This window comes from Leuciscus leuciscus (genome assembly GCF_965113295.1).
Source record: "Leuciscus leuciscus genome assembly, chromosome: 19".
In the NCBI taxonomy this organism is placed as follows: Eukaryota; Metazoa; Chordata; class Actinopteri; order Cypriniformes; family Leuciscidae; genus Leuciscus; species Leuciscus leuciscus.
In genome coordinates, this window is record NC_138743.1 from 28,859,005 (window position 1) to 29,003,183 (window position 144,179).

Here is a 144,179-nt window from a genome sequence, read left to right on the forward strand (position 1 = left end):
CAGCAAAATTTTTGTTGGAAAATCTCAATTAATCCTACAATTTTGTTCCTGAGTTTGTTACAGCATACAGAGCTGTCATCTCTCCTAAGATTTGTGGATCCCATTTATTTATTTTTAAAAAAAACTATAAATCAAGATTTAAAAGAGCAGAGACATGCACATCTCTAAACAACTTGCATTTGAGTTACTGTGTTTAGGCATGTATCATTCTTAACAGTATTATTTTAATGTTTTATATTTAATATATTAAATTAATTCTGTCAGTTCAAAGCTAGACTAAAAACACATCTCTTTGACCTAGCATACACATTATAGACTTCTATAATTCAATATTAGGCTGCATAGTTTAGGTCAGCCGGAACCGGGAACACTTCCCATAAATCCTGATGTACTCGTTACATCATAAGCCTAACATCTACGCTAATATTAGTCTCTCTGTTTATCCGAGGTTTACCGCAGTCCGCCGGATCCTGAAGGACCTGTGGCTGGACATGATGACAACGCAGTTCTGAAGTCTCAACCAGTCTCTCCATGTTTACTGAAGTCAGCTGGACCCCGGCCGTATCCAGATCAGATGGTGGACCTGGACCTGGACCCATCCATGACGCATCCCTGAAGTGCCAGCCTCATCAGCCCTGTGAAGGCCTCATTGACACGACCAATCTGACTTCTGACCTGTAATGCTGCCTGAATCATAATCATACACTGTTCGCTCGTAGGCCAGAGGAGAACTGGCCCCCGACTGAGCCTGGGTTCTCCCAAGTTTTTTTTTTCTCTATTCTGTCATCTGATGGAGTTTTGGTTCCTTGCCACTGTTGCCTTGGCTTTTGGCTTGCTTTGTTGGGGACATTTAATATTCAACAATATTATTGATCTGCCTTACTTAGGGTGGACGATGACGCAATTTTCTTCTAGAAACAAACTTTGTTGTATTATTTTACTGTTATCAATGTGAAGCTGCTTTGATACAATCTGTATTGTAAAAAAACGCTATATAAATAAAGGTGACTTGACTTGACTTGACTTAATATCAGTTTTAGGCTTTGCTAATATATTTACTAAAAATAAAAGGACCGTTTTTACGGCAGAGAACAGAAATGCATAGCATAAAACCATCAGCCATGTTTATTTTTTTTTAATAATTGGCGCTAGAATTTATTTGTACTATGAGTGTCATGGTGGGCTGACAGGCTGACGACTTTGGTCAAAGAAAAATAAACCATGCAGAGTTTAGTGTTTGGCATCTCTTGGATGTGGCGTGCAGCATTCCTCCAGAGGAACTGCACCCTTACACTTCAGTCTGTTCTTAAACTAACTAACAGCCCCACTTTGGGCTTTACAGCACACCACATCCTTCCAACTGCCAACCAGACAGAGGAATTTTGAGAAGCAGGGCTTGTGGTTAATTCATTATTCTTTTGAAATATCTCTTAAATGGGAAAGAAAAAGCGAGTCTTTTTTTCTTGCCAGGTGCCACATTAAAAAATGACTGTAATCTTGTGAACCTATCAGATGTTTCTTTCTAAACAGCTGTTGCTGCTCTCTCCCACCAGGGACCAGGCGACTTATCACCTTATGTTTTTTTACATATAATTTCGCACTTTTCTGTAGTAACAGCTTTTAATAAGAAAGACACATGCAGGTGTTCTCTGGGGAGCGAAGTAAACTGATTTATATGCAGCTCGCTGGGTCATTAACACACACTAACCACCGCAGAACTCGACAGGAAGGGAGTTTCAGTGCATTTAGACATAACATGCTAAATGTATCGATCTCTATGCAGCCTGGCGACCATTTGTAGAACTACTACTGCTGCTGCTGCTGTTGCTGCTGCAGCAGTTTTTCTGCATCCTTTTTCAAAATGCAGCAGTGTGGCAGTGGCGGCAGCTGGCTGACCCAGTTTCCCGACTCCGGCAGAGATTTGAAGTTTTCGCTCTGCACTTCTCAGGTGGCTGAGGGGCAGGGGAAGAATTCAAAGTCCTACGAGACTCATTCTTCTCTCCCTGATTCTGTGTCTTCCCTGCAATGTTATAGGAATTAAAGCAACAACATGGAACTTTTCCTCTGCGGTCGCCCTACAGGTTGGAAGCGGAATTGTCCATTACCGCTGTCGTAAATAATTTAGCCTACCGCATTCTACTGTCGCACGCGCACGCTCGCTGTTTATCCAGCACCGGCTTGTGGGCCACAGACAAGGTAGAGTATGATGCATGGTTTTATGAAAGTATGATGTATTGCGACATCACAAACGAAGAATAAATAAATAATGACATTGCTTGCTTTTTTATATATAGTATTTATTTTGTATCATAGTTTTTAGTTTTTAATTTGTGTAAAAGTAAACTTAAAACGGTATAACAGCAAGATAGGTTTACACAAGGATAAAAAGTAAAAACTTATTTCAGAACAGTTTAGCATGTAGTAGTCATTTGCATTGTCTGTGAAAATCTTTAGCATTTTATTTGAAAAATATTGCAGAGAAAGCTGACACCGTTTTAGTGGCTGCTTTGCTACCTTATTTATATAGTTAAACCAAAAATCGGTCGGGCAGCCCTCCTCCTCCTTAAGCTCACGCCAGCGAGCAAACGCTCGACCAATATTGATCCTCGTCCTGCCTTTAAGTCTATCACTCTCCCTTTTCCTCTTCCGACTCTCCTCCGACAAAACCTTGGACTTCTTACGTTTCGCTGCTGCTGCTTCGGCCATGACGAAAACAGACGCTGGTTGGCAGCTCTCACGGCCGAATTTGAGGAAGTGGTGGGGGAAGTGACGTATGCCGTAAAGTAGTCGAATTTTGTAGTTCTTTTTGTGCTCTGGTTCCTACCCGCACCCCGAAGTTACATAGTGCCAGTAAAAGCGATACAGACCCCGTCAGGCTATGGCAGACGTGTCATTCAACCTATTGTAAGTCGATGTACCATCACAAGGGTCTTGGAAATATATTATGAAGGTTGAAAAGTTCCATGTTGTTGCTTTAAGGTATGGTCCTCATGACCAGGGCAGGAAATTATTGTTGCATGGTGGTGGTCCTGCAGGGGCACTATTGGCCTTGAGCACCATTGTTGCACTGTGGTGTTGTCACTTCCCTTTATAGTATGCAGTGTCCATTCCTCTGCTGTTCTGTGCTTTGAGTAATGAGAGTGAAATGAGTGTGAGGTGGATCTTTTTGAATTTTATTTATTTGATGTATTAATTTTTTAAAAGGGGCTTTCTTTAATTACTTATTTACACAAGTGCTTAATTGTGATTAATATAATTAATAGGCCTATCAGGCAATTACTTCAGCTGAGACCTAGTTGTCATTTATTTATTTATTTATTTATTTATTTATTTATTTAAAAGCTATAGGGGATATTAATAATCTCCCTTAATAGACAAGTCAAGTTGAATCGTTTATCTTAAGTTGTTTGCTTAGTTCCTTTAGTTCTTAGATGCAAAGAACTTATTTGGCTTTCTTGGCTCTTGAAAAATGCCCAGGTGCTCCATTTTGAGCTTCTGAGCCGAGCTAAATTGTGATTGAATAATGTCCAAGAAATAATCAAATGAAGTCATCTCAAGGATTACACAGGGGGCATGTCTTTAAAACGAACCCTCCCTCTCAAATCTATTGTAAAGTGGGGGGCCTCCACAGGGAAAAACAAGGCTGTGTAATTATGTCTCCTGCAGGCAGGGCGAGTGTGCCTTTGACAAAGGGCCGATTCTCTAGGAGAGATGTGAGGAACTTTGGGGATCAGAGAAATCCTGGGCTAATTATCTCAGTTCTGCCTGGGCGTGGGGGTTGCGGAACGCCCTCTCTCATTGGTCAGCTCTGTAGGCGTAGCTGAGGATTAGAGCGAGGTGAGAGTGGGGCGGAGTCACCCCTGCGGTGGGGAAGATCATAATTGAGGACATTCCAAAATTTCCAAGGAATCAGCGCCGCACTGCCAGACAAAAGTTTAGGTGTGGACAATAAAGCTCTCGGTTTGGCTCAACGGACGGGTCCGGAATCTTCTGCGGCATTGTTACCCTTGCCTGCATTTAATTTCCCTGCAGTCCCTTTTAGGTCACAGTGTCTAAGTCTCTAGATGTGAGTCTGAAAAGGCTTTTGTGAGAGGTGCATGCTGGGAGCAGGGTCTCTGGGTCTTGTCTATGGTCAGCTATTATTCTCTCTTTTGTTGACAGCTTTAGCAAAGGAGGCAGTTTCGGAGTGGGCAGCGGTGGATTTTGTATTTTAATATTCTTGGATATGGTTAATTTGAAATGGGCTTGGAATCTGCCAGTGTGCTTGACATCTTTATTCAAGTTCCTCAGCCAGACTTCCATCTCCAGCGGCCGACAGCAGCAGTCCTGTTGCTAACTCGCCGGTCTCGCTGACCCTGACCCGCTAAGCTCCGCAGCTGTAATGAGCAGGGAGCTCATGCTAGCAGGTTAATGTGCTTTTATTGTCATGGTGCACCTATTAGAGCTGTGATGTCTTTCAACCTACCTCCCTCCATTTCTCTACTAAATGGAGGACAGGATGGAGGGAGAAAAGTCACAGTGAAATCTCCCAGAGGGGATGGAGGCTGTCTTTGGACTAGAGTGCACCTGATGGATAAAACATTTTGACAAAGATGTATAGCTCTGGGACACCTATACATATGATGAGAAGTTTAAAGTGAAATCTCTCTCTTTTTCTTGTCCATCAATCCAGTGTTGCTGATTTTGGGTTATTGGTGAATTTGACATCGCTCAAGGAGAGAAGGGAAAAAATGACACCTCTATACATCCCCAGTCCCATTCCAAAACTCATATATTTATTGATTTTAGCCCAGTCTCGAGCTTGGAGACCAAACCGCCACTTATACAAGCACACTGAACTTTTGCATCTAATGCACTATTGATTTATCATAATGATTTGCATTAGCTGAATCACAATTATGCTTCTCTCATGCCAGTTAATGGGATGTACAGGACAAACTGCGATGACTGATCAAATAAACAACTATTAAAATATTCCAGAAGCACATTTATTGGTTCAAATCCAGTGACACTGATTTATGTTAGTCAGGATTTTGCTAAATAGCAGTTATAGAGTTACATCATATTGTGGTTATTCTGGAAATGCTGGATATTCAACCTATATAGTCAAAATACATGATTATGATTAAGATTAAAGGGCGGATATAAAAAGTCTAAACTATTTTTGTGAAAAGAATGAATTAAAAAATAATTAAATTCAATAAGTAAAATATGATGAATTGCTGATGTCATAATCAATAAAAAATGACATAAACATCTCTTTTAATGGACAATTTTCATAAAGTTAATTGTTAATCACCTAGTAAATAATTATGATTTTTGTAAATAAGAGGCAAAATTTAACTAAAATTTTCTTTTAAATAGAAAATAGCTGAGAATAGCTAATAGCATTGTACATTACTGCAGGTAGTGGCTAGTTCAGCATGACTAAGATGCAGGTATTTGTGCTGCAATAGTTGCACAAAACTAGCTGTTGTGACTAGTGTAACTAGTGACTCATTATGTTCCACTTATCTTTACTTCTGGAACCCTTTAAGATGTCATTCTGAAGAAACACTTTGATCTGCTATAGCTTAAGGTGTTTTCTGAAAATGAACCTCTAATAAAACCATCTATTTTTAATCTGAGAAAAATGTGTGCATACATTTTGAAGTAATCAAGTCAAGTCACCTTCATTTATATAGCGCTTTTTACAAGATTGTTTCAAAGCAGCTTTGCAGCAATAATAGAAAATGAATGCAACAAATATCGTTTTGAAAAAAGTCTCTAGAAGAAAGTCATTGTCCAGTTTTTGATTGATTCATTTCCGTTGTAAAAATCATTAGTTATTATTAACTTATGGGCCGCTTACACGACACCATTTTCAACTGAAAACAGAAAACTTTTAATGCGTTCTGGTCGTTCATTTACACATCAACAGCGTTTTGGTGGCATGAGAACGCAAACTTTGAAATAGGTTTCTGAAAATCAGTTTTGAGAACGATACCGTTATCATTTCCGTGTAAATTTCAAAAACGTGAATCTGTGAAAACGGTGACGGCATGCACATGCATATTACGTATTTAGTCTATAGGCATACTGTACGTGTTTGAATACTTATGTGTACGGGCGTGTAGTCTTTCCTTACAAAGTGACATTGCCAATTACTTGTCTGGCATGCATAATACGGCGGTTTTAGTCGTTTCCGTGCAAACGGGAATCATTTTAATAACGTTTTCATCTGTACAGAGGAAAAACCTTTTTTCACGAGTCTAGTTAATAAAATGTTTCCTTAGCCAGTATTTTTGTTGTTATTGTTAATCAGATTGGAATGTATTTCATTTTGAGACTCACAGGGTGTTATAATTAAAGCAGCTCCTGCCAAGCAGGGCAGTGTTGTGCATTCCTCATCCAGCTGTCTTGCAATGTGTGTCCATAAAACCATGATTCTTTTGCACACTCATCTGCCCTAGAAATGCATGGAATATTTAATAGACATCGGTATTCCAAGCCATTCACCCACAGCAGAGTCTGAGCCCAGGAACATCCTATCCAAATCCAGCTATCAAAATCCAAAATCATATGAGTTGTGTCCACACCAAGAGTAGTAAGATTTTTTTTTCTGCAGACTACTCTGATGATGTCGGCTAAGTCGGGGTGTTTTGCCATTCAGACTGTGTACATATAGAAGTGTTTACCCTGTCTGATGTAAGCCGTGTGAATGTTTAAGTCGAACAGACATTCTTGACTGTTCGTACTGTAACAATATTCTCCTAAAAGTAGGTCTGCCCCGATACTGAAGAAACCATGCGGGTAACACTTTATAATAACGTTCAGTTGTAAGTCATTTATAAGTGGTTAGTTAATGATGAACTAGTCATTTACAAAACATTCATAAATGATTAGCAAGTGAAATATTAACACTTTATGTATGTTTTGTAAATTCTGTTACAAGTCATTTACAAGTGATTAGTAAATGATTAATTATTTACGAAACATCACTATGCGTTCATAAATGATTAATAAGTGATGTTAATTATTTTTTGTATGTTTTGTAGATTCAGTTATACGTCATTAATGACTGGTTAATGATTAACTAATCATTTACAAAACATGACTATGCGTTTCATAAATGTTTAATAAATTATGTTACTTTTTTTGTATGTTCTGCTCACATCAGGTGCACAGTGGTTAAAGACTCCATGTGTTTCAGAGAAGACAGCTGTCTATACCCTCACCAGTCAGCACTTACACTGCAGTACACACTTACAGTGTTTAACACCTGTTATAGATGATGTGTAAACGCATGAATAAATAATTTACAACACTTTCTGCGTCCCCTAATCTAAAGTGTAAACTATTCATCACTTGTAAATGTGTTACATACTGTATACATTCGTAGATAACATTCGTAGATCGTATGCCTTTTTGATTCTTGAAGTGGTAATCTACGAATGATGTATAACACATTTACAAGTGATGAATAGTTTACACTTTAGATTAGGGGGACGCAGAAAGTGTTGTAATTTATTCATGCTTTTACACATCGTGTTGAACACTGTTACTTACCTGTTACAAATGATCTGTACATGTATACAATGCATTTACAACACTTTCTGCACCCTCTAATTGCTACATACATCCCCAAAAAAATTACATAATTTATTAAACATTTATGAAACGCAAATTCATGTTTAGTAATTGATTAGCTAATCATTAACTAGTCAATTGTAAATGACTTAACTGAATCTACACAACATACATAAAATAAATAACATATTACTTATTAATCATTTATGAACACATAGTCATGTTTCATAAATAATTAGTTAATCATTTACTAATCACTTGTAAATGACTTGTAACTGAATTTACAAAACATACATAAAATGTTAATATATCACTTGCTAATCATTTATGAATGTTTTATAAATGATTAGTTCATCATTAACTAACCACTTACAACTGAACATTATTATAAAGTGTTACCCAAATGCGATAACTTGTTAAATAATGTGATGCGATTCATTCTTAAAGTGTGTAAAATCAATTTATATTATATTTAAATATATTTAAAAACTGAAGACGATAACCAACATACATGTTTCACATTCTTTCTAGGAAAAGAAAGCATGACTCTCTGTGGTCATTAAAAATCCCCAGGATGTCCTTCGAAAAAGAGTTGGGGTGCTTTTGTATCAAATTATTAAAATCATTCAGTTATAGCAAGGTGTTGCTATATGCATGTCACCATTTTTACATTTGCAATATTTCAGTTATTTCAAAATATCATGCGGCCTTACCCAAAAAGGACAAAACAATGTTTTTCAAAATGTCTTTTTTTAAGAAGAATGTAAGGTTTGAAACGACATGAGGGTGAGTAAATTATGTCTGAATTTTCATCTTGGCATGAACTATCCGTTTAAATTAATTTCTTATTGCTGTTATTTTATGTCTCAAACCGGGTTTTATATCCACTTTGCGTTCTGACACCTCGGCCTCTCTCTGCAGTGCCGGGGCTTCAGCCTACTGAGGAATTCCTCTGAACTAAAGTGCCACTGAGAGTGGTAATTGTGGGAAAAGTGGAAAAAAAGGATAAGAAAAACAATGTCTGCTTCCCTCATGTTTGCCAAGAGTCTCCTGCTCCCCTCCACGCACTCCTGTCCAGAAAAGTAGGATTACGTCTCCACCGAGGCCAGTAAATCTCTAAACCCCAATTACTGTGCTATTTGGTGATTTATGGGTTTATTTTAATGACACATTAAAATGCAATTAGTATTAGTATCCAGAACAAACTGTGTGCATCCAATGAAATTCCAGCACTGTAAATGACAGCATCTCTTTCTTTACACATCACTGAGTGGCTGCTTGGCAGGGTGGATGGTGCTGTGTTTTGCCCGTTGGCTGCAATCAAACAACACTTAATGGCTGATCTTTTAAACCTACTGGGTAGTACTTCCATGGTGTTCCATGTAGGAAAATGTTGGTCTCTCTCTCGCTTTTTTTTTTAGTAACTATTATTATTATCATCATCATCATCATCATCATTATAATTACCATCATTATCATTATCATTATTATTATTATTATTATTATTATTATTAATCTTAGATAAAGGAAGTATTAATTCCCCCCAAAATTATAATTCTGTCTTGATTTACTACTCTCATGTTGTTCCAAACCTGTATAACATGTTTTCTTCTATGGAACACAGAAGGAAATATATATATATTCTGTCTTCTGTGGTTCTTTTTTAAATATTTTTTTTAGCTTTTTTATTTAAGAAACAGACTGAAATGTTAGTCGGTGTGCCCTAACTGTCCCTTGGCACATACATTTTTTATTTATTGATTTTTTTATAATAATAAATTGTATCATTCAGTTTACAAGACCAATTCTGAATTAGTTATTTAGTTCAATTCACTGACTCGTTCTGGTCGCTGTGGTTAACAGCTCACTGGATAGGAACATTTTCAGTGAATAACAACATCTGGGCCATTTTTGTAATACTTTTACGATGCTTTTATGTCCTTTTCGAAGCTTAACAGCTTGTGTGTTCCATGAAAGGAAAAACTCATACAGGTTTGTAACAACATGAAGGTGAGTAAATCATGACAGGATTTTCATTTTTGGGGTGTACTATTCCTTTAAATGGGAAAACTGGATAATTCAAATGAAAACCCATTTCAAACTCCAAATGACACATTACTATTTGGTAGCAATACGCAGAGACGTCCTCCGGCATTGACCTCTGAAATGAAGGAATTAGCTCTGGTTATGTGTGAGGAAACATTTTCTGAAAATATCTCCTGTGACCTACAGATGCCAAACCAAAGGCTGTCTCCCCGCAGAATGATAGTCATCTTTACATGCGGCAACATACAGAAATAGCTCAGAGATCAGCCGATTGCATTGTGAGATGCCCCTCAGCATACTGATTGCTATTCCCAAGCTCCTCTCTGAGAAATGAGTTCCCTCAGTGTAAACACAAGGCTGCAAAATTAAAGCACTGTATGTCATGCAGAATGGCTGCTATAATATCTTTTCATCTCAGTCATCTCACGATGCGAGACACGCGCACACAAAAAGCATGTAAAAAGAGGCTGGAGGGACTCGTGAACATCACAATAAAATACTTCACTGTGATGCAACAATTGGTAAATACAAATTTAATCTAAAACACAGTGCACTTTCCTGTCATATTTGTAGTGTACTTCTTTTGTCCATTACAGGCAGTTCATGATTTATACTCATCAGCCAGTCTGTGTAGAAATGTTCTTTTTTTATATAAAATTTTATATTATTTATAACAATATTATAATAATAATATATATATATATATATATATATATATATATATATATATATATATTATTATTATTAACATTTATTATTATTTATTTATTTATTTTCATTTTATTTATGTATTTGAAGAGTTCAGATGCAAAAGCCTCTAAGTGCCATCTGAAAATTTCTTCTAGAATGATCATTTTTATCAAGCTCATATATTTAAGTTCAGTGATTTCACTTAAATGACAATTAATAGGTAATTTTCATTGCCATTTAAGTGAAATTACTGAACTTAAATATACGAGCTTGATAAAAATGATCATTCTAGAAGAAAATTGCAGATGGCACTTAGAGGCTTTTGCATCTGAACTCTTCATTTATTTATTTTGTTTTTGAGTGCACATGATCAATGTAGGAACAGTGCAGAATGTGAAATATTCATTACTCTTTTCATATTGGAAGGTTTTTTTTTACTGACACCAAACATTCAAATGATATATATATGTGTGTGTGTGTGTGTGTGTGTGTGTGTGTGTGTGTGTGTGTGTGTGTGTGTGTGTGTGTGTGTGTGTGTGTGTGTGTGTGTGTGTGTGTGTGTGTGTGTGTGTGTGTGTGTGTGTGTGTGTGTGTGTGTGTGTGTGTGTGTGTGTGTGTGTGGCTTTTCACATTTTTGATCTTGCTTCAAAATGTTTGTACTTTCTTCAGTCCTTTCAGGGCTGCATTTCCCAAAAGCATCGTAAGCCTAAGTTGATCGTAGAACAATTGCCACCAATGGTCTCTACGATCAAATTAGGCTTACGATGCTTTTGGGAATCGCAGCCCTGGTCAGTAATTCATGCAGTATGCCATTTGGCACAGCAATCAGTGTGCCAGCCTGATTTTAAAAGTTGCTTAACCGAGGGTTAAACCTGTGGTTAAAAAATACATTAACACAGACTTAAGCATGTAGTGTGGAATGAATGCTAGTTCACACTGTCCTAACAGACACCAACACACATCAGCAGTAGTTTGGTCAAAATGTGTCGACAATGTTTACATTTGTCGGGGCAGCGTGAAAATCACAGGTGCGTTAAAAAATTCACTGAGTATGCCAAATATCACTGGCTAGAAGCAAACCCTTCTACGGAACTGGTTATAGATATGGCATACTAAATGCAGTCACGTCAAGGGTTTCTTTAGGAGGAAAGGTGAAATCAGAACAGATAAATGAAAGAGGACAACAGAGAGTCAACTACTCAGGGTGAAGGAAGCATCAGACACTGAGCACAAAGGTTCAGCTGAACTACAATGACAGTCTGGATGTGAGAAATAACCAGCAGCCAACAGCCCTGTCAGCACAACTGACCAGTCCAGGGATAGGGTCTGAAAAAGGGTCTCAATTCCATTTATAAAACCTCACACCTGCATGTTTATGTCAGGATGGCTTCCTGGACAGCAAATGGCTCCCTTGTAGCGATTCTCTCCCGCTGTCTCTCTCTCTCATAAACTAATTAACGCACCTAGAACATATGGCTGCAAGCACAGGGAAGTAATCATATGCAAATCTCAGAGATGTATTTTAGGGTTTTCATTTTGCCTGGGACACATGCCATGAAGCCTGTCAGGACAATGCGACGAGGAAATATCCGACTCTGCGGTATTTGTGTCCATGGAGACTGCAAAAAATATCAAATTATGCTTCTCTCTTACACGGACGGTAAGCCTAGGCCGTATTCTTTATTTATTGAGAATAGGACACTATTCCAACAGCCACTGCATTTCAGCATCATTATATATAGTCTTGTGGAACAAAAAAGTGCTTGGTTTATTTCAGAGGGTAATGAATGTGACAGTAAGCGCGATGTTCGCGACTGTTCAATGATCTCACTGGTTTCTTTGATAGATGTGTGAGTTCTTGATAAATCTCTGCTATAAGTGCTGTGGATATGTCAAACTGACATTCCTCCCTTAAGAGCCGTCACTAAACCATTTGCATCATTTTCCAGAACATTCTTCCTTGCCATAACTCCGATGCACTTACCCAGCCTCGACAGATGTACAACACAGCTGACAGCTGCATTACTCACCAGAACAGAATTAACAGTCATAACCCAAATCAGGATTTCTCCTGAACAATTACTTCTGAATAGAGGCCAAGAGGTTAATTTACTAATCATGAAATCTGCATAAATGGGAGCTGTAATGAATTATGTTAACTGTTGCAGTTGCTCGCCACTCTGAGGGAAAAAACACTGAATGTGTTTCAAGAGGGAATATTTATAGTTGTTTGCCCATAGGCATATACAGGCATAAATATGTCACCAAAAAACATTACACGAGTTAGAGTTGAGTTCCTTTAAACAGCGCCTATTATGCTTAGTTTGATTTTACTTTTTCTTTGGTGTGTAATATAGCTTTTTGTGCATGTAAATGTCTGTAAAATTACTATGCACAAAGTCCACACCAAAGGGAGTTCATTTCTTCAACAGAAAATGCTTGCCTGAAACGCCTCGTTTGTAGTTCTGCCATTATTTCTGGGACATGATCATTATTTCTGGCACAATCTAACTACACCAAGAACGATAACTATAATGTCCACACCAACAGACGATAACATTGTGCTTATTGTAAGTGTGCTTTGCAGTTATGTCGTTTAGCACTTTAACTTTTTCCCCGCCTGTGTAAAAAAAAAAAAAAGTTGCCAGCCACCGTCAGTGTTTTTGATAATTTTCACAAACATTTTATTCTAGCTCCATGCATTATTTTTTAATCAACACTTGAATATGGATGTTTCATAAAAAAAACAAAAACATTTTGAACAAAAAAACTGGAAAAACATGTTTTTTCAAAAACTGTAATGTGCATAAACAATGTTTTTATCACTTGTTTCTGCTCCTTTCTTGTCTTTGTTTTGATCTTGATTCTGTACTCTTTCAGAAGATGCGTAATGGCCCTCTACCATATAACAGTGAAAACAAAGAAAGACGAAACATTCTGTCAATAGTGGCGAAGTGTTGTCTCACAAATCACAGAGAATTCTGTCAATGGTAGGGAAAGAGTTAAATGCTTGAGCTCTTTAAAGTCAAGTGGATTCTGATTAGCTGACAATGTTTTTGTGTGTGTGTTCAACAGCTGGATAAAAACATTCTGAAAGTGATTCCAACGACTTTATTGTTATCACTATACTGTAGTTATTGTCCTTGGTGTGAACGGGCCTTGCGAGTTTGGGAGTGTGAACTGCATTGCTTGAGAATTCATTATCTCGCATAGGTACGAGTAGTTGGTGTATTCTCTGATCTGTTGTAACTGTATTGCTTAGGTTTTAATACCAGACCCAGAACATCATGAGCTCTGGTCAAGGGGGACATGGTTTCCCATGATCCTTATCACGATGCACAATGCTCCACAGGTAAAGGTGGCAGTAAGCTAACCCAGTTTACAATAAACACACTACATGAGGTGAGGAGGAGACATGTACCCCATTTATCATCAAGGCAGTTTTTCAAACGAGGACAATACACCTGAGGTCGACTGAGCACAATAGAGGAATACAAGCTTTTTATGTTGTTGTGGAAGTGTATAAACATTTCAAGGCAGAAGGATGATGTTTTAATTCAATTCAATTCAATTCACATTTATTTGTATAGTGCTTTTCACAATACACATTGTTTCAAAGCTGCTTTACAGAAAATGCATGCCTACATTACAATTTCGAGTGATCTGTTAGTGATCTGTTTGAGATCTGCTATTTTAGTTTTCTCAGGCTATGACATTTCTTGGGTTTGTTTTCAAAAGGATGCTGCAAATGATCAGACTAACTACAATGCTTGCAGTAACAGAAACAATGCATACTCACATTGTCATTAGTTTGGATTTCAATCATTGAGCATAAAATGATTTATATTGCACCTACTGCTGCTGCTTATCAATTAGCCGAAGCGCTTACATACTGTATCTATTAATCATGAAAACATTCATCATTGATAACAATGAGAGCTGAATTTGTAGAATGGCACGCCAGCAGTGAGAGTCATAATAGTCCTCCTTGATCTTGAAGATAGCTCAATTTAGAAGAATTTTCTGGCAAATTCCCTCGTGCTGTGGTGGGATTACACTGCCTCATACCCCTGGGAGTAATCAATACTGAATGTCTGTTGTTGCCTCTCAGAGCTCCGCTTCCCTTCTTAAAGTTCAGCTGTGTTCCCATTTAAACACATCAGTAACACACTGGGACCCAATCAATGGCGTCAGTATCACCACCCCCTACAGAGGCATCAGGGCATCGACCCACTCCGCTCACCATGGTGCACAGCTCCAGTCGCATGTTCTTTTTTCTTTTCTTTTCTTTTTACTTTACTTTCCTTTTGTTTTCTTTTATTGGATGGATGGATGGATGGATGGATGGATGGATGGATGGATGGATGGATGGATGGATGGATGGATGGATGGATGGATGGATGGATGGATGGATGGATGGATGGATGGATGGATGGATGGATGGATGGATGGATGGATGGATGGATGGATGGATGGATGGATGGATGGATGGATGTATGTATGTATGTATGTATGTATGTATGTATGTATGTATGTATGTATGTATGTATGTATGTATGTATGTATGTAGGTATGTAGGTAGGTAGGTAGGTAGGTTGGTTGGTTGGTTGGTTGGTTGGTTGGTTGGTTGGATGGAACGCCCCTTACCATAATCATGAGCTTCAGCGTCCAAGGCTTCTAAAGGAATTGTAAACACACAGTTAATAATGTCATCGTTATTATCATATCAATTCCAGCCAAAGTCACATTCTGAAAATACAGATGATCAAGCCAGTCAATCGAAACCAATTTCGTAACTCTACAATTCACTGAAGCCTTGTCTTCTTTCTTTGCGTATACCTTTAGGTGGCCATTTTGCTAATGTCACACTGTGACGTAGATGTTTGATGAAGTAATATCTGGACTTCGATCAAGGTGTTTTAGGCAGGTCTAGATCAGTGTTCTCTGTTAGACAGAATAAATTGCTTTGTGGGAGACCATGAGCTTTGCAACTTTGCAGATATTATACATGTACAAACAGATACATTACACACAAAAAAAAAATTAAAACATTAAAAAGCATAATATGACTCCTTTAAATGTGTTTTTGAATAAATCAGTAGATTTATTAATTGATAAGACAAACATTATTCTTCCTTTCTTCCTTTCTGTCTAAGCACTTTCCAATCATGCTGTTTTAATGCGTAGCTCTTCTTCATATGAGTGGGTGACTGTAATGTTCAGCTGTGATTATTTGCTGCAGTTGAGTTGTTATCAGCTGGGTTTTATCCGAACCTGCCATCCTACCAGAGCATCAGCCAAACATCTGTTACCACCTCTGCTATGCTACCGCCGTGCAGATAAATCATTACACATTCACGACTTCCAACTTATGTCTGTCTTATTTCCTCCATGTTACTCACACAGGCTGATTGTGGTGTGGTTTTTCAAGCAATGTGTAATTACTGAGATGAATTAAACAAGGCAAATTGCATAGGGATAGGAATAGCAATATGAAATTGTCAAACAGTTCAGCGGCGGTGTACCAGATGTCTTTCTCATCGCTATTCAGAGAATTGAAGCTCATCAATTTGGGCTTTTGTCCATAGCTGAACTTGGTGAAATTCAAGATGAAAGTTTGCCAAGCCAACTATTAGATCAAAGAATTTATTCTAAGAAAATGTGCTTTGTGCATAATTGGCATCGTGACTCGTAATTTGGTCAAGTTGTTGGGGTCAAGTACTGAATATGTTAACCATTACAGCCTAAATGCATCAGAATGCAGAATTACTTGACAGTTTTGTTCTTTGTTTATAGTATTTTTTTATTTATTGTTTGTTTTTCTGTCTTAATTTCTCGGTCTGTCTGTCTACCTTCATCAAGGTATCAACTGCATCCTGCAGTCATTTATTTCAATGGTGTTCTTCTGTGATCAGATCGGCGGATATTCTTTATTCATCTAGTATCCCAGACCATCAAAGCCTCTGGGATTCTCTGTTCTACCCATTATTATGAGTAATATCCCACATCTTTTGCGAGATGAACTGATAATGGTGTCACAATGCTGTCACACATCTCTCCCCGAGCTTCATCCACAATGGGCTATTCTCCCATCTGTTGAGTATTTCGTGCTTTGCATGTCTGGTGTCGTCTGAGGCTGAGCAGACACTGTCGTGGCCTCCATCGCTGACCCTAATTATACATTTATTACAGTGTAATAAAACATTTTTCACAGTGTAATAATATGTTTGTTACAGAGTAATTCTTTTTTTTTTGTGATTATAAAATTGTATTGTAATACATTTGTTACAGTGTAATTATACATTTATGGTGTAATTATAAATTTTAATATAATTATACATTTGTTACCATGTAAAAAAAAGTTTATTACAGTGTAATAATACATTTGTTACATTGTAATAATATTTTTGTTGCAGTGTAATTATACATGTATTACAGTGTAATAATATATTTGTTACAGTGTTATTATACATTTAATTGTAATTATACATTTGTTAGTGTCATTGTGTTTATTAAAATAAAAAATACAGTTGTTACAGTGTAATTATATGCTTATTACACTATAATAAAACATTTGTCACAGTGCAATTATACATTTTATTGTAATTATACATTTTTATTGTAATAATACATTTGTTATAGTGTAATTATACATTTATAACAGTGTAATAGTAATTTGTCACAGTGTTTATTCATACATTTATTCGTACGTTCATACGTATTCATACGTTTATTACAGTGTAATAATATGTTAATTAGAGTGTAATACATTTGTTACAGCGTACTTATAAGTTTATTACAATGTAATAATACATTTGTTACAGTGTAATATATTATTAAAGTGTATTATAACAGTTATTATAGTGTAATTATACATTTATTACAGTGTAATAATACAATTGTCACAATGTAAATATACATTTGTTACAGTGTAATTATATGTTTATATATATATCAGAGCCCCTAAAGGGATGTGGTGGTGGAAAAAATGTAGGATAAAATTTTTTTTTTTTTTTAATCTTTTGCGTTCCCTCGCAAAGATATTCCGATATTCTGGCTATTCGAGCTTCCCTATTCTTGAGCTAAACGTTGTTAAAACACAAACGACACCTTTACAATCACAGTAACCTAGACAACGTGCTACAACCCAATTCTCCTCAAAACGAGCTTTATAATATAAATAGATCCGTAAGAAATTAGTCCTACATACAAGAGTGTTTTAATGACAAAAACTTGACAAATGTCTTGAAATACATCATATGAACAATATTTTGAGATGTGGTAATTGTAGTATAAGCGGAATATTTGACTCCGGCCATTGAATTATTAGGAAAATAATGCATTTTTTTTCTAATAATTCAACGGCCTGTCATCAATTGTTCCTTACATATATCTGTGTTCCAAATTATTATGCAAATCGGAATTCAGTGTTATAAACATTAAATATTTAGTTTTTCAATCAAACTCATGGATGGTATTGTGTCTCTGGGCTCTTTGGATCACTGAAATCAATCACAGACACCTGTGATAATTAGTTTAGCAGGTGAGCCCAATTAAAGGAAAACTACTTAAGAAGGATGTTCCATTTTATTAAGCAGGCCACAGGTTTCAAGCAATATGGGAAAGAAAAAAGATCTCTCTGCTGTGGAAAAGCGTCAAATGGTGCAATGCCTTGGAAAAGGTATGAAAACTTAACTATAAACTAGTGTTGTTTTTGGCGGCCTGTTTTACTTTTAGTTTTAGTCTAGTCTTTGTGTCAAGCTGTCGTTTTAGTTTTTATTAGTTTTAGTCACGTTCATACTCTTTTTAGTCTAGTCTAGTTTTAGTCGACGAAAACTGATGACATTTTAGTCTAGTTTTAGTCGACGAAAACTGATGACATTTTAGTCTAGTTTTAGTCAATGAAAATTGTATTTTATTTAGTAATGCAATTCTATTTAACCCAGTCAATATAGTATTTCAAACAAGGTTATCTTATTATATTTAGGGCTGTGTCGGTGGCAGTTTGTTGGTAATGGACCAACTACCAGCGGTGGTTGGGGGGGTTGTTTAAAAAAATAAAAAATAAAAACTCGTTTTATATTTCCATACAAAGACGCGTGATATAGCCTACCACAATGCGCTTTGAGAGGGATGTGGGACACGAGCAGGAAAGAGTCCATCGATCTCTTTTCTGATATCTTCATGTTTTCAACTTGATGTAAAATGGTCTGAAGAGCGAATTTTATCCTCCACAAGGGCGAGATATTTAAGCTATGTTTGAGATTGCGCTGCCAGAGAAAGTGAAACAAAAAATCACCCGCGCGTGTGAAACGCGCTTTACAACTAAACTTGACGCGCCTTACCATGTCTATAACAAGCACAAACTGTAGAATTTGACATGCAAGTACAAATGTAGGCTATCTGTCCTACAGCATTTTCTACTTTACCACAGTAAAGAATACGAATATAATAGGCCTTATTAAAAGCGAACCAATGAAGAAACGTTTATAATCCCCTTAGAAAATGGGTGAGACGTGAGTGAAGATTTGGGAAAAGAAAGAGATTCCATGCAGGGATGAGTCACGTTTTTAGAATATTCGATTAGTTTATTTAATTATAGAATATCGAATAGGTTGTGCGATTATTCTTTAAAATAAACTCCATGTTTTCTGTGCTGATGCGGTGGTGACGCGTTCATGTAACCAGAGGGTGACGATTATGAATGTGTCAAATATATCAATGAGACATTTTAATGGAATAACTAATGGAATAATATTGTTAAATTTGCTGATAATCGGGTGACCAGATCGCAAACCAGAATTTAAAGCCGACAAAGCTATGGGTTCACGCCATAGACAGTAGCTATATAAATGGGTTCACGCACAACTCTCTCATTCGTCGTGACGTTATAACATTTCGTCTAGTCTCGTTTTGGTCAACGAAAATGAAGAGACATTTTAGTATAGTTTTTATTTTGTTAAACCACATTTAGTCTCGTTTTTATTCGTCAACGATATTGCATTATACATTTATTTTAGTCATCGTCACATGACCAGCATTTACGTTGCGTCTCGTCTCGTTTTCGTCAGGTGATAAAGGTTCGTTGACGACAATATTTCGTCATAATTTTCGTTGACGAAAGCAACACTACTATAAACGTATATATTTCACGAAAACTTAAGCTTGATCATCGTACTGTGAAGAGATTTGTGGCTGATTCAGAGCACAGAGGGGTTCGTGCAGATAAAGGCATAATGAGGAAGGTTACTGTCAGACAAATTCATCAGATTAAGAGAGCAACTGCTAAAATGCCATTACAAAGCAGCAAACAGGTATTTGAAGCTGCTGGTGCATCTGGAGTCCCGCAAACCTCAAGGTGTAGGATCCTCCAGAGGCTTGCAGTTGTGCATACTATTCGGCCACCCCTAACCAATGCTCACAAGCAGAAATGGTTGCAGTGGGCCCAGAAATACATGAAGACTAATTTTCAAACAGTCTTGTTTACTGATGAGCGCCGTGCGACCCTGGATGGTCCAGATGAATGGTGTAGTGGATAGTTGGTGGATGGCTACTATGTCCCAATAAGGCTGCGATGTCAGCAAGGAGATCATGGCAGAGTCATGTTTTGGGCCGGAATCATGGGGAAAGAGCTGGTAGGCCCCTTTGCGGTCCCTGCAGGTGTGAAAATGACCTCGGCAAAGTATATCGAATTTCTGACTGACCAATATCGTCCATGGTACAGAAAGAAGAAGCCTTTCGTAGCAAAATCATTTTCATGCATGACAATGCACCACCTCATTCTGCAAAGAATACCTCTGTGTCATTGGTTGCTATGGGCATAAAAAGAGAGAAACTCATGGTGTGGCCCCCATCCTCCCCTGACCTCAACCCTATTGAGAACCTCTGGAGCATCCTCAAGCAAAATCTATGAGGGTGGGAGGCAGTTCACATCAAAACAGCAGCTCTGGGAGGCTATTCTGAGAGCCTGCAAAGAAATTCAAGCAGAAACTCTCCATAAACTCACAAGTTCAATGGATGCAAGAATCTTGAAGGTGATATCAAAGAAGGGGTCCTATGTTAACATGTAACTTACCCTGTTAAGATGTGTTTGATTGAAATAGCTTTTGATTTCAGTGTGCATGACCTCCTAATTCTGCAAATTTAACAAATGAACCTTTTCAGTTCTTTACAACCTATAAAATGGTTTCAAACTCTGTTGTGCATTATAATTTTGAACAGTGCATTTTGATTTTTTGATTTTTGAAAAAAAATATATACTGTTTTCATTGGGTGGTTTGTTCAATGAAATTCGGTTGGTGGGTATAACAAATTTTACATTTGTTAAAGTGTAATTATAAATTTGTACGTAATTACACATTCTTTGTAATAATACATATATTACAGTGTAATAATACATTTGATCATAATTTTTTACTTGTTACAGTGTAAATATGTTTTCTACAGTGTAAAATGACATTTTAATTGTATTTAATATTTTTTTCCCCAAAATCTCGCAATACATGGCCCCGGTCATCCTCTCCTTAATACAGTGCAGTCGCCCTGTCCCATGTGCAGAAAATCACCCCCAAAGCATGATGCTACCACCCCCATGCTTCACAGTAGGAAAGGTGTTCTTGGGATGGTACTCATCATTCAACACGTTTAGTGGAATTATGACCAAAAAGTTCTATTTTGGTCTCATCTGACCACATGACTTTCTCCCATGACTCCTCTGGATTATCCAAATGGTCATTGGCAAACTTAAGACGGGCCTTGACATGTGCTGGTTTAAGCAGGGGAACCTTCCGTGCCATGCATGATTTCAAATCATGAAGTCTTAGTGTATTACCAACAGTAACCTTGGAAACGGTGGTCCCAGCTCTTTTCAGGTCATTGACCAGCTCCTCCCGTGTAGTTCTGGGCTGATTTCTCACCTTTCTTAGGATCATTGAGACCCCACGAGGTGAGATCTTGCATGGAGCCCCAGTCCGAGGGAGATTGACAGTCATGTTTAGCTTCTTCCATTTTCTAATGATTGCTCCAACAGTGGACCTTTTTTCACCAAGCTGCTTGGCAATTTACCCGTAGCCCTTTCCAGCCTTGTGGAGGTGTACAATTTTGTCTCTAATGTCTTTGGACAGCTCTTTGGTCTTGGCCATGTTAGTAGTTGGATTCTTACTGATTGGATGGGGTGGACAGGTGTCTTTATGCAGCTAACGACCTCAAACAGGTGCATCTAATTTAGGATAATAAATGGAGTGGAGGTGGACATTTTAAAGGCAGACTAACAGGTCTTTGAGGGTCCGAATTCTAGCTGATAGACAGGTGTTCAAATACTTATTTGCAGCTGTATCATATATTGTGATTTCTGGATTTTTTTTTTTTTAGATTATGTCTCTCATAGTGGACATGCAACTACGATGACAATTTCAGACCCCTCCATGATTTCCAAGTGGGAGAACTTGCAAAATAGCAGGGTGTTCAAATACTTATTTTCCTCACTGTATATATTAATTTCGTATTTATCCAAATTTCATCTTTTAAATGTCTACAAGTGTTGTTGTGCTATGTGTCTCAAACTTGATATAAAATTCACATATTTAGGGGCCGTTTACACAACACTGTTTTCAGAGCAGATCAGCCCTATACGCACACTATGCAAGATGCATAGGGCCCCGCAAATTACTCATGGCCCCACCTCCCCCTCGTGTCAATCAAAGTTTACAACATTGTTGAGAAAATTAAGCGGAACTATACTTCTGGTGAGAGAAAAGTGAGAGAGAAATACAACTATTTATTACGTTTGATAAACGACAAAGGGGAACGGTGTTTGTTTATAACCTGCAGCTCAGAAAAGATAACCGCGCCACGCGTTAACATGAGTTCATATGCGCGTGCACGAAATGAAACGCGCACTTTCCAGCAAAACATCTGTGGGGACCAGAACAATATTGGCATGATGGCACTCCTCATTATAGGGGCACATACTTTTAAAACAAGACAATGATTATCTAGACTCCAAGTCAGTTAAGTTACAACTCTGCAATAAAGCAAGATGGAAAGCAATGCATTGACATTGACTATTGATTTATGGGCTATATTGTATTTAAAATGTTGATTGGCTGGACATACTGGTCAATATGGATGCACATCCCTCAGTAAATAATAACCATCAAGTATCAAGTATGGCTTTATTGCAATTAAAACACAGTGACATGCTATAGCAAGCCATTTAAGCTTTTTATTAATTCAGAGGATGCATTTTTTGATATCAGTAATAACATTTGTACTATTTAAAATGTGAATTCTTGATATTAATATAAAATATGTATATTTCTGATATCAGACATTACATTTTCATTAGTACTGGTTAAAGGAGGGAGGATTGTAGTGGGAGCACTGGGGTGTCAGGTGTGACTGTGTGGCAATGGCAAATGGTTTACATGGGTCATGGGTCAGGTAGTAGGGCCCCTTAACATAATTTTGCTTAGGGCCCCAGGGAGGTCAGGATCGGCTCTGACTGTTTTCAACCTAAAACGGAAAACTTTTTATGCGAGTGTGGTGCGTTGCCTACTGTATATGATTTCCACCTCTGCAGCTCATTTCCAATTGCTTAAACTGATGGAGTGACTGCCTCCCTTACTCTAGTTTTCTATCACAATGTGGTACAATTTGAAGGAGAGGGTGAAAATAATGCAATATTTTCAAATTAAAAGCAGTCTAAAATTCATACGGGTCTGTTTTGTTCCTCGGTTCTGGAAATACAATGCTAATCCATTTATCTTGCTGACCTTTGAAATCTCTTCAGGCCTCAGATGCTGTAAGCGCCGTGGCAGCTCCATCCACACCTGCAGTCATTTCACCATCATAAATGAAATCTCTGTCCTTCCAAAAATGAGCTGTCCGTGCCACAGGCCGGCTAATGGCGGCACCCCTATTACTCATCCCAGTCCCGTGTGCCTTTGAGGAAACCATCATATCTGCCAGATCCATCAGAGGAGGCATCAGCCAGCCTGTGAAATTGATCATCTGCTCAGGAGATGGGAGAGGATGGAAGAGAGGGGACACATATTTTACTGGCTCCTTTAAATACTTAATGCCATAAGGTGCCATGAGCCCGGCCGTAAAAAAAAAAAAAAAAAAAGAGGAAATGTGCAGATCCATGGCTGTGAAAGCGCTCGGACTGAAATTGCCTTTAGGTGTAGCAGCGATATGATAAGAGCATCTAAAAGGCTTTTAATAAACAATACAATATCCCTGAGTCCAGTCACGCTATCGCTCTCAATTCACCACTAAACGTGATATATAAAAGCCATAATATTGACTTTGAATTCCACAACACATTTGCATCGGAAATGGAGATGCCGGTGATCTTGAGCCATGTGGCAATGGTCAGCGAGTGACTGAGGGGAAAAGATGTTTCCTTTTCACCATGTTGATATGAATGGCTGATTATTAATGTTATTATAACAGGCACGCTGGATCCCCTGGCAAAGAAAGCACTCGGCTATCATTATTGCATCACAGTGCATGGGGATCGTAATTACTACCCAGAAACTTTTCTGCACCTTTCCAATTATACGGTACATCACGTTCTCATGGGTATTGTATAACCAGCAAGGAATGAGTATATTAAAAAGGAAAAAAATAATAAAGGAAGAACAGACAAAACACACACACACGTGCACAATACATACTGTATGAGCTGTATGAGCGTAGCTGGATGTGGTTACACCAGCATTGTGTTAAAATAATATCCTAAGCTCAATTGAAAGCATTATAATATTGATTATAATATTAATTGATTTTGTGGCTCAAATCAATTCATTTGACATAAAAGTTTGTGTATGCATATATACAAACTTTTGTAAAATGAATGGATTTGACAGCACTATTTAAAATACTGTCCATGTCGATGACTGGATCACTGCTGGGATTATTATGTTTCTAGCATGTTATAGTCAAACCACAATTTATTCAGACACCGTCAACATTTCTCACATTATCACAGTTTATTCACTATAGTTTAGAAAATGGTAATAAAATATGATAAGAACTCTGAATTATCAAATCAGTTGATATTTCGCTGGTTTTGGCTATCCTTCTGTTAGACTGTCTCACAAATGAATTAGGTTGAATAGCTGTCAGCTGTCAGTTGTTAAATGTAAGTACACAATTAGATAATACCAATTTAGGTCAACCAATTACCAAGCAATGCTTAATTTTGTTCAGTCTGTGGTGTAAAAAGTTCACATTAGCAATTAAAGAAAAAACACTTAAGCAAAACATGGTCAAAGTGTCTGAATAATTTTTGGTCCCATATTTTTTAAAATTAATTTTACTGGTAGTCCACTGTATGAAGAATTTGTGGGTATAAAATGTCACGGTATACTTTATTTTGCCATCCTCGCTTATATACTGTAAATGAACTATAGAATCCTGCACCCAGTAGTAAAAAAATATAAAAAATGATATCTGGTGTCTGAATAATTTTTGGTTTGACAGTATATGTTTAGCAACTGTTCTTCTAACCCTATTTGATGGAGTGTGTAGCTTTTCATTTCTTAAACAACCATGTAGGAAGACGTATCATGGCCATATTCCAGAATGACAATGTCAAGATTCATCCGGCTCAAATTGTGAAAGAATGGTTGGGAGGGAGTCCAGACCTTAAATTCATTGAAAATCTTTGGGATGTCCTGGAGGACACTTTACAGAGTGTTTGACTCTTGAATTGTCAATACAAGATCTTGACCAAAAAGTTATGCACCTCTTGATGGAAATAACATCACAACATTTCTATCAAGAGGTGCATTACTGTTAATCAGCTGCCTTTAGTGCAGTATATTCTAACTTTCAATGTCTTAGTGTAGTGTTGTAGAGAGAGTTGAATCTCTTGGGAACCTTTGAGCAGGTTTCACGCTGAGGTGTTTTCATTAGTGAAAGCTGACACCTGAATGCGTTCAAGTCATGTTGCGCTTGTACACCTGACAGAATGAACTCTTTACGACAGCTCCTTCGTTCATTAATGTCAAACACACAAATGTCTGCGCTCCAACACAATAAGCAGTGTCTAATGTTTCTCCTCTCTTTCTCACCTTTAGATGCCTGGCCACTAAAATATTGCATATAGACAGAAACCCACAGAACAATCTGTGGAAGACACAGACTGTGGTGTTTGATGTTTGTGAGGGAATATAGCATGGATGAGTCTTCAGTCTCTGGTAAATTGCATCAGTTTGGCACCTGGCAAATCCTAATAGAAAAATAATAGTATGAGCAAAAGAATACAGGAACTTAACTCATAGGGCCAGATTTACTAACAGCTTGGTCCTCTTTTGGCGTTAAAAAACTATTGTCAGGATTTACTAAAGACGCAGTGAAATATTAGCGCTTAAAAGGAGTGGACAGGGTTATTTTTGCGGGCTGACCTTATTGCATATGCAGAGTTTCCCTTTCAGACGCAAAATTTATGGGAAGAGAGTATATAAATGAATCATGCAAGGTGTTTTACTAGGGTTTGCGCTAGTTAATTTACTAGCACCAGAGCCATTATTTACTGAACCCAAAAAAGCATGTCTTAAACCACTCTAATTTGCACTCCTCTTGGTAGATTGCATTGGTCATTATGGAAATGATCCGAAATGATCTCTTATGTTATTTTGCCCTGTTTAGTCAATCTGCCCCTAAAAGGTATTAAAGGGATAGTTCACTTTGAAATTAAATTTTGGTATGTTTTAGCTTACCTCAAGGGCATCCAAGATGTAGGTGTCTTTTTTTCCGCAGTAGTTTCAATTTTGATATTTTTAGGTCAAACCGTTCTTGTCTGTCAGTCATATAATGCAGGTCGATGGTCACTGTCTCAAAACACAAGCACAGAGTCCAAATTAAAACAATTCCCCGTCGTCCAAATGAAACAATTCCCCATCGTAAGTACACATTGATGGCCCAAGACACGAAACGAGCGGTTTGTGTGAGAAAACGAACAGTATTTATATCGTTTTTACCTCTTGAACACAGCCGCGTCCAAATGATCTGAGAGTGCGGGCGGGTATAGATATATACACTAGATGTCGCATTGGCTACTGCGAAACCGTAGCCAATGCGACATCTAGACACCTGTTCAAGCATAGTCTATTAGTGTAGAGGACAAAGAAACTTGAGACAAACTAGAGCACTTTGGAGAATGTGAAATTAGACAGAACACACAAACAACATCCGGCTTAAAACAACAGCTGCGCAACATCTTGATTTGGCTCTCACTCAACTTGCTATCAAAAATATTCTATCAAGTCTCTTTCTTGCGCCAAATGTGTTTTTTCATTATGTGCAGATTTAGTTTCTGGAATAACCTAATAAACAGAGTGATGTCTACATTAGTTATCTAAACGAGCCGGTCAGAAAGAGAAAAGAATGGATAAATTATTTACCAGGCTATTTTATCTTGTGGAATTATACTGTATGATTATCAAGGGTTTTTAATGTAAATTGCAGGATAAGGAATTGATTATTGAAGCTTGAGCTTATCGTGCAAATGTTTTCCCAATTTTCCAATGATGTTCTACTGTGTTACTTGCGAAAAAGCTTGTCGTTTACTGAATCTTGATCCCTTTCATTTTGTTCTTTGCAAGTAGAATCTCAAATGAACTCTAAACTGGAAATGTCATGGAATCAGCTGCACTGTTGTGTTTACATCAAAAGAGCAAAACAGCCTGGTAATTCTTGATGGAAGCAAGATTAGCAGGGATTAGGAATGTGTTGTCATCAGAGAAACAGCTCTGCTCGTCCTCCCTCTGCTGAGAGCCTATGAACTTCTGCCAGAGTCTTTTAGTAACCATATATACAGCTTTGGAGACACGATGAGGTTAAGATCCCCCTTGAGTTTATAAAATAAATATCAGAGTATATGCAGAGATATAATCTTTATAAATCCATTAGGGCTTCTTTGTTTAACTCCCAAAGGGGCTGTGGCTTAATTTTCCCATGTCGGAGGCTTTGGGTAATGTCTTTTTAATGACACTATCCAGGATCCTGTCATGAGCAGGGTCATCAAACAAATCTCCCACCCTCTCTTCCTCTCGCTCTCTGTCTTGTCAATACATAATGTTAATATTCAAGTCAAAGAGCTTTAGCAGGGAAACGTATAACTCCCAAGGGTCATATTAGCTCACGTACTTCCAGTGTGTACGCTGAATCGCACAAGTAACCGGTTGGAGAACAAAAGTTACAGAATCACCAGGGCTGAGCAAAAATCTCCCTTTCAAGTGTGAATTTGAATTGGCCACACTTCCCACAGGAAGCTCAATTGGAATAACAGGAAGATAATTTTATCTTCATCAGAGTTAACATTTGAGGTATTTATTTTTCAAATAAAAAATGTAAGTCTACAACTTCACATTCAATTTAAAATTGCAATTAGGTATCTGGTTTGCTACCTTAATCAAAGATTGTATGTACAGTATACCAAGATGGTTTAATCATGAATGGGAGAAAGTGCAACGTGCATTACGGAGGAATAAGTCCCGCCTTCCAAATATAAGAGCCAATCGGCAATTGGTAAAGTCTTCACATCATTGTAGCTGCTGTTAAAAGCTCCGGTTCTCATATAAACATTAAGTGTCCTGAGATGCTTGGAACTACACATGTAAGAAATGTATGTGTCATTTCATGCTGATTTGAAATATGTTTATATGTTACTCAAATGTGTTAATAATAATGTGGAAATATGTTAAATAAATGTGAGTTTGGCATTTCCCCATTCAAGTAGATAGGAGCAGGTCTTGCATGCCTGAAATAGTTGCCAAATATGGTCGCTGAGTGAACGGATTTTCCTTGAAAGGTACTTTGCTTCAATTCAAGTTGAATTCCTGTATTTGAAAGGCAAAGGCATTCTCAATTCAATTCAGAATGGCGCATAAACCCATAAACAATAGAGTCAAGCCTCATAATTGAGAAAAACAGAAATCGAAGGAACAGACACCACTATAGAGATTGCATTATATTTCCAAAAATATATGTACAGTCTATTACAAAGGTTACAAAGCAAAAAAAAAAAAAAAAAAAAAAAGGACAAAAATGGTCTATGTAACAAGAAATCGTCTAGGTAAATGACAATAGTTTTTCAGCTAGGGAAAATACTTCTTTTTTTGACCAATGAATACTCCATACTCTTGTCACAAAAAAATAAATAATAAATCAACAATTCGTTTGTACTGTACATTTTTTCCAACCTAGAAGAGAAAAAAAAAAAAAAAATCATCTTTTAAAATGGAAACCTATTAGCTCTCTTTGGTCCTAAATGAGAAATTATGTACAACTAAAAGAGTGAGGGTGAAGATAATCAGCTGCATGTGAGATAGAAAAATATAGTGCATTTTCAATGAGCTAACTACAGAGTACTTAAGTGAAAAAGAAAGAAAGAAAAAAAAGAAACAAACAATCATAAATAAAATATACAAGTTTTACAGCTGGAACATATACAAATTGCCATCTGGCTTGTGATTACTCTGACACAATCAACAGTGCTGAACTCTTTGGAATATTCCACTTCACTTTTGTCTAGGTGGGCTCTTGACCGTCTTTCAAGAAGTCTTTAATACCCTGCTGCACCGTGAACTCAATCAATCCACAGCACAAACTGTCTTGACCGAAAAACTCCGCTACTATCAAACCAGAAAAGTTAGAAATGGCACAAAGCAGAAAAATTGACAGATTTGTCATTGACCCGTACGGTGGCCTCAATGTGGGATTGATTGAATCCAGGCGTTAATCTCAAATTGGCTCAAATTGCTGTCTCTACAGGGGCCCCGGATCCGAACGGAGAGGGTAAGGGACTGCGAGGGGCCCCCGGGAGGCCGGAGTGTGAGATCAGAGTGCTCGGGGAGGCTGATCTGAGTGACTGCAGCTACTGCTGAAGCTCAGGAGGTTTGTGCTGACCGAGAGCCTTTCCGCTTGCATTCAATTCAAAGGCCTGGCGTGGGCTCAATGCTGAGGTTAGCGAGATGGAAGGATAGCGGATCGGAGTTGGGCCTCAAACCAGGGCACAATATGATCCATGATAGACGCACACACAAACCATCTGGGTTCACAATGGAGACGGCACAGTCGATGGCTTTTTTGAAGCGCCAAACGTTAGGCTAAATCCTCCAGTGAACAGCTCCGTCTTCGCTTTCTTTCTAATCAAGAAAAATGCCACATGTTGGCACGGCTTTTGTGGTTAAAATGGCATTGGCTTCCGAAAATGATGAAAAAAAATGTTTTGTATGTTTGAAATGTGTCACATTAAGGTTTTACAGAAAAAAAGAAAAAAACATACTTTAACCCAAAAATGGTAGAATTTTATGGCAGCCCAACAAATCAAGCCTAAAAATGTACACAGTACTCCTTAAAGTATTTAACACTATTACACATAACATTTAATTGTCAACGAAACATTCAGTTGAGAGTGGAAGGCTGTTATGGCACTAAAACTTTAGCGTAAGCATCAACTTTGAGCTCAGCATAACAAAAGAGCGGAAGAAACAAACCGAAACGTTGCAGTCTAGGTGATGAGATCCTAGTATATAAATTCAACAACTCTCTTTGATCAAATTTTACAGAACTGCTGCTGATTTCCAAGCAGTATGTGAGTAAAAGTCTATACAGCACCTCAAATTATTGCTCATATTTGTCAGTCTCTCCCCAAAACAGCTGTGATCTCACCAATAATCTGAAAACCTAAAATTAAGAGCAATAGTTGACTTGGTTTAAGGCAGTATTACTCCTTTACACCACAACATTGTATGATTTTAAAGTCAGTCACCTGCTAGGAAACTGATACTAAACACAAATGAAACTGTTGCTGAAACAGAATTTGTTTCTAAATTAAAAAAGCCTAACTTTTTTTTTTTTTTTTTTTGTGTGTTTCTTTATGGAAACATGTATTTATGGTAAATAATATCAATATTAAAAAGGACACATTCAACAACAGCACTGATAAATCCATTCATGTGGTAAATATAAACTTATAAAGAATATTGCCACCGAAGTAGTTGTTCTTACATTAAAAAAACTCCATCACCAATTCTCTTTGTACTAATTCACATCTGAATTGTCACGTAGGATCATAAAATATACCTAACTGTCTGTTCGGGCTGGTATAAAACACAACCAGCCATCCTCAGGAGCTTCATGTATCCAAGCGGTGGGATATTTCTGCTTGATATAAAAGGGCAGGTCGGCCCGACTCTGCCAATGCTTCAGTCTGCTGAGAGCTTCATGTAATAGTGCTGGCTGGAGAAGACAAACCTCCTCTTGTCTACTTTCAGCCTCTGAATCTGTCTCTTTCCCTCCAGATGAGACGTTTTACCCTGTTGTCAGTTCCGTAACACAATCCGAGAAAACAAACAAGCTAACACAAATCAATCGAGTAGAAGAGTAACGTACCACATTGTCTTAATGTGGATATTACAAACCAAAGAAAAATAAATCTCTCCAAATTCACTCCTTATGAGATGGATTTGCTTATTTTTATATTCACCCATGATTTTAAAAAAAAGAAACCAGTGAAATCTCTAGCAACTATGAGCAAATCAACCTTTTGTGACGATAAAGTCCGTACAAAGCATAAAAAGCCTCTCAAACGCTCCAACTCAATGACGTGAGTTCTTTAGAGCATCCAGAGGAGCGTCCATGTAGGATTCTCTCTCTCTCTCTCTCTCTCGCATGTTTGCTTTCTCATTGTCTCTCCGTCTCTTGGTTTCCAGCACCTGTGCCAAAATCCTTCGCCAATAACAAAGGAATGATTCTGTTCTGCCAGTTCTGGAAGGTTAATCTCACCGGAAGGGTGTGGAACGTTTTTTTTTTCTTTGTTGTTGATTTATTTTTTCATATTTTTTTGCCGTGTCACACACTTTACGGTGTTTCCTGGAGAGTTCTGGTTCATCCGACCGGGAAGGGCTTTGGACCTCCATCACACTTGAATACCCGTCCCGTGAAGATGCAGCATCTGGGCTCTCATAGTCTGTATACTGCTCATGATCTTCTTCTGATGGCCCACCAAGGAGATTCCCAAACTCATTACATCCCTAAAGCAGAAACACAACGTTCATAAATCACAGCAATGGAGCATGAAGTGCCTGAGAGGTATTTCATTACCAAAGCAAAAGGAAACTGAGAAAAGGCCATATTAACTACAACACGATGAGTCAGAGTATGAGTCAAAGAGGTCTGATTAAAATTCAGTGCAATGTCAGGATCGTATTGTGAATGAGAGCTGAGGGCTGAAATTACTCCTAGAAAGATCATGCATTTCTATAGAGCGTGACAGTGTATAGGAAAGATCACAGCAAAGCGCTCTTACTCGATAGTCATTCTAGCGACAGATTCGAGCGAGCTGTAGCCGGCAGCTGTGAAGTTGTCCACGTATCTCTCCATCTTGATAGCTTCCAACCACTCACTGACCAATCGGAAAGAGGTGAAATCTGGAGTGTTCTGGTCAAGCAGTGGGCTTATGGGTCTGAGGAAAAGGAAGAGATATATATATGAGTGTTATAATGGCACAGTAACATTATTTCTTAGTACTGGTATATTCTACTGAGGAAAGATGGATATTTGGGGGGGTTGGATATTTGACTGTACATGAAGTTTCCAACTATTTGTACATTTTGTAATCTAACATCCGCAGCACAAAAATGATTGTAAGTAGTAATTATAATTTTTTTGTATTGGTATTGAGAATAATGAAATCTCAATGATATTTAGCCATCAGCTCTTATTCACAGTACAATATTGTGCCAATCCTAACGAACATGGATTTTTGTATTCACATTGTACTAATTTAGAGAACTGTTGTTTTGCATTACTTTGTAACAGGCATGATAAAGGACGGTTACGCGGGTATCTTCCCAAAGTTTTAAAGGTCATATCTTCAATGTGAGATGCAGATCCTGTTGTGATTGTAAACACACTTCCTCTGACTAATACCACACTGGAGGCTGGAGTTCCCACAAGGCTTTAAAGTTTCAAACACTCATTATGACAATTGATTTAAAGTCCTTGTTATCGAACATAAAAGCATGGAGGCTGTTTTGCTTTATTGATTCCCCGGGATTTATCTTTCATCAGTAAGCCCTAGCGGATAAATCAAATGCTGGACAGATGGAATTGTTCGCAAATTTACTTGCGAACCTATAAAAGGGCTGAAAGACATTGCAGTGAGGTGCAGGAATATAAAACATAACAACCAACTTCCACGCATCGTAAAAACAAAGCTGGTCTGTGAATGGCATCACTTTCTTTGAGCAGAAATAGATAAAGCTGGGCAGTAAAAAAAAAAAAAAAAAATTGAATGGGTGTCCTCACCGCGTACACGTTCCCATCGGCGTTTTTAAGGTGTTAGGGTTGCGGATCATTTTGTCCAAGATGCCGACGATCTGGTCAAATTTGGGTCGGTCTGCTCGGTCTTTCTGCCAGCAGTCCAACATGAGCTGATGGAGGCCAGGAGGGCAGTCCATGGGGGCGGGAAGACGATAACCCTCCTCTATAGCCTTTATGACCTGCAAGATCAAAATGAGAGATGGAAAATTAGAAAAGGTGCAAAAGAAAACCAAGTGGTTGAGAGACAGAGGTCAAAACGAGTAGCTTAGCCATTAGCATCCAGAACAGAAAGTACACAAAGCCCTGCCTGCACCTCCAGCTCTCTATTTGTATCCCTCTTTCCACTTGCTCATCCTTTAATCAGGACTCTGTAAACAGCCGCTTTACTGGATAAATCTGTTGTGGTTTACCTCCAGCATTACAAACTACAACAGAGGAAAAGCAGGCTAACCAGATGTGATTATTCTTGCACTGGTTATTGGAGGGTGCCTGAGCGCAAGGAAAGAGTACCACATGAACTGGATGTGAATGAAGCAAGCGCACTGAAAGCTGTTTGTTCAACAGCTGCTTGTCATACTATCACAAGGTTACAGTTTAAACCAAGGATGAACACATTGTTGCCTGGGTGTCTGTGCACGTCATGGTTTATGAATTGAACGGGTCCATAGAGCAATAAAACCACCTGTTGTCCTACTCACTCGGCATGCTAAGAAATGATAATAATAAGATATGTTTCTTGAGCACCAAATCAGCATCTTAGAATGATTTCAGTCAGATCAAGTGATACTGAAGACTGGATTAATGGCTGCTGAAAGTTTAACTTAGCCATCACGGGAATAAATGGCATTTTAAAACATATTATTACAATTTAAAATAACTCTACTTATATTTGAATATATCACAATATTACTGTTTTTACTTTTCGCTGTAAATGAGGCTTCTTTCAAAAACATTTAAATAATTGTACCAACCCCACACTTTTGAACATTAGTGTGTCTGTGTCTGTATGTATTCGTCAGTAAAAAATGTGGAAATACGATTATCGTACAAAACATGGGCTCACAACTAGCACCTAAATTGATAGAATTATTTAAATCTGAGTCGACTAAACTAAACATAGATTTGGCTTGTCCCCCTCGTCTACTCCCAAGGAATAGTAAAAGCAGACTGTATATTTTCCCCAAATCCTCATCTGCTATTCTCGTCGTGTCTCTCCAAACCAGGCTTGAGCTACGGAAAGAAAAGTGTCAAAACAGAAAGAGTTGAAGAAATGTAAATATTTCCTTCTTTTTTTAGCAGCCCTCAAGGAGTTGTTCGCCTCCTTCTCAAAAGGGTATAAAAACATCTGACGTTGAGGCCTGACAAGTATCAAGACTCCACTGAGGCGAATGTTCGAACGCAAAAAATAATAACATTAAAGACTGATACTAGCTATTCACTTCCATGGAGAGCTAATGTTTGCTAGGGAGCAGAGAATTATAAGTCATCATTAGTTTCACTGATAAGGGTTGTTTACCTTCTCTCAAGCTTGTGTAATTTTGACAAAGAATCTGCCTAACAGAGCATTGTACACAAGACAAGTGCCTACATACAGTGGCGGATTAACAACACTTTCCCTCATACATATCATTAGCCGTGACCATATCTGAATTTCCATCCGGTTCAACTTGAAAACCCTGCACGCATGTGATCAGAATGATGAACGGCACTTTGCTGTCCCAATTTCTTTGAGACAAAAGCTCAGCGCGCAGATCGTTCCGAAGGTTTTGCATGGCTAAGCAGATATCTTTGAATTGATTGAACTCTGCTAATGATGAATTTGGCACGCATTATCATTTCTCATTATAAAGGTTGAAAGTGTAGCAGAATACAAAAAGGAATTCTACAAGCAAAACACTCCATTCCTTTCCGCAGATCCATTAAACCTTTTTATCCTCAAAATGTATCATTAAAACAAGGTCACTCCTGACACCTGTGTTGATATCCAGCTAGAAAATTCTAAGTGTCAGGTGTGCTTAACTGTCCTGATGCTTGAATACCTACAGATTATGTTCACGTCGTAACTAAGGACTTTTAATGCAAGCCGTGGTTTTACAAGACTATAAAGTAAGCTGAACTAACAAGAGACTTCTATTTTCTGCTAAAAGTGCCTTGATGAAGTACAAAGGACATTGAAAAACTTTTAGTTTTCCAACAGCATGAAAGATGCTTGAAGGTTATCAAATATGTATGATTTTGGCATTTATCATCATTTTCTCACCAGTGTGACAACACCTGTAATACCGGTATCAACGGTGAGTTTTCCCTCTTTTCCACCTCACTTTTAAATCGCTTATGAATGCCCGTGCGGCAGTGTGCCATTTTACTTTCGCCTTCGAATTAGCGCCAATTCGGAGGCAGCATTTGCTTGAATGGTGGGTTCATTATTTTTCTTAATGAAAAACACAACAACTACAAAAGGACAACTAACCCTATTAGCACTGGGTTTAAATCCAAAATATAGCCAAATAGGACCTTTTACATTTTGCTTTGAAACCAGATCTTCCACCATCGCCTTGTCAGTCAGCTCGCCTCACTCTCGTCACGTGATAAATGAAATCTGACTCCTGCTGCTGATCTGTGCTGTGACTCTCATTTGGCTCATTTTAACTGTGGTGTCTATTCTCTAACTGAACTAAAAGATTTTTATTAATATAAAAAATCAAAACGACGGTGGGGTACGGTGCCGCGGTGGGCAAGTGAGGTAACCGGAGTGTGGTTGAACACTGTGTAACACTGGTAAAACTGACTGTTGCAGCAAGCCTGCACGCATTAATAAATGCGAATTATTGTAGAAGGAATTTAAATCATGATGATCACAGAACCTACATATGCCTTCAGTGCAGTGATGAACTGGTGAATTGATATTGGGATGATGACTGGCTAATTGACTGATGATCTGTTCAACTTATATAGGCATGATTTGAATTAATAAAACTAAAACGTTTACTGATTGCTAAACTGCATACATAAGTAAAGTTTTGTACAGTATATAATAGTTTATTACTGTAGTATATTGTTGTAGTGTAAGTAATTGTATATAATACTATAATATAATTTGTACTTTTATAATTTTATTATAATTTTATGTGTAATAATTGTATATATATATATATATATATATATATTTTTTTTTTTTATCATATTATATTATAGTATATTGTATTATGTTACATTATATTCCAAAAACAAAAACAGTAACTTACATCTTGATTGGACATGTCCCAGTAAGGTCGTTCCCCGTAGGACATGACCTCCCACATGACAATCCCGTAGCTCCAGACATCACTAGCTGATGTGAATTTACGGTACTGGATGGCTTCCATTGCTGTCCACCGAACTGGGATCTTGCCACCCTGTTTAGTAATATGTAGATTTTTAAAAATAAAAATCACATTCAGTACACTTTGCATCAACCAGAGAAGAAAATATTGTATTGATGTTCTGTAAGATTCTACCATCACAATGCACCACAAACAGTATCTATATTTGTACAGCACGGATTGATTTGTTTATTCTGAGAGCGCCGTGGGCTTCCAAGGCAGGTACAATGAGACAGCAGCTTAATTGACTCACCGTTGTTGTGTAGACAGCTTCGGGATCGTCGTCAATCACTCTGGACAGGCCAAAGTCGGACACTTTACATACTAGATTACTGTTGACAAGAATGTTTCGCGCTGCCAGATCGCGATGGACGTAGCCCATGTCTGAGAGGTATCTCATCCCGGCTGCGATGCCACGCAGCATTCCCACCAACTGAATCACAGTGAACTGCCCATCATGTTTCTGTGCAAACACAAACAGAGAAACATTGTCTATCCATCACCACCGCACAACAGACACATGCTCCATCCACCACGTGGGGGGGATGCTGACAGTAACACGGCCCAAGAATGAGCAATGGAATGGTAAATCGCAGTGGGTGTAATGAACAGAACAGAAAAGATATTGTATTCACTGACCAGATTGTCTAGGGTGGTTTATACGTACCCTGAGGAATGCATCTAATGAGCCATTTTCCATGTATTCAATTACTATCATGACTGGTTTTCCTGAAAGAGCAAAGAACAGACTCCATTAAAGTGAAGTGCGGCCAACGCACACTGTACGAAAGCAGTAATGAGAAACAATTTGCAGACAATTCTACAACACTGGATTCACTTTAGACTGACGACAGGGCTTTTCATAAACACTTTTGGAATGTACACCCGCCAAAAATAATAATAAACGACCCTGAGCCACAGATAATTTTATCCAAAATTACAAGATCAAATCATAACAATATGACTTCACAACTGAGCTTACGGTAAGTCATAACTCTTCAGAATTTAGAAGATTAATAGTGCACCATTAAAGTTCAATTTCTGCCAGACTAAGCAATACTTTGTCTTGTTTAAATGTCATGTAACTGCTTTAGTCTAACTGATTTTGCAAAGTCGGACTAACAGACCTACATAATAGGATTGTAGCTTTGCTTCATCGGACTACAATTGGCCTTGTCATTTTGTTTGATGTGTATTTAAGATTTAAAAATATATAAAATGTTAAACATGTCAAATAACATGCACTACAGTTCAAATTATGAGCAAATACTTTGCATGCACTTTAGTATGTTAGTCAGCACATCAAAATAAGAGCTTCAAAAAAAACAAAAAACATTTCGAATCATTTCGATTTAATAATCTTGTCATGCTTTAAAGTAAAACTTTTAATTTGACATTACTACAAAGTGCACTTTTTTAAAGTGTATTTAAGGATATTTAGGAACAGTCATGAAAGAGTACTTTCTTTAAGTACAATTCTTTTTTACAAGGTAAGGACGTCTTGCTAGTTAAGAAGCCACATCCAGTATTCAAAGCATATGCACGTGATGAACTTCCCACCTCTTGTGACGACACCCTCCAGATGGACCACATTCGGGTGATCAAACTGGCCCATTATGCTGGCCTCGCACAGGAAGTCCCGCCTTTGTTTTTCAGTGTAGCCTACTTTCAGCGTTTTTATGGCCACCGACACGTCCCTCTTTCCCGGCAGCTTCAGTCGTCCACTGCACACCTCTCCAAACTCTCCTGTGAAACACGCAACCACCCGCAAGCTGAGTTCGAGAGATCCGGGTCAAGTTTAACACCGTTACCCGTTCCGATGATGCTTAATACGTATCAGTCATGCAGGCAGCAGGATTCAGCATTATATGATGCTATGCATCGGTACACAGGGGAGTGCAACCAAGAGAGCAGATAATTGGATATGCTATATAGAGGACACGCTAACACACTTATTTGGTTTATAACTAAAAGGGATGTGGCAGCAATTCATCAATGGCGATGCATTTATGTGCATCCTGGCCTTAAGAGAAGACATATTAATTATAAACCAATCCTACAGCAGCGCTATCAATAACAGGAGGCCAGAGAGATGCTCTGGCCGCTATCGAGAGTGTAAATATTTGGTTGTCATTGTGATAAATGAGAGAGGTGTGTGACTAAAGCGAGGCAGCGGAGAAGACAAGAGAAGAGCTCACCTGCGCCGATAACCCTCTCAATCTTAATGCAAGAGGCATCCAGCTCCTTCGCGAACTGATGGACAGCCCTGTTCGGGTCCTCGTAGGTTTCAGGGTCAATGTATGTTTTGGTGCCTGGAAATTTAACTGTAGAAGGGTAAGAGGATTACTGTTACGATTAAATATGCATGCCGCACACACACAGAGCCCTTGATGGACGGATGCGATTACTGGAGGGTAGAGACACGGGGCTGTGGGCTAAACAGCACACTGTGATGGAAGATAGCATGTCAAAAGGTCTCTTTCATCAAATAATAAAACCTATGCTTTTATTTTTCCACACATATTTCACAAAAAACGCTATTACATTTTCTTGTTAACCTTCTCACAATGGAGCCGAAAGGGTATTAGCCATACAGCATGGCAGCAGCATACATAGCTGTCACTCATTGGATAATGGGTTTCATAAAACTGAGCTATTGTTTGAATGCCGAGAAGAACGTTCCACTGCATTGTGAAACAAACATGAGAGATTTATTATTATTATTATTAATAAATATTTAAATATATAAAAGACAATATCTAAAAAAACAACATACAGTATATTAATTATTTGTAATAATATTAATAATAAAACAATATTAGTATTAATTATTTTATTAATACCATGGATGGAATGGAATTAAAACATTATTATGTTAATAATAATTTGTATTAATCATATTAATAAAGCACTAATTATATTAATAAATTATAATGCCCAATTGGCAATATTTGACTTTATTTTATCTATACACAACACTTTTTATTTAAAGGCCAATTAATGTGTTCGCCCAGTCTTACTATCTAATCAAATCCTATAATTACATTGCTACCTGTCAACTTCAACATTAAGCTCCACTTAATGAGATGCAAAAAGTAATAGGCTACATCATGCTGAGATGAAAACGACTAAAATGGACTGTTGCTAACGAGTAATTAAATTACTAATTTGCAACAAAAGCAATGCCGAGGAACAGGGAGAGAGCTTTTTCCTGATATCCCCCAGTTCCTTCAAGGCAGTGTCGGCCTACACGATGACATAAGCAAACGGGCATTGTGCTCCAGTCATATGCAACGGCAGCAGATATTTCCCTTCTTGTTGCCTGCAATAATTGCTTCGTCCATCTAAGTTGTCAGTAAATCTGATAGAACGTGTTTATCACTGCTGCCCGCACAACACGAGCAACAAATTGGGCGTACGAGTACGATGCGTGCCTTATCTGCCTTTTGTCAAACCAGCTAGCATCTTGTGGTTTTGCGTAGCTGAGCAGGTTCTTTTTAAAAGCAGATGTTGTCTGTAGTGTCTGGTGCTGTTTTTGGCAGGGTTGCATGACGGCGAGAATATGGCAAGCTGTAAGCCTCAGCGTGTGGGCAAGAACGCTAGTGAGATTGAGCTGCCCCTGAACAAGCAAGCTGTGCCACCTTGAACCTTTGTTTCCAAATCAGCAGTTTGCCTACAGCACTGATCATTAGCAGAGCAAGTCTAGGGAGGCCGTTGCCAGTGCTATCTCCAGGGGCTTCATTAGGGACTGCTGAGAGAAAACATCTTACTGGCCGAGAGGCCTGGGCGCAGGGGTTCAGAATGCAGAAGTCAAACACCTAGAGGAACATCTTAACGCTAAGAGGTCTGTAAGCTCTCTTTAGATGAAGATCTGGTGATGAGGGCATGTTTCTGTAGGGTTATGGCCTAGCTTTACACCATAGGCAATGCTAGACATGTAATCTGTGATCATAGAGCATTGACTGTAGCTCTATACAGTTGGCAGAATTTGCACACATTTGAATTCTGTGGAATAGATTTTAATATGGCAATGTGCACAATATATCTGATTATATCTGGATGTTAAACTGTTTAAACATCTCCAAAGCCCATGATATTTTCTCCCCTTCTGATTAATGAAACTTGTTCATGCATTTTTTTTTTACATCTGGACTTGACTACTGCAATAGTGTTCTTTGCTGGGCTACCAAAGAGCTCTTTTAAACATTTACAAAGAGTTCAGAATGCAGCTTCAACACTCAGATCCCTTCCTTGCCTGTATCATTCAGAATTGAATTCAAGATCCTCTCATTAGTTTGTTAAATGTCTTCCTGGTACTGCCTCAATATACCTTTCTAATTGGTTGAATAAAAATACTCCTGTAAGATTGCTCCGAACATCCAATGGTAAGTTGCTGGTTGCACTAAAACACAGCTAAACATTGGTGAGTCAGGCTTTATTCATTTTGGTCCCAAGCTATGAATCTAACTTCCTGACAACCTACGAGCAATTGACTCACTATGCCCTTTTTAAAAGTATCTCAAAACACATTTGTTCACTAGGGCCTTTCCTTGATTTTTCTGCAATACTTTTTTGTTGCAGTTTTATTATCTTATTTCTATTACGTGAGTACATGTGTTTTTCTCTTCCGTGAATGCACACATGCATTTATCTTCTGTAAAGCACTTTGTAAACACTGTTTTTAAAAAGTGCTATAAATAAAGCTTTACTTACATTTAGTTGTTTAGATCATCATCTAGCATTAATTTAAAGAGATGGCCACAGATTAGTATTACAAAGTAGTACTACAAAGTAGCATAGATCAGGGTTATTATCACTAAAGGAGTAATTCATCACTGGATAATTGGGCTTACAATAAAACCTCTTCAATAAAAAGTCATTAATCAGTAAATGACAAGAGAAAACAGAGAAAAGGGGCTGTGACGTTCCCGATTGCCAAAAACTTAACACAAAATGCACTTTTGATTTTGGCACTGATCTCGCTGTCCGTGGGGGCAGATACAAAAATGTCAAAGTTTGATCTGTAGTTTAAAAGAAAGCCCTAGAGTTGTCAAAATGTAGCCGTATGACACAAAACGTGTTATTTTGTGCCATCCAGCAAACTTTTGACAACTCTACGTTTTTTTCTGACTGGGTGCAGGTAACATGGAGAAAGAGTACAGATTGATTATTTACACATAATCATTGAAAACTGGTGAACTTATCCTTTAACCAAAACTAATCAAATAAAATATAAATATTAGATTAAAAAACTTGATAAAAAAAATGCTGCCTTGGCAACTAACCGAAATAAGTTTAAGTTGAAGCACTAAAATTACTAACTGGAAATTAAATACAAACTAAAACAGGAAATTACTCTAAAAACTAAAACTGAAAAAAAAGTTCTAAAAAAATTAAAAAAAAAAAACATTACAAAAGCACATAATAACATTACAAAAAAAAACTAATTTTTTTTTTTGTAAAACTATAAAAATGGTTTACCATAATTTTAATTTCTCTAAAGTAATTTCTCTCATTAGACTAAAATGATCTCTGTATTTGAGTATTTAAAGGAAAGGTTCTAGATATTTCATAAAAACTGGAGCATATGAGAGGGTACAGCTGTTATGGTTGACCAGAACGTGATCAATGATGTACAGCATGGTTCAGTCTTGCTCCTCTCCTCCTGCAAAGTTTAGTTCCCATCCTGCTCTAACACACCTGCCTGTAATTTTCAAGCATGAGCCCAAAGACCTTGATTAGCTGGTTCAGGTGTTTGATGAGAGTTGGAACGAAACTCGGCAGGATGGTTCTCCAGGAGCGCGGCTGAGCACCACTGATGAGCATGTGTATAATGAGCTGGTGAAAGCTGCCACTCACATTGAAAGTAGAGCTCCTCGTCCCCTTCCTGATCGGCCTTACTGTAGCCACAGTGTCTATACAGGGGAATAAAGAAACTAATTAACGGCCTGCAGTCACCAGACATATCATTTCAAACATAACAGGGCTATGGAATGTTAATCGAAATGTTTTTCTGGACACGGAATAGAAATGCTATGTATTCCTGTTCCGTGCTATGAGCTTCGACATAAATTAATTGATTTAGATTTTTTTGTCTTTTAGAATGATTGGAATTTAAAATATATATATATATACAAATAAATTATCTGCAATTTCTGGAAATTATATTTGATTGAGAATAACTCCATAATGAATTGAATACCAAAGCATTCAGAGCATTCAGTGTCGATGGGCATGCAGGAGAGCAATACGTGTTTGTGAAGGGTTGGGAGGACATGGGAATCAGTGACAAACATCATGAGTGAAGTTTTCAGATGGAAAAACACTGGCATTCTTGGTTCAACAATGACAAACAGGTACAAAAGTAAGAAGGAAGGATTTGCAGTTGTGAATCCCATCCTGGGTGTATGCTAACAGCAAGAGCTAGTTAGGGAAAAATGTATGGGCTGAAATATGTGCCACCAGATACTGAATTTGAATCAATTATATTTGAATTTGAATTGCTAAACTTGAATAATTGCATTGGAAAACTGAATTTGAATCACATAATTTGAAATTGTATTGTTTAATTTGAATAATTGCATTGAAAAACTGAATCTGAATTGTATAATTTGAAATTGAATTTATTTGTTTGGAACTGAAGTCCAATACAATTTGATCCTCACTGAAAATTCAACTATATATATCCTCACATTCAGTTCTCACAATTCAGATTCAGATCACTAAATTCAATTTCAAGTTACCGTGACAGACATCCGGGTAGTTGGAGGATGAAGGAAGAGCAATCGAGCGCAGATCGATATCGATAGATAGAGTTCAGTGTCGCAGAATCATCACTCAGCACTAAATATGCCAGACTGTTGTGCTGCTTATGGATGTTCGAACGAAAGAAATAAAAAAATAAAAAAAATAAAAAATTAACAGCAAGGGATAACATTTCACAGGTGAGAATGTGTTGAGGTCGGGTGGCGGGAGGCGGAGAGTTCCGTGGCCCGCGGCAGCGTCTCTTCTCCCGGGCAGGAACACAGCTTCACCTCGCTGCTGCACCGGTCCCCGCTGATCCAGATGGGACCGGCCAGAGACATAGTGGTGATCGGGAGGATCAGAGCAACGCTCTGTTTTTCATGGCAACGGTGTGATATACTTATTACATGGCTTGGTTGAATCCCAATGTAGAATGCGGTCTGTTATTTCATGATAAAGTTTTGTGCTGCAAAGTATATCACACCGTTGCCATGAAAAACAGAGCGTTGCTATGGACGCGGAACGGACTATTTTCTTTAACGGAAGCAATGCAATCGTTTTTAAATCAATAAACTCCTTTTTAAATCAATAATTTGTGTCAAATTATTTATCTATTTTGTAGGTAACCATGTAATAAGCGGGACAATGTATTGCGAGGCGGTTGTTATAGCGAATAACAACCCCTTCAGGCTGATTCAAGACCTGTCGGGGTTGTTATTCGCTATAACAACCACCTCGCTATATACATTATCCCTTATATATATCTGCCTGAATCAGCCTGACGCCTATAACTATATAGCTATAGGCTTCAGGCAGATTCCAGTTCCAAACAAATAAATTCAATTTCAAATTATACAATTCAAATTCAGTTTTTCAATGCAATTATTCAAATTAAACAATACAATTTCAAATTATGTGATTCAAATTCAGTTTTCCAATGCAATTATTCAAGTTTAGCAATTCAAATTCAAATATAATTGATTCAAATTCAGTTTCTGGTGGCACATATTTCAGCCCATAAAAATGCATCAGAGGTCACATTCCCACAGTGTACAACATGATGGTGGGTGGGTGAGTGTGATCACACGCAAGTGGGCGAGGGTGTGAACTCCACAGCTATGGTGGCCTTTGAGGGACAGAAAGGCAAACTGAGAGAGCGTATGAGACTCACAGTAGCGGAGAGTCAATGGGGGCCGCGAGAGCGTACCTTCTCCCTATGATGAAACCAAACACCATGAAGACCAGGATGATGGTACCGGCTACCGCCACCACCGCAATGATGATGACTGGATTCTGCTCACTCGATATGACTGTAGCTGCAATTAAAACACAAATAAATAATAAAAGTAATGCTATAAGCTTAGTTTATCAAATATAGGGATTAAACATAAATCTGTACCATATTGGATTATTTTTTTAAAATGTATTTTATTTCATTGTTTATGGTCATTTCCCCTTTTTTTACACTCAGGTTACATTTTCTGTCATCTAACTCTAATAACACTGTTAAATGTAATCTTTATCAAATCTCAAAATTAGTATCCATTTTCATACTGTACATTATTATGTTATAATGCCTACATTTACTTGCAGCATTTAAAATGACTGGTTTTAGTGTTTTATTTTAAATTTATTTAAAGAAAATAGTTTAGAATTTTAATATCAGTGATTTACAGCTTATTGGAATTGGCTAGAATTTTACTATTGGTGTATCGCTAATAAAATATTTGGCAAAAGGAGAAAGCAGGATAGCTTAAAGCAAAGCTCCATTGAAAAATCATGGGACGGTTGTAACCCCCTTTTCATCCTCTCTCTGCTGCAGGGAGGGGCTGGCTCTATTTTAGGGTCTCGCTGAGTGCACGGTTCTACTGTTTCTGAAAGTGGGCTTAATAGTCCCAGATGGTAATACAGTGGCCTGCATTTGAAACAATGACACATTCAGGTTGGATTGTTCACGTTAGGTTTGTTTCTCCGAATCAAAAACACTGCGCTCATTGACAAACTGCAGAGGGAACCGAAACATCTTATCTAAAATACACAATGTCTTAGGAACAGTCTGGGTCAGAGATTTTATCTGGAAGAAGCTGGACCTTGCCTTCGGGTATAATCGGATAGATCATAATGCAAAGCCTTGCTAAACTAGAGCTAAACTAGCAGGCCAATTAGCAAGAGTAGATAACAATAGCTTAAGATAACTGTTTCACATCCTGTTTTGCTCACCAGATCCAGTGGATTCTTCCTTGGTGGTGACCTCTAGTCTTGGTCCGAAGGTGCCGTATCCCGCAGCGGTGAATGCTCGAATCTGAAAGACGTATGCTGTGCTTGGCTTGAGATTATTGACTGTGGCTGAAGTGGACTTTGACTTCACGGTGGAGTAAATGCGATCCTTCTGGTCCTTCAGGTTCAAAAGAAGAAAACAAAATAACAATCTTGTCACAGGGTATCAAAAGCACAAAATTGTACAAATTCTTTATAGAGAGGGGGGTTACACTGAAGTGTTTGGCAGCGAATACTGGAGCATTTGGCCCTTTTCACACGTAAAGAGTTCAAGCAGAGGCAATATCACAGTTTTTCATCCGTAACCTAGGAAACCAGAAGCAAGCTGTTTGCGAGGAGCTGGTGCTTCATTTACAATTGGAATGTCAAAGAGAGCTTTAGGAAACACAAACACATGCACACCCACACAGAGTGTACTATATCCCAATTTGCATGCTATCTGTCCTATGTAGTAGGCGAGATTAGTGTGTCACAGTGTGTTGACAATGGAATGCAAAAGATGTCTGAAGATGTTCTATTTTTAAGCAAAATAAATTTCCACGTTTTTTTTTCTTCTTCTTTTTTTGGTTAATATTGCCCACTTGTACAACAAAAAGGAGGCAGTTTGTACTTGTTCTACTACCACAGTAATATTCAAATGTTTGAAATTAATTTAAACGAAACGAATTCAGCAATATTCTAACATAATATCCATCTACCATCATATGTCCATTTCAACTTCATAATAAATCAGATAACATTGCCAGATAACATTAAAAAATAGTAATACATTTAGAGGTAAATAAAGTTGCAATTGTGGCAATTATGGAAAAAGTAATTGTAAAATGAATTGTGAGATAAATACACAATTACAAGATAAAGTCACATTAAGATAAAGTAACAATAGTGATATGTACATTATGAGAAGTAATTACAATACAAAAGTTGCAATTTTGAGTCGATATAAAGATTTAAAGATATAAACTCAAAATTACGAGGAAAAAAGTTCCTAGTCTTCAAAAGTTTGGGGTCAGCAATTTTTTTTTTTTTTTTTTTTTTTTTTTTTAAGAAAGAAAGAAACAGGTATTTTAAATTGAAATATAATATTACACAATATTATGTTTTTACTGTATTTTTGATCAAATAAATGTAGCATTGGTGAGCATAATATACATGTAGACATGTATAGAGACATATATATGTTTTTATAATATATATATAAACTATATTTTTATGTTAAGGTGGAAATGTTCTTCAATACATGAAACTGATTCAAACCTGCATCACCTGTGTGTGAATGCCATAGCTGCAACATATGAAAAGCATGCTAGTGCTATTCATAGTATTTTTCCACTGATCTTTAAACTCTCTCCTGGACTTCAGCAGACAAAAATAAAATAAAATAAAAACCTTAAATGGAATGCCACAGGCTGTTAGGAGTGAAGTCAAGCTTGCTTCTAATTTTCAAACAGGACGGACAACAGCCAGGGAGCGCTGCTCAGGAGGCTAGCTCTGCTTTCACATTGCCTAAGAGACCGGAACCCTACAGGCTGAGCACAGAGCGAACGCGCTGGAACTTTCTGCTCATGCTTGACTAGCTTACATATGAGTTTGATGGTAGACACTATGAAGCTGTGCTTTATAATGGATGGGAGGAGGGATTGAGCAGGAGAGTGAGCTGAGGTGAAAGAAATTAAGTGTGGTATGTGTTTGTGTTCATGTTTTTTGGGACTACAGTACTGATTAATGTTTTAGTGGCAGCGTGAGCAAACCTGCAAGGAGTTGTGGGTTGTTTTTCATCGAACAGATGCTCAGGTACAATTCCAGACATCACGAGGTATGTGTGCTGCTCTTGTGTGTGCATTTCTGAAGTGGTCTTAGACGTGCACGAGTGTGGCTGTGGTAAACTGAGACGGTCTTGTGTATGTTTGTGTGGGATTGGTGAAGGACCTCAGTCTAATTAAAATCTTATGAGTGTCTCATTCATTATAGCAATTAGATGGGAAGGATCCACTCAGACCGGAGCATTTGACTACGAGCTATGTGCACAGAGAATGCAAATCATGAAAAAGATGAAAACATGCAGGATAGGACAGGTTGCAAGGGAATAGGGATGCTGACGGACAGGTAGACACTGTCTCTCTCTGTCTGTTATTTTCTGAAACAAATACATATATTCATTAATAGCTTGTGCTCTGGAGCAGGTGGTGTGGACTCACTTTCTCATAGTACTTGATCTCATATTCGGTGATGACGCCATTGGGCTGCTCTGGTTCCTGCCAGGAGAGCTGAACGCTGTGCTGCTGAACTCGCTCCTTTATCACCTCACTCACCTGAGATGGGGCTGAAAGAAAGAAAAAAGAAGGAAAGATTTTTGAGTTTTAGTAATTCAGTACATGTTAAAATGGTACAATAAAAAATAGACATGCCTTATTACAAAATGAACAAAACACAGTAGTTTAATCGTATCTGTAAAACTGAAAGTTGCTTGATTGACATTTCACACAATTGATGTTTGTGTATCTCTGTAAAGCTTTACAATTAATTGCACATTTTTTTATTTTAATGTAACGTACAGAAACAATTCCAAGATATAAAGTACAGACAGACAAAACAAAAAGGGAAAAATATGACTTATCATTTGAGATCTGTTTGCATGAAAGAACATACTGAGCCAACAGCACCTTAATATATTCACATACGCATGAAAAAACGATTCCCTTGCTTTAATGCAAATTCAGTACTTGGTTGGCACAAATACACACAGACAGAATCTTGTGTCACTACTGCTGCTCTGATGAATATTCACTTGGTGGCTGCTAAATGTTTACACCTCATAATGGAAATTTCAATTACTGAGCAAACAGCAGAAGACAGCCTTATCCCTGTCAGAGTAAAACTGCAACGTTTGGCTTATGAATGTCAATTAAGTCAAATTAATTCTGCCGACACATGCGGAAGTGCTTTTAAGAGAAATGCACCCAACCCCGTTAGGCGTCTCATCTATTCCCTCCCTTTAGCGCCACTTCCAGATCCGCGTGTGCCTCATATACTCTTTCTTCGCCAGTGTGCTATAATTGTCTTTAAATTACAAAGTTATTGCACACTTTGTACGTTGACTTGGTATACTATTTCCAAATGCTGTGTGAATTTAAAACGAGAAGCTTGTGGGTAACCCAAATGAAATTCCTTGTTTTTAATAACCTCAGAAATAAGATCCGTTCGAATCTCAAAAGGTAACCTTCGGATGAGGACATTCTGGAAGAAGTGCATGGAAAAGTAGCGCTCATGCACACAGCATTAATGAGTGTCCACTCTCAACGGACGTCTGTTAAAGTAAGAAAAGACAGAATTACCTCAAGTAGAGGGAAGGAAAAAGAGAATTAGGCTTCGAGAGGAATTTAACTGATCTGTGTGTGCAGTGAGACAGAGTGAGAGAAGTAGTGACATCTCCGTATCGGTGCTCGGTGATCCGTTGAGGGCAAGAATCCAGGGTCATGACCTCATTTGACCCGGGATTTTTTTTTTATCTCGTGGTAATGAACGATTCAGGATTAAAACCTCATTACGGGCTATCTGGTACCACGGATGGCAGCACAGATCTAAAACCGCAGCAGTCAGATTGTGTTTTGACATATGTAGTATAATCCAACTAAAACAATCTAATTTCCCATCCAGATCAGAAGGTTGGCCAGACCAACTCACACAGACAGACACTCACACTACACTGTGCCAGCCTGCATGGTAGTTCGTAAACCAGCCAAATTCCTTGTTCTCCTTAAGAGGCTATTCACTCTAAGCCACACTAGCTTTAATTTAACACCACAGCAATCGTACTGATGCATTTAGGGATGTTGTTACATACTCAAGGTGTTTTTAACTCCCTCAGCTGGAAACTGTGCTGATGAAGAGGACTTAAACAAGACTGATTTCCTACTTTTTTTTAGCTTAGTCAAAGCAGTCCGAGCGTCTCAGAATCTGTGTTTGTTTTTCGCCTATGTCCACATTCATTGTATGCAGAGAGTGTCAATTACCCATGAGGAGTAGGGCGATGGCAGGCAGGACACGCCAATTTAAAGAGCACACTTGTACAGCACAGAACCAGTTGTACTGGAGTAATTGGATCTTTTGACTGCTCCTTCTGTAGTGTTTCGTACGAGGTGCTTGACTGTCTTTCGGAGTAATAGCCTCGGTCCTTTTAACCTGATCTGGGAAATAAAAGTTGTTACTGTTTCTCTGGAGCTACTTCTCCCACATGAAGTGTTTTCTTTTTATTCTTGTATATGAATTTCCATAACCAGCACACCCTCTCACTTCTGAATCTAGTTACACTATACAAACATGTGTACGCTGCTTTTTCCATTGACAGGTCAATCTGTTAGAGACTTGTATTTACTTGTAAAAGCACTAAACTTTGGCCCTAAGGCAACAGATGTTTGCTAGTTTTGACAAGCCACTTATCAAGACAGTAGTAAAACCAAATAATATTAAGTAAATGTAACCTAAAATGTGTTAAAGTGTAAACGGATGTCTTTAGAGAGAAACTTGAACAGAAATAAGTTCTTTAAAAAATTGAAAAAGAGTTTTGAGGCTTTTAGTTCAAGTCTGTTAGATTCGAGACCATATATGTGCTTTATAGGGATGCACTGATATAAAAATTCTGGCCAATAATGATAATTATATTAATGTTATGTCTGATAACCGCCCTCGTCAAGCCATTTCACTGGGTCTGGGTCTCACTACCTTCAAAAACTTAAATGTGGAAAAACCTAGATATACCCACAGATATACTTATTTGCTCCACAACTTTCACTTCATCATGAAAGCTAAAACCAGCTATCTAACTCCTGTTCAAACTTTTTTTATATATATATATTTGACATAATTTAAGGCAGGGCCCAAACTTTCATCATAAACAGCAGACTCCTGTTCCAGCAATGCAGGACAGGCCGCCATCCCCTCTCCGCTGAGAACCAGCCGAGTAATTGAGAATCGAGCGTGATGACAGCCCTCATATCGACTCGAATCTGCGAGCTGGAAGAGAGACCCTGAGTTCAGTGTTAATATGGAGGAAATGTGTCCCTCACTCCCTCTCCGTGGCACTTTCCCCATGGTATGTTTAACCACTGCCCTATAACAACCATTAATGACATGCTTACCTCAGAGCGAGTCAACCCACTCCCACTTTTATCGCACGTAAGGGGCCTAGCGCAGCAGAAAATCGGATAATTGTTCCGTCTGTCCTAAAGAGGCAGTGCGAGGGGGGGACGTTTTGTGTGCAGTGGCTGGGTGACATAAAAGCAGATATTAGTGACCTTCTCAAGCCTCCTAATGCATAAGTTAATTCAAGCAGAAGCAAGCGTCTATCATGCTCTGCATTAGAATACATTAGGGATACATTATGCATGGATGTTTTTATACACTCTCAGCTTCTTTCTCTCTCTCCCTCTGTTGGCTGGCTGTGGCGTTCAGTATCTGAAAGTGCAGAAGCACTAGAATGCCATTATTTTACAGAAATCATTTTCTCTTTCTGCTTTGCTTGTGCAGTATTAACTTTGAAGTATTTTAATTATCCAGCCACTTAAGTCAAGACTGACACTCTCACGTCCATGAATTCTTTTCATCCACCTAAAAACTATTGAATAACTCTGAGCGCTTACCAAGAGATGCCAAATGAAACGGCTACACAAACACATTCTTAAGTGCTGCATTGCAGCTCCTATTCTTTGACAAAGGCCAGGAGACGGAATAATAGAGGTTTTGCTTTAACCAAGGGCGTAGGAATGATCTGAGAAGCATGTTAAAAAACCTTATCAGCCTGGCTCATGAATATTAATGAGGCGATGTTAATGTCCGCCCAGTAGTTCTAACTGGTTTGCTGAAAAGCAGGTGGGTTTGTTTGATCGACCGCTGATACTATCATCCGGTAGAGGCTTCTTCTTGGTTGTAAGCTGTCGTTTTATGTGGCCAACTAAATGTTTTTCTGTAAAAACACTAAATAAAATTAGTACTGCAAAAAAAAGAAAAAAAAAAGAAAAGTGTTGCAATAGTCAATACAGCTTTAAGTGTGGGGCAGTTTGACGCATCACTAAAGAAATCCTGCATACACGGCAGGTGGGGGGGTTAGGCGGGTACGTGGGACGTCCTCTCTACAGATTTCTGTCATTTGCTGGATATTTTTTATATTTATGGTCGTCCCTCGGCTGGAGCACAGGACTTTAATAGAGCTGGGCCTCCCACAGACTGCTTTTCCAGAGCCCTATGAAAACATCGAGATCGGCGACAGAGCTCTCGTCGGACAGACACTAACGAGGGCTGGCGCAATCAACATTACTTAGCTTGACATTTTGACTCTAAGCAGGAAAAGAAAAAAGGCCTGTGAAAGAGACAGAGCAGCATAAAAAAAATTAAAAACTCAAGGAGAGGCTGCACCGGTGTGTGAGAGTGTGTAAATGAATATGAGAACGGAGAAAGCGTGGGTGTTAGATCTGCCTCATTATTGCCCCTGGCTACCGCAAAATGTGTGTAAGTGTGTGAAGGAGCATGTCCTCTTGTTTCTCCAGTCTGCCACTGCTTCACAAGCCCAGGGAGATGGTGTGTGTATGTGTGAATACTTATTTAGACTAACCTGCATAAAGAGTTGAGACATGAGATTTTGTATGTGTGAATAATGGTGCTTCATGACCCAAAAATGATGGACAGCAAAGGGAAAAAACAATGCTCAATGTAAATAATAAAATGCTACAAATAAATGTATAAATTAAATAGGATCAACAACTTTTTAAAATGGTTCCCATTCAGAATATTGTTGGGCCTATGCATTTTATAGTCATAATCAAATCAAGTTTATTTATTTAGCATATTTTAAAGTCACAGAAGTTGACCCAAAGTGCAGCACAATTTTAAATAAATAAATTTAGCAAAAATATTATATGTTTACTCTTATAAAAACATAAAATTATATTAAATTATAATAAAGAATAAATAATAACAAAGAAAAAATTATAATACTTTTGTAAAGTCCAATGTAAATGTACATCATCATTCGCTCGTGGATGTGTTGGACCGGCCTCACGCCGAAGGTTATTCACTCAGGCAGTTGATAGTGCACATAGTTGAGTGCAAACATTAGAAAGACCGAGTGGGAAAAAAGAAAGAGAGGACAAAACCCAGAGAAATAAAGAGACAGAAGCCAGAAAGGGAGAGAAAGTAAGGAGAGGAGAATTCACTCCGTCAGTAGAGGCTCAGTGATTCAGAAAATAAAGTAGGTAGAAGATGATGGCCCCCCGTTTTGATGAATGTTGAGGGAACCGGCAGAATTGCAGTGACAAGGTTTTCTCTTTTGCTGTCTTGTGCTGTCTCTCCCTTTCTCGCTTGCTGTCTGTCCCTCGACCCCCAGCCCCGGCGTCCTCCCGCTGCACACTACCAAACAGAAATGTGCTTTCCCAACCACCGTTACCAAGAGCTTTGTCACTTTCAGTTAGAGCAGGGCCAGGGGGACGCTCCGATTTGGTGCTGCACACAGGAACCGCTCAAGCTGCTAAGTAACGCTTTCATTTCTCTCAGGGATCAAAGCCCGAGATTTTCGGCAAACTGTGAGATGCTTTAGAAGTGAAAAGGCCATCGAAACTCACACTTGCTGCTGAATCTGAAAGTAAAAAGTACAGTTCTGGGTCTAGTCACGTCTAGTTTGTGTTTTCTTTAAATGATGTAAATGTAAGTAAGCGAAACGAAACATATCACAACCTGTAATATTTTGCCTTAATATTTGAGAAGCTAAAAGCTTTTTTCCACGTCTCCATCCTCACTATCAGTCTTTCTTGAATAGTAATGGTAAGAATTCCATATGAGAGTTCTTGATGACACACCCTGTGCTTTAGAGGGGTGCTATTACGATAGCTGTCTCTCACAATTCGGAACCATCCTATTAGGCTGTAGAGAGAAGTGGAATCTAATTCAAAAGCAGATCCAGGCAGCAAAGGCTGTTCATTCCAGAGTATGTCATTGGCAGAGCTGATTGATAAAGATTACTATTTGAAAACACAGATTTGGAAAAGCTCTAAAACATACAAATTACAGCTTCACACTGTGAAAAATAATGTTTATCCAGAACAAAAAACTAAATTATTGGAAGTTGTTTCTGCCTCAGAGCAAAAAGGAAGGAAGGAAGGAAGGAAGGAAGGAAGGAAGGAAGGAAGGAAGTCTTAAGGTGCTTCTAATTTTTGTGGATCCTCGCATCTTAGCTCCACCCCCTTAGGATGCGAGGGAAGGAGACACCTGTGTATCCTCGCTCATGACTACAGGAAGCTTCCTTGCTCCTCGTTCCTCACCTTCTAGCGGTGCAATTAGAGAATTGAGATGTCCTTCAAGATGGCTGAATTCAATCGGTTTCTGGGCCACAGGCTGCAGGAAGTAGGAGTGAGGAAATGAGGAAGCATCAATTTGAGTATTGAGAAGCACCCATAATCACACAGTCTTTTTGTTTTTGTTACATAACATTTCTTGGAAGGAAGGAAGGCAGGAAGGAAGGAAGGCTGGAAGGCAGGAAGGCAGGAAGGAAGGAAGGAAGGAAGGAAGGAAGGAAGGAAGGAAGGAAGGAAGGAAGGAAGGAAGGAAGGAAGGAAGGAAGGAAGGAAGGAAGGAAGGAAGGAAGGAAGGAATGAAGGAAGGAAGGCAGGAAGGCAGGAAGGAAGGAAGGAAGGAAGGCAGGAAGGAAGGAAGGAAGGAAGGCAGGAAGGAAGGAAGGAAGGAAGGAAGGAAGGAAGGAAGGAAGGAAGGAAGTCAAAACAAAACGGCAACAAAACAAAACGGCAACAAATCAGAGCCACTAATATCTCTGAAGGTTGTTTGATCTGAAAATCTAGCTTCCTTCAATATTGTGAGCCCCTTGATCACACGTCACCAGCCATGGATTCTTACTCTAACAGCCCAGCTGTCCTATGCGACGAGCATGCCATGAGTTTGGAATGGCATTTAATCGTGTAGCAGAGGCCGGAATGCCTGATACCTAAAGCGGAGCTGGTGAAGTTCGTCCCCACACTTCCTCTCACAAATTAGAGTCCAGCGGTGGCAGCCTATTATCAGCCATCACTATTCCCACTGCACCATCTGACCCCCAGACACCCGGACCTGCATTAGAAACATTCATTTACAGACGTATAATCATAAAGTAATCATGTAGTCTCACTGACCCAAGGTTGCCACTGTCCTCATACTGTGAGGTTCAAATGTCAAAGGACACTAATGAAAATGCTTCTATCACGCATTATATTATGAGCATAGCAATTTGACTGAAGAGTTTAATTAAAAAATTTAAATACATTTCAAAATACCCTAGTATTAAGTTAGTCCTTCTTTTGTTTTAATTACAGCAGCACACAATTTGTGTCGAATCTGATCACCATATTCTCCGTGGAAACAAGAACATACCGAGTATTCTAAGATTTTTGGGCCTAAATGTATCATTCAATTGGCTTCGTACAGCACAGCAAAAAAAAAAAAAAAAAAAAAATCTCATCTAGATTAACATTTTTGGTCTTTGTGATGCATTGCTGTTATTTCTTATTTCCATAACACCCAAATATCGGGCCAATAAGACATAATAAGAAAGCAAAAAATATTTGAAAGGTAACATGCATAAACACAATGAGAAATCTTTATCAACACAGCACAGAGACATTACAAAACAAGCAATAGCGGAATTATGTTGTCATTTCCAAAGATGAGTAATAGTTAAGGGAGAGAGAATGAGAGACATCCGTGTATATCTCTGAGTCTCTGCTGTGGGTGAAGAGAGAAGAAATAGAAATCATGTGATTATGACATTACTCCCATGTGCTAGAAAAGACAGCACTCTGGATTTTATCAGGCTACCCAGCATCCCCTCCACTCAAGCGTGATGGCCTCAGCCATAAGCACCTCATCATCTCCACAATACACACATCAGCGCTCCACGTTCAATTCCCAACTCCACCACAGCTTCCGTAGGAGAAACCCTCAGACCGCTCCTGACATTACACACCCCATCTGCTGCCACGAGCCGCCCATGTGAATTAGCACCAAATCAAAATCAAACGGCTGAGACTGCATAAATAGCTCTAGATTTGATCTTGAATTCTCTGGAAATGACAACTTTGAAAATATGCAATTGAGTTTGGGAGATTTTTTTTTCTTTTTCATATGTACTTCTTTTTGCCTTACTTCACTGGAAGTTCACTCTTGCTGAGACTGGCCTCTGGTTTAAGCACACACACACACACACACACACACACACACACACACACACACACACACACACACACACACACACACACACACACACACAACCAAACAAATAAACAATCATGCTTCACTCTAATTACAGACTTTTCAGGAACACAGACTGCAGTGTTGGGGTGAAAGGTTGCTATGTAATCATAAAAATATGCCACAGCCCCTTCTCTCACTGGGCGTTTCAAACAGTGATCCTGACCGCACAGACCATCGGAGCAAATACCCGACCCTGAAAGCGACGCAATTCAAATGAGGGATGAACGTCCTGGGACAGAGGCCAATTTTGGCCCACTCTTCCAGTTTATCTGCTGCCAGGCTGACCTTTGGCTATACAAGCAGCTACATGACTACAAGACACGCGTCATGCTTTTTATAGTTTGTCTTAATAAAACAGAGGTTGCATGACGATTCGCATTTGAAGGGCTCACTAAACAGGCAGAAGGACCTCAACCCTCTCATCTCAGCGAAATGTCAAAGTAATGCCTCAGGCTTGCGCAACACATTCACACACGCACGCCGCGCTGATTGCATATCTGAGCTCCGGCGGAACCGAAAAGCTAAGATTATTCACCCAAACAAGCTGTGCTTTAAACTGATGGGCTTTTCAGGGTCAGAGGCACATAGCAAAAACTATTATTTTAGATTTTACATGCATTCAAGGCCACTTATCTTAGTTTTACCATCAGTTCAGTTCCTCTGACAATCTTTTAAAGGAACAGTTCACCCATAAATGAAAATCCTTTCATTTACTCACTCTTGTGTCATTTCAAACCTGTATGAATTTCTTTCTTCACATATGGAGGCTTTGGATGAGAAACAGACAGACCACTTCTATGAGACATTTTAGAGTGGCCTTTTATTGTGGCCAGCCTAAGGCACACCTGTGCAATAATCATGCTGTCTAATCATCATCTTGATATGCCACACCTGTGAGGTGGATGGATTATCTCGGCAAAGGAGAAGTGCTCACTAACACAGATTTAGACAGATTTGTGAACAATATTTGAGAGAAATAGGCCTTTTGTGTACATAGAAAAAGTCTTAGATCTTTGAGTTCAAAGTGCTGCGTTTATAATTTTGTTCAGTGTATTTATTGGTAAACTCGATTGCAAAAATAAAAATTATTTCCAGCTCAAGACACAAGAAAATGATTTTTAGTTGAACTCTTTTCTTTACTGAATAAATCTTTCATTTAGCACCTGATTGATGAATTTTAAAATCTCAAATTAAATAAAAAAATTGCACGAGCGCTTTGAAAAATTATGCCATCATAAATAGCCATTTATTATCCCAAAGCCTCTGTCATCAGCAATATGATTGTATTAATCAGACCTCATATGCTCTTTAATCACAGGTTTGGATGCTGTCCACATGGGTGGAACCAAATCCAGTACCGCTCCGTTTTTTCCTATTTTCACTGGTTAAATGCATGGCTCTGATTAAAGCTTGTGTGAGCGCCAAAAGGGTTAGTCATTCACCAAGAGCTGGCTAAACTGAAAATCAGAGTCATTGATCTTTCTTAAAAAGAACATAAAGAAAGACTTGAGTCACATGAGAAAAGCTCAAAATCACACTCACCCATATGATCATGTTAGACCCACATAGAGATGCTCAAACCCTGAATATATATATATATATATATATATATATATATACACACACACACACACACACACACACACACACACACACACATATATATATATATATATATATATTCAGTGTTGCATTTAAGAGTTTTGCACTTTTTCTGATCTTCCGATTCTGATGGATGCGCATTCTTTTTTGCATGCCTGCTTTCTAAGATGGTGAGTGATGAGGAGAAAGAGAAGAAAGGCAGAGAGAGAGAGAGAGAGAGAGAGAGAGAGAGAGAGAGAGAGAGAGAGAGAGAGAGAGAGAGAGAGGCATGTATGTGATGTTTTATTTGGCCTGAACGCTGCAATCAGAGGCAGGGAGAGGGACACATCTGCAAAAGCCTGGACATGCTCCGCTCCAGCCAAATTGGCATCAAAGCGAGAGAGAGAGGTAGAGAAAATGAGAGAGAGACAGATGAGAGATTGAAGGGTAAGAGAGAACTGCTCTTGTTCAACAAACACTCCAATTCCGCTTGTAGCCAGAGAAAATATGAAATGAAAAACAGAGGAGGCTGCCTGGGCCTAAAAACCAAACAAAGAAAATATTTTTTCCTTTTACAAAGAAGCCAAATTTATTTTCCAGCCTACAGTGTCGACCCACACTTGCCCCTCTCTCTCTTTTTAATGACCTCTTGTTATCCTGCTAGTGATGGAGAGAACATTTGCTCAGGTTGTTGTCACCGTTACCCCACACAGATATGCGGTGACATATCTGCACACTGACATGCCATTTAGGCACTCGTTCAGCCAAACACACCTGGCAACAAACAGATACATACCATACAATGTGTACGCACATGTGTGTGTTTCCGCTTAGTGTGTGTGTGTAGGTGTGTGCTCAGCTGGATTCGAACAAATCTGCCATAGCAATAAATAAACCTTGTTAATATTATATCCTTTTAACCCTTTAAACAGAGGGTTACATCTTCAACGAAGTCCACCTGGTGTTTTATTTTTTTATTTGTCACAGAAACATATTAATATTCAAATTACAGAAACATATTAAAAGAATCTGATAGTAAAATAGGATCTTTATATACCATTTTAAATGGATGGCATGAAGAAAGACATTAGATAACAAATCCATCAAATTCCACAGGGAAAGCCATAAAAAGCATCCCGTCTGGTGTGTGTTCTTCAGTTGTGTGAGACAGATCAAACAGAGAGAAGAGAACTATTCTGATCGGCTATGTTTTGTGATTGACGGTGTAGTGGCACGCCCCACTTTCATGTTCGGTGTGAACAGACAAATTGCTTGCGACTGCAATCCTTGTTATTACACTCGGACAAAACGAATGACTCAACGTTACAATTGGCTTGTTTTGAGATGCGTCTGGTTTTATTCATCTGCCCTGCAGTGAACAGACTTTAATGGAGGTCATCTTAACTAACACTAAACTAATTCCAGACACGCTCGCACACCAACACCAGCTGTTCGTCTGCCACTGCGGCGAACGTTGCGCAAGACTTCTGAGTCATGCCATTGCGGATCGTGTTTGTTTGCATGTATCTGTCATCTCAGGTGAGCAGCCCTATCATTTGTATGTCTCATCTAAACTTGACGTCTTCTTTACAGACGCACAGAACCAAGCGTGAAGGAATCCCTTCTACGGCACGCAGCTGCGTATGAATAGCCGCCACATCTTTCTTTTTTAGCGTGTTTAGACAAAGTCCTTGTCGGTACTTACAGATGTATTGCCTCACGAAATTTATTCCAAGTGGTCTTGCTTCTGTTGGCCTGCGATATTACTGTGCGGTGACGTCCATCGGATTACAAATAATGAGGCCCAGAAAGAACCACTGCTCTGTTCTGTTAGCGAACAGAAACTTGTGTTGATTGTGATTAATGTCGAGTTGAAATGGAACCAGAAACAAACAGATTTGTTAATGAGAATTTTGTATATAAAAAAAAAAAGACTGAATTTTCAGTGGTTGGGCAGTAGATCTGTTTTGATCACACCTGTAATGATGATTTGTTATCAATTACCAGGATGTTTACATTAGTCTCAATGAGATGATTCATGCCCCAATTAACTCTGGTTCTGGGAAACAGACGTTTGAGGGAACCGGACTATGCAACGGGGGCTGAAAGTTCAAGCTGATTTCAGTGCTTTTATTCTTCTCTTTGGTTTTTGTTCTCTCGGGCCTGAGAATAGGGTGATCAGAGTGAGAAAGAGCTGATTATTCTCCCTGTCTGAAGAGAAGAGGATTCTAGTATCCATCTGGCTCGCTTTAGTGTGAGAACCTGAGCGCTGCTGACGGATCCTCTACAAGCTACAACAAAGCTCTCTCTTACTCAGCCGTGGTTTACCAAAGCTCTCCTCTTACACCCTTTCCCACTAAATGAGTCAAATGAGTCGAAAACACGAGAGGCAAGCGTTTTTGTTTTTAACTCATAGGCAACCTTGAAAATACAACAGAGTAAAAAAAGTCTAAGATCACTAGTGCATAATATTTTTTTAAATAAATAAACAAATATTTTCATGTTATATGTTTAACATTGAAATTCTTTATATGCATATGTTAAATACAATATTATAATAATAGACAATGTTAGTACAGTAAAGCTTATTTATATATAAAAAAAAATATATAAATGAATAGTTAAATTGAATATATTTATAGCAGTATATATATATATATATATACTGCTATAAATATATTCAATTTAACTATTCATTTAAAAAAACATGCAACCTTGAAGGTAAAAACGTAAATAAACAAGATTGATGAATGCAGTCCAAAAGTCTAAGACTATTAGTGAAAATGATTTTACTTATTTATTTGATTCTACTCTTATTTAATAAAGAATCTTAAATATTACAAAATATTTTACAGTACAAATTAAGATCAATAAATAGCACACATGTATAATTATAATATATATTAATTAATATATAATTAAATAATGAATACTTGTCAAATATAATATTCTAATTATAATTTTGATCTAATTTAATTAATGACAAAAAAATTGTGTACAAAAGCTTATGTATTTCTTATTTAATCTCCAAATGTTGTTTTAAAATAGCCTACATTTTGATTGCCATCTTGTCAATGTATTCTCAGACTTTTTCGACCCCGTTATATAAACCTAGGTCTTTTATCCCTCTGTCTTTTTATGTCTCTTTATTCTTGGCTTTCTAGGCCAAAACGTTATGCTAGGAAACTCAAACATGGCTTTTAGATGACAGACGGCAAAGCATATTCCCCAGTCTCTTCCCTGCGTCCCTTCATATCTCCATATCTCGCTCTGTACATTGCAGATTCAGCCGACTTAATCGCTCCAATTGAAAGTGCCTGTGAGCAGTCCAAGCTCCCAACGCACAGTGCAGAGATAAAAGAGAGGGCCAGTTGACTCTCATCCCCCAGGATAGCTGGCCCCTAATCCTATTTTCTGTACTTTTATGAAATGAGAATAACAATATTCTGATGGAAAAAGCGGTGGCGACATTCATCTTGTTGCTGGAAGGTTCTCTTTTAAGCCGGGCTCGTCCGGGTGGCTTGAACTCTGACCTGTGTGTGGAAGAAAGCTATTCCTGAGGAAAACATGTCTGCTATCACTGCTATAAATTAGTATACATTGTGTGCATGTTATCGCTATCGTTTCACCCATCTTCAACTTGCAAAACTGTATTTTCCCTATGCTGCTGTTTTCAGCACAGTCGTCGTACCAGTTTTTCGTAAAGCAGTGGCGTTTTTAATAGGTCTAGGACGTGAAAGCCTTTAGTGTCAAATTTCACTAGCGTCATTATTCCATAATACCTCAGCATCATATTAACATAGTAGTCAGAGTCAGTGAAGACAATAAAAGTGAGCTTTTAAAGCCTGTCACCCCTAATGGACTAGATACTGACTCCACGGTTTAAGTACATTAATGTTATTCATTATTTTTAGTAGTAGTATTTTTTTTGTGAGAAACACAGCAATAAGCTTCTATTAAACAGATTTCACAAGACACATACAATAACGTATGATTAACTGCCATATATATTTAAAAAAAAATGTAGGCCTACATTTTAAGATTTTTGTATTTGAACTACATATGCAATTTTCTTCCATTTAGATTACACAGTTTTAACAAACTAGTAAACTTATTCTGATGCATATTTGTTAATCATACATACATGAAATAGTTAAGAAACAGGTTAATATTCTATAATAGTGCTAATAAACTGAATGTGTCTCAAACACACACTAACAAGGTTAATATATTTATCACCAATAAATCCAATTTCTGTCAGTCTCATACTTAAACTAAATGAATATTAGCCTACTTGTTCCACAGCTAGCCATATATGTACGTACATGTATGGCTTGTAAATGTATCTGTTTTATAAATAAATAGATTTATGCAGATTCTAAGCAATTTCATAAAAAAAATGAATTTAAATGCAATCAAATACATGGAAATATTATCATTATTTATTTCTTTTTTTTGTGTGTGTGTGCTGTGAAACTGTAGAAAACCGTTAAAAAGTTAACAGTATCACATCAGGAAACTACTGTCTAGGAAATCTGAAGCACAAAGTGCAGCTCAGGTCGGCTTAGAGCTACTTCACTTGAAGAACTCCACAAATAGTCCTATAAATATGGTGGTCTCTAGATAACATACCTTTTGTCATTGAGTAATTATTGAGGGTACTTGCTGAAATTGCTCCATTAAATGGATAATGTTTTCTAATTTAGGATCAAAGCCAGACTCTTTTGCCAGCCGACGGAGGACGTTATTGCGGGTTCCTTAAAATGACAAAACCATAGAAGATTCAAATAAAATGCTGCTCTGCGTGCAAGATAAAACATTACCCCTCTCGCTCTCTGTTTCCCTCTGTAGATCTATAAGTTGGAAAGAACAGCAAGTGGAAAGTATTGAGAATGTGAGGGGGGAATAGAGAGGTCTTGTGGATCCTTTGAAGTCTGATTAAAGTTTGGAGAAGAGCCAGATTCAAAAACTCCAGCTTAGATTAAAAATTCACGCTTTTCCCCTGGAAAAGATGGACAATACATAAAAACGCAGAAGCGCAGAACAACACACACATAACAAAGATGTCTCCACATTTCCGGTCAACTGAACTTTCCATCCATATGGAACTAATCAGTATCCAATGCAGTGAATCACTCTTAATGGCACTGTCTCTAAAAGTGGTCCGCCTAACACAAGCATCATTAATCAAAGTACACATCTTTAAAAAAGAAGCTGCTCTTGTCTAGTCTTTGTTTATTGGCTTGAATTACTGTAATCCCTCACTATTAAACTAGACCAATAGCCTTTCAAATCTATAATCCCTCCCCCTGTGTCAGACTGGGCCAATCAGGACACGAAGACCACCATCACTGTAGCTCCTGTGGCTTTTGAACATACAGGATCCTCGTAACAATGAACACAGCCTAGATAAAGGACCAAGAGAAAAATAGACCTGACAAGCCATAGATCAGGCCAGTCTACTGGGTAACAACTTAACAGGTGCTACTATTTTCTCAGCGACTATGTGGGGACTGAATAGCTTTACTGTAATTGGTGATTTTGCATGAGCCTGGTTATAAGTGGGAGACCAGGACCAGAGTTTGCTGAATAAATTGTGACCAAGCCTGTCCCCAACTTTTCAGAGCACAATGATGGTTAGAACGAGGCTTTGGCCTTTCTTTGTGCTCTCGACTTGTTTTCTTAAGGGAATTAAACGCACTTTGTCAGCAGTTAATTGGAGGATGCTGCTTTTCTATTATGCAAATGGAAAGTTTTCACTTCATTTAAACAAGAGCCACCTCTTCTGTTATTTAGGGGAAAAAAGAGTAAGAAAAGCCCTTCAATACCCCTTCTCTGTTCCCACACCTGCACAAAGAGGCAATGTGGTAGACATTACTAACAATGTTATTCAGACTGGGTGGTCATAATGTACTGTCAGGTTCATGAAAACATGGAATCAGAGTAATGAGAGGTTGATAAGTTGTATGAAAACTGTATCTCCCCATACTATTGATTTTCAATGGAACTGAGGATGTTTTGGGAGCCTGAGAGACACTTCCCAGATTGTAGTCCTGCTTTTGGAGTGCCATTTAAAATAAATATTTTGAAGTAATTATAGTATGCAAAACTTTAATTAAATGTATAATTGATAATGTACCATATATTTAAATAAACATTAATGAAAATATTGTGTTCATTAACTAGTTAATATATCTTATATTCATGTCTGTCACCGATGATTGGGGTAAGGGGCTTAACCTGTTTACAGTCTGTGATCTTTCTGAAAGAGGAAACACACCTGTCTAGACCACACTGAATCCCCCGTTCTTTCTTTATGGAGAGGAAAGGTCAGCAAAAACAGACAAAGCAACACAAAGGCGGTGGTTTGTGTTTTGTTTTGTTTTAACAGCACGTGAAAGTGGGCACCCATTCTTCTCTAAAGCAGGGAGGGGGATGCTCTACATTTTCGCAATTTCTGGTTTTTCCTCTGTTCTGTCAGAGAAGAAAAATCACATTCCTCTCCGCAAAGGAAAGTATAAAAGGAGAGAGTTCTATAAATAAATCAGAAGAAAACGTAGGAAAGCAACAAAAGAGCAAACAACTGAGCATTCCCTTGAGTCTGAAATCTGCACAGGTACAGTACATTCCACATGGTTGTTAGCATGTCAAATGCCCTTGTTTGGTACCATTTACAAATTCAAGCATGAGGCTAAATATTTAACTACATGAAAACCCGAGTTCAACAATAAGGGATTTTATATCTGTCGTAGTTCAGATTGTACTTGCCCTGGCAATATTTTCATAGGTCTCACTGCATTAATAAATAAATAAATATTTGTTTAATTTATTTACATTTTGCTTGTTTTTGGTATTTTTAAAATAAAGGTTTCAATTCTTTCTATATCAAAAACAAGTAATGAATGAATGAATGAATGAATAAATAACATTTTGCTTGTTTTTCGTAAAGAATGTTTAATAAAGACTTAAAATTCTATATCAAAACATTAAATAAATAAATAAATTCATATTAATTTGGTTTCTTTTTTTTAATTTGCTTGTTTATGTAGAAGATTTTAATATATAAGCAATAAATAAATAAACAAAATGCATACATTTTTTGGAGGGGTGCGTGACAATTTCATCAACTGGCCCGAAACACTCTGACACTGGCTCCGGGCTATCAGGCCTTCCTTTCTGCTGACCCATGATAACTAATCCAAAAGGACGCAAATGGACACAAAAAGATAAAGAAAAGCCTTCTGGCCCATATCATATGTGACAGAGATGGTTTTAATTGTGGCAACACAAAGCCCGTCCTAAACAAAAAGCAGCAAGCCGTTCCTGTCCTCTGCAATGACAGTACACCTGCTGTTGGATAAGACAGAAATACATTTTTCAAAGCTGATGGTCACTATCTGCCATCCCAGCATCCTCTCTGCCTCCTGTTACCCTTTTTTTATGGTGTCCAGTCCAGCTGTGTTCCCCATCTGTCTGCTGAATAGATTCCTCTCACTCAGTCTGTGGATGCTGTAATCTTTTTATTGTTGTTTTATACTATAAACATTAAATGCCCGGAGAGCAGATGGCCCTCATATCGTCCTGCAGCTTTGATGAAAAGGCACCAGAGCAATATGGCCGAGAAGCAGAGTGTGTGTGTCTGTGTGTGTTAGTGTCACATATAGCTTATAGAAACCAGCAGGTGTGAGAGATGAATAAAATCAAGTTACACTTAGGAAACAGCTAAAAGTTGTCAAAGAGTTGACAATTCTGTGCAGGTGCCATTGTGGAACAAATGTATTTTTATTTTTTTATTCTATTGAACGTTTACTCTCATGCACTTATTCCGATGCCAAAAGTAGCAAGACTAAAACTCATTAGAATTTCTTTGGCTAATGGAGAGAATAGGAGGAGGTGTGAACAGGAAGGGATGAAGACATAATTAGTTTCCTTCTCCACAGGAGACGGTGCGTTGATGAGACAATGAACAACAGAATAATGAGGAAAAGGAGAACTTTTCCATCATCTTCTGGCCTTTAATCATGTAAAAAAAGACCAGTCCCTAAAAAAGATGTTACGATGTTTCATAACATTATGAGTTTGCGTTAAATCAATTTGCAAAAAACAGCTCGACTACACAAAAATGAAACATTTTCATAATGTATCATCTAAAAGATCATTGACTTTTCATTTATTTAGACAGAATTGTATCAAATCGCCATAACATGAAAATAGTTATCAGCTTTTCGGTACAAGACAGATTTTTAATATTGGTGCAGCCCTACAATAAGTAAAGAAATTTGTATAAAATTGTGATTTAAGCTGAATTTTATTTGTTATGTGAGAACAAAGAAACGCAGAGTGATTCAAGAGACGTGAAACTAGCACACTCAATGTTGCCAGTGGTCAAAAATGGTAAAAAAAAAAAAAAACTAAAAAAACACTTTCTTCCGAATGCTGTAGTATCAAGATTTACAGACAACATAATAATATAAGGATCTTTTTCTTACTTTACAACCAAAATGTGTGTACATGTCTGATTCCTTTACTTTGAGTGTTTGACAAGCTTGACAAGGCTGCTATGAAGAAGTAAAATCAGATGTGCCAGTCCCCTGTTCAGTTTGGCACATAGATTTGTTCTTGTCACACAGGTAACAGACAGGGTAAAAGGATTTGGCACTTACAGCTGTATTTCACATCCAGCTGTATTACACACGCAAACTTTAACTGCACATGCACACGATTTCTCTCTCACACATTTTAAGTGTGAGTTGTTAAGGCGATGAGTTCGCTCTGGAGTGTGGTAGGTTGTGGCAGCTGGTCTCGGACACCGCTGACACGCATCTCAATTCAGTCGCACACTACCACAGTACCTCCCCTCTGTTTCAGCCCTTCTGCAGCAGGAAATGAAACACTCTAACCCCAGAACAGCATGTAGGAACACATGTTGCATGTAAACAGTAGGACAGAGGGCCACAGGTGCATTTGTTTGTATGCATGACTGTGTGTGTGTGAACATTTTCAGAAATGTTTGGCTAGATAATGTCTCAGGTTGGAGCTGTGTCTGCATAAAAAAATATATATATATATATATATATATATATATATATATATACACAATTACACATGCTCTGAAATGTTGGGTTGTGTCCAAAAGCATAATATATAACTAAATGAAAAAAGTAGAAATGGAGTCACAAGTAAGAAAAAGCATATGTGCTGCTGTGGACCCTATACAAGTGCCTGATGCAATTAACTAGGTTTAAAATATCCTCATAACCTCTATTTCAGACTCATTGTGAGCTGAAACAGTTTCCTCAAAGCCTCTAAGAATTATCCAGTCAGAGTGTTCAATTAACGCCTGCCAGTTAGACCTGCCAGTTAAGAAGCGCCCTCAGTGATGGCCACCAGCATTATGTGACGCTTCCATTTTTGTTCCAATTTATATTTCTCTGCTGACTGCATATCTGAGGACATTCAGGTGAAAAGCCTCAGAGAGTTCAGAAGGTGGTGACAATTACAAGGAGACTAAAGCATCCGACTTTAATGCATGGTAGGCACCTGGAGCTCGAAAAAGATTGATGTTAATTTGGAAAGCATCTAATACTCGTATGCTAAGAGAGAGACGATGCATTTGATGGCAAAAGCAGGGGAGAGAAGAGGTGAAAAGGGGGGGAGAACTTTGTCTGAAAACTTTGTTGCTGCCTCACAGGAATCTAAATAATTGAGCGAGTTGGTATCCGCTTTTCTGACAGAGAGAAAAGAGGGGGGGTTGAATAAGAGACAGAATGGAATAAACCTGAATACGTACAAGTGAGACTTTTCATATCTGTTGAGTTTGACATCATTATTACAACAGTTACTCCTTTCTGCAATAGATCTGACAGCAATATACCATATTACAGTATTTTCCTAATGTACTTTAGTCTAAAAATGGCTGGGAAAAACTAATCCTTAAATATGTAATGTACCACAAAAATGCACATTTTCTGTGTAATTATTTAATACTTAACTATAAAAGTGGTACAGCAAAAATATATTTACCTCATTTTTAAAATATCTAATTATTTCTTCTGACCCCAGAATGTCATTTGAGGCAATAATAATAAAATATGTGATTAAAAAACAATATAATTTATCAAATTCATCAAAATAATTAATTTACTTTAAAAAATAAGACAATTATTTATCTAAATTTAATTGAAATGGCTTTAAAGGCCTAACTAAAGATGATGCTACAGTAGAAGTACTTCAGAAGGTACATCTGGCAAATCTCTGAACAGCCAACTGTGCTGGATTCCACTTGCTGGACACTGAAAGTCCGGCTGACTCTCAATCCAACAAGTCCCTTTAAGGTGGTTGGCAAACTTCCTCTCCATCCCCTCGCTCATGCTGAGAGACGAGTGTAGATCTCTCTTTCTTTTTCTCTGTGTCTGTCTCTCTCGCTTCCCGTGACACAGCGGCCAGTTCAGAAGGACACACTGGAGCGGTGGCTGCTGGGAGTCTGCAGTCAGTCAAGCAGAGAAGATTCTGGGGGATTTGGGGGGCTTCGTTTGCCAGCAATAAAAGGCTTGCAACAGGATCCTCACTAAGATTAATGACCTAGATAGGCCACCGCAATGCCATTTAAATGGGAAAGTAATTAAAGTGCACCTTCCATGAAAATTATGCATTGCTGACGGATTGGGTGACGGACGAATCGCGAGGCATTCCGCACAATGCCACAGGTTAAGTGCCCAGAGTAAGGCCGCCGAGGCCAGTGTGAGCCAGACCACCAGCGATTTAACCACAGCTGTTGAATTGTAGCGACTGGTCCAGCTCTTATCAAATTACCACAGATGGAATTACCAAAAGAGGGAAGACAGAAAGAGAGAGAGTGGCAAGAGAGAGAGATAGAGAGAGAGAGAGAGAGAGAGAGAGAGAGAGAGAGAGAGAGAGAGAGAGAGAGACAGAGAGAGAAAGGCCTCTCAGGTAACATAAAACGGCATACAAATGCTACAAAAGAGGCTTGAGGGATCCGCTTAACTAGAAAATTACACCACCTAGCACTGGCCGACTGGGAATCCCGGGAATCAATCAATCCATTCTGTTTAACGTCCCTGCCACAGATTAGGATTTTGCAGAGATCAATCAATGGCCTTATTGTTCCCTAAAGTGTGATTCTTCTCAGGGGTATTGAACGGGATCCATTTTGAGGTGATAACATGTCGAAAAAGTGGCCGTATTAATTACAGGAGAAATGCCGCGAGGATTGTCTTTCGGTCTGGGGCATGAGAATGCTTTCTCGCACTTTATAATGCTTGGTGCAACACATTTAGACATTGCTTGAAACATTTTGCCGAACAAAAGAGGAGCATTAGGATCCTCTGAGCTCAGCTTCATTTGAAGTCACCATGAAATTTGATGGAATATTGCAGTGTTATTATTTATCTGTGCGCATCGTTATTTGCAATTTCCATTTCATGCCACCTTAAAAAAACACAAAGGATGACAAAACAGCTCCAGCTAATGCGACCAGACTGCCCTGAACATGAGAGCACATTTTTTTTGTCTCGCAGCTCAAAACAAAGGCTCTTTAGATCAAAGTACGCCGCTCATTCTACAGAGCGATTCTCCTCGAGAGATGAGAAGAAATAGCACAAGTAGAATCTCATGCATTGGAAAAACTAGGCTATGTATGGAATCCATGCGCCTCAAAGAAAACAATTTCTTATTTAAGCCATTCCCTCTCGAAAGCAGAAGATAAGAGCAGTGTGGCGGAGTACAGGGTTAATGTGCTTCCCTATCAAACACTTAAACAACTTTGCAACATCCTAGACAGAGTGGGCCGCAGTCAGAGGCAGCTATCAGCGGGCAACATGCACATCATGCTCCTCTGACATGTAACCTAAGCATTAAAAATCCATTTCCACAGCTTCTCGCCCTCCCTCGCTTTGATTCTGTTTACCGCACATGCTGTTTGCATCTAAAATGTGCGTCTCACATCTGGTTGCTGAATTCTACGGCGTGGAAAGGGCTGTTTGGTGCCTGATTCCACACTGTTCTCCTCAGAAGGACTCTCCTGAATAAATATTAATGGTTATTCTTTGAGCTATTAACACTCAAGAGCATTGGGAAGAACAATGGGTGTTGTTTAGACAGACACAGAGAGAGATGGAGCGAGAGAGGGAAAGAGCGAGCGAGAGAGAAAGAGACGCATCCGAGGGCATCTCGTCTGAGATGTTAAGTGACAATAGAATGCTGATTGAAATGCTCTTCACCAAATGTCCCATGCAGTCCTCTAGGAAGAGGAAAAAAAAGAATTGCCATTAAAGAGAGAGAGAATTCACAATTGTCTGCAGGGGGGATGGCAAGAGGCATCAATGGAGGAAAAAAAGAAAGAAAAAAAAAGAGAAATGATGATGATGAACCTGCCGATACAGAAGCAATCGCTATTTAAACCCATTTCATGGAGAGCAGGGAAGTAATTAGGCTTTGGAGGAACAATGAGTACTTTGAGTAGCCCCTCTCTCATCCGGACACATCCCTTATTTTGCTCTCTTTTTGTCGCTTATTGTGTCACTCAGTAGTGGAAGGATAATTAAAGAGAGGATTCCTGAATTCCTCATCAGATGTTTAGCCATCTAGATTTGGGCTCCGCACCTTTGCTTTCTGCTCTCCTTACAGTTTCTACTCCTACGCTTGGTGCCTGAAGCGCCAACTTATTCTCGTGCAGATGGAGACCAGCAGTGAGAGTGTCTAATTCCCCCTCACCCAAAAATGAAAGTGCTGTCATCATTTACTCACCCTGATGTTGTTACAAACTCGTATGACTTTCTTGAAAACATGCAATTTATACCTGTGATATTCCTGTTATTAAAAATGTTGAAAAACAGTTTGCAGCTGAACTTTTTTTTTGGAAACTGTGATACATTTTTTTCATGATTCGTTGATGAATAGAGAGTTAAAAAAGAAAAGCATTTATAAGAAATAGAAATATTTTGTAAAATTACAAATACTAGAAATACTTTAACTTTATATCAATTTAATGTGTCCTTGCTGAATAGAAAAGTATTCATTTCTTTAGAAAAATTGTACGGACCCCAAACTTTTGAACAGAGTGTAATATATTTGTATGTATTTTTATTATATTCATCAAAAAAATAAGAAGTAATTTCAGAGGTGGGGAGGCTGATTATATTTTGATGGTTCTTGAACAAAGACATTTATTTAAATTTAGGTGACATTAGATCAATTTTAATTCTTGCTCTCTTCTTATACTCTTGCAGATATCCCCAGCAGGTTAACAAGTCTTGAACAGAGCTTTAAAAAAATGCCATTTTTTCTACTCTAAGGCCTAGATAAAGTCATCAGTGTTAATGAGTGTACTGCTCTGTCTGACTGGCCGGCAGCTTATTGTTTCAGGAAGCTCCATTCTCGCCCATTATGAGGTAGTCATCCATTGCCGTGGTAACCCAAGGGTAAAATTGCGCCAGTAAGGCTCTGGCGAGCAGAGAATTGAGCATGCTCAGATAGGGTTAAATTTTTTCGATCTTGGCTCTAAACAAGGGGCTGATTGTCCGGGGGTCCTATCAGTTTGCCATCACAGAGAGCCTGTTGTATTCTAATTGAGCTTGAGCTTAATTATCAAAGGTGAATCATTAAATCTATTAGTAATTGAGTGGGCAACCATTTCATTTGAATTCAAATGTAGATATCTCCAAAGTTATAATCAAGGATGTGCAGTCCTGTATAAGTAGGCAGGTTTAAGATCCACCTGACAACAATAAGATGCATTTCTTAGAGATAATTTATAGAAGATGGGCACTTGTGTTCAAAAACAGCAGGACAGAGCACAACAAAATATTTTAAAAATGCTGATTTAAATTTGGTTGCTAAAAAATATCAAAACTAAAGGACAAAAAGGAGAAAATCTAAAACTAGTCAACCGCACAAAATGACTAACCTGTCATTGAAAGACAAGTAGAATTGACGACAGAGACCCCATTCCTAGCTAGAATCTATTCATACTCAGATTTATTCTGTTCTCCATTTTTTTCAGTCTCCATGGCCTACTCTGTAGTTTGAAAGACATGAAAAATGAAACCGGTAATACTGGCACTACAGAAAACAGGGCTTTACTAATATATTTTCTCAATCTGACAATAACTAATGACTAAATATTGCCCAGGGTGGCTGGTGTAATTGTCTGTTGTCAGTATGCCAGACATAATTACGCACGGCTCTCACTTTGAGACAAGGGTCTTTTCCCTCTCTCTCTGTCCCTTATCTCTCGTTCTCTCTCTCTCTCGCTCCTAACCTACCAAGGTGTCCGTGTGTCCTTGTGGCTCCTAACTCCAGCGAGTGTCTCTGTCACGATCCCTGTCATGAAACATACATCATCCCCTCTCCCCTTCCTCCTCGCCTCTGTTCCTCCCTCATTTTACTGCCTGCCGGTCATTATCGCCTCTCCCTCTGTGTCATCTCTCTGTGAACACGTGCATGCGTGAGCTGCTCGTATTATCCTGTCACTGACCTTGTTTTGTTTGCAAACCATAAAAACAACACAAATGCAAATGAGAACTTGAGTTTTGAATGCAGGTGAGGAAACACTAGAGATGTACAAAACTGCACACTGTCTGAATCAACGAGTCTGTGAGTCGCCTGAATGACTACTTGACTAATTGGTCTAGATTAAAAGGAACTTTTTTGCATTTCTTAGACAGTGTTTACATAAAACACATTCTTGCATTCGAAAACAGCTAAACTAGGTGAAACAGAATGGAAGAAGAAGCAGGAGTCTTGACATGCAATGCAGCAGCCAAACATGTCTGTTAGCTGTGGTGCTTTACTAAGTAATGTGTCTAGATAAAGAAAAGAAAATGAAGAGAAAAATAGACAACATATGTCTAGATAAAAATATTATATATTATGTAGATAAAACATCTAGATAAACTAGTCAACATGTCTAGATCAACTATAAATAATCTTTTTTTTTTAAATCTATATAAAATAAACAACATTAATGATAGATAAAAATATAAATTATTAACGATAATGATTAATGATAATGATTAATTATTTTACAATGTCAGCTTCAATAACAGACTAGTCAGTTATTGGATTACTAGTCGATTAGTCAACCATTGTGACCATCCCTAGGTGACACATCCGACATAGAGGAATCTCTTTTCCAAACAACAAACACTCAAATACTGAATGTGTGTTTTTGTGTGTGCGCACATACAACAACACTGCAGTATATGTGCTAGTTGCTGAAGCATGGTGCTAAGCTATCACTGTCTACTAACCTCTTATTAATGACCAGAACCACTATGCATTTGAAGGCAAATTGTTTTTCATGGATGCTTGGGCATGAAAGAGAAATCTTGTTTTGCAGACCCATAAAAAATAGTTCATTAAAACATGCATTTCTCTAGCATGTGTAGTCTCAGAAACAGCTCTTAAATTATGGCCAACTCCCGAGAGAGAGAGCGTGAGAGAGAGACAGAGGGAGAGCCAAAGACAGGCAACCACTCGTCGAGCTAATAATGTTTGCGGCCATGACTTCAGCACCAATGCAAGCATTTGCCACCCATTTAATTTCAGGGGATAAAGTGAAAGCTCATATCATTTATCAGGAATTCAACAAAGACTCTTGTGGAAATGTCAACCATGGCGACTGTAAGTGATATTTAAAGGTGGCGGTTCTCTTGGCAGACAATAAAAAGCAAAGGGGAAATGAGAGAGGTATTCTTGTGCGTGACTTCTATTATTTATCATCTGTTGCTGTTCACCGCTATTTCGCCACCACAAAACCACAAATTATGAATTGCAGGAAAATGGTTGGCAGATAATTTGTTCAATTATCCCAAAGGCGGTAAGTACAATAACGTGTATGCACGCATTAGAAACTATACAGGCTTGAGATGAGAGTCCACCCAAGCAACACAAAAAAAACACCGGAACACCCTTGTATCTTAAAATACACATCAGAACGGTGCCAAAAATACATATTTAAAATGCAGATTTTGTTATATACTTCTAGAACCTGTAAGATCTGCGATCAAATAGCCATTGAAGTCCAAACCTCTTACCTGCTTGGCTGGTTGCGATGCTGACGGCAGCAAACAGTCGCTGGGTACGGCTGAGGTCGGAAACGCCATTCACGGCCTCAACCTCAAAGGTGTAGTTCGCGTGAGCCAACAGGTCGGTGATGGTGACATAGGTGTCAGTTAATCCACTCTGCTGTGGCGAGAAGCCAACGTTGCTCCCGCAAGGAAAGCACTCTTCTGGCTCCCAGGTGCAGCGGCGGCATATAATCCGGTACGTCACGTCGTTACGCCCGCCCGTGTCGGCCGGCGGGGTCCACTCCAGGCTGACGGTGGTGTGGTTGATGTTGTAAAGCAGGTTCTGAGGAGCTGATGGTGGCCCTGTAGTAAGAGAAGATTCTTAGATAAACATAAGACTCCAGATTTTAATTTACTCAAGAAAAAAAAAGAAAAAAAACACAATGGAAAAACGAGGAATCCGTGCCCTTGGCAAATCCTGGCATGCAATTATACTGTAACCTAGATACAGTACATAGAGATGTTATGCTCAAGAATGCTGGTGAGTTGAACTTGAGCGCTGCCAAGGTCGATGTAGACCAGGGTGTGACGGAAAAACAATAAAATGGAGAACAACGGGATACCGTTTTGAGGTAAAAAAAACCCTTAAAAGATAAGACCGTCTTCCTCCTACTTGGTATCTTTGCAGTAGCATGTCATTACCGAGCCAGGGAGTTATGAGATTCCTGTGAAAAGAAAAAAGGTGATACAATTGGCAAAACCCTTTGTTTCTTGACTGCCAGGCGGGACAAGGAGTCTAAGCCATGGAAGACAGGGAGTCTGAGTCACTTCCAGAATTTAAGAGTCAGATCATGAGCGAGTTATCGCCCCGACAATAGCAGCAGTGCAGGATTCCACTCAGCCTACAATAACCAGCTCACAGACGGATGACCACAGTGGAAAACAACCCATCATCCCCTAATCCCCGCCAGTGCCAAGGAATCTGGCGTGTCTCATAAAGCAATGATTTATACTTTGCTACTTTTATCCAACCACCAAGCCCTTGCTTTTATCACCCTAATGTTTTCATAACAGCACCACTGTCTGTTCAATATCTCTTTTATTAGAACTTGTCTTTGTGGTGGTCTTGCATCATGGGTTTGTCGTTTTGGAGAGGTTCGATTTTTGTACCTCAAAATGAAACAGTGACCCGTATGTGTCCACTGGTGTGGAGCTAAATGGGCGTTTTCAATCCGTTCTCTAGGGGAGCTGTACGATAAAAAAGGAATCTCATAAAAGGGATTGTGGGATTGACAGCGGAGCAGGTTGGTAAACGTAATGGAATGTAAAAAATGTGGAAATGAGCATAAACAACAGGATTTTTTTAATTTATCGGTATTGGACAATATTGTATATGTATTATTATGCATCCCTTGTATACTTTAGGCATACTAAAATAAAGTTAGCATTTTTACATGAGTAATGTCTGGTCGCTTTGTAGCTACAAAACACTGTCAGTGTGAAAGCCCCCTTGGGTCGTGTGTCACCAGTGCCGCCCGTCTGCAAAACTGGGGACATTTAATAACAAAACACTTGTTTCATATGCATGAGGGGAAAGAGCAGGCATTAGAATTGTGCGAATGGTTAATATGACACTTAAATTTTGCTCCTCATTAAAGCTAATGGCACACACATCCATCCATATTCATCAAAGTAGGAGGGGAACGAGTGAACGGAGGAGATGAAAGGGCCACCTGTGGCAGGTGAAGAGATGTGGTCTGTCTCTCCATCTCTATCTTCTCTGTATCTCTCTCTCAAGTTCGAAGCACAACTTCACCTACAGATGCTAATGATGTCCCTCCTACTCTATTCCCCTTGGGGAGAGCCGCTCACACACTCACTCACTCTCATCCTCCTGGGGCTTTAGCATTTTATTTCTATGGTTACCTGTAAGAATAATAATAATACCACTAATGGCTCCATTTGGCAGGGCCTTCTCATTCTGCTCTTGAGTGGCAGAGATCAAGGGATTGTTTATCTTTAAATGGCCAGCTGAGACAGGAAGGGACTCAAGTCAAGCTGTCATTGAGCATATCTATTCGAACAAAAAGGTAGCAATGAATCACCTACTGATTTAATAATTTAAAACATCAAATAAAAGCATGTATATAATAGCAATCCATGATTTTGTTCTAATTTCATAATTTGAGGCTTTGTACAAAACCGTGAATCACTTAACGGACAGCATTTTTGTATGAAGGTATGGCACAAAGTGAGTTTTCGACATATCCAAGAAAATATTTAATGAATGCAATAGACACTACTATATTGCAAATGAAAATCCATAAATGTAAATGTAATTTAAAAACAAAACAAAAAACATTTCAAATAGTAAAATTTATAAATGGGATCATCATTTGAATAAAAAGGAATATGTGACAATTATTAAAGTTTTTTTTTTTTTGATAACACTGAAATTGGCTAAAACAAGACTTTCCTGTCAAGCGTGCATCTGGCGTCTGGAGAGTCCCGCAGCCGTCTTTCATTTTAATGCATTGTTGTGAGAGTCATAGTCTGCTGGTTAACAACAAAATGCCCTCTGAGTTTACCGTACTCATTTGTTCTTTCACACACGAGTGCATATGTTTCTATATATGTAATCTGTCACCTCCTCTGCAGTCTGCTTTGAGACGGATTCTGCAGGGACGCTGAAGGAAGTCTGGGGGAAACTGGGACACATATCTGCCACAGACAGCTTCATTCTCTACACCACAAACCAAACTATTCTTTTAAAGGATATGGAGTTTGCTTAAAGCTCGGGCACACTCTTTCACACTCGATCTTTTTTGCTTTCCTTTTCAACCTTCTTATAAAACAGTTTTCTTTGCTTTTTTTACCCACACTTTATAGATTTTATAGCCTCAATCCGCCCACAGTCTGTTCAAAGTCTCTGATGAAGATTGCACACAAAACGGCAAACATTCCTGCTATTTTTCTATGTTTTCTGTACAGACGTTCACAGCAAGGGCTGAGTGATTGTGAATCTGAATGATTTTTCCCACAACAGTCTATTGTGGTATAATCTATTCAGATAACCCTACCCTTAAATATACTGTGAACTGTGATTGATTGTTTTATATGCCAGCATTTCCTTGTCTAAGTGGGCAGTTCTTGACCAGAATGACCTGCATTGTGGACCAAATTTAAGCCTTTAGTCAAAAGTCTGGCTACGTGAGCTACACATGACATGTTTTCTAATAGAGATTTTCAAGTGACTGAGCTGAATATCGTTCCAAACCAAAGAGTGAGTTAATGCATGTGAAAAAAAGATATTAAAATCATCTTTGAAATCAGTAAAGATGTGGTCACGATTCTTACCATTGCAGTTTTCCTGTGAGAAAACATTAATTAGGTCAACCTGCTGATCGTGTGTGTGCACGCGTGTGTGTGCGCGCGCGTGTGTGTGTGTGTGTGTGTGTGTGTGTGTGTGAGTGAGAGAGAAGCCTGAAGTCTCGGGCCAAGCAGCACAGGAGCTTAACTCAGGAATCCAGTTGTTATCTGCACTTTGAGCAGCTCTTGACTGTCTTAGTGCTACTCCTCCTAGTAAAGGATCATTCACGCTAAAAATCCTGCCATTTACTCACCCTCAAGTCATTCCAATCCTGTATATTTTTTTAATTTTTTTTTGTGTGTGAAACGCAAAAGGGGAATTTTTTAAATATGAAATTAAAGTTAATGGGACTTTGTAGTTAATTTCGTAGTGAATAATGACTTTAATTTTGGCACGCTTGTCACGCAATAGCTAAAAAAAAGCTAACATTACAATATATGTAATGCTTTGAAAGACATCTATTATGCTCACCAAGGCTGCATTTATTTGATCAAAAATAAAGAAAACTGTAATATTGTAAAATATTATTTCAATTTAAAATATCGGTTTTCTATTTGAATATATTATAAAATGTAATTTATTCCTGTGATGTAAAGCTGAATTTTCAGCATCATTACTCCAGTCTTCAGTGTCACACGATCCTTCAGAAATCATTATCAAATGATGATTTGATGCTCAAGAAACATTTCTTATTATTATCACCAATGCTGAAAATAGTTGTGCTGCTTAATTTTTTTGTGGATTCAGTAAAACTTTGCACTGTCACTTTTGATCAATTTAATTTATCCTTACAGAATAAAAGTATTCATTTATTTGCCACAGAACAAAGAAAGTCATAGAGTTTTGGCATGGCATGAGGGTGAGTAAAGGAGAATTTTCATTTTTGGGTGATTATCCCTTTAAGACTCACCCCAATAATGAGGCCGCTACTTGTGAACCGTGTTTAAACAGTCCAGCCACTAATCCTTAATCTATAAACATGGTACCTGAACTTTGACCTCACTTGTACCATACGCCAATTATAGATAGAGTGCCGGAGCCAGAGAGGTGCGCAAGAGAGGCTGGTTTACTACTGTACATCTGTGCCTTGGCAACTGTGGGAAAAAAAGGAAAGTCTCACCCTCAGGGACACGTCAATGAACGGAGGTGATGATTCCAGGGGGTTGAAGGGAGCTGAAAAGATACTATGTAGGTTATGCGCTCTCACTTTCTCTCTTTCTATTTCTCTTACTTTCTTTCTCGCTTTTTCAATGTCTCCCGCTTTCCCTTTTCCTCTTTTTCTCTCTGTCACAAAGTCCCATCCTCCTCCCGCCCCTTCCAGACCTTCGCTAGTGCTGACACCATGCGCAGCTGTCGAATGATCGATGTCATCTCTGAAAGCTGTCAAGAACTCCCTACTTTCATTCTATCTAAAAAGAAAAAAATTCACAGCAGGCTTTTGCCTAAGTATTGCCTATTTAAACCGGGAGAATTTATGCCATGCAATTGGCAATTAATAAATAAGTTAATATTTCTGTACAACTTTGTGCAACATTTCTTTTTTCTCTCTGAAAGTGAATATTAATTCCTTTCACTCAGGAAATCTGAATTTCATTAAGGCCGCTCTTAATCCGTGTTCTGAAGAGCTGAGAGCGTATTGACAGAGCTTAAGATTCGGTAGGTTTACACCTTGCTCATTTAAAAAGCTGTCCATCAGGGTGTTTATTCAGCGAATGTAAATTCACCCCCAATTACCATTCAGTTCCACGCTGCTTTAAATCCCCCCCCCCCCCCCCCCATAAAAAGAAATCTTCATCCCAGACAATTCAGATGGTCACAATAACTTAATCCCGAGATAATTAAGACAAGTCTGGTGAGAAGAGTATTTTGAATGCACAACACTTCAAAAGAGGCCCGATTTATGTTTGTTAAAAGTTTTTTGTTTTACCCCTTGATTTGCATTTTTTTCCCTCTTGTCACATCCTTATTATCCCAAACTCCTGCCACATCCTCTGTGACTCACAGTGATTTAGAACAACTCCCCTCCCCCCGCCAATTATTTGTGTATCTGAGTTGTATAACTTATTTAGCGATGCATGGTGTCGGTACTGTTGTTCAACACTAACGTAGTTACTGCTTTACATTCAACTTTATGTTTTTTATATGTATTAAAAGAAGTCTCTTATGCTCAACAATGCTGCATTTGATTTAAAAAAATATATATATAGTAAACACACTAATTTTGAGAAATAATATTATTAAAATGTTATTTACTCCTGTGATGGTAAAGCTGAATATTCAGCAGTCATTACTTCAGTGTTCAGTGTCACATGATCCTTCAGAAATCATTATATTTATGAATTACCTTTGTTTCCACATTTTCCAAGTCGCATGCTTCACCATTTATTTGCACTCTGGATGCCATAGATAACTCTTAATTCCTACATTCTGTGTGCATTTTGAGAAAAGTAAACGTTTTTTATGCCCAGACAGAGTAACAACAGCCAAACTGTGGTCAGGGTAGACAAAGATCTGATGTGTACTTTGAGGGAAAGAGAAAGATGGAAGAGGAGACGTGAGTAATTGTGTGGTGAATTTCAGGCCTGTTTCTCCTTTGTTCTCTTATTGGGGGGCAATGGGCAACAATTAGACTAAATCGCTTCTTGTGTGATCATCTCTTTTGTAAGGCAGTGGTGAGACAAATTTGAGGGAGTTACTGTAATGGAATAAAGAAGAAAGCTGGAATGAGGGTGGGAGAGGTAAATCGTAGTGAATGATTAATGCATGACATATGTGTCATCATTGGATAGGCTGCACATTTGGCCTGTTCCACAACAGCACAGCTAGGGTCTAATATGTTTCTCTCATCTACTCAAATTCATTTGTCATTCTCTGTTGTCTATTGCAGCATCATAGCTGCACAAATAACCAAATTAAAATCATCGCCATATGGCCTTGTGCGCATCTTAAAAACAAAAAAGGCTGTGATTTAATTCAGCACTCTGTTTTGTCATCTACTATACTGAGCATGCATGTGACTCAGGATCAGGGCCGGCGAGGCGGCAAAAGGGGGCATTGCCCCTTCAGATCTGATTTGTGCCCCCTCCGTTTTAATTTGTTTAAGTTTTAACCCCCGAAACGCGATTGATTTTAACCCTTCGACACATACGATCACACTGGTGCGATTAGAACGCTCAGTACGTCACTAATAAAACACAAAATACAGTCAATTACACATATTTGACAATCGGAATATATCATATAGTTCATGGTATAATTGAAAAAAAATTGTGTATATATATTATTACAGAATTTAATTGTAACATAGTTACTATTACTACTACAACTAATAATAATTACAACATTAAATTAAAACGTTTATTCAATGTAGTTGTAGTAGTAATAATAATAATAATAATAATAATAATTAGACAATATTAAAATTCTAAAATATAAAATGCATTATAAATGCATTAAAAAAATACATTATTAGCCTGGATGCCAGCCGAACGTAGCCCCGCCCACAACATTTGAGGTCGGGAAGTTCGGTCTGGACTTGATCCGTTGTGGAGCAACTATGTTCGAACCAGAGCTGTTCGGACCAATCAAATTGTCAGGACGGGCTTTATACGATGATGGACAGATGATCAACAGTAACGTAATCATCCACATCACTAAAGAGCGCTTGGGTTGAATTAGTTTACGACAAAGATGGCTGCCGCTGGAGAATTGCGATGTGTGGAATCTGCCATCGTGTCTGTTATAGAAGATATCAACAGCACATTCATTTTAAAAGAGGAACAGAGAACCTCAAGGCGTTTGTCGATCGGAAAGATGAATGAAGAACATACGTCACTTACTCCGTTGCTCTGATTGGTTGTAGGTCTATCCAATTGAGTGTAGAGGCATTTTCTTTCCTGGTTCGTTTGAAACACGCCCCATAATCACAGCCCAATGGAGCAGTATCAGACTCATATTCTGACAAGAATCTGAGTATAACAACGTCAGGCTAATACATTATTGTAAAAAAGTAACTCTATTGGCAAGATTAATTTCTATGGACAGCAGAGCATTGGCAACACATAACTTAACTCTGAATCAAAGGCTCTTGTTAGTTTGTCATTTTTATTTCAATGTGATTGTATATGTCTTTTTGTTCTTTAGCCTTGATATCTAAGCAGCATCAACAACATTTGTTAAAATTTTAAACAAATTGTTACAATTTGTTTTTACCAAACTGTACAGCCTTAATCCTGACTTGAATGCACTTTCTCCATCTCTTTGTCTTCAGGAAGTTAAGCACATCCTGGGATTCTACCTGATTGGACCTGTCCTTGAGCATATTTCCAAGCAGATCGACTCGCCCTGAACTCCCTCCCCGCCTCTTTTCACCCTTGTCTGGCCTCTGTAAATAAGTCATCAATGGCTGAGGAATAGCTGTGCTATTCATAAAGAGAGATGGTCGAGGACAGGAAAGGAAAGGACAGGTGGTTATTAGAAGGGAGTGGAGGAAAACATAAAAAAGAGACAGAGAGGAAAGAACTGTTGAGACCTGCTTCCATTACTTCTGACTGAAATTACCAGAAATGTTATGCCTATTTAAACCAAACTGAATCCAAACACATGCACATATACATATACATATACATATACATACACACACTCGTGCGCCAAATGAGCCAGGACTACCACAGTTCCCCTTCAAAAAACATAGGGGTCTGACGCCCCTGGTAATTATAATCTCACCTGACAGGAAGCTGCTAGTGAGTGGGAATGAGATGTGCCAGTTTGCAGTCATAAAGACATAGAGAAGGGAGAGAACAAAAAGAAAGAAGACCAGAGATTCACAAACAGCTCACTCACTGGTGCAAGCGACAGAAGCGGGGTCGGAGAGGGCTCTGTAGTAGCCGTCCTCGCAGTCACATCTCCACGAGCCCTCTCTGTCGTTATAACTGTGTGCGGGACAACGGGAACACTGAAGATCCTGAGATGAAGACTTGTAGAATCCACGACCGCAGGCTGGATGGTGATGGAGAGATAAAGAGAAAGAATTAGAATTTGTTCACATTTTGTATCATCAAGTGTTTGGATCATACTGCCCCTTTAGCACCATCATAAGAAAAATAATTTGTCCCTGTTGCTATATGTCCAACAAGCCACATTTCTCTCACGCCACACCATGTTCTCACGCAGTGAAAAATACATCGCGGAGCAGAGAGGACACTGACAATCCACTGACAGACAGGACAGACCAGGTTACTTTTGATATGGTCATTTTCAATCAAATTTGGTCATTTTTTAAAGAAAATGAAACAATAAATACCATTTTGTGGCTCTTTAATGTGTCTGACAGATCGCTGTAGAGCCTCCGTTAAAGCTGCTCGTGAACCAATCATCTCTTCCTTCTAGTTAATTTATAGCATCAAATAAACCGCGGAAAGAAGTCAGTACACACCGTTTTAGCTTCTCAGATTTTCAGTATCAAACTGTGCATCAACTCGAAATTTTTTATTTGAGATATGCTAACAATATGAATTTCAAAGTATTTATAGCTAGTGTTATATTATCAGTAGTTGAAATAAATCTTAAATAAAATAAACTATAAATATTAGATAAAACGCTTAAACTTAAAAAAAGTTAAAGTACTAAAATTAGTCAAACTAAAACTGAAATAAAATTAAAGCTATTGAAATATATATTTTTAAATAATAATAAAACTAAACAAATAATAAAAAACTGACAACAACACTTTTAAATAAAAATGACAACAATTTTACAACTAAATTAATTACAAAAGATTAAAAAGAAAACTGAAAATATGAAAATAAAAGCTAATTCAAAATACTAATACATACTATATATTAATAATACTATAATAGTATATATATATATAATACTAAAATAACACTGTTTATAGCATGAATGTTGTCAACAATTGGCTCAGTAGACATTTTAAGACACAAATCGATACGTAAAATAACTGAGAACAATGAAAAGATCAGCCTCTGAGCAATAACATTTTCTGGGTCATTACAACACACATTTAGTCACTCATATGATGCATCAACCAGAGGCCTTATATTCCTGATCACCCCAAAAGCTCTAGCATGCCTGCCTTTGCACCACCTCTAGCAGTCAGAAATGTCCTAGAGGCAAGGTTACTTTGGAAAATAGGAAACTTAAATGGATTATTTCAGTATTTCACCTTTTATGAGGGGAAAAAAGGACATCCCACAGGCAGCCAGGGATCAGAGACAAAGCAGAAATTAGGGCCAGAATGCTTTAGGCTATGCACAAGAATCACCCTAACACGTTCCAATGACAATGAGTCATTTACTCCCATACTTTATTTCATATGCCCATATGGGCTGAATTTCCAATGAAGCATCATCATCATATATTACTATTTGCATTATAATTAGACAACATTAAATACCTAATAAAAAAAGATCCCCAACCCCCCCAAATATATTTTTAAAGAATTTACAAAGTACATTTTGTGTTAATTAACCTTGTGAAAAGAGAAGAAAAACTGCAAAGAGAACAAATCGGGGGTGTTTCCACAGGCTGGGGCATTTTCCTGGTTCACATCAGTAAGCAAAAAGAAATAAGCTATTTTCGGTTTGGCCTTTTGGTCGACACTGCTGAGAGACGCTAATCCACACTTAGCAGCTGTTTGCTTAAAACCCCCTTCAGCCTAAAGAGGGAATCGGGCCCACATGATTTTTCTTAAACCCCAACCACGCCCGCATCCACAGGATAAATATTACTTTGTTCACAGCTATGCATTTTAATGATTGGTACCAGGGACACAACACTACTGATTTTCAATTCCAAACCCAGTTTTTATATCTCAAGTAGTTGCATTATTGTTTCAGGGCCTTCCAAAAGTGGGGGAAATACTGCAGCTTTCCGTGACAAGACTAAAATGGTGATCGCACAGGAGGTCGGCTGATTTCCTCATTTTAAACAACACCTTGTTGAGATGGGGGGTGGCTAAGGGATACGGTATCCCCATTTCAGCTACATGAAAGCCTTGTCACAGTGTATTTTGCTCAGAACCATAGCATGGTGTGGCTGTGCAACATAAAGAACAAGGGCCTTCAGAGGCTGAGAAGAGGAGGAAAAGGATGTGATTTTATCTGTAATCTTTCTCAACTAGTGAGGACTTGTAATTGAAAGCAGCAAATCTACTTCTTGGTTGTAAGGAGGTGGTGCTAGCAAAGCATACCGTGACATAGTCATGGTTAAAAGAAAAAGGTATTCAGGGTTGTTGTTTTTTTTAGGAATCCTTAAAAGAAAATACTCATTTTCATTGTGTAAAGTAGGTAATTACACAAACTACAAAAAAACAGAACAAGTGATTTTAAACTAAAATGAGAGGAAAGAAGAAGGAAAAGGAAAAAGAAAAGGGGGAAATGGGAAAGAAAACAAGTAGGGAAAATTACACAACTGAAAAGTGAAAGGGAAAAGGAACTGGAAAAGCCAGCAAAAGTAACAAGAAAAGTAACAGGGAAAGGAAAGGAAAGGAAAGGAAAGGAAAGGAAAGGAAAGGAAAGGAAAGGAAAGGAAAGGAAAGGAAAGGAAAGGAAAGGAAAGGAAAGGAAAGGAAAGGAAAGGAAAGGAAAGGAAAGGAAACACAAGCAAAAGGAACAAAAGGAAAAGGAAAGGAAAATAAGATAAACAGTAGAAAGGACAGGAAAAGGAAGGAAAGGGACAGGAAAAGCAAGGCGAGAAAGAGCAACAGGAATTGGAATAGGAAAAACAAGGAAAAGGAACAAGAGAAGTACAAGGAAAAGAAAAGATGATAAGGAAAATGACAAAACAGAGAAAAAGCACAGGAAAGATAAGGCAAGGAAAGGGAAAAGGAAAAGAAAAGGGAAATGGAAGGAAGGAAAAAAAGAAGAAGAAAGTAACAGGCCAGAAAACAATTTCCCTGGTAAGCTGGTGTGTCTGTTAGTTTTAGTTTTCAGCTCTGAGCCGCAAAGATTCTGTCTGAGCCCGAGAGCTCAAGACCGGCCCACGGGCACTCAACGGCTCTCTCGTGAACACACTAAGATTAGCACCATCACAAATCACCAAAACAGGAGGACTCTCGACTGCCTTTTTACGTCTCGGGGAGGGTTTATTTTTACATCCGTGCGATCAGGATTTGTTTATCACGCCGTCTGAGATGCCCAAGTATCCCTGAGTTGTTTACACAAGCAACCAACCAGCAAATTAGGCCTCAAATCAAATGTAGCGCTGTCATGGGGGCCCGCCTGAGAACCTGTCTCCACTCCACCTCTCTGGTTTTACTATGAGTGACATGCACAAACACGGCATTTCTGAGGCCCAAATTCCTGCCCTCCCAACGCTGACGTGCAAATAGTGTCACTGAACTAGTTGAAAAACATGCTACCATTGTGCTAACGCAGTAACCCGCCACCGCAGAGATAAATGATAGCTTTGTTTTCCCCTTCCTGACAGCTTTATTTCTGTGGAAGAAAAAGATGAGGCTTGCCCAATTATGCCTCCTTCTGCCATGCTGCATAATGTCTGCTAGCATGTAATCATGACTGAATTAGCGCTACATGACCCCGTGTGCCAGGGACTCTTGAGAGCATGGTAACCAATCTCTGAAACTGACATTGAGACGATATCCTCCACTTAACTGCCCATTGCTGCTCTGAATTGAAAACATGTCCTGCCAACATAACCGCTTGGCTGCTAAATTGCGAAACGGAAAGGAAAAACGCTAGCTTAGGCGGGTTTAAAAAGTTAGCAGAAGGACTTGGTGAACATGAGCTTTATTCGAGCTGCCACGAGCATGAAGGCGAGCTAATGGGATGTGCTTGTTGACATGGGTACGCAGAGCAGGCAACAGCAACCTCATTTACTGCACAAAGAAATTAGTCGGCCCCTTAGAAACACAGGTTGAGGTTAAACAGAACAACAGAGAAAGAGATTAAAACAGCCTGACACTCCTCCCAGAGTCTTTAGCAGGCGGCGGGTGCCAGCGTCAGTAATTTACCTTTCAGTGGTCAAGCTGAAGGGGAAAAAATGGTCTCTCAGCGTTTCTTACACGGTACTGATAATGCAGGAAGACTTTGCCTCTAAAATACCTCAATTTCTAATATGTATTCTGCATAAGTCAATCGCACAAAAAGCATGCATGTATAGATTATCACAACAAGACAGCAGAATCTTTTATAGGGTTTGGATACTGGTTAAGTAATAGCCTATTTCTTCAAAATCAGCTTCAATGCTGTTTTTGCCTTCGCAACAGTGAATCCCTTCTCATTTTTAAAGACTTATTAGAGAGATTTAACAACAACCCAAAGGTAAAATTCAAGACAATGTCCAGTTGAACTGCACAAACTGCTGACTTTTCTAAAATTAGCGTACTGACTACAAAATTCTCTAACAGTCCTCCCTCTAGGGAGAGTGAGGAAATGTCCTAATCACAGGCTTTCCTAAAGCAAGTGCTGGTTTTTCTCTTGGTCTTGTGCTGTCAGTTGTTTTCTCTTGTTGGCTTACTTTCAATGAATTTCCTATAAACTTCTGGGCTGCCCTTTTTAGAACTTTGTATATTATTTTCTGATCTCGGGCTAGGTTCAGAATGGAATAGTACTTTGCTATAATACTGAATACTGCACAGTACACACTTGTACTCCCTTGTGAAGTGTGTGTAATTGTATTGAATGTGCAATTGTAGTGTACTTCAAATCTTAATAGTATGTTTAAAAACCTGTACTTGCAGATAATATGAATGAAATAAAAGGCCACTTAGTGCACTTAAAGAGAGTCATTTTTTATGACTAATTCTTAACACACTTTTTTTAAATCAAGTTTTATATTAAATTTATTTTATATTAATTGTTTTAATAATATTTTGTCATGATTTAAAGCAATTAGCCTAACATGCAATTTAGTGTACATTCAGTTCACACTTAAGTATATTTAAGTCCTTTAAAAGTAAATTATTTCTGTTACTTTTCTGTTTTCATAAAAGCTGCCATGGATTTTTTTTTTTTTTTTTTTTAGTGAATAAAATAGTACCCATTATTTCACTATAAATGTTTATAACTGTAGTATGCCACTTTATTTTCACATGACCTCATAGTATTGCATGTGAGTGACATCCTGGAAATGCACCATTATTAACATAACAAAATAATCAAATTTAATTTTGAGTAAAAAACTAATTTAACTTAAATAAATACTAATTAAATCATTGCATTGTGGGATACAGTATCGCATGCAGTGTGCTCTGTTGTATAGGCTACTGCACATTTTGGCATATGTAGTAGATAATCTGCATATTTCACACATCCAGTACATTTCCATACTGTGAACAGAACATAGTTATTTATATCAATGATATAATATCATTTAATTTACTTTTAAAATAAATTACACTGTGAGGCAAGAGAAAAGTATAAACAAGATTAGCATTAGATATTTACTCTTGATTTACATGTAGTACACTTTCTGGCTATGATAAGAAGTAGATATCAATAGACACCATTATTTCCAGCCCCGATGAAAGCAGTCTGAGAGAACCTAAAACCTTTCAAACTCACAAAAAGCCTGTTTCCATGCTGTCAGCCCTTGTGTGGCAAGCATTTTAATCTTTCTTCCTAAGAGGGCGAGAAATCTACCCAACTCCAGGAAACAGACCGAGGGTACAAAGGAAAGGGGAAGAATCAAAAGGCATCAAGAAAGCAACACACCAGGATGGGGTCCAATTTTGGCCCTGTACCCTTTGCATTTCTCCTACAACTGCTAGACTGAGACGAAGAGACTAGCGGTTACAGAAAAAAGAAAGAAAGTTGGATTAGAGGGTTGTGAAAATGTCAGATTAAAATGTTAAAAGATGGATCTTATTCCGAGCTATTCGCGCAGTGCCCCACGCATTACTCAGAGCGAACAGGTTGGATTAGGGGTGTGTTCCTGATGAAGACAAGAATCTCATTCATGGCTGCTACCTGTGTGGAGGAGAGATAAGTAGCTTTCCGTCAGAAACAAAGAGAAGATTAGCATTCTCTTACACTGTGCTGAAGGACACACCAGGATGCCCTCTGAAGCCCTCAGAGAGGAACAAGAAAGACTTGTGAAGAAAGAACAGATCAAAGCCTATCAGAGCCCTCTCCTAAATATAGTTAAAATGTTAACATCATGAATTGTGCCAAAACACAGCTGTTCATTTGAAATAGTCTCTTAAGTGCCAGTTATACTCATTTAATAAAAAATATGTTACATGTTTTCTGGAAAATTAGGCCTATAAATGATCATTGTAAAGGTATAAAAAAAAAAAAAAAGATGAATAACAAACACTGAGGAAAAGTCTGTGGCATCTGCATGCCACTAAGTTGAATACATTTTACAGTAAATTCAGCAAATATGTAATGGCCTTTTTTGTGTACATAATGGTACAACAATTCTACTCTTTTGCATGTACATTTTAAAAAGAACAGGATAGTAAGGATATATCTCTGCAATTACTGCTGAATGCATTATGCTTTGACAGTCACATTTGTGTTGGCTAGAAGTGGTCATCGTCGTGCCAAGAACAGATCTTTCAACTCGCTCCTCATTTCTCATGTGAGGCAGACTGCAAATAAATGCGATTACACTCAAAATACTCTCTGGACGGGTCATGAAATTGTGGCAAAATACTGAAAGGATCTGTAAAATGTTATTGCTGTTAAACAGACCAAAAAAGAAAAAGAAAAAAAGATCCATTACAGTTAAATACAACAGCTCAACTCATCCCCATAGCATCTGCCCAGATGGCTTTCCTGGCATATGATATGTTCTGTGATAGCAGAAAAGAAGGAAACATGAAATGTCACTTTTACAGTGAAAAGGAACACTTTTAGAACAAAGCAGCCTTTTAGGAAAAAAGGATTTGGGCTTTCACCAGAATTTAAAATGCCTTTGAAATGCTTCCTTCCAAGTGTAAATGCTGGTCTTGTTTGCAGCTGATTGCAAAACAGAAAATATAAGCATATCCCGAGACACCTGCACTTCCTCTTCCACGTCATTCGCATTGATTTGCAAATGAAAAACAAAGCTTTTAACATTAAAGAAATGAAACCACACATTATTAGCACATTTACATGCACCCAAATATTCAGTTACTAATCAGATTGATGGCTCTCCAGTTCTGAAAATTTGAATTGGATTCCACAGTTTAAGTTTCATTTAAACAGAACTTTCAGAATTTGAAATCAGATTGGATTCATTCCGATTAACGTAAATTAATGTATGTAAACATACTTACAAGCATTACTTTAATTCCAAAAATTAGTCTATACAGACATCTCGAGTTAGCCCCTCCCCCTTAAAACATGTATTTTTTTACCCATATTTTTTCCTTTTGTTTGTGTGCATGTGTGTTACGAAGTCCTGAAGTGAAGCACGGCTGTTAGAAAACAACAGATTTGGTCTTTTCTTGGAAGATAAAAAGTGAAAAATCTCCTTAAGAACACTATAACCACAGCTAATCAGATCTAAATCAAACCTCCACCATCAGCAAGTTATACCTCACACACACACACTGAGACACACAGTCTGGATGACTTTGCAGCTTTGACAGAGGAGACTGAATGAACGAACAATGGCGAACCGGCAGAGGTCCCTCATTATAAAGCCAAACGCAGTCGTGACCTGTCCAAACGTGCATGGACGCACACCTATTTGGACAAACGCACAGCCATGCACACCCAAAGCCACACACACACACACTCTAATACCTGTCTCTATCCCTGCCTAGAGACTAAATGATACAGCACTCCATCAAATCCCAGCATCACCGCTGGTGATCCATGAAAAACGAACATGTGGCACACATTTCTATCTTCCAATAATCATCTCCTCAGACAAATGATCATTTCATATAGTCTTGATTACTGTGCCGCTCATAGCTGTCCCCACAAAAGCAGAGAACGGTATTACTTTCTAATTTTATTGATTCTTTTTTGGCACAATGTGTTCACTTCGAGTTACATTCAGTAATAACTTGGCTGAGAGACAGTGCTCTGTGTGTGTGACATTTCTTCTCCTTAATCTCATTTTATGAGCAGAGAGAATTTAGTCTGCTTCTCATTAGCAAACAGCATCTCGGCCCCAGCAGAGCACCGCAAATGTAGAAAGATTTTGAATGTGAATTTGGAAAGCTTCAAAAAGCATTCAATTCGTTTAAATGTGGGATCTCAGAGTATTCGATTGTAAAAGTACACTGTGACTTCCGAAAAACATAAAAATGAGTAATGCAATATACACAAAACTGCCTATTATTCAAACACAGTTTATGTTCGGTTTCAAATTTCTCATTAATTTGATATTTTTCCATGGGGGTTCTGTTGATCACATTGCAATCATGTCCTAAAATAAATAATTATGACTACACATAAAAATAAAAATGTCTGATTATTTACAATATATATAAACAATTTATTCTGCCATGTATACAAACTTTCCCCTAGGAAATTGGATTCATACAAAATCTTTAAAATGCTGTAACTTACTCTTATAATGGCAAAACATCTGATAACAAATAACCAGCCACTTTCTGGTTTAAGATTCACACATTTTTTTTTCAAAAGCTTTTGAACGGAAAAGTGCAAAACATGAGCTTCCTCAATCCAACAGCGTTCGAAGCATGTTATTTCTGTCATGTGTAATGCAAAACTAAAGTTCAGCAATCTACTAAAACTCAATGAAGCTGAACATGACTCAGCAGAAAAATGTGTTGTTCCATCAAACGCACATATTTTGACAGCGCGAAAAAAAATACTGCAGCGATGTGAAATAAATAGTCCATGTGAATAGCCAGGAATCTTTGTTGTTTAGCTAGCAACGTTGTGATTTCCGTGGTGTCACCAGGGTCGCTCACGGGCTGGGCGCGGGGTCAGTGAATATTAACTTCATTTACACATGGTTGCAAACAGAGCAGCTTGCACAATGCAGGCCTGCCTGCTCTGCTTAGTAACGTGAGCAGCCGAGCTGACAGGTCACTGCCAGGCTGGAAGATGGATGAGCGGAGCAGTTGACCCTTGGCTTGCCTGAGGAGCCAGCTCTATGGCTTCTTTCCCCTCCAAACAAAGACCCCCTACTAGCAACCGCCCTGCTCACAACTCCAGCAGCACTAACAGGTCCCGACATCTCCATCAACCCTTGCATGCACACAAACACACAAGCAGATTTTGATAGGCTTAGTCTTTTCAGCCCGACACACCCGGCGAAACACTCTTTTATGCATGCATTCACACACATGCGGCCCACACTATGGGCAGCTTACCCCCTTTAGCTTCCTAAACGCTGGCACACACACTTCTCTTTTCGAATTGCTCTCTGCTCATCCGTACTAATGGATGCAATTGGACAAGCGGACACTGTGTTAAAAGCAACAAAGCAGCCGTGTGTGTGTGTGTGTGTGTGTGTGTGTGTGTGTGTGTGTGTGTGTGTGTGTGTGTGTGTGTTCGGAGCAGCTCTGGCCCGAGGCGACCGGGTGAAAGTGATATGTGACCAGGTTGAAGGCCTTAACACTCAGTGAGCATCAGGGAGGGTCTGTTGTCAGAGGGACTCTCCTCTGGGAGAGCGGCAGAGCAGGAGACTCAGCAGCTCAATCTCTCCCTAAGAGCAAAATCAATATCTTATTACATAACTGCACACTTTTCTCCTTTACAGAGTGAGAGAGAAGGAAGGAAGAAGTCTTAGGAGGCTTGTTCTAGTATGAAAATGTCTTGCTAATATCACAACTAGGACTTCAGAAAATGACATGGGAGCCATTGGCGCTTTAATGAATCATTTAAGAGCCAAATAACTTTTAGTTGACAAATTACAGAATCACTCGGTTGTTCAAGAAGTGCTGATGTTCATTTTTGTCAACTGCTGTGGTGTAGATCCACAGGGATGTGTGTAAACGCAAAGAATTTATTCTCACAACTGTTAGAAGATCAGTTAGTGTGTGGAAAAAAGATGTGTCGTAAACATAGGCTAACTGATTCGATTCAACCTTACTTGGATTCACTATGCTAGACAATAACCAATATTTTGTGTAACATATCTGAATTCTTTAGAATCATTTTTTACAACAAAACTCTTTTGTGAAAAAGTATCTTTAAAAACATTCAGTAATTAGACAAAGAATATGATTCTCTGCACATTTTGAATCAGATATATCTGAAGAATGACTTCAGTCAGTGAACCCCCATAGCTGCTCTGAACGATTCACTGTGTGAGTGAGCGATTCTAACTGCTAAGTTGCCTGTGAGCTCAAGACTGATTCATTAAAAAGAACCAGTTCAAACGGCACATTTGTACATGCATCAAAAATCACAGCACAGTGATTTTTTCGAATTTTTTATTTATTTATTTATTTATGAATGACAGTATGTTAACCATGTCATTTAACCTAAGAACTTTTTTTTTTGATCCAGTGAAACAACAGGAAGTGTGATTGTGAACATGAAGCAACTACAACACATCAATAACTGAACTACAGCCAACTGACAGCCTTGACAACACAGCACAATGACAGCTCCCCTCGTGTTCAAAGCCACTTTCCATCTGACAAAACCGAGGGGGAAAAACAAACAGTGCTCCGAGAGCATGCCGCTGTTCTCCAAGACCCTGACTGGCCGAGAAGGCCATTATCCATCAGCAGATGATTCTAACCCTGACAGCCTCGGACCCAACGGGCTTCCCTGAGGAACTCGCCTCCATTTGAATAATTAAGCCCATTTACAGTTCTCTAACGGATGACCGTTTGTAGCCTTTACTTTCACACCTTATCAATCACTTGCATGTCAAGCCTTTATACAATCCTCCCACCCCCAACTCCTGGTGGCATCATTTGAAATGCAAAGCACGGCCTTCACTGAGCCTGGGTCTTGCTCTTGCGTCCCTCCACCTCGGCTACTTCTGCAGCTTGTCTCCACAGCTATTGCCCTCCTTCTGTGTTCTGGCAATCCATCAGGCTTTGACAAACTTCTGTCCAACTATTTGACATCTGGGAGATGGATGGTGTCAGCGCCTGCCGTTGCCAGTACCTCCTCCTGTTAGCATGTTAGCCAACGCTAGCTTGTTTTTCCCCTTAGAATAATAAACAGAGGCTTGCCTTGTAAATAACGCAAACTGGAAGAGCGGGTCAACTATCGGTTAATTTTATGCATTTCGTTAGACAAGATACAGTTATTAATGTGATGTGATTGAGCAACATACATTCCACGGATTGTTCGCAAAAGCTTAACAGAGACAAAGAGATCAATGTTGGTCTACAAGGACTCCTTTTTTTTTTTTGCCTCCAAAGGACTTAGTGTCTCCATTTTCTCTAAGTAGACACTGTTGAACAGAGCTTCGCAAATGAATAGCCGCTATTTTTACTTGAGCTCTATGCAAATAAACTCTGGCATGCTGCAGAACACTTCAGATTCCTTTTTTTCCCAACACCCATAACACTGATTCTTGTAACTGCAATGAGTAGATCTCTAGAAAAGCAGGAAGGAGTTGAGACTTGCATTGAGATTTGCAGGAGTACCATGAAATTATTTGACGAGAGTGAGGGTGACCTGTATGACTTTTTCTAATGTGAGATGATATTTTGAAGGTTTTGGCCGTAAAATAGAAGTCAATATGGTCCAAAACAATATTGGAGCCCATTCACTTTCGTTGAATAAAAATTACTTATTTTATGTTCCACAGAAGAAAGAAACAACATCAATTATTTGACATAATTTTTTTTGTGTTAACTATTCCTATCAAAGGACAGTTTTAGAGTTAGACATTTTATAAGTTTGTGGCATCTCAAACACGTCACAACAGCTAAAGTCATCCGCCTACCGCAAGTATGAAGAAAAGCAATTAAAATACTGTGCCAACGGATGAGTGTCCTGTGCGAACGGTTGTTTAAAGGAAGAGGGGGAGAAAGGAGGAAGAAATGAAAGACACACAATCCTCCATCAGGCATCTGATGAATGAGATGGTCAAAACATGCATTTTCATGGCCCTCCTTAGGTTTCCCCACTCAATTTTTAATGCAAGACATTTTAGACTTTGTTCCGTATGCATGACCGTCTGCTTGTGTGCTTGTTCTTATTTAAATAGTGTGGATTTTATAACAGAACACTGTGAGATGGTGTAAAAACAGGAGCTTTCGAAAGCTTTAGGGTCACAGTGCCTTGGCCGAGGCCCTGAGGGGAGGAAGAGAAAGAGAAGATAAAGAAAAAGAGAGAGCTGCAACATGAGCTGTATACTCCTGGAAAGATCAGTCCTCCCATATTAAAAAGACCCCTGTCACTCACAGGCCTTCAGCCCCAGATACCGTGCACTGCATTACTGTTTCCCTGAAAGAGGGGGAAAACACACCAGTATTTTTCAGTCTGGTTGCTGCTCGGGGGGAACTCTGAACAGGCAATTTAATATCGGGAAGATCGCTAAGAGGAAGTGCTGATGCGGCAGTCTCATGCTCATTTTATTTAGATTAACTACAGTGGTAATATCACAGCCACTCATGCCAGGAGCGACGCACAACTCATAAAGTGACAATGGAAGGGGGCAGGAATCTAAATGGGTGACAGGGTTCGTTTGTCGCCAGCTCTGACACGCGACATTGTTTTTGAGGAATGCAAGATGGCTTCGTGAACAGCGATTAATTCACAGGAAAAGCCATCGAGATTTTCTGAGAGTTTGGCGTTGCTTCACTATTTAATTTTTTATTAAATTTTTTTTTTATAATTTTTTTTTTGCTTTGAGTGAGTAAAAATTCTCGAATGTTTAATAGGTTAAAAAGGGTGGAATTGTAAAAAAAGACATAAAAGGCATCCTTTTATTATGCTTAATGTGTGCCAAATAGCCCATATTACATAGAAGCACCATCAACTTTCTCCTTTGCTCCCTTTCTGGCTTTTGAAATAGCTTTCAGCTTTGCAGCAACCTCTCAGCGTGAAACAGCCTTGCCCATTTTAGCTTTTGATAACATAATAGTGTTTTGAAGCACCCTTTACGTGATAACTTAATGATGTCGACGTGTATGTGCACCGCATAAAAGCTATCCAAGCCTTCCGGAGATATCTGATTAATCATTACTGGTCTGCACACTTGATAATCTATAGGTGGAGGAGGTGACCGATTGGCAGAAAAAAGGCTGGATGGCCACTTAAACCACACAAAACCAAGAGGTCCTCTACCGAAGATCCTAATCATGTGTCATGTGACTGCCAAAAAAACAACGCTTAGCACCATTAGTGACAGTGATGGTACTGGGAGTGTTTTAGTCTTAATTGCAGAGTATATCAGAGGCAACTGTAATTGTGTTTTTCTGTTCGGACACTTCTTAAATAACCCCGGGTCTCCGCTGTTTATTTTCTCTTTCTGTCAGGGTCATTTCAAAGGTCCGGAGAAGGACCCGGCGTCAGGGCTGAACCTCCTCCGGACGAGGTGTCATTTGCGAGCGATTGGTTTGGCTCGGTGCCAAATGGAAAGAGAAGAAAAGAGACGAAGAAAGAGAGCATGGCTGTTTCTGAGAGCTAAGCTGGAGTGCTAGTTTTCATTTAATTCCAGTGTCAATGTGCATAAGGCTATAAATTAAGAGCCCACAAATCAAACTACTAACAGGGATTCCAATTATTGTTCCAAGGATTTTGCACCCACATTTAATCCATCATTATTATCTCTGCCCAATAAGCAGGTTCTTTTTTTTTTCTGTCCTATTTTTTTTTTATTAATCGTTCTTCTTTTTCATCATGTTTTGTTTTGTTATTGCATTGCTTTGCTGTAATTCGGAATAATTACCTCACATTGGGATAATTCTATGCTTGGGCGGTCAGTCAACCAATTAGAACAAGGATTGTCTTGGTAAATGGACACATAAGCAAGTCTTGCACATAATAATAACTTATTAATTGCTCCATTGTCCTCTCTACTGTTGCATGCAAGGTTAATCAGTGTCACTCTAAAGCATGCCAACAGATGTGTGCAAATTAAAATAAAGTACTCACGTTCACACGCATCTCCCTTCTGGTGAAATCCAGCTTTGCATATACATTTCCCAATGGGAACCAGCCATTCTCCTTCTGCACTGCAGTGCATTTTGGGAGAGTTGTCGGCCTCCTCCTCTGCGTCGTTGACGCACATACCCTCCACTTCCACCAGCGACGAAAACTCTGACCCCGTCACCGTATCTGGGAACGTGGCCAGGTTCTCAATAATCGACCAACACTTCTTGTAATACACTTTGACGGAGACCAAAGCGATGCAGGCACCTACATCCTGGAAGGCCAGGTAGAAGCCTCGGCGGGAGAGGGGCCCGATTATACGCACCTCCGTGTTGAGCTTCATCTTTCTTTCCCCCAGGTCACCCTGAGTGAAACTCTCGTCCGCAGCTATAGTGTCAATTTTCACATACTGACTCTCCCTTATATTCCTGCCCACCTCCACGTCGGTTTCCTGGTAGTACAAGTTGAACGTCTCCTTGCAAGAGCCAACCACCCCTGGAAGGCTGTTACAATCCCTCAAGGTAAACTTCAGCTCCACAAAAATCCTCTGGGCATCGCCCTTCTCAATCCAGTTAGTCCGTAGCCAATTGTTCTGATTTGGCTCCATGACCTGGCAGACCTGATATGTGCGAATGGGTGTGTAGTTTTCATCCAAGCCGCTGATCTCTTCCCACTGAGAAAAAGGAAAACGCAGTTAATCATCATTATACTGTGAGCTGAACTAAAATGTTCAGGAATAACCTCAAGGGAGAATGTTTCAGCGTGTTAAAACTGGCCTCTGTGTGAACAAATGCATAACTCCTTGATAAAAAATTATCTGCATGAATTCATCTGCAACCAGGTGCTTATTTTTTTTTTTTTTTTTTTTTTTTATTCTTTGCATACATTGAGAATTTAAAATATCTGTATTGTATTAATCTAAAATATTTATTTTTATTGTCTGCGATTATATGCGCATTCCGATCATTGTTGGTATCAGTCAATCAATGCAAACACTAATAAGCACATTAGAATGATTTAAAATATTTGTTTAAATAATATTATAAATGTTTTGTTGCACAAAAAAAAAAAATGCATAAAATAGTAATAATGTACACTACCATTCAAAATGTTTCCACATTTTAGAATAATAGTGAAGTCATAAAATCCCACTACAAAGTTTTGTCAAGTATCCGAACGTTGTGTTTCTTGTGTTAACATAAAAAATAAACTGGTTTTAATTAAAAAAAATGATTAAATATATGACTCAAACCGACTACTTTAATTTTCTGGGTTTCTCTCGAACAGCTTCCACCTGGAAAGCTTAAATTCCATGTACGCTGGACACTTGTTGGCTGTGTTTCTTTCACTATTTGGTTTAACTAAAACTAAAAATTACAATGCTGTAATTTTTTTTTAACTCTAAATAAGAAATATAGCAATCAAACCACCTGATAAAAAAAAATCGGATAAAATCTGAATCCTAAAAGTTTAAATTGCTGTTACTTTTTTAGTTGAGTTTTCAGTATGTTGTGTTCAAATCAATTGTTTAAAAACCTACACGACTTTTAAAAACACCAACAGCAGCATAAGAAAGAATTTAACACATTAATTTACAAAGTTCAGCAAAAGATCACTTAGTTGACCTTAGTTGCACGACTCTAAAACAAATGCGTTTGTATTTTACACGCCTTCCTTTATAAACTAACGCTAGTTGAGGATTAACAACGACAAACAACTTTAAAAAGTAACAAAACCGACTTCATATAAAGTAAAACCAAATTACCATTGTTTAGCGTTTTAGAAACATTGTGATGTGGTGCAAAGACTCACAATATAAGAAAAGAAAAAAACACCACATAATTCTAGGTTGCACTTAAAATACTACAAGCAGTAAGCGCATTACAGAGGTGAAAATCATAAATGTTTGTGTGTAAAGACAAAGTTGTAAAGTTTCCAGCTTACCCCGCTTGGAGGAGACGATATCCATTCCAGCTCTGTCTGCTGCGCCTTTGAATCCAGCAGGATCACTGCCGACGACACAGAAAGCGCACACTTAGGCTACAATAATGCATCTTTAATTGTGATAAATGTTTGGCACACATCTCGCGCATATTCCAGAAGCATTTTACATCGCGATCGAGCGGAGAGACTGACTAAAAGTGAGAGAGTGCGCGAGTTTGACCCATTTTCAGCAAACAGCAGTGGAGATTTATGACAATAAGCACCTTACACCTCTGAAACCTGTGCGACACCTGTTCGTGTGTCAATATAACCGACTTTCTCTCTTGGTGTGCGATACAGAAATCGTTAAAGTTCCTTCGTTTGGACCGTTGAGGAGATTACGCGGATCCGCGCGCGCAGGGTTAAGAACGCGTCGAAATTAGCCGCTGTTTTGTTATTTAAATAAATTTCATTGAGGCGATATCTGTTTTTTGTGTGATCATATGATTAAATAAATCGGATTAAATAATAAAATAATTAATCCAATGAAATATTGTCATTAAAAAACTCTCAAAAGGGCATTGGCTGAGATCAGAACCTTAATTAAAAAAGAAATAAAAATAATTTAATAAATCAATTCGTCAATGAGTATGTTGAGTAATCAATACAAATCTAATTGAACAACAGCAAACAGCCATAAGCTCAACTGGACGTATTTATAGCCTACCATAGCTATTGAATTATCCTTTAATTTCATATTTCGGTAAGGAGCCACGATACCTTCGGCTTAGGCTATGCTATGTAATATAGTCGATGTAGATGTGTGATATAGCCTACTTATTTGCAGTACAGACATGTATGCTAGAAACCTGCTAAATCTGTCTACTCGATAACTTGGTAATACAGAAGCAGATCGATTATTGCTTGATGATTGCAGGAGGTTTTCATCTCAGACAATTCCTTTACTCTAACTGAAGATGATCCCATGAGTGTTTTAAAATAATAACGTGGTATGTTGCAGTCCAGTTGCAGAATTAACTGTATACTGCCTGGTTGGTTAACATTAAGGCACATCAAGCAGATCTTTTCAAGTTTGTTATCGCTTTTGTTGGCAGTAAATGGAAAGCACGTAGTGTTTCCTGATGAAATGAGACCGTGATAACGAGGCGATACAGAGCTGTGAGGTTTCATCTTAACCAGATAAGTATAATTTGTCTATCACGTTATGTCAAGTTGCGATGTGCCGTTGTAAATTACACGTCTTCGTGTCTGATTAGGGAAAGTCTGTGCGTCAAGGAAATAAATACCCATGAAATCAGACACAGTCAAGCGTATATCGTTGTCTAATGTGTGATAAAATCAAACTGTTGTCTGACAGACTGTCGATTCTGTATATGTTGTAACTGCTGGTTTGTTCGGTGCTTGCGCTCGCGCTGTCAGGATGCAATAAAGGAAACTTTAGCACTCACCCTCTCTCGTGTTCTGTGCTATTCCAGTGTTCACATAAAAACATAAATGAAGGCAAAATATAGTCCACAAACACGAAACTGAGGTGCAAACCATGGTGCAATTGAAAGTTGGCTAAACAGTGTGCGCTTTTTCCAACGCGGCGTTCCCTTCCCATTGACGACGCTCCAGCACCAGCTCTGTGTGAATAAACCAGCCGTCTCTCACTCAAATAGCATCGGCAGCTGAGGGGCGGGGCTTAGAACATTCAGCGTGTCACTCACCTTGACTGACAGAGAGCACACCCACATTAGGCGCGCGAAAGGCGTTCGGTGTAAAAACGCGGACGAATCACTTTAAAGCGAAGGCGGATCCTCAGTTTTAGTCTAAAACAGACTAGTGTGGATTCAAAAACTTTAAGATTAGTCGGGCAATGTAAGTCGTTGTTAGGCTACTAAAAGAATAACATTTGAATATTCTAATGTTCTATTTGAAATGCTGTAGGCTACTTTAATCTAATACTTTAAACGCTGTTTTTAAAGGAAAAGTAAATACAGTAGATAGGCCTATATCAAAACAAACTTTGAGAGAGAGAGAGAGTGAGAGAACTTTCGCTTCTCAGAATCCTACTCTATCAAGATAAGACTTGAACCTTGGGTAGGGCACTGACTCAAGCATGTTACGACATCATAGGAAACGTTTATATTTTTCCCAAGTCATTGAAGAGCATTACATCATAAGCAGGTAATCCCTTAGCAAATCTCATCATGGTGGCTGTCTTGTCTGAGAGCTGTTTTTGAAAAGCATAGCCTACTCATAGTTTGCAATGCCATCATACTGTTTGAGTTATAATAGCTTATCTATCTATCTATCTATCTATCTATATATCTATCGATCAATCAATTTTCCAGTGAATAGTGACATTTTTCCAGATTTTTAGAATAGTCTATTTGTGCACCTGAAAATAGATTATATTTGCTTTTATGTTTGCTTGTATATCTAGACACTAGAGGGATATTAAGAGACTATTCTAGGACACTCTAGAACTATTAAGAATTTCTCTTTAGTTAGCAAATCACAACAACCAGGCCTTTTGTACACATGTACTCCAAAGGGACAAATATTAAGTTAAACATAATGAACATTTATACGAATTTAGCGCAATTTTAAACTCGTTTTACATATATCTGTGTATTCCATTATGGAGTCCCATGCCTGCAGAAATTAAAAGCAAATAATGTAACAATAACAATCAAATTAAAAATAAATAAAGGCAATGATAAAAAAAAAGTAACATATACAATCAATTATATCTGTTTTATGGAGTAGCCTAATTGATTCCTTTATTTATTTATTGTTCTATTGTGTACACATTAATCTATTTATTTTTAATTTCTGCAGGTTTGGTCCTCCATATCCCATGACACTTGGGATTGATAGACAACAAGGATTTTTCACATGTTATTTCGTTGAAAAATATACACAGTTATATAAGGCAGAAGCCCTTGTTGACTGACTAGTGAAGGGCATAAGGTCTGTTGTGTAGGTATAAAAACACAGAGACAGACAAACACAGATAAACATTGACTGCTGTGTTTTTTAGAAGGTCACCTAATGAGGAAAGTGCCCTGCTGATTCTGGGCAATGGGTGTGGATGCATCGATTCATTATATGCGTTACTGCTCAAGAAACGTTAGAAGATTGAGCTGCTGGGGTTTTAAGCGGCGCCAATGAATTGAGATAAACACAAAACACAATTAAAAAGTATAAAGTTAATTTCCTGCTGCTCAGATGACTTGCCAAATCACTGATAAATGAAAGCATGAAAGGGACCTCATTACCCCACAAACGTATAATGCATTTGTTACAGGTCACTTATGAATCTCCATTTCCTAGAATGAGTAAAACAACTGTAATTATGCACCATAAATATTGATTAATAAACTCTGTGCATCACAAATGGATGGAGGTTGACAAGGACTCATTTCAAGGTTTATTTACCTCTTTTCTTATTTGTTTTTTGTTGTTTGGCCTGTTTATTATGCAAATGATTTCTAATCCTCTTTACCCTTGATGCACGCACCTGTGTTGCATATTTCCATTTTTGTGTATTAAACTAGCTTCAATGTAAAAGTAATGTTTTGGATGGACATATTTTAGTAGTCAATATCTTAAACTAGTTTCTGATCAACTGGTATAAGTGTGAAAATGACAAGATCTTCAGTATTTGTTTTGCACATATGAATAGCATTGTCTGAGCTGGATTAAACACAGCCATGTAAGCATGTATGAATTCATGTTTGAATATTTATAATCAACAAAATGTTCATTAACATTCTCATTCAGCTGAGTCTCGTGTGATAGTGCCAGGCTTTCCAGGTTTCCTCTTGTGGTTGTTAACATACTAATTGCAGATTTCTTCTTGGTAATTCAAGAAAAAAAAATCCCCAAATCTTCATATTGAAACTCAGAATACACATTTAGAAGCCACATTAGTGAGTCCTCATCAGCTTAATGTTGCCATGGCATCAGTTAATTGAATTCCTTTGTTTGAATTGGGATTATACCATAGTAGTCATGTGGAGATGACAGTTTGTGTAACGACGTTATACCTGACTCCACATAGAGCTCTAAGCTGAGCCCCCACAAAAAGCTAATCATTTTAGAGGATACTTCATTCTGAGTAGGTCTTTAGTGTGTCTTCCCTGAGTAGAATTACCATCCCAGTAAAAACACTAACCGTTATTGTCATTTTACCAAACTTCATATTAAATGAAATGGCAGAAGTTGAGTGAAGTGTACTAGACTACTAAAGCAATATTTTAGAAATTAGCTAGTTTGTTGAAGTGGTGATCCTGCAGTAGAGGTCATACAAATGTTTATTTTGGACTAAAAAACAATAGTTTCTTTAGTTTTTTTAAATGTGGCAAACACTGCGGCCCTCAAGGGAAACCACTTCAAGTGAGCGAAATGACCACATTTATAAACGTCTGCCTACACTCAAGTGCTAGTAACCAACAAAGAAGGCATGAAAAAAACTAGGACATGACTTGTTCAAGGTGTTCTTATTATGTCTGATCTTTTTGGCAGTTATTTGCGGCATGCTTCACAGCACAAAGTGACTAGATCTCTTCATCAGCAGGCAATAACATGCTGTTATGTTATTTTCCTTAAGAACTGCTTGTTTTTTGGGGGTTTTTTTTCATACTTTCTCAAGTCTATCCAAAAAAAAAGAGCTGAAATGAATAGAGGGCAAGGCCAAAATTACTATTAAATACTTCAATATATATTTTCCACTTTCACCCGAGCTTGTTGGAGTGGAACACCATCAGAGCAGCAGGCTGTCGGCCTGATCCCTTCGCTGAGGCTGGGTGGAGCACAGCCGGGCTGTCTGGATTCTTTGAGGGCTTGAAGGAAAAACCACCCAGAGATTTAATATCCAGAGGGACTGAAAGCCTGGTGGACGGCTGGGCTTGAGCACCCGTGGGCAAGTTTTACTACTTTTTATAGGTTAGTAATATAATGTCCCATTAGACCCAGACAAAATCGGGAGTGTTTAATATTACTCAGGAATTGTTGCGGCTGACTAACATTTACCGAACGCTGTGTGTTGGTGAAATAACAGATCTAGACCTGTACTGGTTATGTGTTGTAAGACATGTTGCGTGTGAGGATGTTGGAGGTGGAAATTTATAGCCTTTTCTCACAGCACTTGATATAATTAAACGTATCAATTTGATGGCGTATCCAGAAAGGTTCAAACGACAATCACCAGTGACTACGTTTACATGCAGCCAATAACCCGTTCAAAACCGGGATATTAGCAATAACCCGGTCGCGCATGGCCATGTAAACACCGGCAAAACCCCGGATATGCTCATATCCCGGTTTTTAAAAACCCGGATATTATCCCTGGGGTACCCCTTTTCTAACCCGAATATTTGGTCATGTAAACGCGTATCGGCATATCCCCATCAAAAGGGACATTGATTTGTGTTCTGCGCATGTTCTATTCGCAAGGAATCTTGGTCTTTTGAGTAGGGACGGCGCATACAGAAACAAGGAAGTAAACAAGAAGTAGAGGTAAACATGGCGAGACGCAGCACAGCACCACACTTTTGGAGCGAGGAGGAAAGCGCAAACAAAGGCGATCGCTATCTTCCCCGAACTATTCATTATCCGCATGCTGCTGCTGTTGTTGTTGTCTTTGGATACAGGAAAAAGAATCGGAAATGACGCATATTGCGTCTTAAGGAAGTCCGTACGTCCAGACGCTAACCGCGCGTCGCCGTTTACATCGGGATATTGTAAATTCCATGTATACAGGAGTAACTCTCTCTGCTCACGCATGTAAACGCGTTATTCCGAATGTTTCAGAAACCCAAATAGTGACCCTAACCCGACCATAACCCGGATATTGGCTGCATGTAAACGTAGTCAGTGACAACTGGAGATTCACCCGTTGTAAAATGCAAAAGACTTCGGACTTTGGATCGGCTACAGAAAAAAGACTGCAACCGGGCCCATGCGAAAACAAGCATAAATATCGGAAGGGCTTTTGAAAGGTAAAAATGTTATTATATTCCAGTTTTAAATATGCATCTGATTACAGATACGTGTTTGTATTTCAAAGAGAACCAATTCTAAGGAACATTAATTTGTAGGTATGACAATTAGAAATTAGACTGCACAGAAATGGAAACTGAACTACAGGTAGCCCTAATAAACATTAAATGTAGTCACGCAATGCTGATGTTGTTAACATTAACAATTTGAGAACAAAGTATAATTTGCACAGTTTGACGTGATATGATAAATCGATCATTAGATTTAATCAGCGCAATTTACTGTAATGCTTTTTTTCCCTTAGTTGGTCAGAACAAAAGTGGATGTTACTTACTTGTTCAGATGACATTTTCCGGTGAAAATTCTTATGTTGGTCATACTTCCATAAAAAGTAGAATCTGTGATTCCGAATGACAGTATCCACACGGCGCGGTGACTGACAGCCGCACATTCTCCTCAAAACATTGGATTCATCCGTGCTGTGCCGTGCCGAGGCACAACCCACGTGAAGTTGATAATTCCGTGAATAACTGCAATTGCAGATTCCGAACACAGATGGCGACAAAGATGAAAACCTACGGACTGCAGCTTTTACACGTCTGACCGTGTAAATTGATGTAAAGTCTTGATATTTATGCCTTACATGATATATCAAGTTTTTCACTGATTTTTTTATTAAATAAATGCAGCCTTGTTGAGCATAAGAGACTTCTTCCAAAAACATTATAAAATCTTGCTTACTCCAAAGTTGAACAGTAATATATATTTATGAATATTATTTATGAAAAAAATATATACTTATAAATTGTATATAAGTTTAATACTCATTCATAAATAAATGAATGGGACAAAAAATAGTGTAAATAAATAAATTATAATTTGTGAAATTTTTTGAGCTTACAACCACAAATGGCCTACCAACTTTTGCAATTATGGTTTGCCCTTTAGACTGAACACACTTTCAAAAAGCAGCCATTACTTCTCAGGCAGAAGCAAACTGGAGGGATTTATTCATATCTCCCTTTACCCTTTTCAAAAACAACAATTAATGAAACTTAACATGTGCATCAATTTCAAACGTCTATTGTGGCAGGTCACTCCCACTCGTGTTTGTCTAGAGGAAAGACAAAGACACCTCATTTGTGTCGGTGAAAGCATGTTGCAGTGATCTGTCAGTTTAGACAGCAAGGCTGTTTAACTCCACTAATTGTCAGAGTAACATGAAAAACAAAGCTCTTTTTATCTATAATTGAATTATGTACAGAGCAACAGTCGCCATGCAGTACAAATCAGAGACAGAAGAGGGACTGCCTGAACCTTGAGCTATGTGAGTCTGTCACCAGAGGCGGCAATAAACTCCATGCATTGATTGATCTGCGCTCATTAAAGTGAAGAACCAAAGCCTACTCATGTCTCTTATGTGAGCATTATTATTAGTCAAACAAAACCGATTTAAGCTTTTAACCACAGCTTGTATTCTCCTCAAAATGTGTGTGAATGAGTGAAATCTACAGTTTTTATAAAACATGGGGAGGATATCTGTCATTTAGAAAGTAAAAAATACTCTATTTGACTTTAAATACTTAAATTTGTCAGACGAAGCTTCCCAAGATGACTCTAAGACTCATGTCCTGCCTCAGCTTTACTGTGGATTCACGTCACAGGCATGTATAAGTGCTATGTATAACTGTGTCTTTAAATAAGCTCTTTATGGGGAGCTGTTCAGTTTACCCTGAAATTAAATACGTGTTTATGAAAAGATTAAAAATGAAGAGAGAAAAAAAAAAATCAGTCTGAGTTATATAATTCCACAGGCACCGCTCTCATGATTATCATGTCAACAACATGACTATCTCTATTTCCCTATGTGTCAGTTTCCTGGTCTGTACGGACTACAGGGACACTTGTGTAGTTGTACACCGATTTTGTAGTTGACAGATGAAGACATCCAGATGGCCGCGTGGAGTTAGTCACACTAGCTTGCTACGCTAGCCCAGCATGTAGACCTAAGCAGGGTTATGACCATTTGATGATGTCTGTTTTGGCCTTTCATGTCATTCTACAAGCTTAGCGAGCTACGTTACCACTTAGTCCCAGGATAAACAGACAAATCACATCTTGAAACGCAAGTGTGGAGGCGCCTGACACGCACATCTGGAGATGAATAGTGCCCAGGCTTTCAAAATCACTAACAGAAATCTGGACTTTCATCAAGGTGACTGTACAAAAAGACTTTACTCCCACCCATATGTCTTGTCTTGCTCCCTTCACGATCGATGGAGATGAAAGCGAGGAATGAAAAGTAAAATTGCCTGAGTGATTTACAGTTGATCAGATATGAGACCTCTTTCTTATATATCACTCCATGTAGATCTACACAAATTCCTTTTAGGTTAAAGGTAACACCTAGCGCTGATGCTTAAGGAAGAATGTAGCCAAAGACTGTATATGTACCAAGACGGTCCATTCATATTACTCTGAATGGGAGAAAGTGCAACGCACAATATGATGGAATAAATCCTGCCTTAAGTAAAAGAGCCAATTAGTAAAGTCATCACATCACTGCAAAAACAATCAGTGTCCTGAGACGCGTTTGGGACTGTACATCCGTATTGGCTGGACCAACCTAAAAAAAAATACACTTTCCTAACTCTAATTGAGAGTAAGAAATGTCATTTATGGGACAGTTCATGTTAGATTATACTGATTATTTGAAATTTTATTTAAATGTGAGTTTGGCAAGCAGTTTTAGGGATTTCGGCATTCAAGTAGGAGTTGGTCTTACATGCCAAAAATAGCTGCCCAGAGGCGTTGCAAATATGGCTGCCGTGTGAACTCACTTTCCTTGAAAGGGACTTTGATGTACAGTAGCTGCATGTTTACATGCACTCTGAAAGTTCAATTTCAGTTGCAATAATAAGTTTTCTTTAAAATGTCCAATAGTCCAAAAGAAATGATAACAGTCTGTTTTTTGCAAAGTCGAACTATCCAGCCGGTCTTGTAGTTTATACGTGGCTATTAACATTTACTGGTACAAAAACATACTTCTTTGTACATTTGGATTGATATGCAAATATGATAACATCTAAAATGTAAACATTATTACATATTTATAGCTATAGAAATGCATTAAATAATACCCCCCCTCCCCCTCCCCAACTAAACATAACCTATTTAATTGAGTGTATAAAAACATCGTTTTGCATTGTTTTGTTATTAATGCAAACATTAGTAAATTTACAGTGGTATACACTTAATAAAAAATACTTTTGAGATCACTTTGAATTATCAAACCTAGATAATGTGATTGCATCTCGACATCGCCGAGCATTTACGCACAGGGCCGTATTAACCATAGGGCTAGGCGGGGCTAAAGCCCCGGGGCCCGAGCAAGGAGGGGGCCCGTGATTGGCTGTGGAGCATATTGACTAGCCATCGGTAATGCTGATTGCCAAAGCCTTACCACGCCCCACACAAATCAGCCCTGTTACTTGGTGGCGCTTTGCCGTAAATTACATGCATTATCATGGTATCATTATCAATATTATTAATTGACCGTTTGCAATTGACCCTCCTTTAGTTACTCACGAGTCACACCACACATCTTACTCACGCAGTGTTTTCGGTGCTGATGCAGTAGTGACGCGTTCATAAACGGCACCTTAAAGCTGTCACAAAGAACCAGCAAGTAATGATTATGAATATGTAAAATATTGCAATGAGACATTTTAATTGTTTATTGCAAAGATGAAGTTGACGATAGGCTACTGACTATATTTAGCCTACTTTTTATTTAGGCTATTAAATCCAGGAAATTGGTTAATGGCAAATTTATTAAAATTAAGATACAATTAATACAAAACGAAAGTCGATTTAAAGAAAGGCTTTGTGCTTTCTGTTTGAGGTCTCTGTGAAAGTTTTAAAGTCTTTTAGTACCGCTTCTGTAATGGAGAACTGTCACGTAGCCTAACATTGTTTTTTTTTCCTCATAAATGCGAAAACGAAAAATAAAAGACAAAAGACTTTTTTAAAAAGATAAACCATCAATTTTGGAAACAATTTATGGATTTATAGCGTTTTGGGGAAAAATTTATGGATTTATAACGTTTTGGGTAAACAAATGGATGGATTTATAGCGTTTTGAAATAAAAATAATATTTTTGTTTGATTTAATGATCAGTGTTCAACATGTTCAGACTGAGACAAAAAAAACAAAAAAACATTTTAACAGGATAAATTGAATATTCACAAAATGTGTGGGTCTAGGTAAAAAAAATAATTTTCCTGAAAACGATTGAAATGCAGTAACTCGTAGCCCCGGGGCCCAGTGAGGTCTTAATGCGGCCCTGTGTACGCATGTCAATTGGACTATAGTTGGCCTCTGTATTGTGCGTGTGAATTTATTTAATCCTTCAAAAACTTGACTACACATTTTATGTATACTCAGACAGACCAATGAAGACCGTAGTTTAACTAAGCGTTTATGTTTTATTCCCTTAGAATGGTAAACCACTCCATGACAACACGTTTCACGTTTCGGTATTGTATTATGTTTTTTTAAGCAGCAAAATACCTCATCACAACTGTTGAACTTACATTAGCATGAATTACACAATTAAATGTTGTCACAAAGGTCCATTTGCATCAATTAAATCTTCAATTGATGTTCTTCAGATCTTTAACATGGTGCAGCTGTTCTGCCAAAAAAATATATGGCTCTTAGCTTACCTTTCAAATAAACCTCCTGCCCAGGTACAGCAGACAGGCATAGACCAAATGTAGCAACGGTCTAACATTACTCAGCCGACTCTTATAAATCAACCAGCCGTGAGAGAAAGAGAGAGAGAAAACAGCCCGTGTGGGTTTTCCATGGTGTGAAATAGTAGACGGTGGCCCCTGTTTGAATGTGAAGGATGGCTAGCAGAAAGGTGTATAATTTCAGTGTTACCCCAGCTGCCTCAGGCAGCCCTTAAATGCTGACGGTACTCAATTTGCTGATCCGTAACCCACCAGCCACGTTGCATCACCTCGCTATGCTGCCATCCGCATGCGTGTGTTATCCAGACATCACTCCCTTGGAATTAATGTTCATTTGTATGTGCAAATATGCTGCATGATAAGACGTTAAAGGCTTTGTATAATCTCCCCCGTGACTTACAAACCAGCACAATATGTTTCACTTTATGACTACAATTATTATCTAAATCTATTATGTATGAACATAATACCTTCAAATCATGCAATAACAACAGCTGTCATTATCAGACTGAGCAGGAAAACATAGGTGTGAATTTGCTGTCCTTGAGGCGTATAACAAATATGGAGCATATTGATTTTTAATTTCACAAAAGCACAACCAATAGTGATCCAGAAACCTTCAGCAATTATTGTTCAATCAGGAAGCTAATGACATAAAACACAGGCCCAAATGAGCTCACTTTAGGGAAAGTCATTGAACACACACACACACACACACACACACACACATAAGCATAATTTAATGACATGCACTCAAGCATCTGTGGTGATGAAAGCAAACAAAATTGGTTCCCAGCAATCCAGGTTTTCAAGACTGTCGTTATGTTCGCATGGGCCCATCAATGCATTGCTTTGGTCATATCTAGAGTAATAGTAGGAGATGTTTCACTCGTAAAAAAAAAAAAAAAAAAAAATGAATGGGAGAAGTCGAAACACTCAATATGGAGGATATAGTTCCATAGTTAAGAGCCAATCTGAAGTGAGTTAGCATTGACAAACAGATTTGAAGATTTCAGTCTTTCTTCGTTCAGATAGGAGACTACATACCTGACTGGAAATGCTGCCCAGGGCTTTCACTAAGATGGCTGCCGAATGAGCTTACTTTGTGTACATTGGCAGACAGGTGATTAAAGCTCATACAGAATTTAACACTAGTGTTGTGGTGATGACAAATCATAAAGACATGAGGATATACAAACCTTGATGTCAGTTCGCCTGATAAGCACCATCAGTTGAATGTTCAGCTGAAAGGAAAAAAAGACAATTTATAGTCATTATATGGATCCCACTGGCAGTTATGGCAATTAAATGAGACATATAATCGTAAAAATGTCGATTTGTGGCGTGTCTTGAGATTTCATGTCATTTTTGCAACAGTAAGGAGGACAGGCACTAATAAACTTGCAATTCCAACTTCCACTCCCTATCTTTAATAATATACTATTTCACAATTCCATTGTATTATAAAAATGTATTGTGATTAAGTTTGCCTAATACTAATTTATGTGCTTTTCCCCCACATAAACATTGTTGATATCTTCCTTTCTGTTTTGCAGGGCTGAATGTATAGCATAACTAAACTGTAATATATTGTATTTCTGTATTTGAATTGTAATTTCATCAGAATATTGAGTGTATGTTAAAAAGAGAAGTAAATTGATATTTGATAAGATCAAGTCATTAACATTTTACAACATAAAGTCATTAACATATGCACCTGAAATGTATTCATTGTGTACTTGTGTCACTATTTGGGCTGTTGCTTATTTGTAATGGAAAATATGCCAAAAAGTAAACAAGCCAATAATCAATCAAGTGATTTCAAAAATACCCAAGGAGCATTGGCTTAAAGTGTCAGATCCTTGGCACATGCCACTCATTGGTTTCAATTTCAGATTTTGTAGCTGCGTTAAAAGAAAATCTAGGATATGACGGGAACGGATGTTTCTACAGCTTTTGTGGTGCTGAGGTATTGGGGCACCCCACTTGATGCAAGATGTAATGTCCAAAGAACAAGAAATTATATATCGCTAGATCTAAATCAGCATTCTGGAAATTATCAAAACCCCCCAAAAAAGAGGCGATAATGTACTACAACTAGAACATTAAAGCTGCCATGAGATGTTCAGAAGGCCCTGCAAGGGCTTTGCTTATTTCACACTGTGCCAACTTCATTAACTTCACATTGTGGCAATCTAAGCTTGAGGCCCCTAGCAGTCATTTGCCCTGGGGCAATGGCCCTCATTGGCCCGGGTCTGTAATCCGTCTAGTTTAATCTGCATTGTTTTTGTTTTATAAATTAATTGTTTTTCATAGAAAACATTTGAACAAAACTGTCATAGTTACAACATGGCTAAAATTCCATTTGTTGCTTTTCTTCTTACCACTGTAGAAAGGAAGCAGTGACATTTTTTATTGTTTTATTTGTATCTTCTTGGTTAAAAAATGAACACATAAGAAGGCAGGAAGGTGAGGGAAAGGGGAGGAGAACTGCCATAGTCCTTATTGATAGTCTGAGTACCCATAATGAGATGCCAGCAGCTCTCAGCAAAGTTTGGAGTCATCTCCATCATTAAGGCGCCCACATGGACTTTTGACTTTAAGCATAGGTAAAATTTCCTTGAGGGAAAGAAAAGAGGGATTATGTAAGCTTTGAGGGGATTGGAGCACGTACATCCCAGTTCCTCTGCCTTGTTTCATCTTTTGATTCAGTTAATTCTTTGTAGGGTAAAGGAGGAGGTGAAAGCGCTGACTGCCGGCTGAATATACTCTCTCTCTTTCATGTGTGCTCTTCCGCTGCGTCCTTCTCCTTCACTTTTCTCTCACCCTTTCTTCCTCTCCATCTCACCGCTTTTCATTCGCACTTTCTCTCTCATTTCCAAATGCAGTGCTCTTTTACTCTTTCTCCTGTTTTTGTTGCTCCTGTCACCTCACAAGTTGTTTTCACTGTTTGCTCTTCTCTGCACCCCACTTTCCATCACAGTGGGGCATAACATACTGATGCTGACAGGAAGACTCCAAAGTCACATCCGAGTTAGCTGGCAGCTCATTTTCCCAAGCTTATTCCAAACACACTGCTGTGTACAAATAGGCAGGGCTGACCCCACTCTGTGCCACATACAGTAAGTGTCCATGCCTACAAAAATATACTCAGAAATTGTTCAACCAAACGGAAGAGCACAAATAACCACTTGTTTCCATTTCAGAAGCGCTGGTGTTGGGGGTTTAGGGAATGGCTGCTCTAATTCCTGAATTTAATTTTAGGAAGTAAACTGAATATGCATATAGATTATGATTTTGAAGAAAAAAAAAACTCTTATGCACATTTACTTGCATTTACTTGATAAAAAATACAATAAAAACAGTAATATTGTAAAAGATTATAACTTAAACTAATTGTTTTCTATTTGAATATGTTTTAAAATGTAATTTATTCCTGTGATGGCAAAGCTGACTTTTCAGCATCATTACTCCAGTCTTCAGTGTCACATGATCCTTCAGAAATTATTCTAATATGATGATTTGGTGCTCAAGAAGCATTTCTTATTATTATGTTGAAAAAAAAAAAAACAGTTGTTCTACTTAATATTTTTGTGAAAACACAATTCTTTGATCAAAAGAACAAGATTTAATTGAAATCACTTGATCAATTGAACACATACTTGCTTAAAAAATTATTTATTTCAAAATGATATACATTTAAAAAATAATATGAACTTTTTTTGCAAGACTTGTTTAAATTATTTGAATTGTTTTCATCAAATTCTTTAATTGCATTTCAGATTCAGTATCCTATGGGATGCTGCTTTGCTCATTATTATTAAATCAGCATTATTGATCATATTTCAAATCAGGATTGAAAATGATGAAATGGTGCTGAGTTTCTCTGAACAATGTATTCAGCAGGAGTATGTGTTGATTTAAAATGACAGGTCAGACTTAGTACAGTATGATGTTAAATGAGGAAAGACAGTCTTTTGGTCAATAAAAACATTATTGAAACCTCATGTTAACCCTCACATCATTCAAGATTGTTATAATCTTAAGAAAGTATGTTATGATGAGTCATAAAAGATGTAGCAAGTGCAGTATGCTTAGCAGCTAAATTATTAATAGAGTGTATTTGTCCTTGCAGCAATGCAGGCAAACATTGACTATTTACATAGATGAGGGAGCTTCAGGTAATGGACTGGCACACATGGTTATTATGTTATCATTTTAAGAACATGCCAACAATTACATTCAAATTGCACAAATGTACAAAGCTCAGCCTTTGGGTGTGATTCTGATCTAAGTTGAAGAATATTCAAGAAATGTGACAGTGATGACAAAGTAATAATCTGCTGGACCTTGAGGACGGAAGAGATGGGATGGAGGAAAAAAGATTTTGGTTCAGGCCGCGAGTGGTTGCTTCGAAATTTAATTGAAGAAGCATCGGCCGCACAATGATATCAGATAATTAAATCAAGAAACAATTGTGCTTTATGTCTTCTTAAAATCTCTGACTTAACACCTGAAATCTGAAACCACCACTCGGGAGACACAAAGCTTCCCCAAAAAAGGGGAAAAAAATCATTTTAATTCCCAGGGATAACTTGGCATCAGAGGAACCGGAGAGCTTGTCGTCATGGAGGGCAAGATTAGCAATTATTCTTCATTCCGAGAGCACTTCACCATCGCCGGTTATGTATAACAAAGGCTCTCAAAGTTTGCACTTTGCCTCTGAATAAGTATAAAATCCCTTTTTTTCTATTACATTGAAATCTTCTCCCCTGACATAACAGATATGGTATCTGAAAACTTAATAAGTCATTTTCACAGCTCATCAGCCATTCCCATTCCAGAAGCTTCGTCCTAGCGCCGTGGACATCACAAGCCTCAGAGGCCAGGAGGATAATGTACTTTCCGTCAAATCCTGACACTTGATTGACATGCCGAGACAGGTATTAGGCCTCATTTTCTATCCGTACATCCCTGAGTTAATATCTCTAGATTGCTGTGAGGAAAAAGAGGATGAAAATAGATTTGTTTGGATGAGTGTTTACTCCCCTGGATGCTTTAGAAACAAAGCTCTTAACAACATCCTATCAATGCCGAATCTGTAAGCGCATGATACATTTGATGGCATGAAGTGGAATATCTGACCTCAATCTTAGCGATAGTCACACTTCTACAGAATGAATAAAGAATTTTATTAATAAAACGCTCCGTAAATAACATTAGATACTCATATGGTCATGATCGTATTTGCTAATGTTAATGTGGATCCTTGGGTTCTTTATTTTTAATATAAAAACAAGCCATAAAACAACCTTGTTTCTTTCAGATCCTCAGAAATCTCTTTCAACATTCATTCTTTTCTCTACTCTGCCTGTGCTTTTGGAAAGGCAAAGGCTGTCAAGAGGGCACGTCATTCTTTCCCATGATGCACTGCAGTCACAGTAAAGCTGTGTGACAGTACGGATCATGTGTTGAGAACAGACATGCTTGATCACTCAAACTAGAGAGCTGATCATCGTTTTCACTTTTGAAAGGTATGTTCAACCAAAAATAAAAAATTAGGTCATCATTTACTCACCCTCACATTGTTCCTTTTTTCTTCTGTGAAACAAAAAGATATATATATAAAAAATTAAAAATAAATCTGGGTTTATACATTCTTAGAAAAAAAGGGGTAACAGTTTTTGATAGTCCATTTTAGACATTCTACTAAGTATAAGAAAAGCAGTCATTGGAGTATTAGTAGATTGTCTACTTAATATCTGCTAACACATTATTTTGATGCTCCTCAACAGACATTCTACTGAATATGAGTAACTTTGGAACTACATGTCAACTTATTATACTAACCCTGACCCCAATCCTAACCCTAACCAAACAGTCTACTAATACTGTAATGAGAGTTAGTTGACATGTAGTTGCAAATTAATGACAGTCAGCTGACATGTAGTTGCAAAGTTACTTATAGTTAGTAGAATGTCTAAAGCCCAATTTATACTTCTGCATCGAACTCACGCTGTAGCTATGTCGTAGGCTGTGTGTAGCACGCGTACTCTTCGTCGTACCCTGATGTGCACCTCTCTTCCTGTTCACATTTTTGTCACATTCCCACAAAAACAATAAAAAACACTGTATTATTCATTCCAGGCCAGTAGTTGGCGATGTCACTTTGTAAAGAAACAAAGTTTGAACTGAACACATAATATGCATGCGCATGTGTCACCGTTTACACAAATTCGTGTTTTTGTAGTTTACAGTAAGTAAAGTAAATGTAAATGAATGGCCAAAAAAAAAAGAAAAAAACTCCAAAGGTATAACCAAAGTGTAACCAAAAAAGGTTCAGTGGGGCTCTATATAGATAAAAAAAATGTATGTAAACAAAATGAATTAATTAAAACTAGATCCATAAAATTATCCCCTAAAAGGTTATATATATATGAAGCACCTGACTCAGCAAAAAAAAATGAACGTTACTTTTATACCTTATTATAAGAGATATTTATATAGATATTTATGTAAAATTTATTGGAAAAGGTTTAAACAATGTTTTTCACGCTTGTTCAATGAACCATTATGTAAGACGCCTAAGACAGTACCACAAGGAGACAGGAAGGACAGCTGAGAGAAAACTGCTGAGAGTCACCACATTCTGACTGCTACTTACTGACTACAACTTCTGTTCAAGGACGTTCCATTTCTGTTCATCAAATGTCTGTGGAATTTGTCATTTAACAGAGTTTATGTCTCTGTTGTTAAATCTTTTCATGTTCATACACATATTTACAAATAATAAGACATTTGCTGGAAAAAGAAGCAGTTGAAAGTGTAAACACATTTGGACACATCTTTTATATATATACTGTATATATATATATGTATGTGTGTGTGTGTGTGTGTGTGTGTGTGTGTGTGTGTGTGTGTGTATATAGAACTTTTTCTTCTAAGAGTGTACATTGAAAGTCTGTGTGGTCCAGTGTTGTTTGGACTCCAACAACATTTTTCAAAATATCTGCTTTTGAGCTCTGCAGAAAAAAGATAGTCGTACAAGTTTGAAATGACGTGAGGGTGAGTAAATTATGACAGAATTTTCCTTTTTTAGGGAACCATCCCTTTAACATCAAATCATCACCACTGTCTTTGCTGTCAGTGCAGGAATCTGGATTTTGATGTTGAGACTGGAGACATGCTATGAGCAAGTAGGCCTACTTGGATATATTGTGAAGAGAGAGGTGAAAGCAGGGAATGTGTGACATCAACATAAACAGTAAAAAGATGCTTTTCAACCAGCATTGATCCACAAAACAGTGAAGGACATTAGAAATCAGACTGGCGTGGGATTGATATTCAAAGGCTATATCACTGCACCTCAAAAATTCACTTTTATCACAATTTGTTCTGACCATCTGAGAAAAAATCTCTTAGATTTTAAATTGATTTGCTGTCAGGTTTTAAATTATGCCTATTTAAAGGGTTAGTTCACCCAAAGTGACAAATCTACATTCAACTCACACATCAGTTGTGGTAAACGATAGCTCAGGCATGTTTGCTTGATGTGCAAGAACCAATGAAGTTAATTCTCGTGTTATGCGGCACGTTTGAGCTTCCACAATCAATTGGTTCTTTAAAATCAGATTTGTTTTATTAGTTACACACAAACACATTGGGTTTTTATGTTTTAAAGTGCCCCTATTTTGGATTTTTGAAAATGACCTTTCATGTAGTGTGTAATATAGCTCTAAGTGAATGAAAACATCCTGCAAAGTTTTAAATCTGAAAGTGCACCGTATATAAAGTTATTGAATTTCAAAAGTAAGAGTCGATTCTGAGTCAATGAAATGAATAGTTTTTCAAACGAGTCATAAGCCGTTCCGTTGTGTTGTCAAGACGAAACAGTAGCATATTGCCCGTCCACTTATTGCACATGCAGGCACCAGGGAAAACCTGAACCTCAAACACTGCAGCTGATTCCTGTGGATACTGGTCTGGATAGCATCATGTCGAGAAGATGCTGTGCTCTACAATGTGAACGTAAAGGCAGTTTTTTTTTTCTTGGTTTTTTTTTCACTGCCCAAGAATGAGCATGTTAAGAATCAGTGGTTAAAATTCAGCAGTATAACAGCAGGAGCTGTGTTCCCTTTATTTTACTGACGACTGCTTCTCAAATCTCGGAGTTCAATGCAGGATTCGCAAACCGCTTGATCTTGAAAGATGGTGTACAAAATACTTAGTTCCCTTTCAAGGGAACTCCCGTTGCGTCGAGAAAATGACGCTGTGGGAACGCTTTGCGTGATGACGTCTTGAAGCACATGTAAAATCAGTCCAATGGTGTGGCGGAACGTCAGAGGCGGGTGACGTTACGTACCAGGAAGCTATAAAAGCCGGCCCAAAACAGAAAACGGAAGCTTTCTGAGTCTTCAGTTAAGCTCTGTGTTGAAATCTGTCCTTGTTATTTGGTGTTGTCTGTCTCTATATATATATATTGATTCAGTTATGGCGAGCAAGCAGCAGTATCGAGTGTGTGTCCATCCCTGCCCGCGTTATTTAACGGGAGGTGACACACACACTCTTTGTGTTGTTTGTTTGGGAGAGGAGCATGCCCAGTCAGCACTCGAGGGTGGTGACTGTGAGCATTGCTGTGCGCTTCCATTGCGTACGCTCCGATCCCGTTTGGCTCGGTTCAATCCCGACCACGTTCCCCAGGGCTCGGGTCCCGCCGCGGCTGAGGCTCGGCGGCGATCTCAGACCTGGGGTTCGCAAATGGATCTGTCAGTGGATGTTGAGACGGGCTCTGCCTTATCTCAGCATCAATCTGACAGATCCAGTGCCTCTCATCAGGGTGCGGAAGCACGCGCTGCGGTTTCTTCCCCCCTGATAGAGGCACCAATACTGCAATTGTCCAGCTCTGAGGAGTTGGATGTTGTGAGTGTTGAAGCTGAGTCTGAGGATTCGCCACCTCAGTCTCATGCATTTGAGGAACTGCTCGATGTTATTACTAGAGCAGTTGACAGACTTTCTATTGAGTGGCCAGAGGATAGGCAGGACGTTCGCTCGAAAAGTAAGCTCGACGAACGCTTCCTGCCATCTCGTGCTCAGCCTCAGCGAAGAAGCCTGCCGTTTTTCCCCGATCTCCACACCGAGGTGTCGAGATCGTGGGGAAAACCGGTTTCATACAGAGTATATGCACCACAAACATCTCATTATTCATCTATTCAGAAATATAAAGATTATGGTTATGGGGAGATGCCGAAGGTGGAGGAGACGCTTGCGAGCTATCTCTCTCCAGCAACGGCATCTTCCCTGAAAGCTCCTTCACTTCCCTCTAAACCAGTAAAATATACTTCATCCCTGGTTCATAAATCTTATGCAGCCGCTGGTCAAGCAGCAGCGTGTCTGCATACGATGTCCATTATGCAAGCATATCAAGCAGAATTATTGGGGGATTTAGAGGAGGGCGGGGGAATTGGTCCCGATACAGTGGCTGAACTACGCAGAGCCACAGATTTGTCTCTCAGGGCCACCAAGGAGACCGCTAAATCAATCGGGCGGTCTATGGCAGCCCTGGTGGCCACTGAGAGGCATATGTGGCTCAACCTGAGTGATATAAAAGAGAAAGAAAAACATGTTCTTTTAGATGCTCCGGTTTCCACTGTGGGTTTATTTGGCGATGCAGTAAACAGTGCAGTAGCTAAATCTCAGGAAGCTGCTAAACAGGCAGCTGCATTGCAGAAACTCCTCCCCCGCCGTTCTTTCTATGAGGCTGCTGAGCGGGAGCAGCCTCACTCCTCTAAAAAGAGCGCTGAGCACCGTGCCACTCAAAAACAGAGCGTTTCCTCCCGTGCTCCCCCACAAAAACCTCGGGGACACGGAGGGCGCGCTCAAACCCAGCAGTCTTCGAGGGGTAGAACGGATCTGCGGACCGTTATTACCGCCAAGAAGGCTGCTGGGAAAAAGTCCTGACGTCCGAGGACCCAGGACAAATGAGGGTAGTCCCCCCCGAAGTAGAGCGGTTAACACCTCATTTTACGGTGCCCGTCTCTCTTCGGTGCCCTCAGGGGACCGTTCTGCCAACCCTGCCACCTCTGGTGTTACAGGGCGCAGCGGTCTCCGGCGAGCACATATCTCAAGGTCCACCCGGAAACGTAGTGGCCTCGGGATGCCCGCCCCCTCCGAGGAGGGTGCTAGAGCAGTCTGTTCGGTCATTCCCTGCCGGTTCGCCGTTACAGGGCGTCGAACCGACTACTCAACAGCAACAAAATCCAGAAACCAGTCTCGAGAGGCTGGTACCTCTAGTAGAATCTTTGACAGCGTGGAAGCTACTGTCAAATGTTTCTCGTTGGGTCCTGCAGACCGTGGAAAAAGGGTATCAGATACAATTCAAGAAACGCCCACCTCGGTTTATGGGGGTCCTGCCCACAGTGGTGGGCCCCGAGCAGGTTCTGGTTATGGAACAGGAAGTGAACACTCTGTTAGAGAAAGGGGCCATAGAATATGTACCTCCCTCCAGCAGGGAAACCGGGTTTTACAGCCGGTACTTCATAGTTCCAAAAAAGGACGGGGGATTGCGTCCCATTTTAGATCTTCGAGTTCTGAACGAGTCAGTCATGCAGCTCAAGTTCAAAATGTTAACATTGAGGCAGATCGTGCCACAGATCAGGTCCGAGGACTGGTTTGTCACGATAGACCTCAAGGACGCATATTTCCACATATCCATCCGTCCGTGTCATTGGAAGTTCCTGAGGTTTGCTTTCGGGGGCAAAGCATACCAATATCGAGTTCTTCCATTCGGCCTAGCTTTATCACCCCGCACTTTCACCAAATGCATGGATGCAGCTGCCCTGTGGCGTAAAAGTGATCAATTATTTGTGTGCTTTGGGTCCCCTAACAAAGGGGGCCCGGTGTCTAAGCAAAGGATGAGCAAGTGGGTGGTCGAGGCTATCTCACTTGCTTATGAGGCGGCTGGGCAGCCTTCTCCTTTGGCTGTCCGGTCGCACTCGACGAGGAGTATGGCGGCCTCTAAGGCCCTTATTTCAGGAGTTTCTTTACAGGACGTCTGTGATGCGGCAGGCTGGTCCTCACCGCACACTTTCGTCAGGTTTTACTCTCTGGATCTAGACTCTGCTCCAGGGTCTCATGTTTTGTCTTCCTAGTGCTGCTCTACGGATTTCACACAGGACAGACATTTGTAGCTATGGAGGCGTTGGTATAGACGTTCCCACAGCGTCATTTTCTCGACGCAACGGGAGTTCCCTTGAAAGGGAACGCCTCGGTTACGACTGTAACCTCGGTTCCCTGAAGAGGGAACGAGCGTTGCGTCGCCCTGCCATATCTCCTTCATGCCTGTCAGCTCGACTTCAGACTTTTACGAAGCTTTCGTTTTCTGTTTTGGGCCGGCTTTTATAGCTTCCTGGTACGTGACGTCACCCGCCTCTGACGTTCCGCCACACCATTGGACTGATTTTACATGTGCTTCAAGACGTCATCACGCAAAGCGTTCCCACAGCGTCATTTTCTCGACGCAACGCTCGTTCCCTCTTCAGGGAACCGAGGTTACAGTCGTAACCGAGGCGTTTTGAGTTTTATATTGTGCTGGTCTCCTGTTAACTGGTTAAAGGATTAGTTCACCCCAAAATGAAAATTTCCTAATAATTTACTCACCCCAATGCCATCCAAGATATCCATGTCTTTCTTTCCTCAGTGGGAGAGAAATTATGTTTTTTGAGGATTTTTCTTCTAACAATGGACTTGATTGGTTACCATCGTTTTTAAGTCCAAATCAATGCAGTTTCAAAAGTCTTTGAAGTGTTTAAACGGGCTGTACGCGATCACAGCTGAAGAAGAGGTTGTTATCTAGCGAAACGATAGGTCATTTTCAATTTTTTTTATATAATTTATAGACTTTTTACCTTCAAGTTCGGATTGAGCTGATCAACAAACGGACAGGGAACTACGTCATCACGTTGAAAGGTCACGCCGGCGCCGGCAATACTATTTGAACTACTATTCATATTCATCAGAATGTTATTCATATACTATTCATATTCATATTCACTGAATACTATTACTATATATATAATAGCAAACAATACTATTTGAAATATCCTCCTACATACGGTCGCATTGTAAACAGTGTACTATTGTACTTCTGCCAGCGCCGGCGTGACCTTTCAACGTGATGACGTAGTTCCCTGTCCGTTTGTTGATCAGCTCAATCCGAACTATTGAAGGTAAAAAGTCTATAAATTATAATTGTTTTTTGAAAATGACTTATCGTTTCGCTAGATAACAACCTCTTCTTCAGCTGTGATCGCGTACAGCCCGTTTAAACACTTCAAAGACTTTTGAAACTGCATTGATTTGGACTTAAAAACGATGGTAACCAATCAAGTCCATTGTTAGAAGAAAAATCCAGAAATGTTTTCCTCTAAAAACATAATTTCTTTCCCACTGAGGAAAGAAAGACATGGATATCTTGGATGGCATTGGGGTGAGTAAATTATTAGGAAATTTTCATTTTGGGGTGAACTAATCCTTTAACTCACATTATTACTGTCTTACTGAAATACTTCTGCTAATCAGTTGTGGGCCACTATTACCTAAAACTGTGTCTACCAACACAGTTTATGTGTTTATGCTTTACCAACGTTTATGTTTCATCAGTCATTCAAGCTAGAGCTTGGCTAATACTCTGTAAATAAATAAGTACAAGTAAAATAATCGGTTTGTTGATGGACATGCACATGTTAATGCTGATGGTGAGGAATTATAGTTGCAACATCTCATAATGTACCTCAAACTGAGTAGTGTATCACTGAAACGTCCTGCTAGAGTTGTCCTTGCGATGGAGGTTCGGGTTGAATTAGGGATGGGACGATTACCGGTTTCACTATAAACCATGATAAAATGTACTGACGGTTAGTATTATCGTTTAAATATAATTATCATTAAAACCGTATTTGATTATCGCGATTTTAATAACTCACTGTAAATCCTGTCCAGCCAGCAACAGTCGCAGCTTCTCTTTTTATTCGAGAAGGAATGGCGGAAGGCAGTGACCGTGCTCGGAGATTTTCAGCCTTTTAAGAGGACCAAATCTGAGGTGTGGTCATATTTAGGCTTTTACAAAAGTCTTGAGTGAAACTTAATCGAGGATGGTCACTACAATAGGGGGGAAACACTTCAAATCTGCCGATTCATCTTGTGTGACCATCACCCACTGTTTATAGCGAACGCAAGACAAGTTAACTTTGACCTCAATACCAAAACTACATCTGGGAAATAATTGGGCACAAAATGTTGTTTTGAGTTGAAATATTTTATCTCACTCATTTTAAATAAACGTACAAGAAAAGTTCGCAGCAAGTGGCCTTGAGCCAAAGACGAACGATCAAGTTCAAACAAGACTATTAAGAGTGACATTTAAGGGGTAATAATGTATATCATTGTACAATTATTCCACCGATTTATTTTTTTATTTTTTTTACCACACAATTACGGGGACATATTGAATTGAGATTAATGTTTTAAATCTTACCTGTTTATAAATCCATTTTGTACAGTCGTCCAAAAACGGAGACGCAAGACGGCAAGTTGCATTTGAATGAAACGAGAGAGCGTGTCCGCTGCGATACATGGATGTGCGCTGTGTTATAATGCATTGCTATTGACGACGGTCATTATAAGGAAGGAAATGCCACAGAATATAATCTTGCTTAAAAAAGTGCATAGAGCTGCTTGTTTTATTTGTTGTTTGTTGATTTTCAAATATTGAACTGTTTTTAGTGTGAGCATCAGTTCTTTTTGAACACTTTCATCTCGTTTTAACAAAACCGTGATAATATTGATAATCACGATAATTTTGGTCACTATAATCGTGATATGAAATTTTCATACCGTCCCATCCCTAGGTTGAATGAATAGTTCTTTCAGTGTTTCATCATCGGACTCGCGCTCGGATTGATATGGTAAAACCAACGTCATTGTAGGTTACTGTTTAGTTTACGGTGTAGGAAGCCTCAGGACAGCTGATGTTGTTATGGCAATGGCCGTTTTTGTTTTCGACGCACACTGTACGCGGTAGACCAATCACAACAGACTGAGCTGTCTGGCCAATCAGAGCAGAGTAGCTCACGGAAAGGAGGGATTTAGAGGGATTGATTTATCTGACTGTTTGAGAATAATTGAAAATGTGGGGATGTGCAAATGTATATTATGAGAAAATGAAACAGTTTTATGACCTTTGATGCATGTAAGACTCCAAAACAACATTAGGAAACTTTAAAATAGGGGCACTTTAATAAAAAAAAAATATTTTTTATACTGCACAATTCAATTAAATTCTTTTCAATTTATTATCTATCAACCAGTGATAGAAATTTGTCTTTGGTTAAAAGGCTCACATATACACAATACAATCACACACATCACAAAACACAATTAATACTAAGAAAATACCGTACAAATATGAAAATAAATAATGGCTTAAATACAATATACTAATAAAACTTTTTGGTCTTATTTAAAATAAAAATTGCAGTAGGAATAAAAGAGTTCCTGTAAGCTTTCTTTTTGGCCAAAGGAGCTCTAAAGCGGCAACCTGATGGCAGTAACTGAAAAGAGGAGTACAGAGGGTGAGAGGGGTCAGTAACGATGGAGACTGCACAGTTATAGAGATCTACAAGTTGAATCCGCGGGGCCCCAATCATTTTAGATGCCTGTTTGATTACTCTGGATATTTTTTTCTTGTTTTCAGCAGAAAGAAAATTAAACCAGGATACAATAGTAAAGGTCATAACTGATTCAACTAGAGAATGATACACTGCTGTCAAGATATTCTGTCTTACATTAAAACCCTTCAACCTTCTCAACAGGAATAAGCGCTGTTGAGCCTTCTTATAGACACTACATTCACATGCTGAGTAAAGGATCGATGCCTATCAATCTCAGTGCCCAAAAAATGTGAAGGTCTCAACTTCTTCCATTACCTGCCCCCCCCTGAACCACACACAAAGAGACACACCACTAAATTCTCAACAAATGCATTTCATATGATGACAGGATCTGTACCATTAGAATTAAATGTAAATTTTTATTATAAACAAACTATTGCCCTTATCGCCAGACCTGTCATTAAGGTGTTCAAAACATTATTATGACTTGCTTGGTTTATCTGCTACCAAAAAAACTAAACAAAAACAGAAAGCATACTGACTACTAAACAGCCATCTAAAATGTAATGCATATAGCAGTCAGGAAAAGTCTCATTTATTATCACACTCCCTTGTGTCTTTATTACAGACCACTGAGGCAAGGTTCGAACAATCCGACAGACATGAGATAATTCACAGATTTATCAATTCATACGGTCTAATCTGCTCATTCCTAGCCCACCTATTAACGCTCCATTAGTTTATTGCCCTGAAAACTCTGAAGAACATGGCTATAGCATGACAAATGAAAACAGTAAATAACATGCAGTGCTCTTGGCAAATATGATAATTCAGACTTGGCAGAAACACTGTCCTGTTGGAAAGTGGCCACGGTTTTTCAGGTTGTGAATGGTGTAGAAGCTGATAAGGTTTTAAAAAGAAGGAGGGAAGGTATTTAGCTGGTAATTAATCCAGAAAAGCCTGGTAAGTTTCAGCTCAGTTGCAAAAAGTATATGGGATAAATAAAAAAAATTCTATAATTGTTTATTACCAAAAGTATTTAAAAAGCTTTTCATACATGCACTAACTTCAATATGAACACATTTTCAATGATGGTCATTTAATTTAATTAAAAACATGAAAATTGAAATTTTGTCATAGAGAGGACCCCTGCAGACCATCATAATGTGTGTAAAAGTCAATAAAATAGTAGATAATTTGACCTCTTTATGACATGGCAAAGTTAGAAATGGTTGTAAAACATCATGTGGTGTGAATCCAAAATAATAATCCAAAATAATAATAATATATATTTATGAATTATTTATTCAGTGTTAACAATAAACAATACATATTTCATATTATCACAGTCTTGTTCAGTTTGTTTTAGTTTTCATGGACTTTCTGTTTGTTTTCATGAGTCACATGTGCTCCTTTGTTCTAGTCAACATGGACACTAACACTATTCATCACAGCTGTTCTCTTTTAGTTAATCATCACTGTGTATTTGAGTTCCTGCCTGTGTTCTGTTCAGTGGCTGGTATCGTTCGTGTTTAGGTTTACACGCTATCTTGCATGTTGGCTATCTATTTGGATTTATCTATTAAACCTTGTGTTATTTCGTCTTTGTCTATGTCGTCATTGGATATAAGCGTTACACACACAGCACACACACATCGTGTGTGTCTGTCACACAGACAGGAGATTCACAGACAGTGTGCCAGAACAGATGTAACTCTTTTTTGCATCTTTTCGTGCTTGAATGGTTTAATAGCAGTTGAATGATTGACAGCTTGATCATATAGCCTACTGTAGTGAAGCTAAAGGATGACTGAAGAAATGGATGCTGCGTTACTCAGTTTGAATATTTTTAATGTTTTAGAAGGTATTATTTTCTTCAAAATTATAATTTCCTATACGTTTTTTTTTTTTTTTTTTTTTTTGGAGAAGAAGAAGAAGAAGAAGAATTATTTGGAATTTGGATTTGGGATTTAATTTTTTCTTATCAATGTTGAAAATGGTTGTGCTGTTTAATATTTTTTGTGGAAACCATGATACATTTTGCTTTAGGGATTAGAACAATATATATTGGAAAGAGAATGTCTTCACTGTCACTTTTGATCAATTTACTGCATCCTTGCTGACTAAAAGTATTCATTTCTTTTTTTTTGTATTACTTTTGAATGGTAGTGTGTATATCTTATATATGTATTCAGATTGGCACCGTGTTTTTTTTAGCTATATATACAGTATGTCTGTCATTTACCAATCTTCTAGCTCTCCTGCTCCATTAGGCCATATAGTAGGCAAGGCCACACAGCTGTAGGCTGTAGGCTACATGCTCTATCTGTGCAATGGTAGTTTAGAGAGTCCTTCTGCTCTAGTCGTGGTGGGATGAGGAAACAGACTGGATAAACAGAACTTCTCCTGTCAGCTGACCCAGCAGGTAGAAATCGCTAAGGTACATTCTCCCATTCAGTGGTCTACATCCATCTCCAAACCCCAGGGTTCCTATCTTGCGCTCTTACTCCAGCTCAAACCCCGGCTAATGCTCTGAGCTTTGAATTTCTATTCTCATTTTCCAGCTTATTTGTCGTGTCAATTTATGAGGGATGTTGGCGAATGGAGCCTGTCATTTCCTTTGGCTCATACAAGTGCGGTTGTGAAACTGTGCCAGTATTCGAGTTCCGCTCATGGTTGCCCAAATCCAACTGCTCTTTGCTGACATTTCACGAAGGAAAATCAATTTCTGAGCATTACCAAATTCAAAAATTAGCATTCTCTCAACCTTTCCTGCGTTTTCCTCTCCCTCTCTCTCTCCTTCTTTCTGCGCCGTGTTGATTATGTCAAGACACTGAGCTCCACTGTTGCTTGTTCTATCTGGACTCTGATGTGCATGTTTACAGGTAGAAAAGTGGATGGCTGTCAGCAAAGCTTGATTGTTATTTCAGGCACAAGTCCTCTCTCACTCAAATGTATCAATGCACTTTATTTTCCTGTCGACACAACCGAGAAGTTCCTGCTTGGAGGATTTAGAGTTGCAGAATCTTACACGTTCCTCCTTTCTGTTTCCTACTTTCATCATTCTTTTTATCCTGTGACTTTTATCTCATCTCACAAAAAGCATCAGACAGTCATAAACAGGATGTCAGAATGCATTATACCCCTCATGGAGCAAAATCTCTTGTGAACATAAACGCACCTAAATTTAGAGTTGATAATGACAAAGAACATGTTTATATCAAGCTAGTTGTGGATAGTTTGTTTGTTTGATAAGATATTTGGATTCAGCAAGAGAACTTACATTAGTTGTGAGAGGGTATTGAAGTTCTCCTTGCCTCAGGTGATTAGTGATCTCATTATAGTGTTGGAGAAGATAATCATTAACCTTTGCGTGCTCTGCAACCCTCTCCCAACCTGACTATCCCATTGTAGCAATGCAATAATCACCTCCTTTAATTAGCCCATAGTAGCACCTTTCCCAGAAGAGCAGTGAGTCATTAAGAAAATCACCCACATGAATCAATTATCGGCCACTACAAGCCCGGTGGACAATGAACTGTTTGCACAAATGAAGTATATTGTTTGTGCAATAAAACAGTTACAGGAGCCCAATATTGTGTTTGTGTCTGAGAGGCTTTGTAATTACTGGAAGCTTTTACCCAGGTAGAAAATAATTTTGTAATATTGAGGATCACTGTCCTACTTTCACAAGAATTCTGATGAATTAATATCTCTACTAAACGTACGTCCCAGACACCAACATAGTGTCGGCCCAGATGTGGGCCGGATCTGGGCAGACACTATGTTGCTGTCTGGGATGATACTAAAGAAAACAAACACACCGGGTAGAACTGTCCTCATGGGGGGGTCTGATGGAGTCTTGTTTCCATTCAAACTGTTTCACTGTGTAAATATGGCATATATCCTGCTGAAAAGTCTGTGCTCGGATGTCAGTGAATTCCCAGATATCGCGCTGTCATTCTGCCAACCTGGAAATTTTCTCCTTGCGTAGTCACTCATACAGCCAGGTGGAAAACGGCAGTGATGATAATTATTCTGTAAAATATTGCATACATATGAATTTGATTTATTTATTTACACTAGCATTCAAAAGTTTGGGCTCTGTAAGATTTTTTTAAATGGTTTTTGAAAGAAAGCTATGCTGCATTTATTTGATCGGAAATTAAAAACACTAATATTGTGAAATAAAACAATTTAAAATAACAGTTTTCTATTTAAATATTTTTAAATGTAATTTATGCCTGTAATGTCAAAGCAGAATTTTCAGCAGTCATTACTCCAGACTTCGGTGTCACATGATCCTTCAGAAATCATTCTCATCATTTGGTGCTTATGATCAATGTTCAAAACAGTAGTGCTACTTTTTTTTTTTTTGTCGAATCTGTGATACTTTTTTTTTTTTTTTTTTTTTTCAGGATTCTCTCATGAATAGAAGGTTCAAACAAACAGTATTTGTTTGAAATTGAATATTTTTGTACCATTATAATGGTCTTTACTTTTAAATGTAATGCACCAAAGCTGAATAAAAGTCTTAAATAGAAATCTTACTTTTTTTTTAATTCAGGAATTACAGAGATGTGGCTTCAGTCAGCAATTAAATTACTACATGACCCCGTTGTTTATAAAAAGCAGTAGGTAATTTGGCCGATAAATCTTCTCACCGGTGGTTATTAAAACAACGCAGACATTTCCACTGCAATAAAGTCACTGGCTTGTCCCGTTACATCTTCATGTAAAACAAATACCCTCCAAGGTCTTAAGCTGGATTTTCAGCATATATAATTAAACTGCTAAAAAAAACTCTTAAAGGGATATTTATCTTCTGTGGAACACAAAAATAAAATGTTCACGCTGCTCTTTTCCATTCAATGAATTTAAATAGCTCTAAGTACAGTTGTAGTCGTTATATTAAAAAAACAGCAGCTGGGACATTCTGCTAAATATCTTCTTGTTTTATGTTTGAGTGAACTAAAACACCCCAGGTGTTTTTCAGTGTTCCACCAACTGCCTTGATCTTGTTGTGTTCTCCGTTGGTTGCATAAGACAGTATAAGCTGAATGGGAATTCTCTCGGTCTCTCCCTTCAGTTTTCGCTCTGTGTCTCGCTCTGTGCTTGTGTGGAGGGTTTGGTGTTAAAGTGAACAGCATGAGACTGGCATGCGTTGAGTCTCTGTATCTGACCGTAGATTGATTCTGACACATTCTTTACCAACTATCTCCCTGTGATAGAAACCAATGAATAAAAATCAGAAGCTATTTGTTGGCTGGTGAAGAGCCATATGTGAGATGGAGGGTCTCCTTTAATCCATGTAATAGGTTATTGACTTTGACCCTTTGAGAGCTGGGTATGAGCTGTTAGGTCGGATTTAACTTACATTACCGTTTAGCCTGTGGGATTATCAAACTTCTCTTTATTTCTGCTCTCGCTTACTGTGCTTCACCCCCAGAAAGCTCAAAGATGCTGTTTCACACTTGGACTACATTTGTAGCCTGCAGTTGATAAGAGAGCCAAGAAAGTTCATGGGGTTACTTGCTAAAATGCCATTCTTTTGGGTCTCTTTGCATACCACATTAAATGGCATTTTCGAGCAGCGTTTAGCTGCTGCGGTTCATTAAAGGGACATTTAATCAGGCATTTCCCTAACTGTTTACAAAATCAAGTGATTCATACAGATTAGAATATAATCCCTGATCATATTTCTCACTCTGTTCAAGCTGACAAAAAGATTATTAGAATGCATTGGCATTACAAAGTAATGAAGACAGATGCCGGATGATAATAAAAGGCATTATGATTAACTCATGTTAGGAAAATCTGATTTATACTTCTAACAATTATTTTTTTTTTTTTTTTTTTTTTTTTGATGATGATGATAATACATTTAGTCAATGTTACAGCATGTCATATTCATTAGTTCTAGTCAGCTTTGCTCCTCTAAAATTGCATCTCATTTTAGTAGATGAAAATGACTAGTTGTTGAGAAAGTGCATCGTATATTATAAAACATCTCAACATTTAACAAAACCAAATGTCAACCTCATTGTGAAATAACGATATAATGATGACTAGTGTAATACTGTACAATATTGTTAATTGTTATTGTTGTCATAGAAAGAGTTTATTCCCAACATTCTGTCTAGCATGTAATGTTTTTTTAGCTAGTTTATGATTTGCTGACTTATTTTGAATTCCTAACATATACCACTGATTATTTTAGAGAATGGCCTGAAAAGGCCAAAAAGATGAATCACAATAGATTAGCTTTAAAAACAACATAATCCAACAATTTCACAGTGACTCATTGTCTAAGACTGCTAAGTTTGTGTAGCCTGCTGCCTCATCTAAAAGAAAGACTTAATCATTAAACTAGAGCGAAGCTGTGTGAATTGTTCTACAGCTCATTCTCTCGCTCTGTAAGGCAGGAGCGATAGAAGCTTTGTCGAGGCTTGAAAATGCATGTTTGGAAATTCATCTTTGGGCAGTCATTACACCATCATTATCGAGTTTTGAGCGCGCTTTAAGATTGTGTTGATTGCCACAGTCAAAATCCCATGTCAAAGTTTGTTTTAATTACACTTAAACAGGTGTTGCTAAGCTAGAGACAGATAACGGAATCATCAGCCGCATTTGCAAAACAATGAGCGTGAAGCAACAGACTTGGCTGTCATTTAAAATGACTTTGCATAATTATGCATCTATTGAATAACTTTGCATAATAATTTATGTGTTAATGCTCCCCATGAGAATCTAAAGCATGGATCATAAACCTGAAAAACGTGTGGGTTTGCGTGTAATTGCTGTCTATTCTCTTTAACCTGTTCCAGTGACAGGTCAAATGTATTCCGACTGTAAAAGACACCCATGCACAATATTAGCTCAAGACACTCAATTTGACTGGGGAAAATGATAACAAGAAACCATATGATTAAATGAAACATAGTAAAAAAAAAAAGTGTATGTGGCTACATTATGCTAATGTCTAATGCACACATCTGGTATTCTGACACAAATTAAATATTTTTTTCTCGTCCATTTACATTCTGTTTACATTTTTTTTTTATGTCAAACGTTTATTTGTCCTATTTCCCTATATATTTGCCTTACAAAAGACAAAATGTATTCTTTTTAAAATGCAGTTTGAATGCAAGTCTGAATCTTCAATCCCCACATTTCTGACAGACCATGTAAAAATTAATATTTCACATAATATTTGCACCTTTTGGCCATTTGCACCTTTGTTTGGGCCTTCAGCTGTCTTTTCCCTTTCATCTACTGAAACTGAAATCTCATATACTGTCTGAATAGATTCTACATTTAATAAAACGTCATGACTGTTACATGCATATGTGTATAGTATGAATATTATCAAGCATGAATGTGTGTAGTATGAATGCAGTATGAATGTACATCCACCATCATTTTGGCATTGCCACGACTCCCCTCCCATGGTCTATGGATAGTAAAGTGTCCATAAAGTGTAATAGGATGTGAACTTCAGAATCATGGCATAAGTACGACTAGTAGGTCATCTGGATACTTTTTTTTTTTTTTTTTTGTGCCTATACTGTTTTATGAATACTGTGAATTCAGACATACTAATCATTTCACATACTGCTTTCACCTACTATATAGAATGGGATATGCGTATTCAAATACAGGCTTGGTGTCGAAGTAACAACAACATTTTAAGTAATCCATATCGTTTTTAGAAAATGAATATTATTATTGACAAAAATGTATGTAAAATGTAAAATGTTTACACGAATGCAACAAAATCTGATCTGTGGATGCCTGCTTCCACCCAAGACAAAAAAAAAATATTAAAAAGATAATTGTAACTATTTCTCATAAGTGTTGATTTGTTGCTCACAATTGTAATACAGTATATTTCACAATACATTTTTTTCTCTTTTTTTTTAATCACAATATGACTTTATTTTTTAATTACTTACTTTATCTCACAGTTACCTGCTTTGTTGTTTACTCCGAGGCCTCCGTATAGTGATCTGTGCCAAAAAGATCTGAACTGGTAGACAATGTAAATGCAGCCGGTGAGAGTAACTCAGCAGGCTCTGTTCATTGTGAAGGATCTAATTAGTGAAAACGTGCATCAGCTCAAAGTCAAACGAAACATATTTTCTCCTATTCTCAAATGCGGCTCAGCAGTGAGTCTGTGATGACCCTGTGGTCAGTAGGTCTGCACTTCTCTCCTCTAGTTTTTGGCAGACCCAGGGGGACCCGTGGGCTGAAGCGAGGTGTTCCATCCCCCTTCTGCCATGTCAATTGCAGCCTCTAGCCCTGGCCAACCAGTCAGAGCCCCCGTGTTTGTCCGGGTGCCAACTTCTGAAGGTAAACAACATGCACAAGGGCGCAGAGGTCAGGCTGCCGGACCGTCTGGACAGAGGCGGCTTTTCCCCTAAAGACAGATCCTGTCAGGGGCTGAGGCTGGCCTGTCTGTAGCCCGCTGAGCTTCGAAACCCGCCTGTCACTGTGGCTGACATCACGTCAAGCTCTGGGCCTGCGGTTGTCATGGCGTAGTGCTGCTTCCTGTCTCAGACATGGATCTTAGAATTCAGTAGTCGTATCCTTGTGTGTGTGAGAATGGAGGATCTCGCTACAATTTAAAGGCGTGCTGTCAGTGAACACTGGCGTAAATGCTGAACAGGCCGAGGCTTGAATACTGAGGCTTCCTACATAAGAATATGTGTATAAACAACGACAAGAGGGTGTAAATTAATAACGCCTGACCTTCGGTGAGGCGTTACTGGTGACACCTGACCTTCTGGAAAATATAGCATTAAGCATGTAGCTGTCTTTTTAAGCATGATAGCTGGTTTCTAGCAGGCCTAAACCGGTTATTAGCTGTCAACAAGATGGCTAAGGTAGTCAAGCTAGTTTTTAAAACATAATGGATGATCGACCAGCAAATGCCCTGAAAGCCAAAACACTGCTACCTGTTCCAAAGCGAGATCTGATTTGAAGATGTAAATGTTTCAGACTGCAGACTGTAATCTTATCTGCTACACGATAAGTAGCCCCGTGCCCGGATATAACTGATTGTGGGAAGAAAAATAGGAAATGAGAAAGCTGTGGGTTCCCAGTCAAGGTTGCAAGTGAAGGAGTTTGTATAATGTGAAGCAGGTAGCTATAATTATAGTAGAGGAATAAATAGAAAGCGACTGTTTTGTAAAGGCCAGTTTTGCCAGACAACAACAAGGAAGCCTCATTAAAAAGCTGCATGATTTTAATATTTAGTGACCACACTGGTTCAACATAGGAGTTTCCTCTTATCATTTACAGTTATAGTGATTATTTCACAATCACATATTTTAGTTAAAAAAGTTAGGTTATATGTGGATTTTCTTTATATATATTGCATTAAAAAAATTAAAGCTGCCGTCGGCAAGTCTGGCAGATTGGGTCAATTAGCCAAAATTTTGAATGTTTACAACTCTCATGCCCCTCCCCACTACCAGCGAGCACCCTCCCATCGAGGTCGTGCTCGTCAGTGCGTCACTGCGTGTGTACCTGATTTTCTGTGAACGCGTCCGTCTCTTCAGCATCTATCAACACCATGGACTCGGAGGTAGGCTGCCCTGGCTAATCTATCCATAGATAGCAATAACCGAGGAATTGGAAGCTTGTTAGTAGATTTTCTCTCCGCCATCACGCTTCATGCAATCTCCAGGCGAACTTCAGGCGTGGCGTGTGCATGTGATATTAACGTGCGCGAGTGAGGGGGATCTGTGGCGTGTGCACGACCTGTGATTGACAGTCAGATCTCACACCCCCCTGCGCTGATTGGACCTGATGAAGCGGGAGCACTGGATTTTTGCAAAACAAATAACACGCTGCAGGTGGAGTTAGAAGCTCGGGTTTTTTTCTAAAACCACCTTATTTATGTTGTTCTGTCGGATTATAGTGTCGATTACACTGAATATGATCAAAAAAATGTTGCCGACGGCAGCTCTAACGTGTTTTTCAGCCTGTTCAATTTCAATTTCTGATTTTGTGTTTTTGAGAAACATCCAGAATGTATTGTACATTAGCTACAGTAGCCTATTTGTGCACAGATAATACATGCCAATTACGTTTGTTATAGGTTTAAATTAGTCATTTTGATTGGTTTAAAGGAGCTTTTAGAAAGTAACTTCAAAAGTAACCTTTCCATGACATAATCAATTAAATAATCTTGACAACTCTGGAGAATTATTGTCGTGAATTATTTTTGAGTGACTTCCCCAACACTAATCAAGTCTTTATTGTGATAATAACACTCTGTATTGTTTTTTGTTTGTTTTTTGGACTCCAAAGCAGAATGCTTTGATATGGAGGCCACAAGATATTCACCGCAATGCAAATGTCACCAGATGAGATAATAAACTCTTGTGAGTGAAATGCACTGCTGTGGTAACAGTTCTCCATTCACAGAGTATCAAGAATTGGATTTTTCATGCTCGAGGTCACACTCGAGCACTATTTTACTGTGGGCTCTGTGGAAATATGTCTGCAGTGCAGTGAGTCATAGTATAATTCACCCTCTTTGACTCTCACCCCTTTGTGACTCCTCTTAGCTTATCAATTAAACCGCCACCAACGCACGGCGCTCTTCAAAGTGCTGCAGAGAGACATTTGGACCAGCCGTGTAACTTGACATGACACCTGACGACCTGAGTGCAGACGGCAGATATACTCTCGAGTGCTCGTGCACACACTTGTGCGGGTTTACGTCTCAATCAAACCAGGCGGAACTGAGAGCGTTTTCGTCTGAAAGGAGATGCTTGGAATCTAAGGAGCCTGCCAGGTTCTCAAAGGTTCGGGAGAAGTCTGAGGCCTTAAGCTCATTACAATGCTTGTGAATCAGCTTAAAACAGAAGGAGAACAAGACAAGCACTCAGGCCCGACCTCTGCTGCTCCCTCTAGCTCTGCCTTTGTCCTGAAAACCTCCGACATGGCGAGGCGCATGTTTGTGCAAGAGCTCACGGGCTCAAGCAGGCAGCTGGGTCACAATTGATAACTTATTAAAAAAAGTCTCCAAACAAGGTGAAGATATATCAAGATAGAGGGAATTCTCATTTCGTTATTAAAGCAATACAAGGGGGTAGATGTATCTGCGTAGCCATGGAGGTTATTATGATGGGATTCCAGAGGAAAATATATATTTTTCATCTTTCATTTCTCAGGAAATTTCAGATATGGGTTTTATTTATCAGTATTAACTTTGTCTCAGAAGTTTCTGATCAAATTCATAAAAACGTCAAGAAATAAGATCATCTGGAAGAATTGTTTAGTTCATATTGTAGTTCATATAGTTCATGGTAACCATGATTTTGCCAAGTAAGATGTATTTTGTTGATCCTGGAACAACATTCCTTTCCAAAAATGTTGTCTGAACCCCATCCCTACCCCTAAAGCTAACCCTATAACTTGTCCCTAAAATCAGAGGGAAATGACCCTGTACTAACCCTGGTTGTATGCCAAAACTTGACATAAACTGTAAACTAGTCTCTCAAAGCTGATTGGTTGATTGGAATGTTGTTCCAGGATCAACAAAGATCTTGATCCATTCACCATAGTTCATAATCTCAGAATTTTGATTGCAGACTTTGGCATCTTGATAAATATGAGCAAGATTTGTGACCATGTTAGTTTAGGGTCCATTTCTCACTATTAACTAGTTGCTTATAATCATGCATATTACTAGAGTATTGGCTGTTTATTAGTACTTATAAAGCACATATTAATACCTTATTCTGCATGACCTTTTTCTACATTCCAATACCTAAACTACCTTACTAACTATTAATAAGCAGTAATGAAGAGTTTATAGAAGCAAAAATCTATAATTAGTTAATAGTAAGAATTGGACCCTAATCTAAAGTGTCACCCTATCAACATACCATTTTTCAGTAGCATGACAGTAGTTCATCTGTTTTCAGAATAGTGTAGTTTCTGGCTTTTCTCTCGCAGTCACGGTATTGCGACTGAATACTATTTTGCAATCTGTGTTAAGGAAATAATAACATGCTCACCAGTATATGTAGTGCTGAAAAGTTCACTTTGTTCATTGTAGTGAATTAATTAGCGAACTAATTGTCCGAATCATTCATTCATAAAAAATAAAAAAAATAGTATCACATCGTGTTGTGTTGCTATGCTAGATTACATTTTAATATTACATGCACAAAAAAGTCTCTGCACACTAATTTAGGTGATTAGATTGAACTATTCCACTGCTTTAATTCATCCTCTGTGTTTTTCATTATGTGTTTTGATAGCCAACAACATCACGACTGTCACCAGAGACCATCGCCCATCTGCAGGTGGTCACATTTGCAGTGGCACTCTGGGAGCTGGAGCTGAGCTGAGCATCTCTCTCCAGAACTGAAGCATTGCTACTTTTCCTGTAGGTGGTGGACCACTTGGCAGAGGATGAGAAGTGGGTTTATTTCGCCTGCAGAGGGGGATAATTAAAATGCAGACAAGCTGCGCCTGTTTCTCTTCTTAATTTAACCATAACGCTAGATACTAAATAATAACCCACCTTTAAAGGAGGATACATGTAACACATTCATGGCCGATTGAATGTGTTTGAAATGTGTTTGTGGGTTGTTTTATGGCCTCAAGGGGTTTCGTGCACTTTGGCCGAACCTGATAAATTCAAAGTTTTGTACTTTGAGTGTAAGTTATCAGGTGAGGAGTATTTGGACCATTGACATTTTTCTGCTGAAGTGTGGCTCATACAAACTATGAACAGGAGGTGGCAAAAATTGCTAAAAATTGCTTTGATGATTGTTGTACCAAAGGCAACAGCTGCTATCAGAGGCATTTACACTTGGGTGGGTCACATCTTTTACCTGCCTCCAAAAGGGATGCAAAAATTTAGAAATTATGTCTGATACAGGTGATAAGCTGATAAGCATATTTTTGTTATGGTCATACTTGGCTATGGCTATAATTCTATATTATTTTGTCTAAATAATTTAAAAACTAAAATCAGTTATTTTAAATGCAGCAAGTGAATGTAGGCATCCCAACATTTTGATTTATAGTATGAAAAATGGATATTCAATGGACATTTTAAGAGTGTTATTAAATGATTAGTGTTTTTATTGATTAACTTGTGTGCATTATACTGACAGATGGTGGTAGTCTAAATGTGGAAATGAGCATGAAGTATTCTTTTAAATCGTACTGACCCCGTACTTTTGAACAGTGTTGTATGTTGTGCGGCTCCTTAGGTCATCCATCTCAAATGCGTGGACGGCATTTACACTTGGTCTTTTTATGACCTGATAGCTGTCCCTTCAGTAAAAACGCATGAACTACCCAAGTGTAAACACTCCCATTGATGTTCTGAGACAACATGGGGTCAAACAGTTGTTAACCACAACAAAAGACAAGAAAAACTTAAAAGAAACTGCATGTTGTAAATGAACACATCAAAGTTCTCTGCTGTGTGCGTTGGTCTTTCAGCTAAGTTTAATGATTAGCATATTTGAACATGCTCAAGTAGCCCCTTTGTACTTCCCACGTAAATTCAGATTTTCAGTTGAAAGTTATCTTTGAAAAGAAAGAGCGAGGGGGAAAAAAATGAGAAAAATAGCCATTACATTTTTGAGTGACATCCATGTGCAGAGAACCTGAATATCTGCCAAGAGACTTAAAGAAGAGCCATTCAGTGTGGGATTTGGAAAAGAGCAACATAAAGTAGAAACATGTCCAGAGGTGCTGTGCTGTTTTGCATGTCACCTGTCCAGATTAGCTTTGGGATGAGGCCTTCCCGCTGTGCCAGCTGCACATTCAGAGGCTTTAGGGGACTTCAGTGTCAGTATCGCTGGTGAGAGAGAGTGTGAGGGTGTTTTTCGGAGGACGTCGAGGCTGGCGCTTGAGTTTGTTAGTATAAGGCATCTGTTCTGGATGTTAGGAAGAGACAAGCCTCTGGCACCTCATCCGATCCCCAAGGCCACTATACTGCAGCAGGTCTCCACAGAAAGAAAGACAAGAAAGAAAACATATGAAGGGGGTTAGAGAGAGAATGTGAGAGAAGTGTACACTCAGAGTAAGAGACACTGGAATGCTGTATTGATCGTTGAAAGATTAGTATGTTTACTTACCTGCCCTGTCAATATTACACTTCCCCTGAGCCACTGTGGAATCAAATAAGGTGTTAGGAATGTTTGCACAAAAATAGGAACCAGATCACTAAAGGAGTTATGCTAATCAGTAGGGATGCACAATATACTGGAACATCAGTCTGCCTTAGAAAGGTGTCTAGGCGGAGGGATCGTTCAAGGTATTGCAGGTGAAGTGGTTTGGCCAACTTTGAGCAAGTGGTGTCTCCCACACCATCCTGCTTTGGGGCCATAGGCAGAGGTTAAAAGAGCCTGAAACGCAGACCGCTGCATAGACGATATTTTGTTTGTTGGTTAACTCTGAATGAGATTATGAAGATCACCTGAACGCTTTGAGAGCTCTGAAGGGGAAACATTACTGTGACCAAACAGCAGTACAGCACCTTTGGAGAGTGAGGCTTTGGTTATCAGCTGATATTAGAGATTTTTTTCATTTATTGGTATCAAACAATATTGGATATTTAATTGCACATGCACGTTTACCTCAGTTTTTACATTTAGATTACCTTTTGCCATCATCTAATGCTCACTTAAAGGGATAGAACAGTTTCCGTGACCACTGACTTCAAATGAATAGACAAAAAAGAAAAAACAGTGACACTTGTCTGAATATCTTCATTTATGTTCCATATGACAAATGATGAATTTCTTTTCTTTTTTTATCTTTAAAACATTAATAATTTAATTGCACTGTAAAATGTTTTGATTATTGATTTTAGTTTTCAATGTTTTTATTATTATTATGTGAATTTGAATAGCTTTTATCAGTTATCAGCCATAACATTAAATTATTTATCAGCTAATTGGTATCAGCTAGAATTGTAATAATTTGATGAATATTTTCCTAATCAATAGAAAATGTACACAAACAAATTTTTTAAGGAAATTTTGCAGTACCGACCTCAAATAAGCGTAATCTGCATAGATCGCATGTTTGTGCTGAGAAGAATGATAATGACTTAAATACTCAGTGTACCATTATTATATTTAGCATCTGGTTAAACTGGATTGTGGGTGTTTAGTGAATAAGACACATTTCTTTTGTGCTGTGATGCAAGAGTTTAGTGAATTTGCCCTGTAGTCGCCAGATCTCCAATAAATTATGTTTAAAGTCTTTCCCATTTTTTGTCATTCTGCTGAATGTTGGCCAACTGTGTAACATTCTCCCCAGAGCAGAAACCGTTTCCTCTGTTTTTTTTACGATTACCTTTACTCTTGATTGAGAATAGCTGAAGGGAGAAGAGCGTATGTGACGTGTGTCTGTTACTCAACCAGGCCACAGGAAACATGAAAATCTCAGTTTAGCCTGGAAGACACGTTCATGTTTCACACCAGATACTGTTGATCTCCCGTGCAACAATTTTACTGCTTCCCCTCTCGCAGTTAGCCAGGCCCTGGGGCGCACCACACACCACACACACACACACACACACACAAAACTATTCAACAATTGTTCTCACTGCACACTGTCAGCTCAACAAACTAAAGACTAGCTGGAATCTCATTTTTAGCTTTTGTTGTCCACACAGAATAGCTGTCAAAACTGCCAATCTCAGTGTTCTCATAGTTTCAAAAATGGCCGGTGGTTTTTGGAATTAATCGGTGACTGTATGAAAGGAGAAGAAGAAGCCTTTGAATTATTATGTGTGTATATATATATATATATATATATATCTTGATGGAAAGAAGAAAAAGGGCAAATATAATTTTGTTTGCAATTTACACTAGTTCCTCAATTACCAGCATAGGGAACAAAGCGCTGGGTTGGCGGGTAAGCATTGTGAATGAAATTGAAGCTGACTGCTCCAGGTTGGTCACGGTGTGAGAGAGATTGATTCGCTCACGAGGACGCCTTCCTGGAAATGTTCTCCAAGTCATTTCTATAAGGCACAACGTTTTAGCGATCAATGGCAATCCACAAAACTTTCCGTACGCTACAGTAAGTTTGAGGAAGCCCCGTCGAGTTCTTTCCTGTCATTCCTGCTGTTTCTTCGGTCTGCAACAATGGATGTTACAGACACGTTGTGACCGAGAAAAACACAAACCGTTTCTCTGGCATGAGAGTGGCATCTCCAGTCGTTTCGAGTTCTCGGGCTCGTCTGCGGGGTAGGTTGATGACCTGCTAAGAAAAAAGATGTGCATGGTATTTTCTGTCAGGTAGTGGTGCCTGTGGTCACCAGAGACCAATCTCGGGTGTCCTTTACCTTGTCAAATGTCAGAGATAAAATCTGCTGTGGCATAGAGTTCAAATCTGCTGGGAAACACATGCACATTACATGCATAATCACACACCGTATCTTTGCTTGTCTTGTTAGTTTGTTGTGATTTATGCGTTGTCGAGTATTTTATGTTTGGAGAGTTACAACGGCCCATTTACTTGGTTTTAAGTTTGATAAACCTCAGTAGCTTTGAAAATATTAACAGAATATAAATATTATTATTTAATTTTTTTAAGTTTAATAAATAGTTGATGCATTGAAACAATTATGCCAAAGTCACTGATGAAAATATATTTTAATGTCATATAATTATGTTTTGTGTTCATCATTTTAGGAGTACTTCATATTTCTTCATTATGTTTTTTAAGCCACCCTCATTTGTGTATTGTTAAGTGGCCTGTTCTGGTGCTTGAATACTAATTATATTATAATATACAAATTATTGCCATAATAACCAGGTTTAAGTAATACTAGATGGGATGTTTGTTGACTTAAAATGTATTCTCAGGTGGCTAAATCTCCACATGTGCCTTTAATAATGTAATATAATGGCAGAGTATTCTAGCTTGACGACTTGCTCTAATAAAGTGTTTATTATTGGTCAGATATTTATGGATGAATGTTTACTGCTCAGCGGCCTGTACGTTTTAAATCAACGGCGTGTGCAATATCAAATTTCTGACCCCCGCAAATTACATCAAATTAACGGCCTCCATACGATCTTCGAGGAAATGATGCGTTATTATGATGCGTCAGTGACAGCTTGCCTATAAACACATAAATCTCTCCCCTCTCACTTCCTCTGTCGTCCTACAGTCACGCTGCCCTAACAATCACGAAAAAAAAAAAAAAGCCGTGCCCTTTGTTGTTTCAGAAGGGAGTAACTACAGGCTCTGATTTCAGCCTGATAGGCACACACTCCCCCTCAGACAATTAATATTTCACCTGATAGGCTAAAGGGACAGGCTTTGAAAACAGATTAGAATGGAGGCAATTTAAAAATGCAAAATGAAACCATTTTACTTCAGCGCAAGTGTAAGTCATCTCGGGCCAGCTGTAAAGGCCAGACGGCGAGGCTCATTTCTCAATTATAATAAAAGCGCCTCTTTTTGCAGCCTACCGTTTGTTCTCTTCCAGCCTCAGCCCTTTGTGAACTTGGCCTGATCGTATTCATCCCCCAAAAGAATAGCGCTCGTGGTGTGCTATTTCATATCAGCGCTCGGGTTTACCCAGAGTTGCCACCTTCACTTTAGACACCCTTGTTGTTTGTAAATATGTGAGATATGAGTGATGTGGGCACTAATGGATTATTACCCTTCAAACAGCCCTTTGACCTGAACCTCCCATGATTCCACTGCAGTGAAACTCAACCGCAAGGCCAAATTATTCTTGGAAGGACCCCTGGAGAGTTTGACTTTCTGCCCTCATCGTATACAGACAGAACTGGCCTCCGAGATTCCTGAGTACGACAGTGCAGCGTTCCACAACGGCTGTCACAGCAAAACAGGCTTCGGAAGGACACCGTTTTCGGCAGGTCAAGGTATATGACACTAATGACAGTTCATCTTGTCAATGAAATTACTGAAAAAAACGTAACTTTTTTTCTAGTCAACGATAACAAAGACGCATCATGCGATTTTCATGTTGTTGTTTTTTTTTATGTTGATATTCGTACATATCCAATACCGTTCAAAAATTTGGGGTCAGTAACAAAGTTTTGAAAATAAAAGAAATTGCTACTTTTAGTCAACAAGGATACACTGTATAAAATATCCTGTTAAATTTACAGTAAAAAACTAGCAGCTGTGGTTGCCAGAAATTCACCATAAAAAATACTGGGACAATTTTTCCAGTTACATTTAATTCAAGTCTCCCTGTAGTCAATAATTGTATCCCTTAAAACTCATCTTTGATCACCAAAATTACATATTTAAAAGTTTTTTCCTTGAAAAAAAAAATCCTTCATGACTTAAAATAGCTTGAATATAACTCTACACCCTTGCCTCATTTGGTGTACGCGGTTCTATGAATATGCAAATTAGCTCCGCCTCCACTCACTCACACCAGCTCAGAGATCCACTCGTTGACGATCACACATTGCCGCGATTGGTTACAAGGCAGTTTGTGACGTCAGAAACACCAGCGATTTCAAACCGTGATTTTGAGACTGTCTTTGGTTCACTGCAGTTTTAAGGAGAAAATACTCAGCAATGGTGTTGACTTATGAATTTGTACATGGTTTGTCTTAAAGCATATTAAAAACACCACATAGACATATAAACAAAATTAAAAACTTGATTTTCAACACAGGGGGACTTTAAGTGAAATAGTGTTAATATACCTACTTTAACTACCAAAATCTGCCATTTTACCTTAAAATGTACCAATAACCACCACAATAATATACAGTAGGTGGCACAACAGAAAGCCACATAATGAATCAGAGCTCATCGTAAGCGGCCAGTTCATAAAACATGGTCAATACTTGTATATAGACGGTGCACATGGTCATACACAAAGACTAAACACCATCAGGGAAATACATGACACTAAAACAATGCAATTAACATTAACTAAACGTAACACACTAATGAAAACACACGAATGCATATTACTGATAACAAAAATATGAACAAACAAAATTATTAAAAAAATGTAATGACCAAAATTATTTAAAATGACAATTAAATATTTACTAAATTTATACTAAAGGATATTTTCATCAAAAGACAAAAAAATTGGAGAAAACAAACACTGGTTGAGGAAAATTCGTTCAAATTGAGAGATGGATCAAGCTGGCTTATTTAATTCAATTTTACATTACATTTCACTTATGAGCCAATTTTTGATAAATAATATCCAATTAGTGACCTGTTGTGTGACACCCAGATCTACTTTTGAATCAGAACGTTCCCATGCTAAATCTTAATCTGTCGTGGTGTGTGGCAGAGGGTTAAATACTTTGGATATTGTAATTAGGGGATTTACATACAAATGAGGAAAAGGTCATCCAAATGACAGACCCTAAATGAGCGTTTTTTTAGACTGAGGGTGAATGGGTTTGCTAATGTGTCTCAAAGTCAATATTTGAGTCTGCTGATATAGTCCTTCGCCTCTCTGCTTCCATTGTGGTCCTGTCAGACAACGTCGCTTTGTTTATGATGTCTCAATTGAACATCATTTGAAAAGCAATGACGCTATAGCAGCCGTTTACCTCTGAAAGGAGACGTTTAAACATTACTATGGGGTCTTCGGTCTCACCATTGATGGAAAATGAATCACCTTCTGCTGTTTTTTTGTTTTTTTTTGGTGTTTGTGTGTGTGTGTGTGTGTGTGGGGGGGGGGGGGGGGTTGTATGGATAAGCAATGTCCGGACATTTTTTGCTTACAAATGCAATTTTGAAAGAAGTGTTCCCGGGTTAAGGATACCATATAGATCTACACAGAAAATCCATTTCTCCCCAATGAAATCTGAAATATTAATGCCATCTGTCCCCAGAGTGCGCTTTATACGCTCAAAGTGTGAAAATCTTCTGAAACAGTCTGGGGTTTCTGGCTTTGTGAGGGATTATTTCTTTATTTATTCTGACTCGCTACATGGCCACGTCCTGTCGTTCTTGCCAAATTGCTCGAGAAATGTATAAACATTTTCTGAAAGCCTGTGCACACATTCAAACTGTCAAGTCTCTGGTGCTGAGGAGTATTTCTGGTGCTGAGGCTCTAAAAATACACCCAGGCAGACTGGAGAGACCTCAGCCCCTCGCAGAGCCGTCTGACTTGACTAGAAGCTCCGGAAACCGAAAGAAAGACGTGAAAGAGACAGATGAATACTACAGTCCGACTGTGAGTGAGACGCCCGTCTGTTTGTGTGTGATTGTGTACGTGCGTGACGTAACAGTGTAGAGATATCCAAATATCAAGGAGGTGTTTGGAAGGGGCTGTCAGCACTTGAGGATGCAGACTGAGCCGAGGGGTGAAACATTTCAGAGATGGTGAGATTTGTGTGTGTGCCATGTAGTATGTGGGTGGTTATTTGTTCTGAGCAATGCAATGCATATGCAATCGAAAATAAAACCTTGGAGCTGTGGCCTAGTGGCTTTCTTAAGTTTTGTGCTCATGTGGAAAATGTGAGATTTAAATCGGATTTTTTTTCCCCTCCTCATTGTTTCCTGTCTTCTCTCTAAAAGTCACACAATGGGAAGATGAATGCAATGCATTTGTAATCAAAAAACAAAACCTCAGAGCTGCGGCTTAGTGGCTTGAGCTGTTATAATATATTTTTATAGTATATTGAGCTCATGTGGGAAATGTGAGTTTGAATGTGACTTTTCTTCCTCATAATTTCCTCTCGTCTCTTTTAAAAGGGACAATGGCCCAAAAAACAAACAAAAACAAAAACAAAAAGGAGGGTGGCAAGATGAATACACTGGCTGCGTCCAAAATCGCATATTCTCTTGAGTAGGTACTTATTTTGAATAAGTAATTACTTCAGGACCACTTAAAAAGCATGTTCTATATATGAATGTGTGTAGGATGAATGTAATCTGGATGTATAACATTCGCCTTATCACGTGACCTACCAGCGTCAGTTGCGTCGCTTCACCGCCATTCACAAATCATCTCCCGTGGCCTCATGGGATAGTAAAGTGTCCATCGTATGTACACTTTAGAATCTCGATGGGAGAAGTGTAGGTCATCCGGGTACTTTTTGCCTACTCTTTGAGTACTGTGAATTCGGACATTCTTGTTCTGTGACATACTGTTTTTCGCCTACTATAGGGAAGAATGTGATTTTGGACGCAGCCAATGTTTATGTGATCGAAAAAACAATACCTTGGAGCCGTAACCTAGTGGTTTGCACACTTATCGTGCACATGTGGGAAACATTCAAATCTGACTTTTCTTCTCATCATTTCCTTTCTTCCCTCTAAAATGTACACAATGGCCAAAAAAAGGTTATTAATATAGAAAAAAAATTGGAAAAAAAAGAGAAAGGTAAAAAGAAAAAGAAAAAAAGGCTTAGTGGTTTGTGCACATATTGATTTGTGGTGCTGATTTAATGTTCAAATCTGACTGGTTTACCTTATCTTTTCCTGTCTTTTCTCTGCTATTATTGAGCGTGCATGGGCGCAGGCTGGAGAAGATGTGTGTATGTTTATCTATAGGGCCATTCGTTTGGTGTGTGACATATGTATATGACATGTATATG

The 144,179-nt window shown here is 38.5% G+C and overlaps 1 protein-coding gene across 2 annotated transcripts; it reads right to left on the bottom strand.

The window, feature by feature from the left end:
* Positions 1–28,270: 28,270 nt before the first annotated feature.
* epha7 (eph receptor A7) lies at positions 28,271–98,834 on the bottom strand. 2 transcript variants are annotated; one of them, XM_082146634.1, is made up of 17 exons: positions 98,647–98,834; positions 97,199–97,263; positions 95,258–95,927; positions 81,135–81,290; positions 72,950–73,285; positions 47,225–47,349; positions 44,970–45,144; positions 43,957–44,065; positions 41,865–41,920; positions 38,204–38,317; positions 37,566–37,751; positions 36,673–36,734; positions 36,259–36,468; positions 35,889–36,038; positions 32,629–32,822; positions 31,628–31,783; positions 28,271–31,352 (listed from the first exon to the last, which is right to left on the bottom strand). In XM_082146634.1, exons 1-17 carry the CDS (start codon positions 98,738–98,740, stop codon positions 31,238–31,240), a joined length of 2,973 nt encoding a protein of 990 aa, XP_082002760.1. In that variant the 5' UTR covers positions 98,741–98,834; the 3' UTR covers positions 28,271–31,237. The 2 variants fall into 2 exon arrangements, with proteins under 2 accessions (XP_082002760.1, XP_082002759.1); XM_082146633.1 differs by having other exon boundaries at positions 38,204–38,329.
* Between the last annotated feature and the right edge of the window lie 45,345 nt (positions 98,835–144,179).

Coding starts and splice junctions, on each gene's coding strand:
- epha7 (XM_082146633.1), bottom strand. CDS start 98,740: ATGGTTTGCACCTCAGTTTCGTGTTTGTGGACTATATTTTGCCTTCAT. Junction 97,264..98,646: donor AGCACAGAACACGAGAGAGG/GTGAGTGCTAAA, acceptor TGTCGTCGGCAG/TGATCCTGCTGGATTCAAAG. Junction 73,286..81,134: donor CGCTTCTGTCGCTTGCACCA/GTGAGTGAGCTG, acceptor CTCTTACTACAG/GGCCACCATCAGCTCCTCAG.